General features: G+C 35.9%; 6 protein-coding genes and 2 long non-coding RNA genes across 23 annotated transcripts in view; 3 read left to right on the top strand and 5 right to left on the bottom strand.

The window, feature by feature from the left end:
* The window catches only part of LOC18424414 (mitogen-activated protein kinase 13), a 13392-nt gene extending 11410 nt beyond the window's left edge, over positions 1–1982 (top strand). The window contains exons 4-6 of the mRNA XM_006829001.4: positions 398–730; positions 836–1022; positions 1355–1982. Coding sequence (XP_006829064.2) covers positions 398–730; positions 836–1022; positions 1355–1527 — 693 coding nt within the window. The 3' untranslated portion in view covers positions 1528–1982. The remainder of the gene's footprint in view (positions 1–397; positions 731–835; positions 1023–1354) is intronic.
* Positions 1983–3110: 1128 nt separating this feature from the next.
* On the bottom strand, positions 3111–8150 carry LOC18424413 (putative polygalacturonase). The gene is made up of 6 exons (XM_006829000.4): positions 8103–8150; positions 7682–8014; positions 6699–6819; positions 5243–5417; positions 4958–5028; positions 3111–4078 (listed from the first exon to the last, which is right to left on the bottom strand). Exons 1-6 carry the CDS (start codon positions 8133–8135, stop codon positions 3348–3350), a joined length of 1464 nt encoding a protein of 487 aa, XP_006829063.1. The 5' UTR covers positions 8136–8150; the 3' UTR covers positions 3111–3347.
* A 19117-nt stretch (positions 8151–27267) lies between these two features.
* Positions 27268–34464, top strand: LOC18424412 (F-box/FBD/LRR-repeat protein At1g13570). Of its 9 annotated transcripts, none has more exons than XM_088845959.1 (4): positions 27404–27659; positions 31260–31400; positions 31830–32882; positions 34023–34464. In XM_088845959.1, exons 3-4 carry the CDS (start codon positions 31965–31967, stop codon positions 34311–34313), a joined length of 1209 nt encoding a protein of 402 aa, XP_088702085.1. In that variant the 5' UTR covers positions 27404–27659; positions 31260–31400; positions 31830–31964; the 3' UTR covers positions 34314–34464. The 9 variants fall into 9 exon arrangements, 6 of the variants coding, with proteins under 6 accessions (XP_020517362.1, XP_088702084.1, XP_020517361.1 ...); XR_016040149.1 differs by lacking the exon at positions 31260–31400 and adding an exon at positions 33739–33856 and having other exon boundaries at positions 27405–27659; XR_016040150.1 differs by lacking the exon at positions 31260–31400 and adding an exon at positions 33739–33856 and having other exon boundaries at positions 27409–27677.
* Positions 34465–50895: 16431 nt separating this feature from the next.
* LOC148780404 (uncharacterized) lies at positions 50896–58948 on the top strand. 4 transcript variants are annotated; one of them, XR_016040147.1, is made up of 6 exons: positions 51025–51181; positions 55190–55368; positions 55535–55570; positions 56336–56453; positions 56548–56773; positions 58591–58948. It is a non-coding gene; the product is annotated as an uncharacterized LOC148780404 (long non-coding RNA). The 4 variants fall into 4 exon arrangements; XR_016040148.1 differs by having other exon boundaries at positions 51076–51181; positions 55190–55343; XR_016040146.1 differs by lacking the exon at positions 55190–55368 and having other exon boundaries at positions 51054–51181.
* On the bottom strand, positions 56457–58857 carry LOC18424410 (Nuclear transport factor 2 (NTF2) family protein). Of its 2 annotated transcripts, XM_020661714.2 has the most exons (6): positions 58226–58857; positions 58003–58117; positions 57542–57623; positions 57411–57462; positions 57251–57305; positions 56457–57158 (listed from the first exon to the last, which is right to left on the bottom strand). In XM_020661714.2, the coding sequence occupies exons 1-6, from the start codon at positions 58622–58624 to the stop codon at positions 56968–56970; spliced, it is 894 nt and encodes a 297-aa protein (XP_020517373.2). In that variant the 5' UTR covers positions 58625–58857; the 3' UTR covers positions 56457–56967. The 2 variants fall into 2 exon arrangements, with proteins under 2 accessions (XP_020517373.2, XP_088702081.1); XM_088845955.1 differs by lacking the exon at positions 57251–57305 and having other exon boundaries at positions 58226–58855.
* A 17762-nt stretch (positions 58949–76710) lies between the features above and the next one.
* Positions 76711–85221, bottom strand: LOC18424408 (uncharacterized). Of its 4 annotated transcripts, XR_016040144.1 has the most exons (5): positions 85067–85221; positions 82952–84410; positions 82733–82779; positions 81512–81579; positions 76711–77161 (listed from the first exon to the last, which is right to left on the bottom strand). XR_016040144.1 is itself a non-coding variant. In XM_020661715.2 (2 exons), the coding sequence occupies exon 2, from the start codon at positions 83878–83880 to the stop codon at positions 83203–83205; it is 678 nt and encodes a 225-aa protein (XP_020517374.1). In that variant the 5' UTR covers positions 83881–84410; positions 85067–85221; the 3' UTR covers positions 82904–83202. The 4 variants fall into 4 exon arrangements, 1 of the variants encoding a protein (XP_020517374.1); XR_002279340.2 differs by lacking the exon at positions 81512–81579; XR_016040143.1 differs by lacking the exon at positions 76711–77161 and having other exon boundaries at positions 81284–81579.
* Positions 85222–90373: 5152 nt separating this feature from the next.
* LOC148780403 (uncharacterized) lies at positions 90374–92300 on the bottom strand. The gene is made up of 2 exons (XR_016040142.1): positions 91752–92300; positions 90374–90558 (listed from the first exon to the last, which is right to left on the bottom strand). It is a non-coding gene; the product is annotated as an uncharacterized LOC148780403 (long non-coding RNA).
* Positions 92301–94635: 2335 nt separating this feature from the next.
* Positions 94636–124367, bottom strand: LOC18424407 (serine/threonine-protein kinase/endoribonuclease IRE1a). Its single transcript, XM_011630692.3, has 5 exons — positions 123609–124367; positions 115557–115732; positions 95619–95865; positions 95221–95521; positions 94636–95081 (listed from the first exon to the last, which is right to left on the bottom strand). Exons 1-5 carry the CDS (start codon positions 124151–124153, stop codon positions 94920–94922), a joined length of 1431 nt encoding a protein of 476 aa, XP_011628994.2. The 5' UTR covers positions 124154–124367; the 3' UTR covers positions 94636–94919.
* Between the last annotated feature and the right edge of the window lie 19812 nt (positions 124368–144179).

Genomic DNA, 144179 nt, shown 5'->3' with positions numbered 1-144179 from the left:
CATACTCGATCATTAACCTATTGTAAGCTGTGACTTCATCATGTAAATTAACCTCACTTTCTTATTTCATGTTCTCTTTGAAATTTCAATGTGAAAAAATACTAGCTGCAAATACTTTCGAAGGAATTATTGGAAACAAAGATATCTCTAGAACACATTTTTCTTGTTGCAAACTGTTGGGGCAGCACACGTGGAGTTTTTCTTTTTCAGTATCATTAAGATATGCATGCTCATTTTAGTTCCTGGAATGTTTTTCATACCATTTCAGAACCAGCCAGAAATCTTATTATATCTTTCCTTTTGTTTATCTGACGTTTGCATATGTTACTATAGACTCTTTATATCTTTTGGTAAATTAAAAATTTGGGTGAGTGATGCTTGGACTTGAATTTGGCAGTATATCTTGTATCAATTGTTGCGAGGATTGAAGTACATTCACTCGGCCAATGTCTTGCACCGTGATTTGAAGCCTTCAAATTTGCTCGTGAGTTCTGACTGTACCCTTAAGATATGCGACTTTGGACTTGCGCGGATTAATTCTCCAAGAGCCCTTATGAATACAGAAGTGGTGACATTTTGGTATCGAGCACCAGAATTACTCCTTGGTTACCCGAGATATACTTATTCAGTTGACATTTGGTCTGTTGGCTGTATATTCATGGAATTGGTAACTGGAAAACATTTGTTTCCAGGTGCCAATAGTACCGACCAACTCCAGCTTATTTGTAAGGTAAAACTCTAAAAGACATGTTTCAACTTGAGATATGATATTCAGTTCAAATGAATTGTGGTCTGATACCCTACCTTTTTTATTCTTATGCAAAAACAAAAAAAGCTACTTGGATCACCTGATGAATCAAGCCTCTGGTTCTTACAAACTGATGAAGCACGCCGAAGATATGTTCGACAAATCCTACATTTCCCCAAGCATCAATTATCGCAGAGATTTCCAGCTATACCTCCGATTGCCATTGACTTGGTTGAGAAAATGCTGGTCTTTGATCCAAATAAGCGCATCACATGTACTTGGCTTTCTCATCTTATGAATTTCTAAGATAGTATAATCCAATGGACTATGCAGAGATATAGTCTGATGTCATCACCATATGGTGGAAGAATGGATAGTGATAGAGAGGGAGTGGACTAAATGTCAGAGTGAGAGGGAAATCCACCCATTCTTTCTTCACTGTATCTCATTTCTTCTGACGGTGATGATTCAGTGAACTGTGTTTTTTCTTAGTCCATTGAGTGCCGTATACTTTCACATTTAAGAATTGAAGTTTTGGTGATGTTTTTGTTTTCTATTTTGTATTTTCAAGTTTGGCAGCACTAGTGAATGTCATGTTTTAAGCAGGTGATGAGGCATTGGCCCACCCATACTTGGAAAAGCTACATGACATCAGCGATGAACCAACATGCACCTCACCTTTGAGTGCTGATTTTGGCGATTTACCATTAACGATAGAAGATTTTAAGGAGCTTGTTTGGGAGGAATCCTTGAAATTTTCTCCAGATCTGAAGCCATAGCAAGTAGTGTTAGTTCATTATCAGCTTTGGCCTATAAAGGGCATCACTGGGTTGCTTAACCAGTGGAATAACACAGAAGTGATTGGTGCAGCAGTGTGGCATGACCATTGATTCTTTGATTCTTTTTCACAATTGCATTTATTACTCATATGAGTAGTTTAAGACCTTCCTTTTATCAATTCATTTGTGGCGCAATACATGGCCTGTCAATTGGTTCTTTGTATGATGTGGGACAGGAGTAGTTACTTTGCTTGTTGTATACTGGGTAGCATGAGCAGGTTTTGGTCCGTCTCATATGAAGGGTGATGGGTAGCACAACTTCAGTTATGAAATGGAAGATGTAAGCCTTGTAATTTTCTTTTGCTTATTCAGATAAGTTCTTGAAGTTGTGTACGGTAAAGTGTGACTTGCCTTTTTCAGTTTCGGATATGAAGAGGTAATGCTTTTGAGAACAACTCTACTTCAGTCCCTTAGACTTGGAGAAATTATCTTCATGTATATGATGAATTACTGATCTTAATCAGGAGCTATATCTTACAGATTATTGAACGTGATGCAGTGAAACTTCTGGATTTGATAATATCAGGTTCTATGACGTTTCATGCTTGAAAATGCGGAACCAATTATTGTAGGATAGATAATTCATCTTTTGTTTATACAATAGGTAATTTCTCTTAGCAGAGAAATTAATTTGGAACCTATTTTAACTAAGTTTCAATTAGTTCTTTATGGAAATAAGTAATGGGGAATTCAGAAAATTGCAAGTGATGCCATTTGATCATTCTTGCTTTGGTAATGGTAGGTTCTATTACCTCTCAAGCTTGAAAATGCAGAACTCGTGTATAATTCATTGTTTGTTTATCACTAAGTAATTGATCTTAAGCAGAAATGAGTTTAAAGCTATTTCAAGTTCTAAACTGTTTTTTTTAAATACTGTGAGTTACAGGAAATTCAGGAAATTGCAAGTGATGCTAATAATCCTTTCAGATTTGTTAAACTTAGGTTCTATGGGACCTTTCAAGATTGAAGAATGCAGAATCCAAGTACCATAGGACACTGCCTTTGGTTTTCAATTGAATAAATTAGCGAGTTTGAAAAAGAAAAAGGAACACCTTATCTTCTATAGATCAGTAGATTCCTCAACAAGTGGTAAACAAAATGCGATGCTATCAAATTTGAGGTGAAGCAATAGAATTATCCTCAGCACAATTGTTGCATTAGCTTATGAGAGAGAAAACATTCTCCCTCTCTTTATTTATTTATTTAATTTTGGCTGCTTTCCGTGACCTAGATCTTTAATTTTCTCAATCATATAATTATGTTTCTGTGGAACTTTCTAGACAAATTTAGAGAAAAATACTCCTATTTCTTTTTTAGAGCATAAAGCATATGTTAATTTCACCTACTTTTTAAAACAATTGTTTAAGCTCAAATAGAGTATGTTCATAACTATCACCATTGCACACATAATAAATATTTAAAAAAATTAAAAATAAATGAATCACCAAATATATAAAATAAAATAAAATAAATATATGTTATGTGATTATAAAAAAAGTAGAATTAAAAGGAAGTCACAAAAGTGAAACAATGCTTTTTCTATAAATTTTCCAATTTTTTATGCATCCATCAGAGATAAGTATCACATCCCATTCTCCTATTGCATGTCATGTCATTTGTATAAATATTTTTCCACTGCTTCAACAGATATCAGAAGACGGAAAAAGGGAAAGAAAGGCAGCATCCTTAGTCGAATGCTATACCATTTTTGTTGGGTAAGCTACACCATGACTCCAACACAACAAGCACTCATATATTAGTCAATAAATCAGGGGATGAGTATGGCTATGCCTATAAGAGGCTGATGAGCATGCTTGGAACTCAACGTCATCGATCGGGTCCCTATCCGTCGGGAATGGGCAATCACCATACCCGCTCTCCGGCAAAAGACTGCATGGTGTCGGCGTCACCCCGCTCGACGTCCCGCTCACGTATGTGCAATTCCATGGAAGCTTCTTCTTCTTCGACTTTGGCGACATTCCTATCGTCACATTCGAAATGCATATATCCCCAAATGGAGCCTTTGGAATACCCTCCAATTTACCAGCAATGGTGACATTCTCAGAGATGACATCTCTGTAATTGATTCCAGAAACAACCGGAAATGCATTTGGGTCCCATTTGTTATCAGGGTGGGACCCATAGGAGCCAGTCATGGTAAAAACCCACTTCATGTTTTCAAGGTTCATTCCTTTAACATAGATGTCTTTGACAAAGCCACCCCTGCCGGGAGAGGTCTTGATTCTGACAGCAGCCTCAGAGTTGACTGCCTGGATGTCCTGGGCACGGACGTCCTGGATCCCACCAGACATCTCGCTTCCCAGGGCGATGACAGCAGAAAACGGGGAGACACAGAACAGGCGGCGGATGATTATGTGCTGGCTAGGCATTCCAAAGGCAATGCCATACTCGTCCCACCCTGACTTGATCGCGATGCAATCATCGCCCGAGACAATGTTGCAGTCCTCGATGCGGACGTGTGTGCACGAGTCTGTAGGGGTGGCCAACAGGTTACACTTTTGAGAGAGAGAGAGACTAAAAGTCAAGGTGGGTAGGTCTAACTACTTTGAACAGCCCAACTGCTCCACTAAGAAAGGGGTTATTAGAAAATGGGCTCATCCGTGAAGAGTGGATCAGACAATGCTGCAGTGTTTTTTCACTCCTGAATGGGGTGGAGAAAAAGGCGTTTTCCCTTTCAAATGCTCTTGCAAACAGGGCCTTAACTTTTCAAAATAAGATTCATGCCAAAAGGGTATCCACCGTTCATACACGATGATGAACGGTGGATATTGTACCTGTACCCAGGTGAATTGGAGCAGCCCTGCTGCATAGCATAAACCTTCGTTATTGGGTACCATTCTATTTTTATTTTTCAATGTTCAAGTCAGGATTTACTTAGCCCAAACCTTCCACTATGAAAGCTTCAGCCTAGAGCCTATTCTCGTGAGTTGGTTTCAATTTGACTTGATGATTACTTTTAAGACTAAATTAGGATGTCCCCTTTTCAATCTAGCCACCAACTTCATTAAAGAAATAAATGACAACCTCTATTGCTTCTTCTAAAATTCAAATCCAACTTAATTTTTTTGAGGACATGCCTTGTTCAAATTTTATAAGATTTTGTTCAAACCCCACTTTGACCACATTGAATTTGAAAAAATTATAATTTTATAGTATAATCGCCCTGACGGAATAAACTCGAATGAACATGGAAATGTGCTTAAGTAAGCTGGGGTGGGAATGGAAAACAAATTTCAAATTAAGATGGATGGATGGGTTGCACGCCCAAGTGGGGAGAGAGAGAGAGAGAGAGAGGTGGGTAGCTCCTCTCAATTAGGGTGAAGTGCATGGAGGCTTGTAAGACGCTCACCAGGGTTGATACCATCAGTGTTGGGGGAAGTCACAGGAGCAGAGATGGTGATGCCTTTCACAATAACATTGCTGCAACAAAATTCAACATCATCACACACTCTTCAATGCGAAGTAAAAATGTCACTATAGAGAGAGATCTTAAAAGGCACACTGTTATGTATTCCGGCCCTTCTTTATGAGTGGTCCTGAGTTCAATCCTTGTCGTTAGTTTTAACAAGTGGTCCTGAGTTCAATCCTTATCGTTAGTTTTAACATTCAAAAAGAGAGAGAGGGAGAAGAGGACCTGGAGTAGACGGGGTGGACGTTCCATGAAGGGGAATTGATGAGGGTGAGGGATGAAATGATGACTTGGTCCGAAAACAATATCTCAATAAGGTAACCTCTTGTGTGTTTGAGGGCGCCCTGGCGGAATTTCTGCCACCACATTTGTCCCTGACCGTCAATTGTACCATTGTCACCTGAGATTCATATTCTTAAATATTATGAGACTGTATTCAGTAAGACCGTTTATCTTTAATCCAAGGATGTCACAATCAATGTTGTTAGATTTGCTTCACAGTTTTGATCGGTTTGGTAAAAAAAAAAAAAATGAAGCAATTTGGTGCTTCGGAAAATTTGGGGTTGTCTTTGTTTTTTTATTTAAAATTTAATATAAATAAATTATATATTAACATATAAAAATAATGGCAAAAATTTTTAAAAAAATTTTAAAAAATATTTTATATAAGCATTTATTTTTTTGACTGAAACACCTTAAAATGGTAGTACCACGCTTCCCTTCGCTTCGATCTATGTTTATGCTTAAAATCCAAAAGCTTAAACATTTTTTGCCAAAGATAAACGAATTTGATAACATTGGTCACAATTACCAGAGTGAAAGAGAAAAAGAGATATCAATCATCCAGAGAGAGATCATTCCCTAGATGATGGCTCTCACTTTTTTGGGAATAAAGGCAATTCTATGGTTTCATCGCTCAGTTAGGGTGTCTTTGTTTTCGAGGGTTCACCATACACCTGTGGTGTATAATAATACATCCACGATGGGAGAGAGTAAGTACTAACAATAAAGAAGGACCGTTTATCGTCCCTACCCAATAATGGGGGAATGGGCCAGGCGGCCTGGGCCACAAAATGTGGTGTGCAAGTCGGCCGGCCCACCACCACAGGTAGACTGGGTTTATGCTAGAGCCATGAGGACCGGGCCAAAGCTATTTTTCCTTTATGTTTTTCCAGTGCGGTCCATTGCAGGCCCGCCCTAATTAACGGACCCATGATGTATATAACCGTTTGTGTATGGTCTTCCTTTACGTTTGGTCATTTTTCTTAAGTAAAACCAAATCCCTGATTTCCACACTCGGAGACTTTATTCATTATCTCGATAATGACGAAAATAGCCCCATAAAATGATCAAAATACCCCCGGATTTCTTCACAAAAGCCCATCTTTTTAAATTTTTTTGCGATCAAAATACCCTCGAATCGATTGGATTTAAATCAAAATTTTGTTTTGCCCTGGTCCCGGGCCGCCCAGCCCATGGCCGAGCCTATGACTGTCTAAGAAAAGCATATTTCTAATAATCTTCCTCATAATTACTCGTTAAGAAGCATAATATTCTTAATAATCTTCATTCAACATTTACACATGATTAGCCGTTAAGATGAAATTAAAAAATGGAAGAAAAAATATAACAAAATATTAAGATAATAATCAATTGAAAAGGAAATTAGAGAGAGAGAGACCTGTAATGACAACGTCAGTGAGATTGAAGCCTGAGATGAGGCTGCTATATCTAGGGCCAGGGGTATCCCTTCCCACCCCATATGAAGGTAGAGGAGGGATTATCGGCCACTCATTCATGTCCTGCTCCCAATAATTAAAAGGAAATAAAAATATATATCAATCAATAATCTATGTATAAACATGTCCCTGCAAATATTAGAAACTAGGTTAATGCAAAAATATTACCCAAAAAGAGTTATTATTCAACATTAATAAAGGTGCAAACTTTAAAAGATTGCCCCAAAATTTAATCATAGCAAGCACTATCTATATCTAACTAAATAAAGCACACAAAAACCAATCCATTGAATACCTACTATAAGAAAATAAGAGCTTTCCCCTTCATGAAAATAAGTTAAAATTGAGTGACTACTTACTGTTTGATCTATAGAGCCTACCTTCAAATAGTGTCGAGAAATGTGGTTTTAATATTGAAAATATTTGTAATAGCCTTAAAATATATTTTTATATTTATTTATAAAGTTTAAAGCTTTAAAAATAGTGTAATCGACATATCTATGAAAACTTAAAAATCTTGAAAATTGACGGTTCAAATACTCACTACAAAATACACTATTTTTGAAACTTGCAATTCTTTTTTTTTTTCATGTCCATGCATCTTGAGTATCAAAACCTCCTATTCTAGTTAAAATATTTATTTAGAGCCTTGGCTCTATATAAACTTTTCCCAAGAAAAAGGAAACCATGTCATTAACATGGAAGGCAGGGGTATCCCCGTCATTTCTTACTGCAGAATATAAACCATCGCCGGAAAAATTCACAGGACCATTGGGATCCAGCAAATACAGCGCCCGAAAAAACAGAGAGTGAAAAAAGTAATTTAAAATACACAAAAATAAGGACCATAAAAGAAAGCGATTATAATAAAGAAACCAAATAAAAAAAAGAAAACAAAAAAAAAGAAAACAGAGAAATAAAAAACCTGAGAAGCAAGAATAACCGCATCCTTGTTAAGATACAAAGTGAAGAAGCTGGTGATATTGAAGCACCCGGTGAGCCACTTTCCGGGAGGAACGTAGAGCAGCGCACCGCCATCGGACGCAAATTGGCTCAGATGAGAAACCGCTGCCTGAAAAGCGTTCGTGTTCGACGTGACTCCGTCGCCCACCCCTCCGAAATCAGTCAGTGACGCGACGTGGGTCCGGCATCTTGGTTGAAAGTATGTGAAACCTTCATCGGAAAGTTTTGTTTTCCGGCCATCTATTCCCGCGAAAAAGGCCGAAACCAAGATTAAAACTCTGGTTAAAAGCCAAACCTGCAAAAAAAACCCAACATATGAAAAATGGACTGGAAATCTATTTGAAAAAAAAGAAAAGAGAGGTGAGATTGATAACTTTACTCACTGGAGAAGTTATTTGAGAAGGAGAAGAAGCCATGGCGTGCACTGTGGTGTGTTAATGAAGTATTTAGGGTTATATTTATAGAGAGAGATGGTGGTTGTTTCTTGTGCGGAAATTTTTCTCACGCGAAAAATAGGTTAAATGCGTTGAAATTGATTGTTATATTTGTTTATTTGTTTTGGGTATTTGCATGTAGTGCACGGTACACCTGGTTTTATCGCTTGAGGTGCAGAGCAAACGGATAACGGTTGTCCGTTTTTTACCCTTACAATACTGATAATTCCCTAAAAAACACCTTCTCAATATTCTCATTTTGGCAACCCATAGTGCAAGGGAAAAGTCAAAAGATTTCAGGCTCCTGAGGGAGCATTTTGTCTATTTAATCACTTGGGCAAAACCGAGGATTACTTTTTAAATTTTTAGACATGTAATCTCCTCAATCCATGTGGTATACTAGCTTCAATCCATATGGTATACTCGATAAAATAAATTATTATTTTTTTGTTAAATTGCATTATCTTAAGGTTGAATAGAATCGGTTCAATTTATAAAAGGTGAAATCTAAAACCTAGAAATCTCAAAAATTAAATTGTTATAAACTCTACTTTTGGACATTTTATAACTTGAAAATCACGTTCCAATGATGTTTTTCCTTTAAATTCATGATTATTGTGGTCGAGATTATTAAACAATAAAACTTTAGATCTATAACTCATCTCTAACCTAGATTTTTAAGCATTGACCAAGATGGCAATAAAAATTTTTCCCTTAGTATAACGAATATGCTGGAGATTTGTTTGAGAAATTAGACAGTGAATTCATCAAGATTTAGGACCCAATTAGACATTGCCAATTTATTAGGGGTAACTTCAGTTTTCTACTTTCACTCTTTGAGGCTATGATGGAGGCATTACTTCCCAAAAAAAAAGAAACTCCAAAATTTGGATGTGAACTGAACTATTAGTTTGACATTTAACTCTCAAGAGAGGTGTAGAGCGAAGGCTCTAAATAGTCAAATTAGAGTGCAACTTAAAAATTTCATAAAAAGAAGTTGTTTTGATGATCAAATATCCTGAAATTGATCATCTCAACATCAAAATGCATGTACATGAAAAAAATGGATTTCAAGTTTTAAAAATAGTGCATCTTGTAACGTATTTTTAGACTGTCAATTTTTAAGATTTTCAATTTTCATAGATCTGCTGGATCTACACTATTTATAAAATTGTAAATTTTATTATAATTAAAAATAAAAATATATTTTAAAGCTACTACAAAGATTTCCATAATTGAAACCATATTTCTCTACACTATTTGAAGGTCCGCTTTATTTTGATTGTTTAGAGCCTCGGCTCTATACAAACCTCAACATTTACAAAAACATGCACGTGTTTCTTTCCAAGTTTTAGAGGTAAGTTTAAGATTTGTTAATTTTTCAAATTTAGGTTATAATATTTCACTAAAAATGGTGGGCTAGATTTTAAAACGAAATACTTCCTCCCAAGAAAAGGATGTCCAATTTTTAGAGGCAAATTTAGGCTTTATTATTTTTCACATTTAATTGTAAAATTGGCAGTCTTTTCTTTTATTTTTTTTGAGCAAGCATATTCTGTTTTTTGTTAATTATTTGCCAATAGAGTTTTCCTTAGATTCAGTTGATAATTAAAACTACCAGCAAAGTTGGGATAGGATAGGCATTGTCATATTTTTGAGGGATGTTCTTATCTATTTTATCTATTTTGCTATCCTTATTCGGAAGGCAACCCCACAAGTCACGGGCCTTGGCTCACAGAGAAGATACAAGCGAACTCCCATTACTAACCCCAACCTTTGATAGAATCCAATACTATACTTCCTATATTTTTGTTGAAAATATATAGTTGTTTACAATAAGATTGTTTATTCTTAGGTATTGTATACTATGAGGCCATCTTTTTTATTTTTTTTATTTTTTGGAGGGAGAGCCAGAGAGGGCCACGACCCTTTGTATGAATTGAGCCAAGGATGTAGCGTTGCATATTGTCGAGCGCTAACCAATTAAGCCTTGGCTCTTTTTCTGAAGTAGTAAAGTAAGTGGGGATTTGGGCCTTGATCCTTTGGTGAGAATGGAATATGAGACATTATTATGGGGCTTGACAATACTACTGTTAAAGCCCAGGTTATTCACAATGAGACCATCTATTATAGTTATATAAAAGTAACAATTATTCTTAACCATTAGATGTGAAAGCTGACGAAATAAAGTGTGTTACAATGTTTGAGATATTTTGCTTGAAACTTTGAGTTCAATCAATAACACATCTCACATTACCTAATTTTCCTTCTAACAGTCGATTGTGATCTTCTTGCACATTACCTAATTTTCCTTCTAAGAGTCGATTGTGATCATCTTGCACTGCACTAAAAATATGAAATGTATATTATGAAACGTCTATTTTTTCTATAACAAGTTCACCATTGGACACTAAAAGCAATGCACAAAATTCGAGAAAAAATTATTCAGCATTATGGATGATTAATGGCACACCCTTAGCCATATTTCATGTCTCATAGCACACCCTTAGCATAATTTAGGGGAGTTTTATTTGTTTTTTATTTTTTTTGAATATTTTATCAGCAGTGTTTTAAAAAGGACCAATGGATCGAATTGGTCACTCACTGGTTCTACGTGGGCAACTCGGATTGGTCCTTCCTAAGAAACTAAAATAAAGTTAAACAAACTTTTAAAAGCTTTAAAATGTTTAAACAGGGTTTAGGAACTCCAAATCATTATAAAAATATTGTTTAATGATAAAATACTATTTTATATATTATTTAGACACCCGCAGCTCCGAGTCTTGGTTCAAGGAGGGACTCGAACCGAAAATGGTGAAAACAAAATAAGACAAAAAATTAGTCATTTTCTATTCATTAATATATTAAAAAAAAGTGCATCATGTAGCCATTTTTTTTTTTTGAAAGAAATGGATATATAATAGAGTTTAGAGAAATTTGAGCTTATATTTTATATAAATATTGTAATTACAAAAAGCCTAATTTTTGTATATTACATATATATCTCTTTTGTATGTAGTTTTTATTTCAATTTTACCCTCACTCTGAAGATTTAAAATCCGAAGTCACAGATGGCATTGAATTTTCAATATCTGTAGTCATATTATTTTTCTTAAAACCATTTTTAGGGGAAAAGCAGACTCACTTGTATATTAAAAATCCGAAGTCACTTTTAACTTCGGATTTTTAATATTCGAAGATATATGGAAGTAGAGATTTTTTAAGTCACTTGGATATTCAAAATCTAAAGTCAAAAGTGACTTCAAATTTTTAATATCTAAAGTAACTTTGGTTTCTTTTGAAAAAAATAATGACTACGGATATTGAAAACATAAAATAACTTTTAACTCCAGAATTTTAATATCCGAAGTTGCAAGGAAACTCCAGAATTTTAATATCCGAAGTTGCATGGAAACTCCAGAATTTTAATATCCGAAGTTGCATGGAAATAGAGATTTTCCAAGTCACTTCGGATATTCAAAATTTGAAGTCAATAGTGACTTCAGGATTTTCAAGATACTAGGTGACGCCATATTTTTATTTTTATTTTTAAAAAAGACTAATACAAAAAAACGAGAGACTGGGATTATAGAAAATGCGTGGTGACTTTGTATTTTCAAAGAATTGGAATAAAAGAATAACAAACAAAAGGAATATGTACATAATATATACAAATCAGGGGAGCTTCTCATAATTACAGTACTTACAGGTGATAATAAGTGTACATTTCTCTAGAGATTATGTCATCCACATTTCTTAAATTTCAAACAAACAATATATAATGGGATTGTATATAGGAAAAGGTTTATATAAGGATGCTATCTTATAATGTAGAACTACGGAAAAGATCCATCGGAAAAAGGTAGTTTTAATGTTGAAATTTGTAACATCGAGATATATGACTATGAAAAATAAAAAGATTTTAAGTCTTAGAAATGGTGCAAGTTACAACATATTATCTACACCGTCCATTTCAAGATTTTCATATGTTTATAGATCTACTTGATTTTAACCATTTTTGAAATTTAAAATTTTATAAATAGATATAAAATTAAATTTTGAGATAATCCTAAGAACATTTTACATCAAAATTATATAACTTGAAGGTGCACCTTACCTCTACACCTACGAATGCATCTGTATGCAAACTTCACCCTTGTATATAATGAGATTATTTACCTTTGATACAAGATGGTCACAATTTTTTTTATTTTTTGACAAAAGTTCCAACTTTTATTAATGAGAAACTACTAAAAAGAGATTACATCAGAGAAAAACAAAAGAGAAGGCAGGGAAACCCCACCTTTGGCTAGAGAATCAGCTAAAGCATGAGAGAAATAAATAGCTAAGAGAGCTGAAATATCCATAATCTCCAACCAGATAGACATGAACTTCCAGGGAATGCACAATTCCTTCTTACACTAGCTAGCAACATTAAGCGAATCACCTTCACAAATGCAACTATTGCCAATGTCTTTGGAGATAAAGAGCTTAATATGTTGCAGCAATGAGGCAAGTTCCGAATGATTGGCCGTAGCAGAGCCTAACGGACCAGCATAAGCTGGTCACAATTCCTTACAACCATTTGATGTGAAATTTGATAACTTGTATGTGTCACAAGGTTTGAGCTTGTATGTGTCAAGAGGTTTGATAACTTGTATGTGTCACGAGGTTTGAGCTTGGTCAATAGAATAATTGCAGCCGCTCAACTTCACATCCAATGGTTAAGATTAATTTGACCATCTTGTATCAAAGATAAATGATCTCATTTTATACTTTCCAATATATAATTATCCAAAAAAAAAAAAATGAACGGTTAGACCAATATAGTTATATTTATAAAATAAAAGAGCCCGTATGCTATAAGAGCATATTGTGCAACTCCTCCCTCACTCAAAAGTCCTATTTGATAGGGTTTTTTCGGTATGAAATTTTGGGAACGACCTAAAAATAACTAGATGATTATTTTCAAAAGAAAAAAAAAAAATAAATTTTGAGTTTTTTGACTGCTTGATCTGGCCTTAAAAAATTGGACGGTCTCTATTCAATATTGAGACACCACAGTCTTTGTTCTATCTCGAGACACTATTTTTTCTAGAACATAGAGAGCTCAATTCGAAATTTTATTTATTTATTTGAAATTAGTTCATGGGTTGAAGAGGTTACAACCCAAAATTTAGCATCCTAAAATTCCTCATACACTTGGGCCCAAGGGAATAAGTACACAATATATTATTACCAGAGTATAAAATCTTTTAGCAAAATAAAAATACTCCCTCTATCTACCGTCACTATGTCTAAATTATACACGTAAACTTCAGGTAGTTACAACTTACAATATGGAGAACTTATGGGTCCCCATACTTTAGTTCGTCCAATGACAAAATTTTGAATAAATTAGAAAATAAACTTTTGAACTTCATAAGCCGTTTAAATTGGGCATAAAAATCTTTTAAAAAATAAAATAAAATAATCAGAATATGATATCAAAGTGGTAGTTAATTCAACAATTTTAGTAATAAATTGGCTCCTTTTAAAATCATTTACATACTTCATCAAGAAAAATATTAGAATATACCCAAATTGTTATTGTTCTAGGTTTGTAACCCTAAACAGGCAAGGCATTTTGGTGATTTGACCACTCAATTCTTTTATGATAATGATGTAATTACAGTTGCTCTAACAAGCAATATAATTTTTTAATAAAAAACTTTGTTTCAAGTTTACAATCCAGAATAAGCTGGGGCATCTTGCCAACTTGGCCGCACATAAGTTACCGAGCCAATGCATGTATTAGGATTTTCAATCTACAATAAGTTAAAACAATATGTTCCAGTTTAGAAATCAAAATAAGTACGGGTCAGTGCAAGAAAAATCCGGTGGTTCAAATTCTAACCACCCCGGTTTGTTTGTAATGTATTTTTAAATTTTTTTTATCATTTTTTAATATAATTGAAAATTTTTTTGGCCATTAATATTTATTTTTATATTTTTCCATCGTTTTTGAAATTTTTTAAAAATACCTTTGGACATAGATCGATTCTTTAAAGTTCGTTTTTTTTTCAATTAATTATCAACTTTATTTGCATGTGCTTTGTTTAATCATGCTTTAAATATGTTTCATATTTTATTGGATTTTTTTTAACACTTTTTTGACTACCCGGGACTTGCTTGATTAGACCTATTGAACCGCTTATTTATCCGTATTTAAGTACCTTAATTGATAAATTACCTTATTGCCCTCTCTTGTTCAGGCCTAAACCCAAATTGAGGCAATTTGAGTTTTTCTAACAAATTAACTTAAGAGGAGCCTAAGTGAAATCAGCTTAGATGTAACCAATTTTAATTTAACCACCTCATTGATTTTGGAGGTGGTTAGACTATCATATTGATAGTTTCGAACATTGTAGGAAAAATTGGGTGGTTAAAATTGGAACCGCTTGGTTAGATTATGGTTTCAGTTAGTTTTGGTGAACCAATTAGGTATTTTAAATTTTTTTAAAATAAATTATAAAAAGCTCTCAAAAAAGGGATTTTATTTATAATGTATTTTTTTAATATTTTTCATCATTTTGGAAAATATTGGAATTTGTTTCGGCCATTAATACTTAGTTTGACTTTTTCATATTCTTTTTTAAAAATTCAAAAATACTCTTGGGTACAAATTGATTCATTCAAAAAATATCATTTTCATTAAATTTCAACTTCATGTGGATATGCTTTGTTTAATCATGTTTTAAATACACTTTTCATATTTTATTAGATTTTTTGTATTTTGTTTTTATATTTTTAACACTTTTTTGACTGCTCAGGGCTTGCCCGATTAGGCCGGTTGAACTGGCTAGTTTACCAATTTGTATTGACTAATCACTTCTGGCTCCATGTCCGATCAACCATTCCAATTCTATTTTTCCTACACCGGTTTCTACACGTTCTAAGAAAATAAGGAGATTCTTTTGAACTTGGTGAACGCATAAATTTCAGGTAGAGTGAGGTCTAGCTCCTAAAACTCTCAAAACTACTATCCTTCGATTTTTAAATAGATCCAATTTTTATAAGGCCTAGGCGTTGTGAAAAATGTAAAGCTTCACCTTGAAACCTCATCCGTAAAACATTTCGGGCATGAGAAATCCTGAGGGTGCCTCTAAAATATGTTTCTACCACATATTACAAAATTTGTGGCTAAAAAATGGTACAGACCTTGTGGATTTGTATACACTAGAAAATGGATGATCTAGATGATGTGTTACAAATGTAGGAAAAATTGGGCAGTTCAAATTCTAACCACTCGATTAGCTTGGAATCAGCCACTAGTTGGTTTCGTTTTTGTTTAGTTTTGGTGAATCAATCGGGTATTTTAAAAAAAATATATTAAAATCCAAAAAAATAAGGAATTTTATTTGTAATATATATTTTAATGCTTTTCATCATTTTGAAAAAGATTAGAAATTATTTTGGCCATTAATATATATTAATGCATTTTCCCATATTTTAGAAAAATTTAAAAATACCCCCTAGGAACAAATCTATTCTTTAAAATTTATTTTTTCATTAATTTTTAATTTCATTTGGATGACTTTGTTTAATCATGATCTAAATATATTTATCATATTTTATTAGATTTTTATATGTTTTAACACTTTTTTGACCGCCCGGGACTTACCTGATCGTTTTACCGGTTAGGTCGGTCGAATCACTTTCGGCCCTATGTCTGGTTAACCGTTGCAGTTCGATTTTTCCTATATTGTGTGTTACATACAATTTACACATTTTTTAGAGCTTGAAATCCTAATTTTTTTTTTTAAAATCATAATGGTGAAGGTTGAGATGATCGATTCAAGGGTATTCTTATACAACACTGCAATTTTTGACGTGAGGCTTTTCTTTTTCGAAAGGTCTTGGCTGTTTTTTTTTAACATTTTCCTTTTCAAATTAATCAACAGGTTGAAGCAACCTACATAGTTTATATTAATAGGTCCTTGATTTAGCATCAATTTTTCTTATTAAACTGGATAATTCGTTTTCAATGCCTTTACTCTCTCCAAATAAATTAGGGATTGCTTCAACCTGTTGATTAATTTAGGTGTATAGGTGTATACACTAATAGGTCTAGGTGTATGTCATGAGACCTTTTTGTCTTTTGCTACGAGGCATTGGATGTGAAATCAAATAGATAAAAATGTGTCGTGATATTTAAAAATTTTTGTTTGAGATTTTGTGTCTAAATAATAATGTATCCTTAACCACCCAATTTCATCATGATTGTGACTCCATGTATCAAAAGTAAATGATGGCATTATACAAATTTCTAACAAATTATATTTTACTTTTCTATATTCAATTTTCTTCTCTAGCATAGAGGCTTGAGGTCCCAAAATGAAAGAGGGTAGAAGGCGGGCATTTTGAAATTAAGACAAAAGGTATTGGTAAAATGCTAATTGTTTATTTTTCTAATGTATTAAACTGTTTTTCTTAATTTTTGAGTGATTTATGTACGAACCCTAAAATTTAAGGTAAAATACAAAATGTTTCTATTATTGACGGAAATTACAAAGAAGGTTGGTGAACCTATCTTTTATTATATTTTTCAAAATTGCTTCTCGGTCAACTCGAATTTTGATTTTTTTTAGTTTTTTCGTTAGTAGGGCAGTGCACCAAGTTTACGGTACTTCCCTACTAAGCAAAACTTTTTTTAAAAAAAAAAATCAAAATTTCGATTTATCAAAAGACAATTTTGAAAAATATAAAAAAATGGGTTAACCGACTTTCTTTGTAATTCATGCTTAGAAGTGGAGCATTTTGTATTTTACCTAAGATTTTAGGGTTCATACTTAAATCAATCTAAATTTTTCTTGAAAAAAAAAAAATGAAGTAAAAAATAGGAAATATGATTGAATAAAACACCCCTTCGTAACAATTTCTAGAAATTAAAACATCTGAAGATTGTTTTGTGAGGTCAAGAAAGTCCTAAATTCATATTATTGTCTATACTTGATAATACTTTATCAGAAAAAGCTGGTCTTGTTATTTTTATACAAAGAACGAATCTTGTATGTTCAGTTAAATGCTTAGTCTTAAACTTGTTATCCGTAGGGCTGGCAATGGGCTTGGCAACCTAGCTTAGCCCTAAAAACGTAGTGCTTGGGCCACAAACTGTGGCCCGAGAGCTAGGCTAAGCCCAGCGACAACCCAGTTCAGCCCAGCTGGGTCCTCTTTTTCCTTATATTTCTTTTCTTTTCTTTCATATTTTTTTTTTAAGCCCTTTTGATCCCGCCCTATAGCGACAACCTAGTTCAGCCCAACTAGGTCCCCTTTTTTGACCCTTTTGTCCCTTTTAGCCTGGCCCGTAGTTACCCTACTTATCCGTAACCAAGAGAATTTACCGTGGTTATATATATATATATATATATATATATATATATATATAGGTGCGGTTTGTATAGAGCCGAGGTTCCAAACCATCAAATTAGAGCCCGCCTTCAAATAGTGGCGAGAAATGTGGTTTCAACATTGGAAATTTTTTATTAACCTTAAAATATATTTTCATCTTTAATTATAAAATATAAAGCTTCAAAAATAGTGTAAATTGAGCAGATCTATGAAACCTTGAATTACTTAAAAATTGATGATCCAAAAAATGCGTTACAAGATGCACTATTTCCAAAACTTGAAATCCATTTTTTTCTCAAGTCCATGCATCTTGATGTTAAGATGATCAATTTGAGGATCTTTGAGCATCAAAACAACCTCTTCTAGTGAAATTTTTTAGGTAAGCCTAAGTTCTATATAAACTTATATATATATATATATATATATATATATATATATATATATATATGTGTGTGTGTGTGTGTGTGTGTGTGTGTGTGTGTGTGTGTGTGTGTGTGTGTGTGTGAGCAATGATCCAATGCAACACTTGTATCATAGAATAACGCACCGACACTTGTAGAAAACCATGTTTGTGGTATTTGTATGACCCCAAATTTTGCACACACACTCTCTTCATCTCAATAATCAATCCCCCATAAAAAACAGTTCAATTTGAATCCTAGATATGGTCCAAATGAGTCCCTTCCAAAAACAAATCTAGACCGTTCATTTTGTGAATTTCAAGATCTTATCCTTTATAACTCAAAATCATTTTTTTTTTTAACATTGTTCATCTAGTAATAATAAAGCCATCCAAAAAAATTGGAAATAAACGGCCTATGTTAATTGGGCTAAAAAATGCTTTATAGGTTGTGTTTTCAATTTTTTCATTAGAATGAAACAAATGTATATTTTAAAATTTGTAATCAAACAAATGACATTAAAATGGTTGTTGCCTTATATTACCATACAACGGTTGCATGAAATCATTGTTATATATATATATATATATATATATATATATATATATATTGTTGTTTTGCCTTTATCGGAGGATTCAGGTGGTATATTGACAATAGGTGAAGGAGGTATAATTATTTTTGGAGAAGGAATTCCTTTAATATCTAATTGGGATAATTTTGATATTAATTGATCCATAAGGGATTTATTATTATCTCCAATATGAAATTTATTTTTATTCAATTCTGGAGGTGGTTTGAACAAAACTGATTTAGGTATGATTGTAGAAGCAGGTTGTTCTTTGGTAATAAGTCTTTCTATCCTTTCTGTTTGTTTACCTAAAGATTGTATATAAAGATTGGTATAATTATTTTGTTCTACAATATGAGGTATTAACTCTTGTTTCTTACCAAGTTCTTTAGGTAAGATTTTATATGGAGTGGCAATTATATCATATACTGATGAAGGTTGAGTAGGCTCATCCTTAACTGGGACTTTTGTTTTAAGTATAAGACTTTTTTCAGGTGGATGTATACTAGCAGTGGTAGTACCATCTGTGCTGATATAAGTTTTCTCTTCTATTGTTTGAATTTCATCAAAGGAGGAAGGAATATGAAGTTTATGTTGATAATTACTTATTAACCATAGGAAATACCCTTCTGTTTCCTTTTTCTTTTTAAGGAAGTTATTATATTTAGCCTGTAATATTTCTCTTAATTGTAATGGTACTTTTGTAAGATACCATTGTCTAATATGTTTATTTTCTTCTGACATAAAATCTTGCTTGATATAATTATGATCAATTTTTTTCTTTTTTCTCTCTAATTTAGCGGCTAAATATGCTGCTATATATTCATCTGAATATTTATCATGTGAATTGTCATATTCTTCTACTTGTAAAGTTAATATTTGAAAGTCTTGTAATTCTTCTATACTGGGTTCAGTAGTTTGTGTAGTATTGGATTCAGGAGTAGTATTGGATTCAGGAGTATAGGTGGGAATAACAACATGATCTGTTGTTCTCCGTGTTCCATGAAATTGTAGGTCTAAACTAGGTATTGAAAAAGACTGGGTAGGAGGTGGTAGTATTATGACATTCGGATCAGTAGAATAAGATTTTCTACTTGGTATTTTATTTTTAATATTCATTTTTCTATTTATATTAATATCATCCTGTACTTGTAATTCTTGAAATTTTATTTCAATATTTCCATCAGGATGTTCTATTATTTGATTAGGAATATAGTATTGAGGAACCTCTTGAGGTTGATTGGCATTTTGTAATGCCCATGACTGTGGTAATCTAATATCTGACCATTTTATTGTTTTGGGAATAATCATATTTGATTTTTCCATATTTGTTTGGAATAAAATGGTTTGATCTTTTTGATCAATTTGCATAATATTTGGACATAAGGTGTTCATGACTTTATAATATATTCTATAAACTATTGCTAGGTTTTGAGAACTTTGGATCATATTAAAACCATGTGTTTTTAAAGTAATTGTTAATATATCTAGAATATTTGGGTCAGTCAAAGAAATAAAAAAGTTTGGAAAACTATTAAAGTATATGGGACCACTACAAAGGCTGGATTCTACCATGCCGAGTAGCGAGTCTGTGAAAATATTGTGTCTTGTATCTCTTAGGCATACAAGCACAGAAGTGTTCAACCCTAGTCGGGTCAAAGGTTTTACGGCTATTTGAATTAATCCAATATGTAAATATTTGTAATTATGTTCTTTATGTTTTTCAATGATTTTCTTTGACAGTAGGTGAAAGTCTTCTTGATTTTGAGTAACCGATAAACTTTCTTCTACAGTCTTGATGGCATAACCCATCTTGAATTTGAATGATCCTTTATTGTAAACGTCATGGATTGGTACCTTAGGTATGTTCCAATTTTGAATATGATTTTCGATGTCATTAATGACTATTTGTTCTTTATTTTTTACTTTAAGTGTTTGAGATGAAGTTGCATTTTTACTAGTTAGATTCCTTATTAAATTTGTCATCCGTAGGTTGCGGATAATGACAATCTGGACATTCAGTGACCCAGCGTTTTCCCTAAGCGGCTCTTCCTGGCCTTGGCGGTACTTTGCAATAGGCGTTTACGTGTCTCTTGTCTTAACTCTCGAACCAACTTTCTAGGATGTAAATTTAACTTAGTTTCGCTAGTCAAGATGTAGCTTCTATCTCATACTACTTATTGATGTAAAAAGAACAGGTTCACTGTTTTGACAGTTTAACTGTTTACACAGTTTCACTGTTGAACAGTTCTACTGTTGTTCTATCCTAACCTTGCTTTGGATTCTAAACCTTTATATGATAGACTAAAAAAAAATCCTCCACCATGGACCAATGACCATACCAAGGCAGTACAGGTAATTAAAAGTAAGGTAAAGACACTAGACTGTCTCTTCCTACCTCATCCAACTGCTTTCAAAATCATAGAGTGTGATGCGTCTGATAAAGGCCTCGGTGGTATTCTCAAATATATATATATATATATATATATATATATATATATATATATATATATATATATATATATATATATATATATATATATATATATATATATATATATATATGGGAAAAGTTTACGTAGAGCTGAGGCTCTAAACAATCAAATTTGAGCCTACCTCAAAAATTTCATTAGAAGAAGTTGTTTTGATGCTCAAAATTAATCATCTCGATATCAAGATGCATGGTCATGAGAAAAAAATAGATTTCGAGTTTTGTAAATAGTGTATTTTGTGACATATATTTGGACCGTCAATTTTCAAGATTTTCAAGTTTTCATAGATATGTCGATCTACACTATTTTTGAAGCTTTGAACTTTATAAATAAAGATAAAAATATATTTTAAGGCTATCACTAAGATTTTCAGTATTAAAACCACATTTCTCGATGCTAGTTGAAGGTAAGCTCTAATTTGATTGTTTAGAGCCTAGGCTCTATACAAACCGCGCCCTATATATATATATATATATATATATATATATATATATATATGGTAATGTTTTCATGCAACCGTTGTATGGTAGTATAATGCAACCACATTAAAAAACCATGTTAGAGACATTTATTTGACACAAATTTTTAAATGTACATTGTACACTCTTTTCATTCTAAAGAACAATCACAAAAAAGAAATTTTCAAAAAAACTCCTTAGAAAGTGTTTTTCTAGCCCAATTAATATAAGCCGTCAATTTTAGGAAGATGGTTAGATATATGCCTTAGAAGGATATTTTTATTCCCAAAATTTTTGTATAGTGCTATCATCATTAGATTAACAATGCTAAAAAAGAAAAAAAAATGATTTTCAATTTGTCAAGGCCTAGTTCTTGAAATTCACTAAATGGATGGTTGAGATTCATTATTGGAAGGTACTAATTTTGACTATATCTAAAGTGCACATTGATTTTTTTTTTTTTTGGTAGGATTGATTATGAGGATGAAAAGAATGTGTGTGCAAAATTTGGGGGGTCATACAGATGCCAAAAACATAGTTTTCTAGAGGTGTGTGGTTGCATTATACTATTATACAACTATGGCATGAAAATCATGGCCCTAATATATATATATATATATTACAAAAAGTCTATAGGTAAAAAATGAACAATGATTTCTCCTACCCTCATCACTGTCTAAAGTTCATCGTATAGTCACGATTGTCTGGTAGTGTTTTATTTTTCATTTCTTTTTTATAAATTAGAATGAAATGAATTTTGGAGCGTGTGTTCATAAAAAATAAATGAATCTATGAAAAATATCAAAAAAATATTTTATATGAAATAAATTGACCAAAATATCTCCGAAATATTTCATAGGTATTTTGATTTTTTACAAATTAGTTTTTTTTATATATTTTTATTAGATGCACCTCACTAAGATGTACATACGCTCCAAATTTCAGGTCATTTCGATTTATAGAAAAAAATAAAAAATAAAATACTACCGAACAATCGTGACTATACGATGAACTTTAGACGATATTAAGTGTAGGTAAAATCACTATTCATTCTCACCTATAGACGTTTTGTAGTATTCTTCCAATATATGAAATTCTTACCGACGCTTATACATCGAGAGATAACGCTTTGTCCTTTGGCTAGAGAGAGAGATCTTTGTCCTTTGGTTAGAGAGAGGTATCGTTGTCGTTTGGCTTGCATGTAGAGAGAGAGGAGGGTTATTTTTTAGTCTTTTTGGGTGAGAATGGCTTCTTCCCTGTCATCTTATTATGCTTTCATATTTCTATGTATTTAGAAACGGTAAAAACTAAAGGGTGTGGTTTGTAGAGGGCCCAGGCACTCGACAATCAAAATAAAGAGCCCCTTCAAATAGTGTTGAAAAGTGTGATTTCAATAGTGAAAATATTTGTGAAAGCTTTAAAATATATTTTTATTTTTAATAATAAAATTTAAAGCTTAAAAAATAATGTAGATCGAGCAATTCTATGAAAATATAAAAATATAAAAAATTGAAGGTCCAAATATGTTTTACAAGATACGTTATTTTCAAAACTCGAAATCCATTTTTTTCTCATGTCCATGCATCTTGATATCGAGATGATCAATTTGAAGACATTTGGACATCAAAACAACTTCCTCTAGTGATTTTTTCAAGGTGGGCTCTTATTTGATTGTTTAAAGCCCCGCTATATAAAAACTCTTTCCAAAACTAAAACCTAAAAACTGAATTGTTAAGGCCAGCCAACTAACAAAGTGCATCTCAATTGCCAGAAAGAATAAAAAGTGTCATATTCGGGTCATCATACCAAAGGTGGGAAGCTTTTGGATCTTTGTGCCCTTGGAGTATTCATTCTACCCTCTCGTGACCCTTTCGAGCCCACACGACCCAACCATTGAGAGGTCACGGGCTCTCTCTCTCCCTTTACAAATTATTGAGGTTCTATTTTAAAAGGGCCAATTATAGATAGCTCACGGGTTGGCTCTTCCACTTTAGGGTTCATGCCTTTCAGCAAAAAGCAAATTAATAGAGCCCATATAACCTGCTCATGTGGAAGCATATATTAATACTATACAATTACTCCCTCAGATGGAAAAATACAAACTTAGGAAGATTTTTTTAATCTCAAAATTTGGAAACCACCTAAAAAGTATTATCTTCTGAAAAAAAAGTTTGAATATTGAGTTTTCTAGCACTTAGATCTCATTCTTAAAAAATTGGACGCTATTTGTTCAATCTTGGGACATTATTTTTTTCAAACCCATAGAAAATGCAATTTGGAATTATTTTTTAATGCACAAAAACAATGTGGCTTATATGAACAAAAACAATTTGGAATAATTTGTATATAGTTTGAAGAGTTTATATCCCCAAAATCTAGGGTTGTAAAAATACTTATAGATTAGGTTTTGCACAAAGGAGTAATAGATAGTATGCTCCCTCAGGAGCATACTTTTACAAAAATCTTTTGGCAAAAACAATGTCACTTACATGGGGCGGTGGTGTTCGTGACAAAAACTCGACTGAAATGAATCTCACTCACGAGACCTATGTTTTTTTTTATTTAGGTATGTTGATGTGGGGACCAGCTTAGTGTAGACTATAGAGAATATTCTTCTATAATCCACCCATGTCCACTATACTGTTCACACGTGGCAAGGAAAGCGAATCTGAAATGCTTGTATAGTGAGGTCTTGGTCAGCCCATGCGACTCGGATGAGCACCACAGAGTAATAGTACTATATTGGGTTATAGTATCATCAATTAAAAAAAAACGGAATTTTCTATTTGCACTTTGTAAGTGTCCGAAGAAAATATTAATTTTATTATAGTAGATGGAGATAGTATAATTTTTGGAAGGTCAGATCAAGTATTTAAAAACTCAAAATCTATTCTATTTAATGATTGTGATATATATCTAACAACACCAGTTCAAATAAAATGTCTTCAACTGGTCATCATCATCGTCGTCAAAGTTTTTTTTCAATTAATTGAAGTCAGTTACACGAATCATGCTTCATCATTTTGTTTTATTAAGGACCATATTTTCATTGAGACCATAATTCCCCATATTTTTTTCGGCTACTTTCAACTATATCTTTTTGGACCTATGCTTTGCTTTTTTTTAGCCGTCCACTTGAACTAACTCACTCATCCTTATAAGTGTTGTACTAGGTATGTACCAATGGTCGGCCCACTTAAGTCTGCTCTATCTTATTTTTATGCCTATTGATGCTGCACCTAAATTTTTCTGGATTTATTTATTTTGAATTGTATCCCCACTTGTCTTGTCACTCATCCATCTTAACATCTTCATCTCCACTATACTCCCACTGAGTTCATTTTACAAGTAACTATGGTATATTATTTTTTGACTTCCTAACATTTCACCCCATAGAGCAAAACTGGTCTCACAACAGTCCTATAGAACTTGCCCTTCAACTTCATTGGAATACAACGATCACATAAAAATTTTGTTGCACATTTCCACTTTGTCCATCCAGCTCTAATTCTATATGCGACATCTTCCTCAATCTCTCTATTTTTCTGGATTATCGATCCAAGTTATAGAAAGTGCGTTTTTTTTGGTATTTTCTGGTTGTCAATATTAATTACTGCATAGTCTTTACTCTTATTATTACTAAACTTGCATTTTATATACTCGGTCTCCGTCAGTATTTTATCTAAATACGTTGAATGTACAATATGCCCCCGCTGGAGCAGGTATACGTGTAGCAAATCGCTATGGGACATGATAGGTAGGTAGGATGTCACTATGGTTCAACCCCGACTTGACAAAAGGGTCTTAAATTGAGGTTGGGACTTGGGACAAAGAATTGTGCTTGATGAGAATTGGCACACAATTGTGGTATAGACTTCAAGCATAGGAATGAGAACCCAAATCATTAAGGCGGAGAATCTTTTTATCAAGAGAATTGCTGCTACCTGGGGTTTAGGATTCCTTTTAAGTGTAGAAATAAATAAATATTTAGAAAGAAAAAGTTGGAGATAATGTTTCTTCAGATAGAGAAAAAAAAAGGAAGAAAAAAAAGCAGCTACAGAATCCTTTTAGAGATCCTCAAGCCGGAGATAATAGTCTAAGAGGAAATTATAAGTTCTTTTTCCTTTTTTTAGTAATTTCTTAGTTAATTTTATTTTTCCTGTGGTTTTTCCTATCTTAAAATTTTCTATTCATGGCAGTGCCTCTTTTTTATTTTTTTGAGGAAGTATATAAAGAGACTAAATACTTTGGTACATGATGGTCACAATTAATCTTGGCCGTTAAATGTGAAATTGGATGGCTGCATTTATTTCATTAACCAAATTCAAAGTCTAAAAGAAATTTTCACAAACTTTGTGACACATCCAAAACATCAAATTTCACATCAGATGGTTGTAAGACTTTGAGTTCCAATTCATATCATAAGTAAAACCCTTCAACCCAATTTTCTCCTATCTAAAATGGTTTTCACATCGCTTTTCCATGTGAACTCATGCCCTCCGGTTCGCCCACATAAATTTCATCCAATTCTCTCTTCGAAACCTTAATTTTAGACACAAAGCTACTCTTTTCGAAACCTTAATTTTTGACTCAAAGCTACAACGACCAAGTATTACCCAAATAGAGCCCCCCAAATTAGAGTGCCCTTATGGGTTTTCACAACTTGCCGTGGATGGAACTGCGAAATTGATTTATGCCTTTCTTAGATTTTTTTTTTTGTTTTTTTTTTTCTCTTTTACCTATGGCTTATATTCTAATTTTGCTTTTCTTTCTAATTTCTTTTTTTTTTTTTCTTTTTTCCTTTGAACTAGCACCTCTTCGGGCTGTCATTATGCCCAGTTTTTCTTGTTCCCCCAACCAAATTTTTTTTTTCTCACTTTTTATCTCAAATTTAACTTTTCTAGCAAATATCCCTCCCCCCCCCCCCCCAAAGTCATAAAAAAGGTAAAATGAAGAACAAAATATTATTTGAAAAGCATGCGGTCCAGCACAAAATGGGGACGATCCATAACAAAATAGAAGCGGTCTGGCACTTTGGGCATGTGGTCTAGTACAAAATGGGAGCTGTCTAGGACTTTGCTTCTGGAAAGCATGTGGTCCACCACAAAATCGGGGTGGTCCGGTACTTTTGGCTTCTAGAAAGCATGCGGTCCGACACAAAATAGGGGCGGTTCGTCACTTTGGGTATGCAATCCGACACAAAATGAGGGTGGTCCAGTGTATGTATTTTCACAATATTTGGGGCTTCTTGTATCCGTCTCCATAATATTTAATCACAGGAAAGTATATAATGAGACATTTACTTTTTGCACAAGGTGGTTACAATTAATCTTGACCATTAGATGTCAAATCGGGTGGCTACATTTATTTCATTGACTAAGCTCAAAGTTTAAAAGAAATTTTTTCGAACTTTGTGACACACCTAAGCTATCAAATTTTACATAGAATAGTTTTAATTAATTGTGACTTCCCTCCGCAAAAAGTAAAGGTGCAGTTTTTATAATTTTGTGGTAATTTTTTTTTAGGATTATCTTAAAAACTATTTTCATATCTAATTAAAAAAATTTTAAACTCCAAAAATGGTTAAAATCAAGTAGATCTATAAACATATGAAAATCTTGAAATAGACGGTCTAGATAATGTTTTGCTAGACGCACTATTTTTTAGATTCAAAAACTTTTTTTTAAAATATTCATATATATTGATGTCGAGATGATCAATTACAGGGTTTTTCAATATTAAAACAACCTTTCTGAGAGATTTTTGAGGCCCATATGTAATTCTACATTTTAAAGTTGCAACCTTATATAAACTTTCCTCAAAAGTAAATGGTCTCATTATATGCAATCCCTTTAATCATGCTATTGATTATGTGCTATACAGTAGATTAGAGTCCTAATTGACTCCGATAGTTTTTATTTGGGACCCTAATTTGGTAACCTGTCTGAGCAAACGGGAAAAAGCACCAGTTAGAGCTTGGGCAAATAGAGATTGAGAGCCGAGAGAGATCATGAGGTTCAAATAAAAAAGGATGAGGGGGTCTCATGTTTTCAGAAAAATCAGCAATGCACCCCTTGATGTGCATTGCAGTTTTCCCCAAACACGAGGAAATTGCACCCCTTGATCTGCATTGCAGTTTTCCCCAAACCCGAGGAAAAGCGTGGAAACACAGAGAAATCCGGGGCTCTGCTTTCGACGTAATTCCCCATTCTCACGTAGGGGAATATGTGGTAACTTAGAAAATAGATCATTTTCCATTATTTTTGCAGTTACTAAACATGGCCCAAGGGTTGGACCTTGCCAAGTCTCAGCTTAGTGAGAAACTTGGAGCTTACAATCGCCAGTAGCTCTTTCATTTCACCATTAATGTGGTAGTTACCATTGACATTATAGTTCAATGTTGCAGAGCACATTTGGGCCACCACCAGGGGCAAAATTCATGACAATTAGGTTAAGATTGGCTACTATTGTTTGAGAATTCCTAACTCGGGGCCATGTCCATCAGGCTTCTATCCTTCCACAAATGGGTTATTGATCCCTCCTCTAGCACAACTCTGATATGAACTGAGAGTAGGGGATGGCAGAAGTTGATTCCATGCTATGTCCTCAACACTTTGCTGAACCAAGACGTGAATTCACTACTTGAGCCCTTCCATCCACATTATTTTGGGATTACCACCTCTTTTATATGTGATCTTGCTCCACATTACAACCACCATTTCATTAGAAGAGCCCCCCCCTATGTCCTTATTTTTTGAATGCCATGCCCCTGCACACATTGACTTGCATATATCATCCCACTGGACAATGTGATATTTACTTCTCAAAACCATCACAAAGGAGTCTTCTCATGAGACCTTCTAAGTTCTTATGGAGACAGATGTCATAATAAATAGTTACACTGGTGGCTGTTATGAGGCCAATCCTTCCCTTATAAGAGAGGTATTTGGCCTTCTACCTATCTAGCTTTCTTAGGAATAGGCTCAAGGTTAGCTGGTATGTGAGGCCGCTACAACATGACGGATTGAGTTTAATTCTTACCCTGATAGGCGATCAAATCCCAATTAAACAAACCCCCCCTCCCAAATAAAAAAATCTAGTTTTCTCTGACTGCAGTTAATGCTTGGGCTTCACCCTGCCTTCCAAGGTTTTGTAAGCAGATGGAGGCCTAGATATCTCCATGACTAGGGCTATAAATGGGTTAGATCTGGTTCTGCTTGACCTAGACTCGGACCCGATCCAGCTGTGTCCAAGTCAGACCCAAATGGGTCCATTTCTAATTAATTATATATTTTGAGTTATATAAAATATTCTTAATAAATTTGTATTATATCATGACCCCAACCTGGATCTGACCTAATCCAATATGGTCTAAGATGGGTCTAGACTTGACACGGGCTGGGTCTAGGTCAAACAGACCCAGACACGACTTGCCTGGTCCACTAACTTGGTCCAAACCTAGACTCAGGTCAAGTCGGTGGGTTGACCTAACCCTTTTACCATCCCATCCATGACAGACCCTCCAGACTCGATCAATTTAATGGCTCCTTAGTTGTCAATCTAAACGTGCAACTCCAAAGCTCATTTTGTTAATATTAACAAAGAGACCAGAAGCCATTTCAAAGCACTTCCAGAATAGCCAAAGATTACTTGTTTGGGCCGCCCCAAAAGAACAATGTATCATTTACATAATGCAGACAATGAGATAGTTAGCCTGTTCTCTGAGATTTTAAAACTTATAACATTCCACAATGATCAACTCCTCTCCTTATTGACCAATTATATAGATAATAAGGGTGACTAGCGGTCTTCTTGCTTAATATTCTAGCTCTGATAAATCCTTCAAGGCTCCCATTATGACAATTGAGAAGTTAGTTGACCCATAATTTCCATAGATCCGCATAGACCACCTCGCCTCCAGCAGCACATTTGATGCCTGAGGTCCCATTTTTAGATTGAGAATGGATACACTTCTAAGCCACCAATGCACTACCAAGGATTTGCATGCCCTTCACGTAATCTATTTGAAGGGGTGACATCACCTCACAGAGGACCATTTGTAGTTTGGAGGCTAGAATCCTTCTAAGTATCTTCTTAAGGCTTTCAAATAGATTGATTGCTAAGATATCATCGAAGGTTTCTACCAAGTGGGGCAATCGGGAGTTTGGGACGGGTTAGGTTGGGTCAACCCCAACAACCCGACGGGTCGACCCGATCTGGGTCTGAGGTCCAGGTCTAAACCCTTGGAACCAAGTTGGACCCGAACCCAACTCAAACATATCTACACACGCGCGTACACACACACACACACATATATACATATATATATATATATATATAATATCAGTGTTCAAAAAATCGAATCGGCCTAGGGCTGGGTCCGAGTAATCGGTATATCGGCTGGCGGCCTAGGGTTGGGTCCGAGTAATCGGTATATCGGCTGGTTCAATCGGCCTAATCGGGCATGTCTCGGCCGGTCTAAAAAGTAGTAAAAAATAAAACAAATACAAAAAAATCCAAAAAACACATGAAAATCATATTTAAAGCATGATTAAATAAAGAACATCCAAATGAAGTTGAAAAATAGTGAATAAAAATGGATACTAAAAAATTGATTGCCCAAGGGTATTAACACTTTCCGATCTATGTCAAAATGATAAAAACATTCGAAAACACATTACAAACAAATCCCCTATTTAAAAAGAAAATGAGTTCATGGCTATGCTGACCATAGCCTTCTCATTAAAGTTCTTTAAAATTTAAATGTTAGCATTAGGTCGATCTTTATATCCTCCCATAAATCTCAAAAGAAAGTAATGAGGACACCATTAGGGCCAGAGCCGAGCAACCATGGCCCGAGGGTAGGGTCGGGCGATAGGCTTGGGCCAAACCCATCCCCGCCCAACCCCACACTCTTGTCTTCTTTTTCCCATTGTTTTATTTTCAATTATATTGGACCCAGCCCTACCCTGGTGGACTAGGGCCAGGGCCTTTTGGTCAAATTAGGGCCAAGATGGGCTTGGCCTGGTCCAACCCTATGGGGACCGCACAGGGGAGGCCCGGCCCCAATCCAGCATGTTGCCAATCCTATTTAAGACTAAATTATCTCCATCTCCCCTTGTTTAAATGACCTTTCTAGCCAAGTAACACATTCAAGTGGTGCTCCTCCTGAAGATCGAATATGAAATGTTTGATGATCGCCTCATCAATAGCTCTGAAGTCACCAAGGTCTATGTGAGGAACTTCATTATAATTTCTAATTTGGTTTTTTAATGAAAGCATGGCAGTTAGATTTTAACATTTTCATCTATATGCTGAACCTTTCATCTCAAATTCATGAAGGAAATTTTGTAACAATTCATGAAGCACAACACAAGAAATGAATTATTTTCTGAATACTATATGAAGGAAAATTGATTCATGCGGCTCGACTGCATTTCTACATATGGGGTCCAGAAAGCGTAAAGCATCTATGTTAAAGATGGATGCAAGTAGGTGTTCCATCTAAAAACAATAGAAACTAATGGTCGAAATGTTTTCTTACTAAAATTATTATTTTTAGTTTTTTAAAATTTATTTGTTTTTTCATATTCATGATATCCATGTTAGAGATTACATGTCCTTAAATATTAAGTCTTAAAACCATTCTCAAAAATAGATTTATTAAGAGGCCCGCATTTCTACATATGCGGGATTGGTCGCATGGAAACCGGGTCCCTATATAAATGCCTCAAGCAAATCTTTCATTTTGTAATACATCCTGTGCTTTTAAGTTTGTTTTGTTTGTCTTCTTACAGTTGGTCCAATACTACAGACACTGGACGGGCTCTAATGTATAAAATTTCTAGAAATCCTTGTGTGTTGCTTCAAGTATGTTCATATGATGAGGGTTGAGGAAACACACTGAACTATCGCATTTGTTGAGGCATATTAATGTTGTAAGTCCCTAGTAGAAAAATTTTCCTTTGGAGTTCAACACAAACTACAAAATCATATTTACAAGCCCCTACTAATAGAAAATACCATTAAGAAGTTGCTAATATTGTGAATGAGTCAAATCAGTGTAATCTGGAAGGGGCATCGAATTGGAAAAGTGTTAGATTTGGTTTAGTTCGCAGTTCGACCGGACATTGAACTGAACGTGACTCATGTAAACCGGGCTAACGATTTCTCAAGTTATATGCTTTTTCAAGATCTGGTTTTGTAGAGGCTGAATTGGTTTGGAGTCGGTTGGGGGTCTGAAAGGCCAAACTAGCCAGTCTGTTTCTGATAAGAATGAATCAATTTGGGCAGAGAGCTTATCCTTACATCCATTGTATAATTACAATAAAGCATGCAATGTTTAATTCAAGTCTATCTCCTCTCAGGTGGTGGCCGAAAGTTTCGGTGAACGCACCAAATTTAGAAAGAAAAAGACCCAAAGATGGGGAGAGCTATTACCATTGCGATGATGAAAATAGATATCGAGCTGTAAAGGAGCGCGCATTTGAAATTCAAAATGAATGGACCATGCCACAAGGCAAGAACCAAGGAGAGTAGATGAACAATACAGCTATATAAGCTTTTCACATCCCTTTCTCTTCTTAAAAATTGGAGTCCGTAGTTGCTTCAAAGGTCATCCTCACCCTCTTAGGTTGCTACGAGAAAATATGAAGCGTTCATCGAAAGTTGACAGGATTAGCTATCTACCCATCCACATCCTCTCCTGTATTCTCTCTTACTTGCCCGTCGAAGAAGCATGCGGAACCTCTATACTTTCTCATCAATGGAAGCAAATTTGGTCTTCTATGCCAGTGCTGGATTTGGAAATCGATACATTCTCTGAGGGCGTGAGTGATGAAGCTCCTTCACATAGGTCAGAATGGGGTCTGGTGCATGACAAAGACGGCCCCATTCTCCGGTTTCAGTTGCTGGAATCAATGATATGCTGCCTCCTCGACCTGGAACAATGGATCGGTATCCTGGAAAACATGGGTACCCTGGAACCCGATTGCATTCTTTGTTGTGTCACTCCATATGAATTACCAGCTTCCCTGTTTTCATTGACCTCCCTAGTTTCATTGGAGCTCTGGCGTTGTGAAGTGGAGCCCCCACCTGCATTTCAGGGGTTTTCATTTCTAAAGTTCCTCTCTCTTGAATGTGTTACTGTCAGCAATGAAATGCTTGAATCCTTGGTGTCTAACAGTAAGGTTTTAGAGAGCTTGAGGGTGGTAAACTGCTATGACCTCAAGATAATCAAATTTGATGCTCCCAGCCTTCTTTCTCTCTATCTCCAAGGTGAATTTCATGATTTGGATGTGAGTGTTAATTCCAACCTGAATAATCTTGCCATTTATTGGTTAAGCCATGGAGTACCTAGCATTCGCCTACAAGGTTTGGTCAAGTTGGAATCTTTGTGCTTCAATGGTTGGATCCCCGATGTAAGTGTTTTAATTTTGCTTGATGATTCGTCTTTTGTTCTTTGCATGTAGTGTTTATGTTTTGTCTTGAATTTGAGTTGGATGAATTTGATCTTTCTAAATTTTGTTCTTACATAGAAGTTTTAACTTGGGATTTCTACATAATGTTAAACTTCATACTGAAATCTAGAATCAAGTTTTCTGGATTTACATGTAAATTGTGGGGAATCGAATGACAGAGGGATGACCATGTTGGCCTAGTTTTGTTTCATTAAACAATGAGGGCCACTAGTCTTTTACAAAGTCAAGAGGCAAAAATTGAGTTAGAAAGTATTTGTTTCCATTTATGTTATTGAGTTCCCTAGTCATAGCTTTTAGTGTTCCATGGAGCAATCTTAATGGCAATTATTTTTATCAGGATATTATTGATGTGGAGTTTTATTAGGATTTGATTAGGAATTTATTAAATAATTGCTGGGACTTTAATAAATTAAATTAATATATTTATATTAAAATTTGTTAGGATTATCAATGTTGAATCTAATTATGCACATTTTGAAACATAAATACATTAAAAATTATATAAATATTGGAGTTGACAATGATTTCAAATCATTATCATCCAAGTCCTATCCCAATTATTTAGGGTCGGAGTGGACAATGATTTCTAATGTATAACAAAATTAAAATATAAAAAATCAGTTACCATCTTTCTAGCTTGAACTTACATATCCATCCATCATCACTTTTTCTCAAATCATTTCTCATTTGCTTGACTGATTAAGGAGTTGTTTCTAGAGAAGTGACATATATCTTTTCAAACTGAAAATTGCTAATTTTCCTTTCAGACTATATAGATGTTTGTCTGTATTGGCAGGATATTTAATAGTGAAAATAATGGGAATCATGAAATTATCACACTGATTTCATTGTACTCGGGGATATCATCAGAGTTCCATCGGCATTAGAACTCATCGTTATGGACTAGAGATAAGGTGAATTTATGGTAGATGATCCTCACTGAAGAAGGAATTACTATTCTTTTCATGTAAAAGTCACTTGTGATTGCCTTTGATTGTTCAATCTATAGCTTTTCTTTGTTCCCTTTTGGAGCTTGTTATTACCCTGCAAACTGATATTTCTAATTATGAAAACTTGAAGGTTGTCATGGCTGAAGATGATGAAAGTCGAATTCATAGTTGTTTCTCGAAGAGCATTAGTTCTTACTTCAAGCCTAAGCCTTGGTTATGCTGCCTTAAAAGACTGGAGATGAAGGCAAGGTTTATTGAGGAAATACAAGTAGCAGAATTCTTTCTGTTGAATTCACCTGCACTGCAAGTGTTATCTCTCCACATTAAACTTCCAAAGAAAGAGGAGACAAAATCAAAGTTAATGGAGCGCTGGGCTCTCATTCCTAAAGCTTCTCCAGAAGCCACATTTATATTGACTTAGATTCAAAGTTTGTGTAGGGGGGATCCTTTTTTGTTCTGGGTTGGTCAGCAATAAGAATCAAACTTGAAATGATTTTGTATTTGCTACTTTCATTATTTGTCTGGTTTGTTTTCCCTTTTTTTTTAATATTAAATGGATGCTATTTTCATTATTTGGTTGGTTTTTTCTTCTTCTTTTTCCCCCTTTTCTTATCTTAAATAAATGCTATATAATTGGGACCCTTTTTTCTCTTTTCCATAGGTGTCAATGCTTGCTACTTTGGAGGAATAATTCTTTGATGCTACAAATTACATTGACAATTGGAAGTTTTGCAGGTTTTTGAAGTTTAATATTGTCATATTACCCACCCAAAATAATAAGGTTCATGGGCACAATGAGCACTGTGCATCAAATGTTAACAATGGATGTCATATACCAGCACTCGTTGTTGACATTTGACGGCAACACATCCAAAAAAGAAAAAAACCACCAAAACATATTCATGTCCTGCGGGGAGTAGAATGTCCATTTACTCCCTCAAGTAAAACCCACCTAGAATTACTTTTAGGAACCAAAATTTTGGGGATGTAACCTCTTTAAGCCATGGATTAATTTTATAAAAAAAAGATTTCCTAATTGTGCCATATATGCGTTTTGACAAAATAATGTTGGGAAAGGGGTTGGATCGTGGTGATAACACCCTACACCCAAGTTAGCGGGTTGTGGTTTCCATTCTCATCACTAACACCACCCTACTAGGTAAAAAGCTGGCTCTTAATCCTGCTTCAAAAATGGGCAGGAGTCTGTCTTTTCCACTGAATTACCGAAAAAAAAGAAAGAAAAAAAAGACAAAATAATGCCTTACGGTTTTTTAATTGACCATCCAATTTTTAAATAGTGAGATCTAAGTGTTAGAAGATTTCAATTTTGATTGTTTTTTTAGAATAATCATCTAGAAAGAAACGATGTTCCCAAGCGAGTACATGATAGATAATAGGGAGGAGATACGATAGATAATAGGAAGGAGATACGTTGGGTTTGAAATTTACCGACCCTATTTTTTAGAGAACCTCAATGCATAATAGTATGGTGAAACAATGACGAATTTGCTTAATGCTATTGAGCTGAAAGTTTTTTTAGTGTCATGACGCTTGTTAGGGCTGAGAATTTTTCGGATGTGTCTGGATCCGAATCCGAATAGTATATACAATATTTAGATTCAGATTTGGATCCAGATCTTAAAACTATATATCATCCTGATCAAGATCAATACTCACTAATATCTTTTGCTTTTTGTTCTAACTTTTTCTCTCAAGCTTCATTCGTGTTCTTTTCTCCCTTGTCTTTTACCAAACTCCCTCGTCGTTCACCCAAAAGATCAGGAACGAAGTTTAAATAGTGGATGAATAGTCATGTTTTCACTTAAAACCCTACCTGAGATTTAAGACAACATAGCCATTATTCAAACTAATCAGGTTTACATATTAGTATAATGCTATATGAGAGAGATGAAGAAAAAGTTCACATTGCAATGTAGAATTACAGATGCACTTCAAAAATCTATTGGAAAAGGTTGTTTTAATTTTGAAAAACCCTCTAATTGATCATCTCGACGAGATGTATGAATATGAAAAAAAAAAAAGATTTTGAGTCCCAAAAATAGTGCATCTTGCAACATATTATCTAAACGGTCCATTTTCAAGATTTTCATATGTTTATAGATCTACTTCATTTTAATCATTTTTGAAGTTTACAATTTTATAATTAGATATGAAAATAGATTTTGAGATAATTCAAAGAATTTTTTATGCCAAAATTATATGTTATAAAATTTGGAGGTATGTCTTAATTGAATTGTTTAAGGTTGCAGCCTTATAGAAATCACACACCCAATAAATAAAAAGACACACACACACACACACACATATATATATATATATATATATATATATATGGAAAACACTACGCGCAACGCCGATAGGCTAAAATAAACAGTAATTTCGCCTACTCCCATCGCTGTCCAAAGTTCATCGCGCAATCATGATTGTCTGATAGTATTTTTATTTTTCATTTTTTTTTTACAAATCAAAATGACCTGAAATTTGGAGCGTGTATTCATAAAAAATAAGAGAATCTTTGAAAAATATAAAAAAAAATATTTTACATGAAAAATATTGACCAAAATACCCTCAAAACTTATCAGGGGTATATATACCTTTCAAATTTTAGGTTATTCCGATTTATAAAAAAAATGAAAAATAAAATACTACCAGACAATCGTGACAGTGCGATGAAACTTGGATGGTAATGAGAGTAAACGAAATTACTATTCATTATCGCCTATAGGCGTTAGGAAGACTTTTCTTCTCTCTCTCTCTCTATATATATATATATATATAATTATATGAAAATTCTGGATTTAATAACCTTTTTCCCTGGAGGGGATTACAACCCCAATCTTCGTAGGAAAACAATTTTTTGATTTGGAATTTTGAATATGCGAATAATTTGGTAGTACCTTGGTAGAAGTGAACAATGGATACGGAACCAGTTTCCATGAGAATGGCTTCATACCATTCACGGGTTTTAATGCCATAGGATGAATTCATGTGATTTGAAAGGTAGAGGGGAGCTATTTTATATGGGTCGAGTAGGGCATGATCATCAGAAATGATTACCTCTGGTAAAAAAGCAGTTTCGATATAAATAGATTTGGCAGAGGTTGAGGTTTGTTTTTGTGGGTATGATGCCGGGGAAAATGCCGGACTTGGAGTGGATGATGGACTTAGTGGAGGAGTCTGTATAAGATTTTCTGGTACATTAGTGGATCGAAGGGGTGACATAGGTATTAGGTTGAGAGAGGAATGGATGGGCATAAGGGGCCCATACCTATTACTTGGGACTAACTCCATTGGATGTTTTCCTTTGGGATCTGAAGAATGAGGATTCATATTTGTATTGCTATTCTTATTTGAGAAAAAGAGTTGCAAACCGTAGGAGGAAAAACCGTAAGATGAGATGGTATTGTCCTTAGGTTGTAGTATATGGTCCCTCCTGCAAAAATTCACGGGTTAAGAAGTCAGGCAGAGAATTAGAAGAACCGTGAAGATGTTCAATAGAAAAGTCAAAAGCAGATAAGATAGCTTGCCATCAGGCAAATATATGTTTTGATACAAGGTTTTGGACATCTTTTTGCAGAATGTCTTTGGCGGCCTTGCAGTCAGTGCGAATTAAAAAGTGTTGATTAAGAATATCAGTTTGAAATTTACATACGCAATGAATAATAGCAAGCAATTTTTTTTTGACAGTAGAGTAATTCTTTTGGGTAGGATTCCATGCTTTAGAAGTAAAACGTATTAATTGTTCTTTAGAATTAATTGATTGTTTTAATATTCCTCCTAATCCTATTTCAGAAGCATCGCATTCAATAATTTTAAACGCTGTAGGATCAGATAGATTTAAACATGGAAGTTCTTTAGCCTTAAGCTTAAGTTTCTGTACAGCTAAAGTATGGATATTAGTCCATGGTGGAGGATTCTTTTTTAACCGATCATATAAAGGTTTAGCATCTAAAGCCAGATTTTGATAAAAATCACTTATGTAATTAAGACATCCTAAAAATCATTGTAATTCAGTTTTATTTAAGATTTTATCAGGAAATTTATCAGCAAAAAGTATTGATCGATCAATTGGAATGATTGTTCCCTGATTAATATTATGTCCTAGGAATCTTATTTTTGTTTGGAACAAATTTATCTTTTTAGCAGAAACAACTAATCCAGCTGTTTTAACTGTGTGAATAAAAGTATGAAGATGTTTAAAATGTTGTTCTATTGATTCAGAAAAGACTAAAACATCATCAATATAAACAATCATAAATTTATAAAAGGGATTAAAGATCTCGTTCATTATCTTTTGAAATTCAGATGGAGCATTTTTAAGGCCGAAAGGCAGAACGTTCCACTCATATTGTCCGAAAGGGACATTGAAGGCTGTTTTATATTTATCTTCTTCTTTTATCTGGATTTGCCAAAACCCGGATTTTAAATCGAATTTGGAGAAGATTACAACATGTAATAATCTATCAAGTAAATCTTTTTTATTTGGAATGGGATATTTAATCCATTTTAATACTTTATTAAGAGGTTTATAATTGATGACTAATCGAGGAACTCCTCGTTCCTGCTCAGCATTTTTATTGACATAAAAGGCAGAACAACTCCAAGGAGAAGAACTGGGACGTATTAATTTCTTTTGGAGTAGGTCATTTATTTCTATTTGACATGTTTGCAATAATTCGGTATTCATTTGAATTGGTCTAGCTTTTGTTGGTATCTTTGTTTCACTAAAACTAGGTTCATATGGTAATCCTACAATATGTTGTTTTCTATGCCAAAAGGCATTTGGTAATTCATTGCATATTTCCTTTTCAATAAAGCTTTTGAGATGTTGTATTTTTTGTATTATCTCAGGAGATTGGAGCTTTTCGCTGGTGAGCTTATGTTTGATTTCAAGTTGTAAAGATCCTAAGAAATTTTCTTTGTATTTCATATTCTGTTTAACAGTATTGATTTCTTTAATCTTTGGTTTATCAAGAAATTCAAATCTAATAGGTGTACCATGTGTATTTGTTTCAAGACCAGTATGAGAAACTGTGACAGGATATAACAGAGTAAGAAAAGGGACGCCGAGGATTACAACTTGACTAAGTCCTTTGACCATTATGAATGGAGTTGGAAAACAATGTTCTTCCCGTACAGATTTTAGCATTGGATAATTTGTATTTGATAAAGAGTCTACTTCCATCAGCCGTATTAAGGATTTGAGTGGTCTTATCAAAATATTTTGTAGGGACTAATCCCTCATTAAGGCAATTCAGATCAGCACCTGAATCGATCAATGCTAAGGATTGGAATTCATATTCATCATTGATTACTATGGTTATTAATACAAACCATTTTTGTGTTATTACTCTATTTAAAACATTTACCGAATGTTTATTTGATGATTCGCCATGATTCATTTGATCATTGGGATGATATGATTTGAGTAAATGATTGAACTCTACTATGTCTTCTTCAGTATGTATTTCGGAAGTATTATTATGAAGTTCGAGGATTTGAATCCTTGTTTTTAATTGGGATAATTCTATTTTTACGGTATTGACTTCGGCTTTGAGGTCAGCAATAGTAGGTTCTTTTTGGGTAGCTTCATGCTGACTGATCCTTTTCATGATATCAGAAAAATTATAATTATCAGGGGGTTTAACCAATGGTGTATGTTTTGTTTTTGCTTTGGTTAAATTAATAAACTGAGTAATTATTTCTCTTTTCTCATTAGGGTCAGATATTTTTTCTATTAAATAAGATTATCTTCTTTTGTTAATGTATGAATATCAGAGGATGTAATAGGGCATCTACATATTTCATTTTCTGTATCTGAACTATTATCTGACCAATAAAAGTCATCATTATGTATTGTGCCTATAAAAGAAGAATCACTACTGGAAGAAGTAGTATCTGAGTCTGAACTATCTGACGAATCATATAATTGAATAATATCATAGATTTTGTTTCTGATGGATTCATCCAAAGTAATAGAGTTTAATTTTTGTTTAACTTTGCATTGGCTTTTATAATGGCCTACTTTGCCACATTTATAACAAACAGGTAATTTTTTCTTATTTTGAGATGATTTAGAAGCAAAACGTTTTGTAAATTTCTTATATTTTTTCTGCTTAGTTGGAAAAGACTTATATGTTTTATCTGGTTTATTTCGATGTTTTTTCTTTTTATATACTTTATGGATTCTATGCGGTTTGGTTTTATCTATATGACCTTGATCCATATGATAGCCAAATTGTTGGCAAAAATCTCCTAATTCCTTTTTGCCACTTAGATTCTGTTTATCTAGTTGCTTCTTGAGTTTCAGATCTGTGCATAGGGCTAAGCCTTCAGCACAAATTTCTGAAGATAATTCTCCTAAAGTATATTGGGAATAGTTTATGACACCACTGTTTTTATTTTTGAGACGTTCTTTAACTTTTTCAGCAAATAGATAAGGTAGTCCTGCTACAAATTTTTCTTTCCAATGATCAAGGTGACTATCTTCTCGTATAAGTAATCGGGAGAAAAAGACGTCTTTATACCATTTATAGTGTGATAATGTAGGACATCGTAAATTAGATAAAGGATCAGCAGTTCTTGCTGCAAGTATTGAAGTGTTTCCTATGAAATGAAGAGCAATTGTATATATCAAAGAATTGACAGCATCACTTTCAGAATATACCATGTCTTGGTTATGTTCATACTTTGCTGTCCATTGACGGGTATTAGTTAATATTTGTTGTTTTGTTTGCTCATTAAGGTATGAATCCCACCATCCTCTAAGCCATCCGGTGAATCCTGAAACTATGGCTTTAGCTATTTCTTGGTCATGACTACCAGCCATTTTACATGCCGATGCATACATAGTCATGTGTTTCATTGTATCTAATATTCTGTGATCAAAAGTTCCATCTATATTCCAATCTATAATTGTTCGACCTGTGTATGTAGAAGTATGACTTGTTAGGTCTTCTTCTAATTGGATATCAACTGGGGTTGGTCTTTTATAATATGGTCGAGCATTTATGGGTTGCCATTGTTTACTATAATTGATACGATTTATACTATCAGGAGTAAGTTGTATTTCAGAAAATGCTTCTTGCATATTTTGTATTGTATTGGCAATGGGTGGTTCTACAATTTCATTGGTTTGAAGGAGTATCTCTTCTTGTAGAGTCATGTTATCATGTTCAGGGATTTTTGCTTTTCCTTTATCATTATCAGGGAGAACTGGGAGAATTATGGTTGGTTTGGGATCTTTTATTTCCAATTTAGATAATTTAGAAATTAGTTGCCCCATAAGGGATGTATTATCATCTCCAATATGAAACTTATCTTTATTCAAGTCAGGAGGTGGTTTAAAGAATAATTGTTTTTTCTCTTTGTGAGTGGGAATGGCAGGTTGTAATAGATTTTCTAATCTATTTGTTTGTTGTCCTAATGTATGAAGACAAAGGTTTGTATAATTATTCTGTTCGATTATGTGTGGAAGTAATTCTATTCGAGCTATATTTGCATTATTGAGCTTATAAGGTGTGACTACTGTTTCATAAACAACTATTTGGGTTGATGAAGATTCTACAGTTTGTTCTGGAGTTTTTGTAGATGGTATTGTAGTAGCAACTCCTTGGATTTTCAGGCTTTGTTCAGGAGGATGTATAGATTTGATAGTAGTCCCTTCTGTGGTATTAAATACTGTATATTGAGTTTCTAACGTATTTATTTCAAAGTCAGGAATAGGAATATTGTGCTGGCTTAAGGTGTCTCTTAACCAGTCAAAAAAGCATTTTCCTTTATTTCCCTTTTTTCTCCATTTGTTAAATTGAGAATGAAATAATTCGACTAGCCTGGGTTCAAATTCTTTCACATACCATTCTCTAATATTTTTATTTTCCGGAGATAAAAAATCTTTGATAATATCATCTCGGGTGAATGTTTCTTCAAGCTGTAATACTTGAATAAATTCTGCCTCAGAAGGTTCTCTTTCAGCTTGTTTATATTGGGGTATAATAATATGATCAGATGTTCGCAGAAGTCCATCAATCTGTGGTTTTGGTGTTGGTGGAATACTCATTATAGGAGGGATTCTAGTATAGGTAGTAATGGATTTTCTTGGAGGTTCTGGATTTCGAAAAGAATGATTACTCGAGGTATCTGAAATGGATGCATCTGAGATGGATGCATTATCCAGAATTCTATTATTTGTAGTAAATTGTATTTCAATATTTCCATCTGTATATTCAATAATCTTGTCTGGAATATTTTGAATAGGGTTTTGTGATGGTTGGTTTTCATTATGGATAGCCCATGTTTGAGGTAGAACAATATCTGACCATGATATTGTTTTTGGTATAATTGTTTTTGATTTTTTCATATTAGTTTGGAAAAATATTGTTTGTCCTCTAGTATCTATTTGAAGTACATTTGGACATAATGTAGTCATTACTTTATAATATATTCTATAAACAATAGCTATATTTTGAGAACCTGTCATCATATCAAATCCCTGTGTTTTAAGGTTTAAAGATAAAACATTTAAAATATTTGGGTCTGTTAACGATACAGAATAATCTGGAAAGCAGTTGAAATATATTGGTCCACTACATAAACTAGATTCGACCATTCCTAATAACGAATCTGAAAATCTATTATGCCTAGTATCTCGTAAACAAACTAAGATAGAATTATTTAATCCTAATCGAGTCAAGGGTTTGACTGCTATTTGTATTAATCATATGTGTAGATATTTATAATTTCTATTTTGATGAACTTGTAATATTTTTTGAGATAATAACTGAAAATCTTCTTGATTACTAGTAACAGAGAGAGTTTCTTCTACTGTTTTTATGGCATATCCGATTTTGAGGTCGAATGTACCTTTTTTGTAAATATCTGATATTGGAACCTTGGGGATGTTCCAATTCTGTATTTGGTTTTCAATATCATTAATAATGATTTCTTCTTTGTTCTTGATCCTTAGAGTTCTATTAGTTTTACTAGTTGTGGTATCTGTCAGATTCTTAATAAATTTTTCCATTATTAGGTTGCGGATAATGACAACTCAGGACGACCAAAAGTCCAGCGTTTTCCCTAAGCGGCTCTTCCTGGCCTTGGCGGTACTTTGCATAAGACTTTTTTGTCTCGTGTCTTAACACTCGGACCAACTTTCTCTAATGGATTAATTTATGAAGTTTCTTAAGATAGCAGAACTGGTAACACTATGAGATCTCTAAAACACGGTTGGCTCTGATACCAATTTTGCCCAAAATCTACCCTAAGTAACAACGTGTCAGTATTACAGTAAATATGAAAAGATTGCTGAATTATAAGCTACTAATTGTTGAAGAATAGTGATGTAATATAAAAACATAAATAAAATGATTAAGATCGGAAGTACAGAAATATCTTATAAATATTCTGAATATATTGAGGCATGGCATAAAGTATTTGCCTACCAAAATCCAAATAATACTCATTCCTGGTATGTCCAATTCAAACTTCCTATCTTAGAAAGATTCCCCAGTTGGTTTCGTCACTGGTTTTTAATATGGAGATCTCAAACCCAAATATTGCCTGATGCGTTCCAAAGCCTACAAACAAAATTTGCTCAACATAATACTTGCACCAACCTAGATGATCACCATCTCTACTTTATGGCAATATATCAAATCCCTTGGATTCTCAAATGGGAATACTCCATCTCTGAAAATAATACCAACAATTATGAATATATTCCCCAATTAGGCAAAACCGTGAAAGTCAAATGGTGGGACATTTTTAGTACTAATCCTACCACATTACCCTTGAAAAGGATGCCTCCACAACCTGAAACCCTCAAACCAGTGTCAAATAATACAGTCAGTCTTCCTACCTTTTCAGCCTACCTCAAAAAACTAAAGCAAACACATCCCAATGCTACATTTGAAGAAATAGAGCAAACACTACTCCATGTCTTTGCTCCTGATACAGCTAGGCCAGCAACTTCAGACGAAACAGTCCAATCCGGAAATCCCCTATTGGAAGATTTTAGCCAGAGGCCTTCAGACTGAATGACCCGACCCGACGGACCGATTCCCTTCTCCAGCTAACCCGACGGTTCGATTCCCTTTCCCAGCACTGATAAGACTACTACAGCATAAAGATTCCATTTCATCCCTCTGCATAAAACGACAACAGAACAATAAAGCAAAGATGCCCTTCGTCCGACCACGACAAGACAGTAAATAGTACAAGATTCCCTCCCAACAGTAAAAGATTGAAGCAATGCATTTGATGTCATATCCTGAAGCACAGTAAAGATTCCCTTTCCGTACTATTCACAAATAAGACAAAAATACAAAGCCGATGGATGGTCTCCTTCTCTTTCACAATGACGCACAAGCCCCACTCGCACAGTACTAAAGATTCGCCGGTCGCCATCACCGACACCCAAAGCTCTCCTGCTTCCGCCACGTATCCACCTCCTCCATCAGCAACCTTATCTTTAGATTCCTTCCTCCACAAGGAACTCATAGGAGCCACATGAATTTCCTTCACCTCGAAGCAATTGCTGCTAACCACATACTCCCCATCAGAAGTCTCCTATAAATAACCACTTCGGCCAGAAGACGAGACAGACTGCATTCAAGGAAAGACCAAGCCTCTTCAAGCAAGAAGAAAAGCAAGCATAGCTTCTCATATTATCTCTTCTCTCATACTATCTCTTCTCTTCCTCCTTCTTACCTTCTTCTCCATTCTGTAGACAGTAGGTTAGATTTTATTTAAGTCATCGACATTTGTACATCATCAAAGTCGGTAACTTCTATGACTTCTTTTTAGATAAAAATATAATATGTGTGATTGTAATCTATCTTCTTTACCCTCTTATTATCCTCCTGAGTGGAAGAAATTTGCAAGTCTCTGTATATGTAACCAGTAAGTTATACAATTCAAATTTGTCTTTACATTTAAAATTTGCGATTATACTCATACGTCATGGATCATATTTGATATTTCTGTACTTCCGATCTTAATCATTTTATTTATGTTTTTATATTACATCACTATTCTTCAACAATTAGTAGCTTATAATTCAGCAATCTTTTCATATTTACTGTAATACTGACACGTTGTTACTTAGGGTAGATTTTGGGCAAAATTGGTATTAGAGCCAACCCTGTTTTAGAGATCTCATAGTGTTACCAGTTCTGCTATCTTAAGAAACTTCATAAATTAATCCATTAGAGAAAGTTGGTCCGAGTGTTAAGACACGAGACGAAAAAGTCTTATGCAAAGTACCGCCAAGGCCAGGAAGAGCCGCTTAGGGAAAACGCTGGACTTTTGGTCGTCCTGAGTTGTCATTATCCGCAACCTAATAATGGAAAAATTTATTAAGAATCTGACAGATACCACAACTAGTAAAACTAATAGAACTCTAAGGATCAAGAACAAAGAAGAAATCATTATTAATGATATTGAAAACCAAATACAGAATTGGAACATCCCCAAGGTTCCAATATCAGATATTTACAAAAAAGGTACATTCGACCTCAAAATCGGATATGCCATAAAAACAATAGAAGAAACTTTCTCTGTTACTAGTAATCAAGAAGATTTTCAGTTATTATCTCAAAAAATATTACAAGTTCATCAAAATAGAAATTATAAATATCTACACATAGGATTAATACAAATAGCAGTCAAACCCTTGACTCGATTAGGATTAAATAATTCTATCTTAGTTTGTTTACGAGATACTAGGCATAATAGATTTTCAGATTCGTTATTAGGAATGGTCGAATCTAGTTTATGTAGTGGACCAATATATTTCAACTGCTTTCCAAATTATTCTGTATCGCTAACAGACCCAAATATTTTAAATGTTTTATCTATATATATATATATATATATATATATATATATATATATATATATATATATATATGTGTGTGTGTGTCTGTGTGTGTACGTGCGTGTGTGTGTGTGTGTGTGTGTATTTGTGTATTTATATACATACATATGGGTATGTCTGTGTTTGAAAAAGAGAACCATATAATACTACGAGACCATTGATTGTTGGTACAAAGATGTTACACTGTCATTACATAATCATTTAATGACATTTGGTTCCGCTAGTAGACCATAATGTCATTAAATAATTGTTTATGAAATAATTTCTAAAACCCCTATGTTTCCCCAATTCCATTATTATCCACCATTGAAAAACTTGTAGAACAAAATCCCTTAATCAATAATTTCAGTTTATCATCATTTCTTTAAGGGTGTAGTTTGTATACGGACGCATCCGTAGGTGTAGAGGTAAGATACACCTTCAAATTTTATCATGGTATATAATTTTGATGTAAAATGTTCTTAGGATTATCTCAAAATCTATTTTTATATCTAATTATAAAATTTTAAATTTAAAAAATGGTTAAAATCAACTAGATCTATAAACATATGAAAATCTTGAAAATGGACGGTGTAGATAATATGTTGTAAAATGCACTATTTTTTAGACTTAAAATCTTTTTATTTTTCATAGTCATACATCTCGATGTCGAGATGATCAATCAAAGGGTTTTCCAACATTAAAACTACATTTTCCAATGGATTTTTGAGTGGCATCCGTAGTTCTACGTTATAAGGTAGCATCCTTATTTATATAAACTTTTTCCATTCTTGGGTTTATGGCCAAGTTAAAAGAAATCTCTCTTAACGAAGAAATTGTGCCAAAGTAGGGGTTACTTTGTTTGATTGCATTTGTTATTACTATTAAAATTGAACATATCGTCTTTGAGATGTCAAAAGAAGAGAAACTATTTTTACAAACCGCTAACCAAACACAAAACATTATATATGTAGAATATAAGACACCTATGAAACAACTAATAAAATATATTAGTATTATGCAGAATTTATGAATTTTGGACTCTTCCACTCTTAGGACATAGTTTTGCGGTTGAGAAATGACAAAAATCACTGTTCACAAATCGAACAGGAACGGTTAACCGAACATGACCTTTAATCGGCGTAACAGGTAAACCGGCCTAATCGATAAACCGGCCGAGTCAACCACTCTAACCGGACAAGTCCCGGGCGGTCAAAAAAGTGTTGAAAAGCAATACAAAAAGCGTATAAAGAATGATTAAAACAAAACACACTCAAATGAAGTTAAAAATTAATGAAAAAAATGGATTTTAATTTTATATTTTCCAATAGCTATTTTTAAAATTTTCTAAAAAAAAAGGAAAATATAAAAGTGAGTATCAATGACCACTTTTTTTAAAATATTTATCATGATGTAAAAAATATTTAAAAATGCATTGAAATTCAAATTCCTTATTTTTGAGAATTTATATATATTTTTTTGAAATTTTTTTAAAAAAATACTTGTTGATCACCTTAACCTCCGAAACGGGAACTGGCCACTAGCCGATTCCGAGCTAACTGGGTGCTTAGCGGTTAGATCGAACGATTTTGGGAACAATGGCAAAAATATTTGAGTATAGTTGGTTAATTAATTAAGGGTGTGGTTTCTATAAGGTTGCAACTTTAAACAATCCAATTAAGACGCACCTCCAAATCTTATCATAAAATATAATTTTAGTCTAAAAAATTCTTAAGATTATCTTAAAATCTATTTTCGTATCTAATTATAAAAATTTTAACTTCAAAAAGTGTTAAAATCAATAGATCTATACACATATGCAACTCTTGAAAATGGACAGTCTAGATAATATGTTGCAAGATGCATTATTTCTGAGATTCAAAATCCTTTTTTTGTTCCTTATATGTATACATCTCAATGTCCAGATGATCAATTAGAGGGTTTTTCAACATTAAAACAACCTTTTCTAATAGATTTTTGAGGTGTATATATAATTCTACATTTTAAGGTTGCAACCTTATATAAACTTTTTCCATTAATTAATTTATGAATATGTAGCTCTACCATAAAATCAGAACGAAAGATGAGGGTTACCATCAAGAAGATTGAGAATGCATTTCAAAACGGATGTCAGGCCGAGTTTACATATCGGGCAGTCCTAATTAACACCCATCTCGGACTTGGATCCAACCCGGGACACTCTAGGGATGTCCAACATGGGTCCAAGTATGGGTCCAACATTCAGACCCTGCGGGTCGGGTTCGGGTCCAAAAGCTCGAATATTATTCGGATCTGGGTGGACCGACCCGTACCTTACCACATCGTTGGAGATAAAGTACTTCAAGCCATATTCATTTGAGTGTATTAAGAATCATATACAATAAGAACTCGTTAGTCATTTTTAGCTATTAAACAACAAATCAAACGGTTTAAAATCTAATGACGGGTGACTGTGACTTTGTTGCCAATCATATGCATATATGATGGTAAAAAAGAGAGGTAAAAAATAAATAAATAAAAGCTCATAGTGAGGGTAGCTATGGACCCGACCAAACTCGGGACTTAATGGGACAGACCGGAGACCCGATGGGTACAAGTATGGATCCAATTTTTGGACCCAACAGATCAGGTCCGTGCCCAAAACCTGGATCCATATACTATTTGGTTCTAGGTTGTAATAATCCTAAAATTTAAAAAAAAAAGAAAAAAAAGAAAAAAAACTTTTAATAAGTGATGGTCCCTATAAGCATGATGGTCCTTAAGGACCATCGCTACTTTCAAAAGCTTTTACCTGGTTTAAGCTTTTGCTCTTGCCACGTCCTTTAGTGGACGTGGGCTTTAAGCGTTTAAGATGTAATTTAACTTTTACACCTCATGTGTGAGGTGTAACTTAATAAAAGATTATAATAAGGTGACATAAAAATTTAAATAGGAGAAGTGAAGACTCCCACCCTAAAAAATTTTGAGATCTCTTTCTTTAGTCGAAACGTAGTGAGCTCTTTTTCTCCCTAGCCGAATTTTTAACGGAAACTTCCTCTTAAATATTTTAAGTAAGTGACTTCATTATCTTGAAAAATAATCCGTTCTTAATTTTTTTTTTTTTTAAATAAAAATAAAAATGAAATGAAATAATTATTTCTGCTTATTATAATGAATTTTAGGGGTGATAAATTTTATGCGCAAGTGACCTCATTATTTTGAAAAATAATCTTTTTTAATAAAATTGTGATATTTTATCTATGTTAGAAATTTTAAATGCTGTAAATTCTTAGAAAAATAAATTTATTTATTTTTCTTATCTATTGTTAGAAAATTTTAGATACTGTAAAATTATTAGAAATAAATGTGATATTTTTGCTTTTAGTAAAATTGTGAGATTTCTTTCTACTGTTTTGAATATTTAAACATTGTAAATTTCATGTGCAAATGACTGCCTTATTATTCGAAAACTGATATTTTTGCAATTGATTGTAGCATTGTCTGTGAAATGTTTATATGCGAATTGACATCCCAAAAATTGTGATAATTCCGTATTCATGATTTTCTATAAAAGTTTTTCTATACATATTAGATTGGCAATTATGCTAGAATGTTTTTTACGAACTGCTACCCGTCTAAATTTGAGCCCAAAATATTTGACTGGCTATTTTTGAAGTGTTATTGAAAGTGATTGTTATTAATGGTTTCAATGAAATTCATATTAATAATTCCAGTGATATGTTGAATACATGATATTGTTGCTTTCGAATGTTTAAAGAGATTTATAAATACTTTAAGTATGCAAGTGAACTCATCCGGTTCGCCGGTGAGGTATAAGTAGATTTATCCGGTACGTCGGTAGGGATTAAGTGGACTCATCCGGTACGCCGGTGAGGTATAAGTGGACCTGCAGGGATTAAGTGGATCTATCTGGGATGCCATCAGGACGCTGATGGGGTATATAGGTAACTTACTTAGGACGCCAGTAGGATATATTGTAGAATCCTTTGAATTATGCACTGCTGTTAAAATGTTATATGCATTTTTATTATTCGGATTATACTTAATTATGCATTTTTAAAAGTGAAACTGTTAATGCATTTCTGTTAATAGATCTCCTTTTTGAAATGTTAATAACTTTCAACCATGATTGTTTTTAGGATTATGATGATCACTTACGGAGTAGCCAAACTCATCAATTATGGTAAACATTTTTTTCAGGATAACTGCAGTTTCATTTTGAATGCTCGTCAGGATCAACTCTGAAAGATATTGTAGTTGTGCTTAAACTCTCTTTTGGTACTTTATAAGAATTCGCCATTGTAAATTTGTCATATCGAGAGATGTATATATGTTTTGACTGTCACATCTTAAGAATATCATTATTGTAAATTCATGGGGTGTGACATAGGTCCAAGTCTAGCCGGACGCAACTCACCCGACCCGTTGCCACCCCTAATCTCAGTGGTTATGAAAATATACGCACCAGCTCCCTCTCTCTCTCCAAAAACCATGAAATTTCTTAGCACTTGCTCCCTTTCTTATTTAAACAAGAGATGGGTTTTGCTCATTTGCTTCTCTCTCTAGATTTTTGAGATAAAAAATATCATACGGTCGCCACAGAGGGAGAAATTCAACTACGTTTATAAAACTTGAGATATTGTTTAATGGGTGTGGTTTTTATAAGGTTGCAACTTTAAACCATCCAATTAAAACATACCTCCAAATTTTATCATTGTAATTTTAGTTAAAAAATATATTAGGATTATCTTAAAATCTATTTTCATATCTAATTATAAAATTTTATATTTAAAAAAAAAAGTTAAAATTAAGTAGATCTATAGACATATGAAAATCTTGAAAATTGATGGTCTAGGTAATGTTTTGCAAGATGCACTATTTTTGGGATTCAAAGTTATTTTTTTTTTCATATACATACATCTCTATGTCGAGATGATCACTTAGAGGTTTTTTTCAATATTAAAATAATATTTTCTTATAGATTTTTGAGGTGCATATGTAATTCTACGTTTTTTCCTTTTAATTTCTAAAAACTAAAGGATATTTGTGCTAATTACTATTCTTTTCCCTCTTTCAGACGCCATCTTCATTGAGTTACATGATCCTGAGCTATGGCTGTAGTCACACTTGCACAATGTGATCATAAGACCCATCATCGTCCAATAAATGATTGAACAGCATCGGGGAGATAAAACACCGAGGTCGACGTACTCTCTCCATCACCATTAGACTGTGATGACCACCCTCCTGAAACCACGGATTAGCAATATGTCAACGACTATTTTCCCACACGTGGCACTCCTAGAAATTTCTCGATTTCGGTTCTCACAAAACACAGTGGAGGCAGCAATGTAGAGAGAGAGAGAGAGACAAAGAGTAAGAATTGCGAAAAAGCAGCGCTTGAAAATTTACAGGTATGTTAATCTCTGTAACCTTGTTGTATTTTTAGAGAGAGAAAGATGGCACCTTAATGATATTGTTTCTTTCTCTCTGTCTTTCCTGCAATTCCCTTAATTCGTTGTTAGTGAAAATGCTTCTCAGAACCTGTGGCTTTTATTTTTTCGGACATTGTTGCAGAGATTTCTGAAATTTAGAAGGAATCATCTGAATTTCATATTTCATATTTCATATCTTGCTAAATTTATTTTGTTTTTTATTTTTTACCATGTAATTCATGGTCTCTCTTTACTTTTTCTTCCATTTTTTTTGGACATCGAACTTTGTTATATGCCGTAGCAGTGAATGTGAATTTTTTTTCCGGGGATTAAGGTGAGTAATTAGCTGTCGAAGGTATTTATGATTGAAAATTTTTATCGAAGAATTGGGGGAAATGACCGTGGTAGAAAGCAGTCAAATGTAGAGATAAGGAGAAATAGCTTTTATGATTGATTAAATTCCTACGAAGAATATCAGCAATGGAGATCAAAAACCTTGATGGCAATGGAATCTAATATGTTGATTGTCATATGAAAAGAAACAAGCAACTTGAAAAGAGAAAATATGGACTGGGCTTCTAACCAAGTTGATGGTGTGAGGTGATGGCAGACCAAAAATGCTGTTGATAGGGAGAGTACTCGTTGAGGTGTGAATAAAGTGAGAAAAGTGAAAGGAACATGTGCAATGAAAGTCTAAAATTTGGTGACATTGATAAGTATGAAAGAGAAAAGAGTGAAGAGGAAGGCTACTGAAGATTATCGAGGTGGACATTTAGCAACCCTGAACGCAGTTACTTGTAAAATGTAGGGGTTAGGGAGGCCTGAGTGAGAGGCTATAAATTGTGTTCTATTTTGGAAGAATTTGGGGGATTTATCGTTGTTGGGGCATGGGAAATATGGCTTGACTCCTCTTCTTTCTTGTGACTTGGATGTGTGTTATCACCATTTTGATTTGTCAAAGGGGATGCAATGTCAAATGTATATTTTGTTATTGAAACAATTGAACATCTGTGTGAATGGGATCAAGACCAGGCAAAGGGACATTTTTCTACTAGGATTCACCAAGGAACTGTCATGTGAGTGTTCATGACATGAGTAGGATTGTTAGCCATGTGCAAGGTTTTTGCAAATGGAGAACAAAGTTGTAATATTATCAATATTTCTGTATTGATTGTGGCACTTCAATCAATGGAGGTTCTTCTTTAATTAATGAAAGCTGTTGTGTATGGGCTGAAACTCTTTTGGCTGTCAATCCAGGCTTATAAACTAGAGATATGTGGACTCTCGTCAGTCGGCTTTGGTGTGTTCGAGAATACATTTATGTTATATGCAGTGTTTTAGAAGTGGACTGCGTCAACTCGGACTCAACAAGTTGCGAGTCTGAACAGGCTACATAATTTACCTTGTGCACTCCGGCGAGTATTGTAGCAACTCACCCATATATTGTATAACTCAGGCATGACTCACCTGAGCTTCTGTAGTACTTGGGCGAGTTCCTATGGTAGTCAGCCCGAGTACTACATACTATGAAGAAGGGGCAAACACCCTGCCCCCTTTCCTCCCCGGGTTTTTCTCTTCTTTGATTTTGAGCTTTAGGAATGCCCATTTGAGCCTAAAGGTCATCCTTTTCAAGATTATAGCCTGATATAACTGCCGGATACAATAGATTTAAGGGAAAAAAAAAAATTTGAGTGATTTTGAAATTGAAGAGATTGTCAAGTTTTGGTCAATTTTGAAAAATTGTAATTTCTTCTCAGTGGTCTAAGATGAATTTGATTCCTAAGACTATTTTTGTGCTATTGATCCAACCATAAGCTTGTTTTCCAAAATAAGCAAAAATTAGTATTTGAAAGACTTGAATCCAAATTTACTATTCATCCAAATTTTTCAAGAGCTTATATCTCCTTGATCTGATTTCGAAACCCAAATTTGGTTTGGGGTTTTGGATTTGGGTTGCCTGAGTAAAGCTTTTACGAAGATTGGATGCACAGATTTGCATCGAGCGAGAAGATAAGAGGTTCATCCTTGAAATTTTGGCAAGTTTCAACTTTTTCAATTTAAATCTGTAAGTCTATTTTGTGCATGATTCCAGTTTTTATATTTTTCTGATTTTCACTATTTTTCTGAAATTCCCTTGCTTCTGTATTTTTTTAATTGTTGGATTTTCTCCTTTTGTTTTTGTATTTTATACCTTTTTCCATATTTTAACCTTTTTTATGTCTAGTAACTAAAATAAAAATTGGTGTTTCATCAACTTTTTGGCAAATAAGATCAACTTTTCATCATTTTCCATTTTGTACATATTTTATGGTTGTATATGATATTCTTCATTTCTATTGAGATTATTTTTCTGAAATTTTATTAAAAATTTTGGATCTTTCAATTTTCAAAATTTTAGTGCCTTTTTGGCCCTTTCTTTGGCCTAGGTGTGACTTGGGCGAGTGCCAGCCAAGTCAAACAAGTCACCAAGCTCAAGCAGGTGCCGAGTCCGCTACCTAAGCCATGTTTTCGAACACTAGTTATATAAGGTTGGGCTCTGGTGACTATGATGATATATCTCAATTTTGTGGATCTTATTGAGTTGGGAGACCTTTTGTGCAATGTACCTGGCTTCACATGGACAAATAACTAGGCAATATGCTCATGGCAAGATAGATGGTCCTTAAGTTTATAACTAGGCAATATCCTTAAGTTTGTCGATTAAGGAGTGATGACAGATATTTTCAAAAGTTTCTTAGATTGTCCTTTCTTGCATGCTTCTAAGCATGTCATATTTCTCCTGCATATAATGATGGAATCTTGAGGGCCAATAATATTCTGGTTTGAGAATGTGGGTAGGTTGATGGGGTTTAAGGAGTTGTGTTCATGGGGGGTCGTTGACATTCTTTGTGGTATGATTGTTATTTTCAACATCTGCCCAACATAAAAAACAAAAGGAAAATGCATAGCTGGGCAACCTAAGAAAGAGACTCTCGGAGACAGTGGGTGAGGAAATCAGTAAAACTAGAAGTCTAGGGTAAGTTGCACAAATATGAACTGGAAATGGTGGTTAAAAATAGGGAATAATCACAGATAGGAGATCCTTATTGAATGGTAACTAAACCGTAGAGTGAATTACATTCAACTTTGTAAGGTGACCAAAGCGGGAGGGATGGATTTCTCGGTAAAATTGCTGTTGTATAATTTGGTTTCAGCAAAGCTGAAGCAGTGTCTGTAGTGATGACTATTAATCCTAATATAGGAGTCCATAAAGTGGTTGGAGCCCAAGTTCGAAGTGGAGGAGGTGCGTAGTATTTTTCAGTACAAAGATGGGTAGAACATCAGGGCTTCACAGCTTCATGTTAGCCTTTTACCTGGAATGTTGGGAGTGATGGTTGAGGATGACATGAAATTGTTTTGAGGAGTTCTACACAGGATTGGGTATAGTCTGATATTATACTACCATAACCACTCTTTATCTAACATCTAGAGACCCTCCTTGCATATGTTTCACCTTTCGGTATCATATTCCTGTCTTAAGGAGATTTTCTTTTTTATTCTAGGATGATTTTTTTCTCTTGGTAGTTCATTGGTAGGATTGAACATGGTGTTTAGGTGAAATGTGTCAATTGTTGCCTGGATCAATTGACCTACTTTTTTGAGACATGTCTTCTGATAAAAATAAAAGCAACTCAAAAACATATTAAAAATATTTTTGATACCGGAAATTGAGGAAATTCTACGTGGTATTTGCAAATCTAGCTTCAGAGGATCAAGCTGACTTTTTGAGCTTTGGCAATGTCTTTTTGGAATAATTTTGCAAGGAAATGAAATCGCTTGTAGTGCTTTTTCCTTGTCCCATTTCCAATATTGGATATATTCATTGCTTATTGTCTAAACAAATTATATTTAAAGTTCTTGATGGAAAAAGGAATCAGATAATCTTTACCTTATTTCTTTTCTTTTTTCTTTTTTTTTTTCTTTTTTTTGGTTGGGTTTCTTCCAAAGGCAGAACAAGTGAGAGAATGAAAGGAAACTTGCTGACTTCTACTCAAGAAGTATTTTGGGTACGCTAATGGAAACCTGATCATGTGATGACACACTATGTTCATTTGCGTAATCGAAGAGAACTTAGTCTTATGCTAAAAAGGTCTACTTGGAGGTATTGCTTGGAAGGAATTGTTAACGTAAGCTGAAACTATTTTGAGTTTCTCATCTATCCAGATCTCTAATGGAATTACATTTAAGTCTGAATTAGTTTTCTATTACTCGATGATCTAGCTGTGTAAACTAGAGTGCACTGTGGAGTATGAACTGAAATTTTATCCATATCTCTCCATTCTATCTTCTCAGATGAGCTGTTGGTAGAAAGGACCTATGGCAATTTAGGTATGAATTTTGAACTTTCAACTTCAATCAACTTGATTTTGGATATTTTGAAGAGCTTTTGTCTTGAAACTCAACACGTTAACATTCTGGACCTCTGTTATAAGCTCTTTCAACAACCTCAAAGTCTAGACCTTGACATTTTGATTCTTTTATTTGAAATGAAAATATTGATGGTTCTCTGGAATGTTGGGCCATGCTTGAAATGATTTGGCATTTGGTGAAATCCAATCATGGAATTCGTCTATATCCTCTGATTGCGCAGGGAGACCTAAAGCCATTTTGGATGTTATCTGTTTGTTTTGAGTAAATTTGCCAAAGTTTCCCTTGTACGTTCAAACAAGATGGATATGGATAGTTGCTTTTGCCTCACTCTGAATGAAGTGTGGATTATATCCCTCCCAGCAATTATGGAATTTCATTTGCTTTGGAGTTTCTTCCTTCATGGTTAAAGTTCATAGGGTTGAATTTACATGGAAAATGGATTGAAAAGGCATACAAAGTTTGAAAGTATGCCTCTTCAATCCTGAAATAATAATTTGTATGGAACGATGCCAATGGAATAACTTAATTGATGGAGCTGCAGTTCTGCTTTAGTGCAGCTCTGCTTTAGTGCAGCTCTGCTTTAGGCTGTAATTTACATGCATTCCCTTGCGTAGTGAAAGACTTCTAGTTATGTAGGAAGTAGTTTCCTTTCAGTCACTATTTGTTGATTGTTATATTGATCTTTTTTTTCTTTTTCTTGTGTTTTTTCTTTCTGATTTCCAGGCTATTAATTTCTGTTCGATAATTGACTTGGTCACATTGGCTACAAGCCACATGCGAATGGCCACTAAATTGCCAATCAAGAATGTTTTAAAGAAATGTTATCCAACAAGAACATGGGGTACGGCCAGATGATTTTATTTAATAAAGCTTTCAAAAAAAGGAATGCCTTTCACTGCTTTTTGTCTAATCGAACTTTGAATTTGTCCAAACAGAAGCCCTTGTTGCTCCATCCTCTGGAAGACAACATGGATCTGAGCAATTGGGAAGAGGGCCTGTTACAAATGACAAGGCACCTTTGCAGGATGACAAGTACCCAGTCATTGCCTTCAGTAAGCCACCATTGCCACCTTTTCTCGGACCCCTTTTGGTGCTCTCTCTGTTAAATACCAATTCAAGTAAAGAAGACTAGAAGCAAACTCATGGACTCCTCCTCACTGGGTATTACTACAACTCGACCTTTTGTTAATATTCTTTCTACCATCATAGGATGTATAAAATGTTTTTTACTTTGCTCATCCTTGGAACATTTCAAGGATCTTGTCTAATGTGGCCATATAATAGGCCTGATCACACGTTTTGGATTTCTAAGAGCCATTCGACTGCAGCTTATGTTGTATAAAGAAATTTTGTTCTCATCCCTGAAACATTTCAAGAATCTTGACAAATAAAGCAAATATGTAGCCAAAGCTGTAAGCGAACATGCTCCAGAGCCTTTTGTAATATACCATGACAGGATAATATAATGGCCATATAAAAGGCTTGATGAGCCTGCTATAGATTTTTTTGAGCCATTCAACTGCAGCATATGGCCGTTCTAGGAACCCTGTAGAAAAATGCACCATTGGTTGTTATTAGATTGTGTTATTTGGAAAGCTTTCAATAAGAGAAGTACTAACATGAGGGCTTAGCACACACTTTCAGCTATCCATGGAAAGTGGTCGAATAGAAAAGTGATTATTTTGAGCTGTTTCTGCAATTCATGCCAGTGAACAGCTTTAGTAATCTAGAAACCCCAAAATGGCAAATCAAGAGGGGTTCTGTATGCAAAATTAATGGAGTATTTGGTTTAGAATACCAGTGTTAGATCCCCTGGTTTGAATGGTGATTCATTTATGCTTCTAACCCTCCTGCAAAATATTGTGTACCTATTATGATTGATTTGAATTTACAAAGAGGTGAGGATGAGGAAGATGATAATCTTAGTACCTGATGACCAGTTTTTTACTCTTGTAGTCGCATTCATAGAAATTGATTCCTTTGGTGAAAGGAACCAGTTTACTGTTCCACTCTGCAAAGCACGATTCAGTCCCATCAATTGTTGAAGCTATATACATTAAAGTGCCTGTTTTTGCAATCTTATTTGTGAAAATTTTCAAAAAAAAAACTTAGTTTTCTGACATTCTCAAATGCTTGCGCCTAGAATATTCTGTGTCTCAGTAGGAAGTTTATAGAAACCAATATTTGAGGGTAAAAAGAAATTCTGTCTACGATTTGGTAGTTTCCCTCTTTCTTTCAAACTTCCATTTTTTAAACATTTTGCTGGCGATCTTGAAAATTTTTAAAGAAAAAACAAATATATTTTAAGTTTCTGTCTAGAAAATAGATTTGTAACTCTGGCAATAATTGATGTAATTCATGAGCATAAAAATGTGTGGTATAAATAATACCCAGATGCCACATCACACCAACTACAAGTTGGTTTCCTTCCACCATGCTTTCAATGACAAATTTCGCCTTCTTACCCATGCAATTCATCAGCTTTACTAGGAATACCTTAACTTCCTGGTAATGGGACAAAAATCAAAGTTTCAGTTTGAGATTTAGGTACAAGGGCTTCACTTGACAAGGGCTTCTAAATTCAAGTAAAAGCAAGATAGAATGGGTACATACCTCTTTTCCTTGGAGTGGCTTGTAGAACGATAAGTCCTCGTAGCTGCAGTCGTCTGAAATAATTTGATCAAATTCCTTAGTGTTCCTATTATTGATCATCTCATAGAAACAATGGATCAACTCTGCAGGGGAAGTTCCTCTCCAGTCACTCTCCGAGTCATATATTCCCTGATCTTTGGCCTTGCAAATTGCTTTCTTTAGATTGCTTGCATGATCTCCACTTGAGTATTTCCAATGATTTCTTCTTGTCAATGAAATGAAATCACAATTAGCCGATTGTAACTTACGACATGTTATATTTTGTCTTTCCCTTTTCACATGAAATGTGTTTGAGATTGCATCGTTCCTATTCATATGAATGGCAGGTGGAGAGGATAGAAAACTGGTTGTTGCAGTCATGTCTGAAAGCAATGGAGTGATCAAATCGCATGGTTAGAGAGTTGATAATGAGGGGATGGGGGGAAATGAATTAGATGTAGTCAGGCACAAAAAGAAAGGGAATAAAGGGGTTTCTTGAGTGTGTTTGTATATGTAGCTTGAGGTGAAATCAAGGAATTTGCAGACAGCTTTAAAAGCCAAGTGCACAGTTGATGGAGAACATGGTTCTTGACTTTCTGTTGAATTCTCAGCATGCATTGCCAAAACTGACTGCTATAGTTGAGGGATAATGGATATCTTGGAATTTGTTTGTTTGATATGAAACAGTTCAGGTGTTTGGTGGTCTGCAAAGCCCGACAATGGCATGAGGCTCTAACTTCCACTAGACACTGGGGGAAAATTGACAAGTCCTGGATTAATGGGGAACCACTGGCATTTTTCAACTGCCCCTTGATTTAAATGTCTTAACTTTTGAACCACTGGCATTTCTCAACAGCCCAAACACACAAAATTTAGGTACATGGGTACCAAAAAGAAAGGGCATTTGGGCTGTTCGAATTCAAATTTTTTAGCCGTTCTAAAAAAAAAAACGAAAGGCCCAAGTGTTCGGGCTTTTCGAAGGCCCGACTTTCGAACAATTGAAATGCCTATTGTTTATTTAGTGCGGTTTGTATAGAGCTGAGGCTCTAAACAATCAAAGTAAAGTGTACCTTCAAATAGTATCTAGAAATTTGGTTTCAATACCGGAATCTTTGTGATAGTCTTAAAATATATTTTTATTGTTAATTATAAAATTTAAAGCTTCAAAAATAGTGTAGATCGAGCAGTTCCATGAAAACTTGAAAATTTTGAAAATTGACTGTCTAAAAATGTTGTAATGCACTATTTGCAAAACTTTAAAGGTTGCGGTTTGTATAGAGTCGAGGTTCTAAACAATCAAATTAGAACCCACATTCAAATATTGTCGAGAAATGTGGTTTTAATATTGGAAATTTTTGACTTGCCTAAAAATATATTTTCATCTTTAGTTATGAAATTTAAAGCTTCAAAAATAGTATAGATTGAGCAGAATCTATGAAAACTTAAATAACTTAAAAATTGACGGTCCAAAAATGTGTGACAAAATGCACTATTTCTAAAACTTGAAATCCATTTTTTTTCTCAAGTCCATGCATCTTGATGTTGAGATGATCAATTTGAGGATATTTGAGCATCAAAACAACCTCTTTGAGTGAAATTTTTGATGTAGGCTATAATTTGATTGTTTAGAGCCTAGGCTCTCTATAAACTTTTCTCAGCTTTAAATCCATTTTTTTTCTCATGACATACATCTTGATATTAAGATAATCAATTTGAGGATATTTGGGCATCAAAACAACCTCTTCTAATGAAATTTTTGAGGAGGGCTCTAATTTGATTGTTTGAGCCTCGGCTCTATATAAACTTTTTTTTTGTTATTTCTGACAACTTTTGTATGGGGGGTGAATTGGGAATGAGGATATGCAAATATTTTTGGACCTCACCTTAAAATATCCAAAGGATCATTCTTTAAGACAGATATTGACTTTGGGGTTTGTTTGTGAATTCCTTTTATTTAGAAAAAAAGGAAAAAGATTATATAAGTACAAGGCTCGAAACAAACAAATTAAAATGCACCTTAAAAAATTCACGAAAAGATGTCATTTCAATGCCCAAAAATGCTCAAATTGATCTTCACGACTTCAAGATGCATGGACATGATAAAAAATGGATTTTAAGTTTTGAAAATAGTGCATATGATAATGTCTTTTTGAACTGTCAATTTTCAAGTATTCATAGATATGCTCGATTTACACTATTTTTTAAGCTTTAAATTTTTATAATGAGATGAAAAATAAATTTTCAAACCACTACAAATATTTCTGATACTGAAACAACATATTTCGAAACCATTTGAAGGTGTGCCTACTTTGATTGTTTAGAGCCCAGACCCTATAGAAACCACACCCTTTAAAAAAAGGGAAAAGTTTATATAGAGCCAAGGCTCTAAACATCAAATTTTAGCCTACCTCAAAAATTTCACTAGAAGAGATTGTTTTGATGCCCAAATATCTTCAAATTGATCATCTCAACATCAAGATGCATGGACATGAGAAAAAAATGGATTGCAAGTTTTGAAAATAGTGTATTTTATAATGCATTTTTGGGCCATCAATTTTCAATATTTTCAAGTTTTCATAGATATATCGAGCTATACTATTTTTTAAGCTTTAAACTTTATAAATAAATATGATAATATATCATAAGGCTATCACAAAGATTTTCAATATTGAAACTACATTTCTCGACACTACTTGAAGGTAGGCTCTAATTTCATTATCAATTGGATGGGGTTTGTATGAGGCCGAGGCTCTAAACAATCAAAGTCAAGTGTAACTTCAAATAGTATCGAGAAATGTGGTTTTAATGCTAGAAATCTTTGTGATAGCCTTAAAATTATTTTCATGTCTAATTATAAATTTAAAGCTTAAAAAATATTGTAGATTAAGTAGATCTATGAAATTTTGAAAATTGATGATCAAGCAATGCATTACAAAATGCATTATTTCTAAAACTTGAAATCTATTTTTTTCTCATGTCCATGCATCTTGAGGTGGAGATGATCAATTCAATGATTTTAGCATCAAAACAACAACTTCTAGCGAAATTCTTGAGGCGCACCTTAATTTGATTGTTTAAAGCTTCACACTCATATAAACTTTTTCCTTATTTAATTTGGCAAATATTTGGAACTCTTTAGGCATGTTGACATGCGAAAATAATACTATATCCACATACTCTCTATGGGGATCATGTGCTATAAGACTATTTAATTTTGGTACAACAATAATGAAGGGAAGTTACAAGGAAACAACAATAGAAAAAACAGTAAAACATACAAAAGCCGGAAGAAAAGGCGAAACACTAAGAGGAGGTAGCAAGCTTAGCATGAAGATCTACATCCGAGTTGCAGTCAAGGTGCAAAAGATATAATTTTGTTCTTGAGGCCAATTGATAGCACCACAATCCCAACATCCCAATTTCATATTCAATGGTCAAGAGTGATTGTGACTTTTTTGAATTAAAAATAAATATTCTTATTATATATCTTTCCATTTGTACAGGAGTGGCCCTCCGACTTTCTTAAGATCGACTCCAAAGCAATAAACTACCACATGAACAATGTCATCTATGCCCACTCAATGTCTCCCCGATTTGTCTTGAAAACAAACAGTGGATGTCAAGACTTTGGTTTGTTTTAAAAGGGAAGGTTGGACTAGGTGTGTTCAGAAATAAAGCCCATTATAGATATTAATTTTGGATTCAAAATTTTATATATCCATCACTTGGAACTGAAAAAGAGAAATGATTTGGAGATCTAAAAATAGTCCAGCTTGTACTTTTTTGTGTTGTTTATTCCAGAGAGAGTAGATTTAAGTGGGCTAGTCATGTGTGACACCGACCAAGTACAACACCTATTAAGAGGTGCGAATTAATTCAAGTGCAAGAACTGAAAAAGGTAAAAAGTTGGCCCAAAAAGGCGTGATTGAAGTAGTCCAAAAAAATATAGAGATTTATGGCCTCACATAATAGCACATAATAGCGAACAAAGATTCATGTGACCGACCCTAACTAATTGGAAAAACGCTAAAATGATGACAATCATGATTTCAGTTCCTCAAAAATTTCTGATCTTGGATTTGTAGAGATAGATGTTAAGAGACTTAAATTATCATCATCAATATTATATATTTTTTCAACTATTTAGGGTTGGCTCTTGCTTTACCAAGTTATAGGGCTTAAATACCCTTAAAAAAAAAAAAAAAAAAACAAACAAACTTGGACACATGGCCGACTTTTCTTAGTATTCGTATTTGGAATGAAGTATAATAGAGCGTGTCTCTCACTCTCATATTTGGTATGAAGTATGATTAAGCCCCTCTCCATCTCAGACCGAAGATGATGCAGGGGATGTCTTAAAACGTAATAGGAAAAATAATAAAAGAAATCCCTGAGGCTTGTAAAGAAAGAAAAAGATAGCGTACAAAAAAGGGCAAGAATTTCATCATATGGCGAGCAAGCCCTTTATTTTCAGCACATTGAGTACGACTTCTGTAGAACTGTATACACTAATATCCACTGTTTGATGTGAATTGGGTGGCTATGGTTGTGTTATTAACCGGGCAAAAAGTCTAAAATAAAATTTCACAAACTATGCGATAGACTTCAAGCTATTGGATTTTGCATCCGATGGCTAAATATGATTGTGACTTCCTTATAGCAAAAGTGAATGAAGTTATCTTATACAATTCTATTTATCATTATTCATAAGAAGTTAGTATAGTTGTCACTAATGCTGCTAGCATAGTATGTAATTGTGCTCAGATGTCGAGGCTAATTACATATGGATGCGGTCTGTATAAGACACAAGCCCTAAGCAATCAAAGTATGGTGCACCTTCAAATGGTGCCTAAACGTGTTTCAGTATCAAAATCTCAAGCAGATCTATGAATACTTAAACATCATAAAACTTGACGGTCTAGACAATACACTCCAAGATATACTATTTTCAAGACTTGAAATCTACATTTTCTCATGTCCATACTTGTTGAGGTCGAGATGATCGAATTGAGGGTTTTTCATCATTGAAAAAACCTCTTATAATGAATTGTTGATATGTGCTTTAATTGATTGTTTAGGGCCTCACCCTTATATAAACTTCTTCCATTACACACAGGTCGACTTTCTTCAAATAAGGTAGCATAGGTTTATTTGAACATGTATAAACATAATCAAAAGATTGAACTGGGATGTGGTTAAAGACGAATGAATGGAAGTTCCATCCTAGATAAACCAACAGATTTCATGATGGGGAGCGGCAAGAAGGGAGCAGCTAAAAAGTGTGTGTATGAGAGAGAGAAATTTGTTCTTTTTAGTGTTCACTTGTTCCTTTCCTTTCATTCCATTTATCATCAAGAATTGGCACAATAGCCACAGAAAACCTCAAAATCTCATACAAAAGACCTCAAAATCTGTTAACCACCAGATAAGAAACATCATGCTTTGCCTAGGTATCTGCAATTGCAATCCTTTTATTTTAGAAATCAAGAATTTAGAACCCACTTCTTTCATATAATTTCTGATATGTTGATACCAAAGCATTCTTAACAACTGAAGCCCACTTTTAATTGCAATGGCAAGGATTAGGTCTTTGATTTCTAAGCTTTGGCAAAATGCCTTCAAAGGTTTTCTTATTGTCTTCTTTCCACCATACCCAAAAAATGGAGTATAACTTTCCAAATAGTTCTCCCATTCTTCTTGAGGAATAGGAGAAATGCTTTGAGAGATGGAGAGGACAATCTCAGACCCGGAAAAATACTGAAGAGACACACAGAGAGACAGAAATTCATCTCTTTGAGAACAAAATAAATACTAGGAGAGAGGGAGGGGACGGGGGTTGTTTATCTACAGCTCATCAGCAACACACTTAAATTCAATGAAGTCTTCAGGTTATTACCTCAAGAATAGAGTTGTGGAGAATCATTAATATACAACATAAATAGTTCACAGCCAGTGTTTATTAAACTACTCATTTCTACGCTTATAGGCTTTGGGGAATGGCAAAGGCTAGTTAAAGGGTACGAGCAAAAAATAACTCTCTTATAATCTTCATGATTCTCTAAGCTGCGATGAAGCTTCAAAACCCTTAGCCGTAGCTGAGCTTCAGTCACGTCGCTATAACAGTGGTGGATAGTAATGCTCCCCAAATAATCAAAGCGATGGCTCAAAGTTGTATATTTAGGCCATGGTGAGGATTTTGAACTTTATTATTTCTAAGGCAAAGCATACATAAGTTGATCTGTATCAGACTAGGGATAAGATTTTAGTCATTGTGAGGGTTAAAGAAGCGCAATCTTTATGCAACGATAGTAAGAGCCATATAAGCTCAATTAACCGCAGGGAGAGAACGTCTTTAACTACAGTGAAGCAAGAACTGTTTGGAACAGAAAATAATCCATATGAATGGTGCTTGATGAAATTCTAGAAAAATTGATAAACTTAGTTCGTAGTCTAATGATTGAGGATCGAGTTTTAACCGTTGTAAGAGCAAAGGTTTTGAGCCTTAAGCATCCTGTAAAAAGGCATGAAAATTTAAGTTCAAAACAGTTCAAACTTGCCCGAACTCATTGATAAACAAAAGGATTGATACAAAGAATCATTGGTGTTCATCAAATGCAAGAAAATCCAATACCTTTGTGGTTCATAATTGCATTACTCAAAAACTCCATTTAATATTGTCACAAACACCAACAGTAAAGTTCTAGAATTATTTAAAATTAAAAATCCTCCATTTATTTCAAAGCTATTTGAACAGTGAAATGACAAATTAGAAAAAGACAATGCTTATATGAAATGTCTGAGAGAATTGAACTTTCACGCAATGTTATGTTGAACGCTGCCTAGGAAAGTAAATGGATGAACCAGGAATTGTATCCTTTAATGCTCCAACCTCTGGCATAACATGCATTCCCTTTTTGGCAATGTAATCCTCATTTTTTTCTACCCAAGCATTTGGCAAAACATTGGGCACCCTATACTTGTTTACATGAGTGATTCTAGGGAACACATTTCCCTGGTTACTAGATCAGCTTCCACACTCTTACCAGTGAATCACCGGGAGATGTACTTGCTACTTAACACCCCCACCCAAGTTCCCTTCGTCCAAGTGAATGGGCTATTTAAGAGCTTAAGCATAACCTTAAAACAGGTTGCAAGTCTTTGCAACACACAGGCTAGAATGAGGGATGACAGGATGTGTACCTCCAATGAATTATATCAAAGTAGTACTCTTAATGCCACACAAGCGACTTTTTATTGCCCGTTGAATGTAGGAGTTGGGATCACTTTCTTGATCAAATAGGGTCCCCATCCCTATGTGACTAGACTTAATTGAGTCTTAATCCCATCCATCTAGCTGTATTTCAGAATTGATCCTTTGCAAGGCCCTTGATTAGCACATCGATATGGTCCACAATCATCCAGAAGTAATTGTCTCAATTGATTCTCAAGTGTATTTATGTTGATTTACAACTGTGGATCTTACTTATAACTCAATAGGTTACCGCTTCACAATCACAGAATATAGATACTACTAAGTATAGGCTTCTCAATAAGTCATGTGTTTATCATTGAATTCATTAGCCACTCTGCTTCTCCCAATAGCTATTTCCAAGACAACCAACTCCCCATGTTGTGGCACCCCCACAAGATCCATCTACTAGTGGACTTGAATGTATCTAATCCAATACTGGACTAGGATTTATCTAATCCAATATCCAGTTTGTGTCACTGTCAGTGTGGCACCCAGGTGGCCATGGGGGTTCAAGCCGCCCAACGCCTAGGTGGGCGCCCAGAACCTAGGCAGCCCAGTTGAAAAAAAAAAAAAAACTGATGACTGATAATAATTAATCCATAAGAATTTTGATAATCCACAAGACCATAATCCCAGTTAGAGAAGAAGAAGATAGATGTCCAGAAAAGAATTTGGATAATCTATTAGACCATAATCCATATTTTCATAGAATGTTAAAACAGTAAAACCATAGAAGCATACACTGATAGTCTGATACACTGCAGACTGTACACACAAAAGTTAGATAGTAGAACTTGAAACTAGAAGTAGAAACAAAAAATAAGAAAAAGAAATTATAGCGAAATTTAGAAAATATACAGTCTAGGGCACATTAGTCAACACTCAACACAACAGTCAACACTCAACACCAAGAGTCTTCAGTCATCATCATCATCGTCATAAAAAGGAATAGGGTAAGCTTCATCATATGCATCAGATTCTAGGCCATCATCATCAATGTCATCTCCCTCTTTAATATAATGCTCGTCCTCCTCTGTTTTTTTTGAATCTTCCTCTTCTTCTACCTCCCTCTTACTAGTATGTGCAAATGTAGCTCTAGGAGTCTTGGCTGCTCTACCCTTTTTTATCTTTTTGTACTTCCCTGAACTCAAATATTGTATAATTTCCTCCCTGATAGCCTCAGGAACATTTTTACAAAGGGCAACATCCCCCCTAATACCGGTAAGGTATTTTTTTAACCGACAAATGCCACTATTAGTATCATTTCCACAATAATTATATTTAATACGATTTTTGTCATTCGGATTCGGGTTATAACCATACTTAAAACCTGGGTCACCACTTCTAAAAGAACCTATATTTCAATAGAACAAGGCTCATTTTCATCATTTCTGGTTCTATTAAATTCAAAAGTTGTCTAATCTAATCCCGAATAGCTTCATGAACCTTTTTACAAGAAGCAACATTCCTTTTAATATCAACAAGGTGTTTCTTGAATCGTTTAATACCCCCGTTGGTATCTTTTTAACAAAACTTACACCTTATACAATTTTTATCGTTTGGTTTTAGGTTATAACCATACTTCCAACCCGGATCACTTCTTCTAGAAGTAGCAGAAATAGATCTAAAATGACAAGGATTTTGTTCATATTTTTGTTTTATAAAACTCATACATTGTTTAATCTCCTCTCTGATAGCTTCAGAAACATTTTACAAACGGCAACATCCCTCTTAATACCGACAAGATGTTTCTTAAACCGATTTATACCCCCTTTTGTATCTTTTTCACAAAATTTGCATCTAATGCAATTTTTGTCATTTGGATTCGGGTTATATCCATACTTCCAACCCGGATCTCCACTTCGACTAGATCCTGAAGAAGACATCTCAAAATAAAATAAGCAATCTAAAAAATAAAGTTTTGCACTTACTTTGATTGCTCAACTCCAAACTCCCACCTCCGAGATGTTTTCTGGTGCTAAAATAATCAAAAACATCATTTAATAGGATTATAAAACTCCAAAACTAAATCAAATCTACCTGAGTGATGTTTGGATCCATTTTTCGTAACTTTGAGAAGCACTTCGATCCAATGAAAGTCACAAAATTTAGTTTTCTTGAGGTTTCTTTCTCTCTAAAATGAGTTCTTGTGGGTTTAGGTTTCAAATGAACCTAAAACTCATCCTTAAAACCTTTTGTGTTTAAAAAAAAATCAATAGAGCGCAAAAAAAAAAAAATTTCCACCCCTAGGTAGGGTGCAGGCCTTGGGCTGGGCGTTGGGCGCCCACCTAAGCGGGTTCCGTACCGATTAGGGGCTAGCGCCCCGTTTGTAGTGAAATCACTAACATAATGTAGTCTATTATCCGTAGTTCCTGTAAGATATTTTAGGGCTCTATGAACTACATTTCAATCCTTCTACAATTGTATGTGATCACTAATAAACCTACAAAGTTTACCCTGCTGCATATGCAACATAGGCCAAGTGCAATACACGATGTACATAATAGAGTCAACAACTCTAGCATAGCCTAGTTGAGGCACTGAATTTCCCTGCTCTTCATCAATTAAACATGAGGATCATATGGGGTTGTAGTTCGATTACAAACATAGAGTTGAACCACTTGAGAACTTTCTCTATATAGTGATATTGGGTAAGACAATACCCATCAAAATTTCTTACTATCTTGATCCCTAGGATCACATCAGCTAATCTCATGCCCTTCATAGTAAATTCAAAAGATAGCAGTTTTTTAGCTATGCATTATGAGAAACCACAAAGTATGATCATGTCATCAATATCCATGCATATCATCACCATTAGGGCATATAATCACCACAATCCCATCTAGAACTTTGGCATATAGACATATATCTCACAAGTTGTGAATCCATCAAAAAGTATGACCTTGTCAAATTTCTATCTTTGCTTGGGTGCTTGCTTTTGTCCCTGTAAGGACTTCACCAGTATGCACACTTTGTACTCCTAAACTTGCAGGATATGACCCTTCATATTGCCCCATATGAATTTCCCCTTCTAGTTCACCATTCAAGATTGCAGTCTTGAGATCCATCTGGTGAAGAATTCTAGATGGTAAACAAGTGCCAAGGCTAAAAGGCAACAGCTTCTTTCTAATTGAAATCCTTAGCAACCGGTCAGGCCTTGAATTTCTTAATGCTACTATCCTACCTGATTTTTCTTTTAAAAGTCCACTTGCAACCAAAAGCTTTAGAACTAGAGTCGATTTCATTGTTGATTACTTCCTTCCAAACAAAAGTATCATACGATGTCATTCTTTATTGAAAGCTGGTGGGATCTTCTTTTTTTGAAACGGTTGTATTCTATTGAGTAAAGGAGGAGTAGTACAAACAAGTCAAAAATAGGCTACCCACACGCCAGGAGCTTTATAAGACTTTTTGTAGTACAGATGAGAAAGTACAATGTGGCAAAAAGTCACCCAAAAAAGGGTTATACTTCTTCTAGAAGAAACATCAGTAAGTCAGAATCAAAGTTAGTACATCGTTTGATTCTCTTACTACTCCCAGGTTAAAAGCCTTCAGGGCTATTACATTCCTCAAGTCTTACATGCAGCTCATCACTTTCACTCTCATGTTCACCATTTAAAACATTTTCAAAAAATTCGACATCCCTAGGTTCTACAATCACATTGGATTCTAAGCCAAGATATTTGTAGGCCTTGTTGTTACCAACATACCGTACGAAAACACGTTTCAAGGTCTTTTGCCCAAGCATGGGCCTTTCCAAGTTAGGTAGTCTCATATAATCAGACATCCCCGTACCCTAAGAAACTCCAAGAAAGGTTCACAACCTTTCAAGGAAGGAAATGCTCTTTTTCTCTAAATCTTCGACTGTACATACCTGTTAAGCAGGGTACTGTCAAACTACATTTAGGAATTAAGCTAAACATACCCATCTTCTTTAATGATTGGAAATTAACATGATCTAATCTACCACAGCATAAACTAAAGGAGTCATTGAAGTTAAGTTCAAACAGCACATTACTAACAGAACCTTAACTGATAAATACTCCTTTCTTCGGCAAAACAAGTCTTAGCCGTACTTATTAAAGAGGCAGGCCGACTACAGGTTCTTCTGAATCTCAGGTGTGTGATAGACACCATGGAGCAGCAGGACCTTCCCCAACGTGAACCAAAGTTGAACAATCCTTTACTCACTACTTTGCAAAAGATGAATTTCCAATGTCTAACACGAGATCAAGTCCCACAGTTTTGTAGGTCTTAAACATATTCCTGATGTTGGATACATCTTGGTGGCCCTCAAACTTACCCACTAATCTTTCTTGCCTCCAACAATGCAGATCTTAAAGATTACAACCACATACTTCTCCTCGGCCATATTCAAATGACCCAACTGCTTCAAATGAAGCCTACATTGATTCATGAAGAGGCCACCTTGCCATAAAAGTAGCAAGTAACTTGCTTTTGCTTTCACATGCCTCAGAGGATTCATGTCAGTGCTCGGATGGATCTCGTCTCTCAAATCTTCAAGCCTCCTCCTGCCTTGGGCTGCTTTTTCTTCTTCGATGACCCTTCCACAAAATAGGCCCTTGCTACTTGCTTAGATCTCTCCTTCCAATCTTGGAGTCAAGACTCTTATAGCTTCTTCTAATCTCAGAGCTTAAGACTATTATAGCTTCTTCCAATCTCAAAGCCAAAACTCCTCTTTATAAGAAGGTGTTTCATGAGTTCTTCAAGGGCCATAAATTTGGGTTTGTGCTCTAGAACATTTCAGGTAGTCCTAGGATGATGACAACTTAGTGATGCTCAGTGTTCAAAAAAGAGGGCCGCCCCAAGGGCCTGTGCCCCAGGCAGCCGCCCAGCGCCCAGCCCCAAGCGGCCGCCCAAGACCTGTGCCTTGCCTATGGGCGGAACTTTTTTTTTCTATTGAGTTTTTAAAATATAAAAAGTTTCAAAGGATGGGTTTTAGGATCATTTGAAACCTAAACCCACAAGAACCCATTTTAGAGAGCAAGAAACCTCAACAAAACATCCTTTTCTGACTTTCATTTGATTAAAGTTGGATCGAAGTGTTTCTCAAAGTTACGGAAAACGGATCCAAACATCACCTAGGTAGATTTGATTTAGTTTTGGAGTTTTATAATCCTATTAAAGGGTGCTTTTTATTATTTTAGCACCAGAAAACATCTCATAGGTGGGAGTTTGGAGTTTGAGCAATCAAAGTAAGTGCAAAACTTTATTTTTGTAGATTGCTTGTTTTATTTTGAGATGTCTTCTTCATGATCTAGTCGAAGTGGAGATCTGGATTGGAAATATGGATATAACCCGAATCCAAGTCACAAAAATTGCATTAGATGCAATTTTTGTGAAAAAAGATACAAAAGGGGGCATAAACCTGTTTAAGAAACATCTTGCTGGTATTAAAGGGGAATGCTGCCCCTTGTAAAAGTGTTCTTGAAGTACCGAGATTAAGCAATATATGAGTTTTGTAAAACAAAAACAGGAACAAAATCCTTGTCATTTGAATCGATCTATTTCTGCTACTTCTAGAAGAAGTGATCTGCGTTGGAAGTATGGTTATAACCCAAAACCAAATAAAAAAAATTGTATAAGGTGTAATTTTTGTGAAAAAGATACCAATGGGGGTAGTAACCGATTCAAGAAACATCTTGTTGGTATTAAAAGGAATGTTGCTTCTTGGAAAAAGGTCTGTAGCTATTCCGGATGAAATTAGACAGCTTCTGAATTTTAAAGAACCAAAAATGATGAACATGAGTCTTGTTCTATAGAAATATCTTCTCCAGGTTCTTCTAGAAGTGGTGATCCGGGCTGGAAATATGGTTATAGCCCAAATCCGAATGACAAAAATCATATTAATGTAATTATTGTGGAAAGGATACTAATGGGACATTTACCAGTTTAAAAACGACCTTGCCGGTATTAAGGGGAATGTTGCCTTGTGTAACAATGTTCCTGACGCTACCAGGGAGAAAATTATATAATATTTGAGTTCAGTGAAGCACAAAATATAATATTTGAGTTCAGTGGAGCACAAAAAGAGAGAAAATGGTAGAACAGCCAAGACTCCTAAGGCCTCATCTGCACATACTAGCAAGAGGGAGGTAGAAGAAAAGGAGGATGAAGAGGCAGATTCAGAAGAAACAAAAGAGGACGAGCATTATATTGAAGAGGGAGATGACTCTGATGATGATGGTCTCGATTCTAATGCATATGATGAAGCTTACCCTATTCCTTCTGATGATGATGATGACTGAAGACTCTTGGTGTTGAGTGTTGACTATTGTGTTGAGTGTTGACTAACGTGTCATAACCTCATAGACTGTATATTTTATCTTTCTTATTTTTCATTTCTACTTTCTAGTTTCTAGTTCTACTATCTAATTTTTGAGTGTACAGTCTACAGTGTATCAGACTATCAGTGTATGTTTGTATGGTTTTATTGTTTTAGCATTGTATGAAAATAAGGATTATCAAAAATTCAAAATTTTCTTCCCAACTTCTATATTCTTTTTTTTAACTGGGATCATGGTCTTATGGGTTATGGATTAATCATTATTAGTCATCAGTTTTTTTTTTTTTTTCAACTGAGCCTCAGCCCTCTATTTTTTTTTGTTTTTTTTTTTTTAACTAGGATGCCCAGGTTTTGGGCGGCCACCTAGGCACTAGGCAGCCTGGATCCCCATGGCCGCCTCGGTGCCGCCTAGCTCTTTTTGAAACACTGGAGATGATGGTCACCACTTGGACAGCCTTCTCTAATTTAATAGCATCCAAGTTTATCCATTTGGCGATATCTGCCATGCAAAGAACTAATTGCCGTTGGTAATCTTGAAGTCCAGGTACTCATTAACCAGTAACTTCCTCTTACCGACATCATCATGCTTGTATTAGTCTCAGGGGCTTTCTATAATTCCTTAGTTGTGGAATATAAGAGAAATTGAGGATTGCCAGAGCATTTGGTTTGTGTACTTTGCAGATGCAATCATCCTCGATCCATTGTAGACGTGCTTCTTTAGCCCTGCCCTTGTAGGCTCTTTTAGATTCTTCTGTAACCAAGCATGGCTATCTCAGCATGTAAGCAACCTTGAGGGTGGTCAGTATAACCTTCTGCTACAATCTCTTGATGTTCGCCTCTTCAAACCTTTCTAGTCTTACATGTCTTGGGTCATGAACATCAATGCATATGAAGACATCCCTTAGTGTCTAATACTTTGAAATTGATGGCTTTAGGATACTTTAAAAATTCAGGATTATTGAGATAATCTTCAACTAACAGCCTTATCAAAGGTAAGATCTTCATGAAACTCTTAATTGTGGCGAAGCTTCCGCCATACTGTTATAGCCTTCTCAAATAGTCATACTCCCCAGATAACCGTGGCAAAAGGTTGAACTTCTAGATTTAGTCATGGCGGGGCCTCACATTTCTCAATCTCCAAGGTGGAACACAGAGAACTGATGTTTGTTTGATGAGGGATGATATTGCAGCCAGTCTGAGGTTTTAAAGAGTATGATCATCACGCTCGACAATAAGAACTGAGTAGACTCAGTTAACTACAATAAGAGATTGCCATGAACAGAGGAGAAGCAAGAAAATGGTTATTTTAGGGGGGAAAGTGCAATTGGGTGGAAGTGGTACATAAGGGGTTTTTGGGGTTTTAATGGGGTGGGTAGGGCTGCACGTAGTGAACTAAATGGGAGGTGTTTGTTGAAACCTTGGTGTGAGAGAGGGTTTATGTTGTAAATCTTCCTTAAACAATAAGCTTTAACCTCACCAAACCCTACCTGACAGAACAAGCTTAAGTCCTATCCACTTGAGTCCTCCTATCATCCACTCCTACTACCCCAATACATCCAAAACCGTGTACTCATATACTTTGTAGGAAACATAAGCCCTTTAGAACTCCAATATTCTGAACCTCCAAACCTACGCCAAACCCTTTCTTTTTGGCCTACCTCACAAGTTATACTCACGTGGGAGCCAAGCCCTTTCATCATACATAAGGAAAATTCATGAAAGAGTCGATGATTTCTTAAAGAAGCATGGAATCAAGTAGTAGTTGGCATGTGTTGAAACTTCTCAGTAAAATGGGATTGATGAGAAGAATAATAACCTTATATAGTAGATGCCACTTAAGCTACAGTGAAATGTGAGGATCTCTGTAACTCAAATTGGATCGAGGTAATATACAGCTTCATATACTTCATCAATTATTGTACACAAGTGAGACTGGAAATGATATAAACGTATAATATTAACATCTCTATAAGAAGAGAACTTACTTCTATAAGAAGAGAACTTGTTTAACACGCCTTAGTGTGTTTGAGCTTATGTGAAGTGGCGCAATGATTATGAGAAGACTATGTATAAAGTGTATATTTCAACATATTGATTCAATAAGCCACCACATTCATGATAGTCGAGATGCAAAGTTTGATTCAGCCATTTGCCAACAGCAGCAAGTTAACTAGAACTTGCACAAGTCACACATGCCAAGCCTAGAATGCCCAAGGGGGTTATACATAATCGAATTTAATTAATTATAATTGATTTAGCGTTTGGCTAAATCCATCACAATTGATTTGTATTTATTTTTTATATACATTTTATTTATATACGCTTTATATGTTTATGATTTTTAATATTTTTCTAGTTTTATATTTTTTCTCATTTCTGTGAAAAAATGGTCCTTAACCATTTTTTTTCCTATCTTTTTTCTTTTATTTGCTCTTTATATTTATCGGTTTGTGTTTCTCCTTTTCTCCGATTTTCAGATTTTTCTTCCGACTTTTTTTAGGTTTTCTTTGCTTTGTGTTGCTCGCCACAAGCTTGATTGAGTCTCTACTCAAACTTGCCTAAGTTACTCGAACCACCCTAGATCATGTACCTTGGTCGAGCTGCATTTTTAAACACTAGTTTGATTAGCAAGCATGATGCAATCAAACTCCATAAGGAATTGAGGGAGAGAATACTTCGGCACCCAAACCAGGCAATAGAAGATAACAAGTCCCCATTGAGGCTGAACACTCCAAATTTGAAAGATAATGCCATTACTACCATTTTAAGCTCCCAAACTCAAAAAACAGTCAAGTCTAATTCAATCGTTTCAAACGAAGTTTTACCATAACATTCCTAATCCTAATTTTAGAACCGGTATGAAATTTTGATTCAATTTCGTTGTGTTACATTTGATGATGATTATGCAAATAATATGCACTATTCCTAATCCTAATTTTAGAACCGGTATGAAATTTTGATTCAATTTCGTTGTGTTACATTTGATGATGATTATGCAAATAATATGCACTATGCCTATGCAAGTCCAAGCCAAAGAGTTTTGAAGCAACAACCAGTAATCTAAGTTGTAACATGTCATGATAACGATGCATTGTCCAATAATCAAACATGGCATTTGGAACCATAGCTATCAAGATCGGACCGGACTGGTAGTTTGACTGGTGCCTTGGCCCGTCCGGTCCAAAGTAAAATCTAGATTTGGTAAACACTGGTTTTGACCCAGTGTTTGACTAGTTTTGACTGGTCTGACAGCTAGTTTCAACCTATCACAACAGACAAACAAAGTGGGCAACACTTTTCTAATACATTAGATGTTTTTAAAGTATGCTTTATATTTTTCTTAATATTTTTAAAACTAGTCAAACCGATTCAACCATCAATCAGCTAGTTTTGACTTGGACCAAACCCCTCATTAGGTCAATAGCCAGTCAAATCCTAATAACATTGTTCAGTGCCAAGAAAGCAATAGGGTGGAAGTGGAATAACAAAATAATGCATGTCCATTGGAGAAGTCAGGTTGTTAGAATATTGGCTGGTTAAAGGTTTTTTTGAACCCCATTAGGAATAACCTAGAAGGGTCTTAACCCAGTTGCAAAGATTTTTATCAATAAAAATATAGTCATGGTTGCATCAAGGGTTGGAAGGTCCACCTAATGGATAATAAGAATACAATCTTGAATGAAGAAATCATTATGTGTACATGTATCAACCCGAAACATGTATCAAACCGAAAGTTATGAAGACCCTAGAGGGCCCCATAATGCACGCAAGCACAAGAAAGCTCCACATAATTGAAGCAGCACCTAGAGAATGGCTTGATGACTTGCTAAACTTAGAAAATTCTCTCTCACACGGATCTGTTCACTCTCCGGTGGGTTCATGATCTTTATTGATCATTCACCTAGAGGAACAGTTTTTTTTTTTTTTTGTGAGAATTTACCTAGAGGGATAGTTATATGTGCAAATTATGTTAATGAATTAATCATTACTAGAGCAAAAATGAAGTTGAAAGAATAAAGATCTCCCTCTTACAAAGAACTAGAATGAAGGACTTGTGTTAACTTCAATACTTTCTTGAAGTTGTGATGGACAAGTGAGGAATATCAATAAAGGAAATTTTGATAATATTACCACTGTGAAATTTTGATAATACAAACACTGCTATTGCAAATCATTTTTGAATAGTGATCTTTTGTCATTTACAAAGAGTAAGTTTGAAAATAACTCATAAAAAATGCATGCACGTGTGGCTGACATATATTTTATGTCCCCCGAGTGTAAAGGCGATACATGTGGCCATACATTGATTGTTACTCCTTGTTTACAAATAAAATTTTAGAATTCCCAAAAATGTATCGCACGGAGGGCAGTTACTCATGATCCAAATTCTTTGTGGAAGGTTAACATATTTCACTCAATTGGAAGTATGTCAACAAATTCCCGCTATTAATCATCATCATTATCATCATAGCCTTATCTAAACTATTTGGGGTCGGCAAAAGCCCCTCTACTAATAAAATGGCCTAATAACAAGCTCAAAATAACTCATCCAAATTATCCTATAACAAGAACTTTTACATAATATATTGGAGCTTCTTGAAAATATAACTGCCATCAAAGGCCAGGTTTTTTATTTAAAAACCACTTAAAGTCATAGAATTAGATCCCACCCATGTTGTGAAGAAATTGCAAAAAACAACACAGAGAGTGCTCTAGGATTTCTAGGAGTGACACAAAGGCATTGCGCTCTTTGCCGCTGCACTCAAGCTTTTAAATAAAACCCCAACCCATATATTTTTGACAATTTCTTAGGAGATTAAAATATACTTGGAGAGATCATAAAAAACAATGATTTAGGAAAAAAATAGATTCGACCTCCTGGTGGCCCAAGTACACCACAAGGAATAATTAGGAACCACTTTAATGAATATGGAGCCTAAGCTTCAAAGAAATTACACTTGAGACCAAACATTTCATCTGAGACTCAAAAGTCACTGGGATGCAAGCCTAACGTGCAGTTCACAAATCTTCTCCATACAATGTAAGTCTTGATTGTTCTCAAGCACCACAGTAACCTGATAGCTTTTTGACAATTTCTTAAGAGACTAAAATATACTTGGAGAGATCATAGAAAACAATGATTTAGGAAAAAAATAGATTCGAACTCTTGGTGGACCAAGTACATTAAGGGTTCCACCACAAGGAATAACTAGGAACCACTTCAATGAATATGGAGCATAAGCTTCAAAGAATTACACTTGAGACTCAAACGTCACTGGTATGCAAGCCTAAGGTGCAGTTCACAAATGTTCTCCATACAATGTAAGTCTTGATTGTTCTCAAGCACCACAGTAACCTGATAGCATAGATTAGAAATGAAATTGGACGAGTTAGGCAAACCACACACCTGAATTCACCATGTTTTGACAAAGAGACAAACCCCAGAAGACTAACAAATGACAAAACATTATAAAATGTAGAATAGTTGCAAGGCGATGTATCACTAGTAGTGTATCAAAAAGCGCTAGGCGGGTCCTAGGCAGCCTGGGGGGTCCAGGCCGCCTAGCGCCTAGGAGGGCGCCCAGAAACTGGGTGGCTACCCAATTGAAAAAAAGTAAACAAGTTAAAAAAAAAAAAAGATAGACGTCGAGAAGAGAATTTTGATAATCCATATTGTTAAAACAGTAAAGTGTAAAACCATACAAGTGTAGGATATAAAAGTCAACACTCAACACAACAGAAATATACAGAAATTTTAAAAATATACAGTCTAACAAAAGTCAACACTCATGACTCAACACAACAGTCAAAAGACTCAACACTCAACACTAAGAGGCAAGAGTCTTCAGTCGTCGTCATCATCAGAGGGAATATCAATAGGGCAAGCCTCATCATATGCATCAGAGTCGAGGTCATCATCATCAGAGTCATCTCCCCCTTCAATATAATGCTCGTCCTCCTCTGTTTCTTTTGAATTTGCCTCTTCTTCCTCCTCTTCTTCTACTTCCTCTTACTAGTATGTGGCAAATGAGGTCCTAGGAGTCTTGGCTTCTCTACCATTTTTTTTGTGTTTCTCTGAACTCAAATATTGTATAATTTCTTCCTTGGTAGCCTCATGAACATTTTTACACGAGGCAACATCCCCCTTAACACCGGCAAGGTGTTTTTTGAACGAGTAAATGCCCCCATTAGTATCATTTCCACAATAATTACATTTAATACGATTTTTATCACTTGGATTCCGGTTATAACAATACTTCCAACCCGGATCACCACTCCGACTAGAACCTGGAGAAGATACTTCCATAGAACAAGACTTATTTTCATCATTTTTTGGTTCTTCAAAATTCAAAAAATGTCTAATCTCATCCCGAACTGCTTCAGGAACCTTTGTACAAGAAGCAACATTACCTCTAACACCAACAAGATGTTTTTCGAATTGGCTAATACCCTCATTGGTATTTTTTTCACAAAAATTACACCTTATACAATTTTTATCATTTGGTTTTGGGTTATACCCATACTTTCAACCCGGATCACTTCTTCTAGAAGTAGCAGAAATAGAAATAGATCTATGACAAGGATTTTGTTCTTGTTTTTGTTTTACATAACTTATAAATTGCTTAATCTCCTCTCTGATAGCTTCAGGAACAAGTTTACAAGGGGCAACATCCCCCTTAATACCAGCAAGATGTTTCTTAAACCGGTTTATTCCTCCTTTTATATCTTTTTCACAAAAATTGCATCTAACGCAATTTTTTCCATTTGGATTCGGGTTGTATCCATATTTCCAACCCGGATCTCCACTCCGACTAACTCTTGAAGAAGACATCTCAAAATAAATCAAGCAATCTAAAAAATGCACTTACTTTAGTTGCTCGAACTCCAAACTTTGAGAAACACTTCGATGATTCGATCCAATGAAATGTAGTTTTTTGAGGTTTTTTTCTCTCTAAAAGGGGTTCTTGTGCGTTTAGGTTTCAAATGAACCTAAACCCATCACTCTAAACTTTTATATCTTGAAAAAATCGTAAAAAAAAAAAAAAAAAGAAAAATTTTGCCTTTGGGAGGCCGCCTAGGTCTGGGCATTGAGCGGCCGCCTAGGCGGGTTCCGTACCGCTTAGGCGGCTGCCCAAGGACCACCACCCAGTTTGGCCGCCTAGGCCTGAGCGATGCGCCCAAGCTTTTTGGACCATCTAAGCACTGGGCGGTCCGTTTTTTGAACAATGATCACTAGAACTTCCAATTTTGAGCAGTACAAAATGTTTTGTTGAACAAAATGTCAGCTTTTTATATGTAGTAATGATGGAAAGGATGGCCTTGTTAGTTACTCTGCAGATGCAAGTTTAGACATGACAGAGAGACTTTTAATTTGACAACAAAGTGAATATACCTAGCTAGACTATTTAAATTGAAGAGCTCACTAAATAAGAGAACAAAATATTTTGGGACTTTTGTTCTCTATAGTTCGCCTTGGGAAGTCATACAAGCCCTCAAAGTCCTTATCCGCATTTCATTTGAAAATGAAGAGTGAGGTATAATATTGGAGACTGCCTCAATCATGAATTGAAGGAAGGGGCATGACATGAAAGAGTAGGCTTCATTTCTAGAGAAGACTTTATAAGTAACCAGATGAGCATTTTTGTCTCCTACAATCCTCAGAGGAGAATCCAAGAATGTGACAAGGTCTTGAGACCTAATCAACCATTGCTTTCAATGTTTACAACAGAAAAAATGTGTCCAATGTAGCAAAATGGCACCTATGATTCAGTACTAGATATTTATTTAAACAGCACATTCATTTTCTGACAATCTGATATCTATTTCGTTTTGCTTCAACACTTAGATCCATCAAAATGTGTCTAAGAGTTGCTTCAGGAGGATATAACAACCCCACAAACCCCTCCCCCCAGCCCCAAGCAAGACAGTGGCATGCCTGGACCACTTTTGACCAGTGATATAAAGCTCACCGAATCCGACTAGGGCAACTGACCTACTCAGACTTGGCAGGCTGTCATGCCCGGTCCAGCAACTGAGTCCTGCCAGTTCCCAAGGTTTTTTCTGTTAATATTTTAGAAACTCCATGGAGTCCCTCTAGGACTTTGCCGAGTCAAGTTGCCTGACTCAGACAGGACCCCAGTGAGCTCCAACCTGAGTCCATGGTTTAGGACATTGCTTTTGACTACCATGACAAAAAGAGGAGCAGATAGAATTAAAATCCTCATGCGAGTAAAACCAGATATTAACCATCAGAGAAGGGCAAGTTATTTATTTAGTGACTTTTGGACTTGTACAACACCTTTTACATCGTTTGAAGAAGCTCTTACTCATAACTCATAAATAATACTTATCAATAGACAACCCAAGAAAATACAACGGTTCGGGATCTTATACACTTTTTAAGATGTGCAATTTTTGTTCAGGTATAGTAATCTTAACTTGATATTTGAAATGCACCCATGACATTTTTTTTCCTTTTTCTTCTGGTAGGTAACCAACAAGATTCAGATCATGCATGTAACGAATCATCATAAATTCTATTCTATTATTGAAAACATGTCGCAAGAACCTCGGGGGTGAGGCCACGGTCCCACCTTAGAAAGTCAATCCTGCGGTTCCTCTAAGGATCTTACAGGGAGCGAGTTTTAGAGAAATAGGGATCTCGCTCCCTATGAAATAGGACCTCAATCTACATGTTTGTAGGCTCCCTCCAAGGAGAGGAGCTATACTATTAATTGAACTTCTGGTCCTCTCCTTGGTATTACAGATTTATATTTTCAGAATATGTTAAACTGTGGTGCATATCACATCGTGGTATACTTGAATATGCTACTAGAAAACTACAATTTAATATCCTAATAAGCCAATTTATAGTATTATTAAATTGTATTATTGTAGTAAATTGAAGTACTATAATTATGGCATTGGTAATAAGCTAAGGTGTATGACAATGGATTGAGCTGATATTGGCTCGATCCTAATTTTATCATATATTATGAACTGATCTCATTTTATGTATAATCGATCTTGGATCTTGTTGAATGTACGGACGCCAACCCTAGCCCCGGGATCTTCCACCCTATAGTGGTTCACCGTTCCCCAAACTGAACCTACTCCCACCTCCAACAACTATAATTGAAAAACATAAACTGCAAATTAACCTGATTAATCTAAGTATAGACTAAATAAGCATCAGAATATTTTCTTAATGGCAAAAAAAGGAAGAATCAGTAAACTTAATACAAATATGCTTGGCACAAACTAAACAATTTTAAATGTAAAATTGAAAAACCAAATTGTTATTCGTCTACCAGTCAAATGCACAAAAACTAATTTAGTTGACAAATAATCTCAAACATATTTTACAACTTATATTGCAGTTCAAATCATTTCAAAGTCTCTTTGAATCTACCTCACCATCATTATTATCAAAAGCCAGGCTATTGTCATATTAATCACTCTTATCATACGCAACATCTTTTGGTTTCTTTCTTTTTTACCATCCTTAATCATTAAATATTAAAGTGAAGTATGTACAAGGTTGTGCTGAATAATACTGACAAAACAGAGATGTACAACTACAACAAGGGATGAAAGAGGAGGGCGACAAAATAAAGAGCAAGGATGGGAGAATACCAAAAATAAAGATCAAAAACAGAAAACTCTAAACACATAAGTGAGAACATTAATGGATTAGGATTCAGACCCAGAAGTCTTAAGGTGTTGAGGTTCATGCCCTCCTTGGTTGGCTGATGCACCAGACTTGTGGCATCTCTACATGCATGATGTAACGAGCACTTGTAAAGCCCTGATTGTTTTTCCTCCTTTATGTTAATCAACAGCAAGCAAATTATAAAGCTTCAAGTTTGATAACATTTTAACCATATTCCAATATGTGAATCAAATGTTCAGGATACCATCAGTTTCTGATTTCCATTGTCACCATTGAGCCATAGTATTCCAACTAAATCACAGTACATATGCCTTGACAGCAATGTTTGCAAACTTGGGCAAGTCCAACTCACCCAAGTTACTCAGGCTTAGCAGGCTGCTAAGCCCTGAAACCCCCAAGACTCAGAGGTAATATATATATTAGGAAAAGTTTATATAGAGCCTAGGCTCAAAACAATCAAATTACAGCCTACCTCAAAACTTTCACTAGAAGAGGTTGTTTTGATGCCCAAAAATCATCAAATTGATCATCTTGACATCACGATGGATGGAGATGAGAAAAAAATGGATTTAAAGTTTAGAAAATAGTGCATCTTGTAACGCATTTTTTGACCGTCAATTTTCAAGATTTTCAAGTTTTCATAGGTTTGCTCGATCTACACTATTTTTTAATCTTTCAATTTTACAATTAAAGATGAAAATATATGTTAAGGCTATTACAAAAATTTCCATACTGAAAATTTCACTGTAAAGTCATCAAATTAGTATCATTTTCCAACTTTTATCGGCTTTTATTTTTTACTAGTTTTCTACTTTCGCTGCTTTTTCAGGGTTTTTCCTACTTTTTTCTTTTTTCTTTTTTGGGGTGGGGCTTCTTTCAAGCTCAGCACAGACTCCGACAAGTCAACTCGCACTTCCGTGAGTAACTCTGCCAGACCAGGGGCCTAGTTCTGCAGCTGAACCAAGTAGTAAGACACTGCTTGATAGATTAAACACCCTGAAATGAAACAACTATACCTTTCATTTCAAACAGCCTTAAAAACCTTCTTCTCAAAGCATAAGCTGCAAGTTCTAGAGTGTAGGAAGTTCATAATAACCACCATATGTTATTCTCACTTAGTGTTCCATAAGATTGCATATGACATTAGGCATATGGGGAAACTTGTGGCCCTTGCATGTTCCATGAACAAATAACTTGGATGCTAACAGCAATAACTCAAACCAAGTTGCATTCCTTGACACATTGAAACCATACCTTTTAATAGCATGCTATAGAAGTCCAGAAGTTAGGCACCAGTGAATCTGGAAAATAGATCACATATGATAAAGAGAAGAATATCAATAGCACTTTGAGAAGAATATCACTGCGTCAGTAACAGGATTCAAAAGCTACCACAATTATAAGTTATACATGACCAAAGAACACTTTTATATAACAATAGCACTATGCTCATTAATAGGTACGAACACTTACAGAAATCAATAAGGACCTCCAAGCCTTTTTTGTGTTTTTTTGATGGCGTAAGGACCTCCAAACTTTGACCCATCCCACTCACTAGTATTGGAAAATACACACTAATGCTAGTAACTACACAGCAACACACATGATAAAATACATAAAACTTACCAGGGAATAATCAATAGGACTCATACTTTACTACAAAGACTGCGCTTGATCTTCAAACTGCCACCCTCCAATATCCCATCTATAACCATTGATGATGGTCACTTACCACTCAGGTTCACTGCATGTACTTCTTCTGCGATTCGAAGAGAAGAAACAGCCTGAGCTGCAACCGAGATCTCTTTTCCCCAACCTCTCTCATCATGACAGAGCCCCCTTCTTTCCATACAGACATTCATGAGCATACCAGGTCCATTGCCAACACCAAGCAGCCTCGCACCAGCAAAGGAAACATCTCTCTCAGTTATTTGAGGTGACCCAAAGTGACCCATATGCCAATTATTCCACTTATATTCAGAAACATTCGAATTGGAAAACCACCCAAGTCCTTCAACAGAGTATCTTGCACAGCTTTGCTGTGGCAAAGCCTTTCTCCATCCACCCATGAAGAGGCCAACATTTCTGCGCTCAAGGCCAACATTTAACCCTTGCTTCTTGTTAAGAAGAATTTGATTGGATTCATCGGTGTCTTCACCCAATAGGACATGAAGAGCCACTGCCTCAGCAATGGCTGCACCCTCTTCATCGAGACGCTTTTGCTCTTCAATTTTCTTCTGTTTCTTCTTTTCAAGCTCAGATCGGATGGCAGCGGAGGTAGCAAGTGCTTTCTCGAGACGCCTCTTCTTCTTCTCGGCTTGCTTTATGCGGTCCACTTCATCTTTCCCCTGCTTCTTTTTCTCTTTCCTTACAACTGATGCAACACAAGCAGAACTATCCATGATTGCTAGCTCTGTCTTGTCTTATTTAATCAATGTTTTGTAAAGGAACCACTGAGAAACTGTCCTTTTATGCACACTCATCCACTTATCTAGCTCTTAATTTCCCCCCAATATGAATAAAACCATAAAAACCTTCTTTTGATTTTCATTCCCCTTAGAAATAGATTACAGTCTTTAAGGACTTGGGACAAACGACTTTTTATAACAAAAATCCAAAAAATTTAAAATAAGGAAACCCAAATTCGATTGGAGTGAACTAGCTACACCCACTCAGGTATGAAGGAATATCTCATTTTCCTAACAACGCAATCCCAAACAGAAACCACAGGACACAGCAATAGAGCTAATTGGTAAGCACAAACTGATGCATCTCTACTTGCCATACGTTCGCAAACTTTAGTCCCATTTCCAATTCGAGCCAAACCCATCGCCAGCCAGGAAAATGGAGACAATTATCCCACTGATCGTGATGCCAATAGATTGAATACCAATAGCAAAACTGCCCCAATTACCACTGCAGGACTCCCTTACTGAAACAAAACAATGAGACGTGAAAACTCAGAAAGGTTTCATAGATTTTCACACGCAGCCATAATCAAAGCAGAGACCAATTAATCCAAAAACCACGAGATTAAACTAAAAGCAATGAAAATCACAATTAATCCCAAAACCACAAGATGAAACTAAAAGCAATGAAAATTACAAATTCAAAGATGCAGGGCGTAGAACAAGCAACAATGGCCTCCACAATAAAACCAGTAATCAAAATAACCCACCTGCGAAGTAAACTAGAAAGAAAACATAGAAAACCCAAATAACTAAAATCGGTTAAAAGATGCAGTTCCCCACACAAACAACAATGGGCCCCATGAATGCGCATAGTCTAGGTAATCCACTGCGAAAAGACTGACCTCTCAAAATAGATGAAATAGGAGGCATTCCAAATTTTTCAATCAAACTATAAGAAGAAAATCGCAAACAGGAAGCACTATTGAACTAAAAATAGCATGGTAAAAAGAGAACTTTAGAGAATTATCACTGTTCCAGACCAAAAAAAAGGAGATCTCACATGGTCAACCAGTTGCAACAATTTTCTGGTTAGAAATCCTCTGCTAATTGAATCGAACAGGTTCAGAGATGAAGTAAATGAGAAGTCAACTGGATTAGAGAGAGAAAGAGAACGAACCTGACGCAATCGGCGGAGAGGAAGGCGATCCCGGGTCTTGAGGGCCTTCATCATCGTTGAGAGGAAGGAGATTGCGAGAATAGAAGGAATGGAGAGAGAAGAGGAATATCCCGACAAGTGTGATAAATCAAGTTCGGTTTCTGAAAGAACACTAACGAAGGCAGTACCATTCAATTAATAAGAGAGAGGTTCATCTTTGGGTAGAGAGAGAGGGAGGGGATTTGTTGGTAAAGTAATTCCGGTTGTAGAGAGTGAGGAGAGAGAAAGAGAGAGAGAGAGAGAGGAATGGACGGTGGGGGAAGCAGTTGCAACTTGGAAGAAGGGGCAGGGCATGGAAAGCGTGTGCGAGGAGAGAGTGGCATGTGGTGATATCCAAGGTTCATTTGGATCTCTCTAATTACATTGCTTCTCTTTTTCTTTTTTTTTCAAGGTTATTATCAAAAAAAAAAAAAAAACTCCAAATCTTTCCAAACCTCTCATCTTTAACGTTTCGAATCTTGTGATCAAATTTCCCTTTATGGTTCTAAGTGCTTTTTTTCAGGTCATTAGAAAAAAAAAAAATAACTCCAAATCTTTTAAAACCTCGCTCATCTTTATCGTTTGGGATCTTTCATGGATGTAAGGGAATCGTGATTCTTAAGTGAAGGTGGATGACTTAAAAAGCATCACGGTAGTCACACAATCCTAATGCCTCTTAGGGGATCATTACGGTTCTAAGTGAATTGCTTAAGGCACCACGGACTTAACTCAACCGTGATACCTCTTATTTGGGAGCTTGTTTCGTATTATCAACACTTTATGCTTACTTTTAACTTAATCACGATTATTAAGGCCACGACATAAGGGTACTAGCTGTTGGGTGAGTGTGGTCATTAAAGGCCTTATGAATATTTGTAATAAAATATTTTGATATAATAGAACATGAACTAAGTGAGAGTGTGGTCCCTTGTGGATTATACTAAGCAAACAATGTTTGCTGAATCGGACTGAGCTTGATAAGCTAGGTCAGTCGGTTGGGAAAAACATATGTTACCTGGGTATAGAAAATTATCTAATAAGAGTTCTAATAAGTCATTCCTTGATGAGGTCGGAGTATGCTCGGATGAGTGAGCCGAGGGACTATGTGACCCTTGTGTGTGATGATGGCCTTCAAAGACGAGAGTGAAAGCCTCATCCATGTATCATCACACGCCACGCATAATGATAGCCGTTTCAAGAAAGCGAACCACATTTCAGGGTGAAACTTATGAATGGAACCCCTGTATGGACTGTGGGTCATAGGAAACACTAGGTCCGTTTGATAAAGCAAATGTGGTCTATAGTCCACAGTTGAAGATAGAGGGCCCAGTGTTTATTGATTTAATTCTTATACCATATGGATCATTTTCCCATCTAATGAATTTAATTGTATTTGTTTTATGGTATATATTATTTTAAAATGATTATTTGAATTTTTCTACATCTTTTGATATTTTATTATCAAATTTGGATTTATAAAATAAAGATGTTGATTTTTCTTTGATTTAAATATTCAAATGAAATTCTAAAAATATTGTAATGAGTTTTAAAATATTTAAAATTGCATGGGGGCTCACTGTGCACATGAGCCCACCATATCCTAGATGGTGGGGCCCATGAGATCCTCTCATGGGTGGCACGCCCCACCCATTTAGAAGCGCTCTTATTTCTAATTTTTTGTGATAAGCAACTTTGACTTGAAAGGCAAATTGCTATGTGTTTTGGAAAGATGTTAACTTGAGGAAAATTTGAATGGATTTTGGGACAGCATGAGAAGGCATGTGCATTAATTTGGAATGCACAATATTATATTTGAAATTATTTTATTTAATTTCTATCGATGTGAAAATGGTTTAAGAAATACGGATACGGGTTCTAGCATCTTCCATAATGTTAATGAACAATCTATGGAACAGAGAGCTCAAATATCTCACTCCATAAGTCACCCAAGATCAATGGTTCATGTTCAAGCTCACAAAAAAGAGGCAAGTCATGGAAAACCCTAATCACTTTCTTGCTCTATAAATAGATGATCTCTATCCATGAAATCTCTATATCAAAATTTCTCTTGTCTCTCTCTCTCTCAAATATTTCTCTCTCTTTGGTAGCAATAGGGGGCACGCCCCAACCCTAGAAGACTCTCTCTCTAGTTTATTGTGTGGGGCGAGGGACACGCCCTACCTCTTGAGCTCTCTCTCTCTAGGTTGACCTAAGGGGCACGTCCCATTTAGATAGTGTTCTATCTCTCTCATCTTGCATCAATGAACCTAAGGGTTGGGTAGTATTAAGAGGATGCTATCTTAGATGAGGTCTTGTGGGTTTGAACTCAAGTCTAAGTCTTGTGATCAATAAGAGTTCATAGTTCCGTTGGAGGGCTTGGCCTAAACTTATTTTTCCGGTTGAGAATGAAGGTTGACCGTTGATCCCGTGCCATCGGATGATGATGATTCGGTGTGGGGTGTACTAAGCCAGATTGAGGTAAACTCTAACATACTTTTTGTTTCTTACATATTTAATTATATTATCTTTATGCTCCCAAGCATATGAAGTAGTGATTATTTTCTTTTTTTAAAAAAATTTGGTTTAGTGGCATCAAAGTTTTAAGATTTTGGTTTTATTTTCTTTGAAGTATGAGTTATTGTAATGAGACTACTTGTAGTGATCTTTATCAAAATAAAAGGGTGATAAATAAATAATATATATATGTATATATATATATATATATATATATATATATATATTCCCTGGCAAGATCACATTGATCTTTCTTTGACTAGCATAATCATGATACTCCATTATGGCCCAAACGCCACTATGATGGTTTGAGTTCATTTTGTACATCACGGACCTAATGCTACCATGCATGGTATTTTGGTCACAAATTTGCAAACAAGTGATGAAGAGGGGTATGAATGACGTTTTAGAAGATTTGAGGGTTTCTTCCAATAACTTGAGAAAAATGATATTTTTCATAATTTTTCAAAAAAATATTTTTTGTATAATGTATTTTTTAAAATAATGTTACCTGTAAAATGGATTTGTTGTTTGGAGAGTATATAGATGAAACCTTGAATGTACATTTCTACATTTGAAATCCCAAAAAAGTATACAATGAGGCCATTTACTTATACTATGAGATCATTTAGAGGTCAAAATCTTTTTTAGTTATTAGATGTGAAATCCAATGATTGAAGTATGCTACAACATTCGAGAAATTTTCGTTTGGACATTGTGCTCAATCACTGGCACATCCTCAACCACCTGTTTTCGCATCCAACGATTATTAATGATTGTGACATCCTTGTATCAAAAATAAATAGTCTCATTATATATATAAAAAAAGTTTATATAAGGGGGAGACTTTAAAAAAAAAAAGGTAAAGTCAGTGGGGACTTGGTCCCCATACCCTTTGGTGAGGATGGAAGGGCGAGGCTCTAAAAAAAGAGGGTAAAGTCGGAGGGGACTTGGGCCCTTACCCTTTGGTGAGAATAAAAAGGCGAGGCTCTCAACAATCAATTTAGGGCGCACCTCAAGAATCGACTAAAAGAGGTTGTTTTGAGCCCAAAAATGATCGTCTCGACCTCAAGATGTATGAACATGAGAAAAAATAGATTTCAAGTCTTAGAAATAGTGCAATCTTATAATACATTTTTGGATCATCAATTTTTCAGATTTTTCAGTGTTCATAGATCTGCTCTATATACACTACTTTTAAAGTTCAAAATTTTATAATTAGATATAAAAATAAAGTTTCAGGCTATCACAAAGATTTTTAGTATTAAAACAACATCGTTTGATACTATTTGAAGGTGCACTATACTTTGATTGTTTAGAGCCTTGGCCCTATACAAACCACACACCCTTATATAACTTTCCTACTTTAAGTACAAATCACAATCACTCATATTCCAAATCGGATGGTTGTCACTTGTCAGTGTACTTTAAATAAATACTCCAAGCAAGCGTGGATAATAGGTTAGGCCGACCCACCAACCCCGATGGGTCAACTTGATCTGGGTCCAAGTCTGCATCCTATTTCTAGACCTGATGGGTCGGGTTAGGGTCCAAAAGTAGGGACCCGACATCACGTTTGGTCAGGACCTGATTTAGGTTGACCTGACCCCACCCGACCCGAATATTTTCGGTTGTATAATTTATTTATATTATATAATCTAATATTATTTCATTATACTTTTTTGTAGACCATATGAAATAATTTTTTCCATTTAGTAGCTCGAAGCATAAAGGGATTCTTAAGATGTTTTCTCTCTCTTCCCTTCAACTATTTTTTCTGTTGAGAGAAATATATGAAAAATAAGTAGTGCTTGATTCTAACGGGATTTGAAATTGTAGAAAAAAAATTGAAATTAAAATACGAAATGAGGTTATGTCCATCATATCTGCCCAGATTCAATCTGGGTTGTTGGATTCATATGTAGCTGTAAGCCCACTGGATGATGGATTGAATATTTCTTATTTTTATTTTTTTGTGGGCGTATTTGATTGCTCTCCACTGATCTTCTATTGGGTATTGATCAAATTAAACTGTCCGTTTAGTTTTTCTTTTTCAAATTGCAATTGGGCTTGTGCAAACAGCGAGAGAGAGAGAGAGAAGAGAACAATCCACAAATCGCAGCAAAAATGGGCAGCAAGGACTTCTCCCCTTACGATGCTTGATATTCACAAACTTGGGCAATTCCATAACCTAGAAAACGTTACCCTATGGTGGTATACAATGTTCTCTTATCCACATTGTTCGATTGCCTTTGGGTTATTGTGTTCCCTTTTAATTTGTAAAAATATTATGTCAAGAGACTATTTTTGTACTATCAAAGCAAGGGAAAGGAGTTTTGAAAGAATATTAAGCGGATTAAATGTATATATATAGAAGCCACTATGCAATGGCTATGGGCGAGAATAAACAGTATTTTCGCCTATAAGCTGGGTACCGTCTGATTTTTTCAGGCGCCGTGGATTAAAAGACTGCAACACGCCGTGGATTAAAAGACCGCAACATACATAGTAGGTCCTTGTGATCAGTGTTCGCAAAATCGAACCAGAACGGTTAACCGGTCATGAGGTTGAGAGTGGCTCAGAACCAGACTAATCGGGACAGTTAACTGGACTAACCGGTAAGCAGATTTTTTTAAAAAAAGATGGGTCAAAAACCCTCGAAACATTTTAGAAAAATAAAAAAAATAGAAAAACTTAGATTAAGTCATATATAAGTCATTTTTCTTTTTTCTTTTCATCTTCTAGACTGATCATATATTAGTCATTTGGATCAAGTTGGAAGAATAGTGCAATAGAAAATCATTGCAAATTCACAAGACTTCTTCTACAGTAATTCAATAGATTCTCACTAAATAGCGGTAAGTAGTGTTGCAATAAATATACCGGTAACTGTTATATAAAAGGTCGTAACTGTTCCAAAGTCCAAATTAGATGTGGCTGAAAATTTGTGACAGACCAACCTGCAAAAAGATACGATTGAAAGATAAAATGTAGCTCAGAATGAAGTACCTTTACCGCAATGCTATGATTTCCTATCAAAAGCCCAAGTAATTCATTGTTTTATAAAGGAAACTTAACCAAAAAACATGAATTTTTTAATACTATTCAGTCAACACAAACTCATTCCACATTTCCACACTGAAGAAGAAAGTAAGAAAGTAGAACAAAAAAACATACTTTTATAAAAAAATATATAACATTACAAGCAATCCAACAAGCTCACCAAAAATATATAATATTAAAAACAAAGAAATTTTTTTTTTTGCATATTCATCACAAAAAAACATATTTTTGTAAAAAAAAATATAACATTAAAAACAATCCAAGAAGCTCACTAAAAATATATAACATTAAAAAGAAAGAAATATTTTTTTTCTCATAGCCATCACAAAAAACCATATTTTTATAAAAAGATACATAACATTAAAATCAATCCAAGCTTACCAAAAATATATAACATTAAAAATAATGAAATATTTTTTTCTCATATTCATCACAAAACAAACATATTTTTGTAAAAAAAGTATTGATCACATTAAAAACAATCCAACAAGCTCACCAAAAATATAGAACATTAAAAAGAACGAAATTTTTTTTCTCATATTCATCACAAAAAACATATTTTTATAAAAAATATATAACATTAAAAACAATCTAACAAGCTCACCAAAAATATATAACATTAAAAAGAAAGAAATGTTTTTCTCATATTCATCACAATAAAACATATTTCTGTAAAAAAAAAAATATAACATTAAAAACAATCCAACAAGCTCACCAAAAATATATAAAATTAAAAAGAAAGAATATATTTTTTTCTTATGTCCATCACAAATAACATATTTTTATACAAAAAAAGTAATTTTTCTAAGAAACATTCTTTTTTTAAGAACCCTAAAATCGAGCCAAAGAAAACAGAAACTTTAGAGTCAAAATCAACCCCAAATCTTTCATTTGTTGAACAAATTGATATGAGGATATGATAGATACTTCAATTATGATTAAAATGCCCCAAATATCATGAAAGATCAATTCACTATTGAGATCATTCATCAAAAAATAGCTGATATTTCACTTCATGCAATTTTCAAAACAAAAACGCAGCAAAAAAAAATTCATATAAATAAATATACTCAATGATAAATCAACATACCTGATGTATTCGATTGATGAAGCCTTGATGATCAAAATTAACTGATCAATTCATGTTTTGCAGCCTTTGAACCTTATTTAATATGATAAATCAACATACTTAGATGTTTTCAATTGATGAAGTCTTGTGCATTCACGTTCAAAGGCAAACTACGATGACAATGACTCTATGTCAAATAATGGCCGTTATTTAATATGATACCGTTATGAACGTTATCTTACCTGTTATATCGGTTTTGAATTAAAATCGCCGGTTCGACATCAAACCGACTGATTTTGGTGCTAAATTTTTTTGGAGGTCCCTGACGTTTTACTAGTACCACAAAACATGCCTTAACAGAAGTCGGTACCTCGCCGGTACTGATCTAACCAGCCGGTTTTGTAAACATGGGTTGCGATAAAAAAACACGCGGAAACCGCCACAGATCATGCGTCGTCCGTTGTGGCTCTGTTCAATAAATTGCCACGAACATATCATGTCCGTGGTGGGACGAAACACTATTCAAAATTAACTATATGCATTTTTAAGAGTTTATATATATATATATATATATATATATATATATATATATATATATATATATATATATATATATGGACATGGTTTCTATGCATCCAGCCCGCATATTGTAGAATGCGGACTTGGCAATAAATGTATTTTTTAACTATAATTTGATCATAATTTTTAGAGAAAATATAATCTTTAACATGTAGATCATTAATATGAAAAAAAATTGAAAATTAAAAATAATAATTATATTAAAAAAACATTTGGACCGTTAGTTACAATTGTTTATAGATGGACCACCTATTTGCATCCTTCTTCAAGATGGATGTTTTATACCTTTGGACCGCATATTGTAGAAATACGGGCAAGCCCGCATGAAACAATTTATATATATATATATATATATATATATATATATATATATATATATATATATATATATATATATATATATATATATATATATATATATATATATATATATATATATATGTGTGTGTGTGTGTGTGTGTGTGTGAACCCCTCAAAACACAAAAGTTAACGTCGAATAGGTTGTGATGGTAGAAAAATTGCCTCGCAGAAAAATATGACAAAAAATGCGTAGTTGACAAAAAAGTAAATGGTCTCTTTACAAAAGGGGACGGGGTAGCACCCAACACCTTAATCATCACATTGTAGTTTCCAATCCTATCACTAAAACCACCCTACTAATACCTTCAAAAAGCTTACTCTTAATCTACTTAAAAAAAGTTTCCCCATTGAACTACCCAAAAATAAATAAAAATAAATGATCTCTTTACCGATAATCCCATTTATAAAACACCTGCTAAATTTATAAAACACCTGCTAAATTCTTTAGATGCTATGGTTGGTGTTTTGCCACATAGGGAACCTCTCTATCGCCATTGTCAGCTTAGTTTGCCTCGGATAACCCATCTGCCCCAAATTGTCATCAAACTAGTTTGGTATTTAGGGCTGTTTAGAGAAAGAGAGAGAGAGAGTTTTTGATTTGGTGGGTGAAAGATTCGGGGAAATTTTTGGGGCTAGTTCAAGAGAGAGGGAGAGATGTTGGTTTTGGTACTGGGAGTGAGAGATCTGGCTAGTTTTTGGTGCAAGTTCTATAGAGAGAGAGTTATTTTTAGCAGGGGTGGGGGATGAGCACACCTACTTTCCAAGTGTTGGTTGGTTGAGTTAGAGAGAGAGAGAGAGATTTGCAGAAGGATTAGGTGAGAAAGTGGCGAATTTCCCAAAAAGACCAAGCTGTAATTTCACTAATTTGGTAAGGCTATAAAACGGGCCCTTGAGCATTTGGCATCCGTGTGCATTAACCAAAATTATATAGGCTATTTGACATGGAATTCATATATTTAGATATTGAAAAAAGCTTATATAAAGTTGCAACCTTAAAAAGGTAGAATTAATGTTTATTTTGATGTTAGAAAACCCTCTAATTGGTGATCTCGATGTCGAGATATATGAGTATGAAAGGAAAAAATGATTTTAATATCTTAAAATAGTATATCTTGCAACAAATTATCTGGACCGTCTATTTTTAAAATTTTCAAGTGTTTATAAATCTACTAGATTTGAACCATTTTCGGAGTTCAAGATTTTATATTAAGAGATGAAAATAGATTCTCAAGCCCTCCTAAGAATTTTTACACCAAAATTATATTTATGATAAAATTTGAAGATGCGCCTTAATTTGATTGTTTAAGGTTGCAACCTTATACAAAGATTATACATAGGGAGATTCTTTATCGGAATCAAACTATAACCAAACCAGCGACTACCCAATCCGGGTACCCAATCGGTCTAGGTTGCAACCTAGAACCAAACCAGCAGCTACCCAATCCGGGTCTAGATCATGTGATTCCCTCTCGGAATCATAATTTTTGAAAAAATGGTCAAATACATAGTGAGATTCAACAACCTAGGGATCATCATTCAATAGTAAATATATTTTATTTTATTTTCAATAATCAAATAGTAGCATGCATAATTTCCTTCACAAAACCCTACATTTCCAATATATAAAACGACATTCATAGTCAACTAGCAACCCAAATGGCTCCACCACGCCATTCATGATGGACCATGTCCATTTAAAAATTCTGGTCTTCATCAACCATCCCAAGATTCATACTTTCAAACAAGTTGAAAAGGAGTATGTATAAACAACAAATAAAAAACGTTCATTTTTTTGTTCTCATGTGCTCAACAAATTTCTTATACCACTCTTCTCTGCTCTGTGGATCATGATTTATGGAAAGAAATGGTTCCAACAAGCAATAAGATTCAATAATTTGGGTATATCATCATTCAATAGTGAATATATCTTTGGTTTTTTTCAAAAATTAAATATCAGCATGCATAGTTTCCTTCACAAAATCCTACATTCTCAATATATAAAATAACATTCATATTTACACAGTAACCCAAATGGACCACACTATCATTCATGATGGAACATGCCCCTTTTTAAACATTTGATCTACATAGACTATCCCAAGATTCATACTTTCAGCCATCATTGGAAAACCACCCATCCATAGGAACCAACTTAGTGGATCCACATTCATTTACAAATATAATTAGCGCAATCTATTGCACACGGCAAGACAACACAAATTAAAAAGGATGATATTTAGACAAAATGAATTAAGAGCGATCGTTTGTTTTCTTCATACTTTCAACAAAATTCTTATACCACACTTCTTCCCTGCAATATTGATATACAATTTTGTATACCTCCAGTAGTAAATTTGGAAAACGACTTGCAAAATAGCTATAGAATCCACTAGGGATTGGTCCAAGAAGTTCCTGCAATAAGTAATTCATGGTATTTGGAAGAATATTAACATGAACAGTGAAAAAACAGTGGCTTAGAATGCTCTAATTGTCCATCATGTTTTGAAAAACAGAAGACTAAGACAGTAATTCAAAAAATACTATTACGAACCTGAATATGTTTCGGAAGCTGATTGTAGTGGGTTGAAAAGTTTCGAATGACTCTAATAAGATCACAAATGCGGCGAAAGTTGTACCTTCTAGGACCACTTTTTAAGTTTGAAACGAATGCATCATCCATGTTTTTATCCCATCTTTTATGGGGAGCTGAAAGATGAATTCCCTCTATTGCAACTACAAGATTAGACTTCTTGTGTGCCGACACTATCCTATCACTAGTTTCTTGAAGGAACTTAAGACGCCATTCACCCGTCCATAAGAGCGGGTGAAGCAATACCTCCTGTGCCGTTGGTCTTGACATAAAAAACACGGAAGTATAATGAAATTCAAATTCAATACAAGAATAAAATGTAAACTTTCTTGACTACATGGAGAGAATAGAAACTTCACCTCATTGTTAGATCATGGGCTAACATGCGAGATAAAAGGTCAACAGCCTCCGGTATATGATCAACCAAACATAGATCAAACTTCCCATGGCTGATATTGAGATCCCTCTCTAATGGTTTACCAAAGGGATGTCGACCTTTGGTCATACAAAAGTAGAGGACGCAACCTAAACTAAAAATGTCTATAGCCTTGGTTTGGCGCCCATGGAGAAGCTGTTCTGGAGCTTGCCAACCAGAACTGCCACAACCTTAAGAATCAAGAAAAAAAATTGAGCAATTCAGGTTATATAAAATGGTTCTCAAAAGCAAAGGCAGTTTCATAGTTCCCAAAAAGCCATTGTTCTATGTCAATTAATATAGAGAATTCACTACTGAAGAATGACAAACGTGCTGCTGCTGAGAAAACAGCAGCAGTCGTGTTCATTCTTACGATGTACAAGACCAATTAATCATGTTTAATCTCATTTTTCCAGCAAGTTCTTAAATCTCATGCCAATGTTTAACAAACTATTTATCAAAAATAATCTATGAAGTTGCTGGAAATTATCAGATCACCAAAAAAAAAAAAAAACAATTCAGCAACATGTAAACAGTTTTGATGCTGATTTCTTAGCAGCATCTGAGACAAAACCATAAAATTATCTTTGATGAAATCTTCTTCAAAATAATTGATTAATCCTTAGAAATTACTGATCAAACAGTGTATAAACATACATGGATCAATCAAGATGCAAATCACTATCAATATACTGATCAATATATTGATCAAATTTGAAGTAACACTACTGTAATATTTTGCTGCATAATCAGTAGAGAAAATTCTACATTTTAGTGTGATCATCATGCTGTCATTTATTCTCAATTAATCATAATGATTTCCTCCAATATTATCTTCGATATGGAAATAATTTCCAGCAATAAAATTATCAAGGAACTATGATTAGTTCATAAACAAAATGCTGGTTTTATGCTGCAAAAACCAGAAGCAGCAGAACGATAGAATAGATCACAATTTTCATGATAATTTGATCAACAAAACAATGTGACCTTGGAGCTAATTGTTTTTTATTGATATTAGATCATTCTAAGCTCAAAATCCGAATGATTTATAGAATAATTATGACTTATTCCTCATGAAATTTGATCATTCAATAAGGAGAGTTCAGTGTAATCCATTGTTGAATGTTAGCAATATTCTCTTGATTGTAGATTTTTTATCATCAAGAAGAGATTTCAAGATTAATTTGCAGAGACGTCGAACGAAAGAGATCAAATTACCTTCTTTGATCTGTGATCCAACTGCTATGAAAAAAAACTTGATCAATTGAGGCTTTACATATTTGAACTCCATTATTCCTCACTTTTCCTTCAATCGATGAGAAAGAGAGAAACTTTAAGAATTGTGGCTGATCTTTGGAGCGGTAGATCAGAGAGAGGATCCAAGAACGTGGCACTTCAAAGGAAAAAATATGACTCCAAGTCTTTGAGAGAGAAACAAACAAAATGCAAAATATTCTATCTCCCTTAATTCTAGAGTGAAAGAAGTACTCTTAACTCTAAGATGAGATCTTCTAAATTCTAGAGCGAGAAAGTGATTTCTGAATTCTAGAGAGAAAAATAGAACTCTTAGTCGAGAGAGAGAGAGATCTCTTGATTCTAGAGAGAGAGGGAGAGCTCAAGTGTGTTATAAAATTTTATCCCAATTATAATCAAAATTATTGAAATAAAATTGTGAACATGAAATTTTCTGATGCTGCTGACGCTGTCATGATTTCAGCAGTATTTCGATTTAATGTGATCATTATATGATCTGATTTTGATCAAATTTCCTTGTTAAATGTTTCTGAGATAGTCTACTATGACCTTGAGAAATTTATTCTTGCAATTGATGATGATTGTAAACGGATTTAGATCCAAAACAAGTTGCTGTTTATGCAGCAGTGCAAAAACCAGCAAGGAACTGGTTATGCAATTTTTCACAAAATATTTCAGTTGATTTTTCACCAAAAGTTTTTGTGATAAATATGATCAAACATCAATTGATCACTTGTTTGATCAAATAAAACAAATGAATTACTTGAGTTAACTAGATCACAAACAGTTTGCTGTATGCCATGTAGCTTAACAAACTGAGTAGGTAGAAAAGGGATAGCTCCCTCCCATGGTCTTCCATGCCTCCCTCCTCCACCGCCACCCCTTTACGAGAACTATGTGCACCTTCTCAAACCCTCTGCTCCTTCCCTTTCAAAACCAATTGCATCCCCCATCCAAGCACATCTGCCGCCTCAACCATCTTCTCTCCCTCACCCTCATCATAGACTGCCTTACTCGAACCTAATCCTCCTAAAGGGCCAGCACTTATGCAGCGCTGGGGAAGAAATTACAGTCATCCCTGATTGGACATTTCCATCACCAAAGAGGCCTATCAGAGGCAAAAATAGGGCCAAGGTCTTTGGGACGAACCAGACCTGGTTTGTTACAAACTTTCAAGGGGTGAAGTCCTTGTTTCCTTTCCGTCTGAAGGCAGCACCCTCAGAGCCTTGCAATGGAGCAACCCCCAGTTCAGAGGAGCTTCCATGTCCCTGGTCTGCTGGAAACAGGACTTGGGAGCCCCCCGCAAGCAAAGATTTTGGATTCGAGCCTTCCACATTCCCCTTCAGGCATGGCACACTGCCACCTTCAAAGTAATCAGAGAGGCATGTGGACGATTCATATCCCCATGCACCGGAAATCGTCGAAGTTTCTTCCTTTGGGCACTATCCAATTGCTAATTGAAACCCTAGAATTAAAGCCGATCCCCTACGAGCTCTGGATAGCTTTAAAGGGACAGTTCTTCTCTATCCAATAGGCCTGGTCCGCGGTCTCTCCCCACTCCAACCTCCATGCTCGAGACCATGATTGGGGGTCCATACTAGGGAGTCAAAAGGAAAGCACTATGGGTGAAGGGGCCATCATAACTGTCGGTCTTTCCATTGAAGGGCCACCGAAGCCTTCCCCACCCGTAATGCTACAGTTATGGTTCATCCCCAAGCACCCAGGCCCCCTAATCCACCTGCCCTTTCGCCTCTCCAAGATAGGGTTGACATGAGCCCTTCTGCAGCCGCTACCCATAACTCCTCATCCCACCCCTTTCTCTCTCTCACATGACAGATCCTATGTACGTCAGCCACGTAATGCCCTCTAGTATGCATCTTCACACGCTCTCCTCCCCATTCAGAAATCAAACTCGCAACCTTGAGATGGGTGGCACGCCCCGTTGCCCCCTCGTGAGACACCCGGCCTCATCCCCCCCACTGTGGTCGATACCATGATGGCCCTCCTTCATCCTCCTCTTCTCATGATGGGCCACCAAACCCCTCATCCAGTGCGCTGCCTCCCCTTGCCTTGGTACCCTCATCGCCAGATACAATCAACCACGGCCTCAACATCTGTCCCTCCTAACTAGCTTTCCCTAAAATCGGTCTCTCTCTCACCCACCAACTTGCATCTTCCCCCCCTCAACTGTTCGATCCTCTTCCTCCTCTCTACCCAGTGAACCCATCATCACCAACCCTCCCTCAGGGATCATAACCAGTCCCCTCCAGCCGCTTACCACCTATACCCCCTGCCCAGTATCCTTTGCAGACCATCGCTCGCCCCTCCCTGCACGGCCCCGCCATCTCCGTCAACTTGGCCCATGGCCCCAAACCTTGTATCTACCCCTTATCCCCCCTGCACACACCCACCTCTTTCCTCTCCCCATCCCACCTTTTTCTCCCCCACCATCTGGTTCCCAGGCCAGTGGCCTCCTCCAATCCTTCCATTTCCCCAACCCCTTCTTCCTCCCAAACTTCCTTTACCCCAGCACCTTTCCTTACCCCGGATTCTAACCAACCTTCCTTACCCCTCTTAAGCCTGCCCTTCTCTCCCCACCCTCTCCACCTTATCATTTCTCCCATCCATCATCCCTCACTAACCCCATTCCAGTTCTTCAACCCCAGCTACCCCATTCTCGCCCTGCTTCCCTCTCACAAACACCTTCACATAACCCCCCCCCCCCTTCCCCTCCAACCCAGTCTTTTTCTCATCCGCTACTTCCCCCTCAACTCTACCTTGACCTCCCTCTTGTGTTACAACACCCCGGCTTCTCCTGCCAGCTCTTCTGTTAGTTCCCCCTCCACTTCTTCGCCCTCAATGGACTCCAGCTGCTTCAAAGGAATGGACAATGATCAGGGAGACATCCATCAAGTTCTCAAGGTAAATGGGCTTCCACTATGATGGACCGGAGGAGGACATTGTGGCCTTCCTCAAGGCGGATGCACAGACCAGACTCAAAGCGGCAAAGGCAAGAAGGAAATCTCCTCGCCTTCGAAGTTCGTTACGACCAGGCAGACATGGATGGGCTTCTCCCTCACAACCCCCCCCCCCCCAACACACACACACACACACACACCCACCCACCCACCCACCACCACACACCATAACAACCAAAACAAAAAAACCCATTAAGATACTCACCTGGAATACTGGGTCTTGGAGACCATGACAAACACAAGACCGTTCGACCCTTTTTCCAAAAACATCTACCTTCTCTTCTTGTTGTAATCAAAACAAAGCGACCTGCTCCTACTCTTCATCTAATTCGTCAAGTCTAAGAATCCAAACCATATCAATGAGAAACCCTAGAGGCCCACAGAGCTTCCGGAGGCATCTGGGTGGTCTGGGATCCTTCCCTCCACATTCTCTCCTCTAATAGTGTATAGAAACCACATCCAAGGACTTACTGACAAAACAACTCAATTTGCTTGCAAATTACAATCCTTATGGCATCTCTTGCCTCTATAACAGCCACATGAAAGAAATTACAAAACAATTTCCATACACTCATTACATTCAGGATATTATTCAATTTGGGTTCGTTGTCAAAAACAATACAAGACTACTCAAAGAGATCAAGTACACAATACATAAAACTAGGGCTCTTGAGAATTCAGTACTATGCAAAATTACAAAGAAAAATTATACAGCAATTTCCAACATAAGACTCATCAAATCATGATCTCCATGTTACAAATATATGAATGCTTAACTAATTAAAACAACATGATCATATGAAGACTTCGAGAGCTCTTGGTGCCCAGTTTATGGCCATAGGACTTAGCTATGTGCCATAATGTGACATATGATGGAAAATCTCATAATAAAGGCCAAATTCATGCTATCAAAGTAATGGGAAGCCGAGCATCTATGGATATACACTTTTATAGATGAAATGACTTTCAAAATCAGAGATGAAACTCTTAGTGGACATTCGTGGGAGAAATTTAGGTTTAGCTCACAAGATCAAGCTCAAAATGCATAGGCACACCATGAGGAAAAAATGGACATAATTTCCCCGTGAAAATTCTCCAAATTGCTCCATCAATTATGTAATTTAATTGACTGATTTTGATCTCAAAATCTCAGAAAATTTATGGCAATTAAATTCTATAAAACTCATTAAATATCTCTTGGAAAACTAGCTCAATCAAACACGTATCATACCCTTAATCACAAGGATCAACCTATGATCAAGAACTAATGAAGTATGGAGCTATGAGATGGGGATACCTTGCTGTAAATGGGATTTTACAGCAATAAAAACTCCAAAATCATGGAAAAAGGTCAAGATCTTACTCAATTAGAGTGTATCATGGTTGCTTGATCATCATCTAGCTTCATGGAGCTTGAATTGAGTTTTAATGGAGCTCAATTCTTTCCCTCACTTGGTTTTCTTCACCTCACAAATGATAAATCTAAACTCATAAGATGAGAGAGAAAGTAAGAAACAAGAGACTAGAGCATGCCAATCCTTGGAGTAAGAGAGAGTGGGGCATGGCATTTTAGCAAGAGAAAAATGGGGGTTGTATGTTGAAAGTGGGAGGATGGGGTATTAATAAGCTCAGGTGTATAGATACTTTTAGATAGGTGAATCATGGCCATTCATGTCAGCAATCTATGGCTACAAAGAGAAGTTTGAGCATAGCCTTCCATCCACCATCATGCCATCTTGATGTGCAGTTGCAATTAAAACACCTTTATCCTATATTTATTCCATAATTTACACCAAATTTCCCTTTTATAAAAATGCCCCCCTCCTTTTCAAATAATCAAGTTAGAAATCATGTCTATGGGCATATCTTTAAGGTAATTAGGCACATTTTCCAGCAAAATTTAAATTTAAAACTTTCCCTCCATTTTGTAAGAGCACGTGTAGCCAATCATATGTTGCGATATGTGTGAGTTAATTAAGTGCCTATTTACAATTGTCCTTAGGGTTTCAAATGAAATATCAAACTCTATGCCCCTACTATAAGGGCTCAAACATGTGCACAAAACTCGGTTTTCATACAAAAACATGTGCCTAAATTCCAAAAATAAATCTCATAAAATCTACCAATAATCCATAATAAACACACCCCATAATAAAACAAATGTCAAACTGACAAGTGGGTCCACAGGGGTTGATGTCACCCAACATCGCCTCCACGTGGGTCTAATGTGGAGGCCCCCATGGCCCATGTAGATACCCGTTGGCCATTTGGGTATCCCATGTGGGTCCCCAAGGTCTGCCCAAACAATTTCGAAATCTGCCCAAACAATTTCGAAAAATCCACTTTCATGCTCAGAAAAATCTAAAAAAATCTTCAAAAATTCCCAAAAAATCATTTAAACATTCTTCATCAAAATAAATCATTTAAGCACCATTTAAAAATATTTTCAAGGGAAATTAGAATCCTAGAGAGTTGAATTAGGCATCAGAGCACTCCACTCGACCAGACTCAGAATCCAAAGTCACCTTCTCGGTATGACCCAACAAACTCATGTCCCTCAATGCTAATTAGAAGCTCATGATATAGTTTATAAAGTCAAACCAATGAATAACTCTAAATCCCAAGTACTAGTGGGTCACATGTGCACTTCCAAAGACATGCACTCACAAGGTGCGGAGGTTCCTCTCTTGGCACATGTGCATATCTTTTTAGAGTCGCCCTCCCATCTATGATTGTTTATGCACATACTATAAGAAGGTTCTACTTTAAGTCAGGGATTTAGGCTAATGTCCTCTCTGAATCTCAAGGATTTAGGTTAATGTCCTCTCTTAGCTTTAACCTTACCATACAAGGCTCAAAACACACATAAAGATCGAGCTCATATCATCAATCACTTTAAAACACAATGCCCTGGCCCATAACACATTCATGAGAAACAACAATAATAAATGGCCCTAACTAGAGGCAACCCTTGAACCTCTTGGTGCCTTCCACCCATATAAAGCCTCCTCATGACTCTCACAATGTTTCATGACTCTTGGTCCCAGTATGCCAAGATCCAAGAGTTATGTCACTCTTTTACTCCCATTGAATTCAGACTTTTAAGACCTTTGAAGGACATAACTCAAACATTCTCTACCCAAGTGGCCACCTTTTCAATCATGGTAGCCCTCACCAGAATCTCAAACGAAGTACCCTAGAAATTCTCGACAATCTACGACACAAATCTAGCGTCCCTTAGGACCAAATTTGGGTGAAACTAGATGGGGTTGCATCCATATCCCCTTTTGCATGGTGCATCGATGAAAACTTCAAGGTTACCAGGTGGTCTTATGAGAGCAGCTCCGACTCCAGAGTCACCCAGAGTATGCTTGACTTCTCTAACTTTGTCTGCAAGAACAACCTTTTCGACATCCCCCTCCGAGGTGCCGACTTCACTTGGTCTACCACTCCCTCCCTCTCTAGACTAGACATATACCTCACTAGCCCCAATTGGGATTCCACACCTCAACTCTCCCCAAACCCACCTCCGATCACCAGCCATTGCTCCTTGATGCTCACCCTGCTCCTAGAGGGGCTAAACCCTTTCGCTTCGAATTGGTCTGGCTCAAAGTGCCTAATATTCTATCTCCCATTCATTCTTAGTGGATATCATTCTCGCACCTGGTCCATGGTTGGGCCTGATATCGCCTCGAATGCAAATCCACCCTCTAAAAGATTCTCTAAAAAGTTGGAGCCACCAACCTCTAGGTAATTTCTAAGCCCAGAAATTGGCTCAGCTTCAACTCCGACCTCATCGAAGAAAGTCATCCCTTGACACCTGACGAAAGACACTAAAGATCTCAAGCAAGATCCGTTATCATCTGATCCTCAAAAAGGAAGAGATCTTCTAGTTCCAATATTCTAAGATCAAATGGTTGAAATTCGCAACCTTAACACTGCTTCCTTCCACAAGATTGCCAATTGCCGAAGGAACAAAACCAACATCACCCAAATCAAAGTTGGGGAACAGGTCCTAGACTAACCTCCTCTTGTGGAAGAAGTCATTATTGATTTCTTCAAACAATTCTTCACGACCCCTTTTGGGCCCAAACTAAGGATGGATGTTTATCCTTCTGCCCTATCCCACCCGATCAAGCATCTTGGCTCAAGCTCCCTTTCTCGGCAAAGGAGATTCTTAAGACGATAAAGGATCTCGGCCAAGACTGTGCCCTAGGTCCCGATGGCTACCCAGTGGCCCTTCTCAAAACATTATAGGACTCACAACATCCTCACGTGCTCTCCTTTTCTGAGTAATTCCAACCAAGAGGAGTCATTTATAAGGCCATGAACGGTACTTTCATACGGTTGAAGAACTTAAAGATTTTGACTAATTAGCTTAATTTAAAGTTCTTATAAAATTATTTCCAAGGTTCTTGCCACTCGCCTGAGAGATTGGGTCATCTCCCCGCATTAGGGGGCATTCATTAAGGGCCACTAGCTCCTGACTGAGGCCTTATGGCCCATGAATACATTCATTCCAGACACCTAGCTAAGATTCCAGGTGTGGTCATCAATCAAACTCGACTGGGAGAAATCCTACGACCACATCGATTGGACCATCTTAGACAAAACCTTGTGTATGATGGGTTTTGGAGATTGGTGAAGAGCTTCGATAAAGGAAATGGCTCACCCAAAGGTTTCTTCCCTTCTTCCAGAGGACTCAGATAAGGGGACCCCCTCTCCCCATTCCTTAGCACAATTGTTGTCGAGGTCTTTAGCAAATCCATAGATAGTATGTACCAAAACAGCCCCTGAGAAGAATTCAGAAATGGTAACTGAAGCCCAGTTATATCCCACCTTCAGTATGCCGACGACACCCTCCTTTCTTGCAGAGCGACCACTCAGCAAGTCGACTCTCTTCTCCTTTTCCTCAAATGCTTCGAGTTGGCCACTAGCTTTAAGGTGAACTTGGCCAAATCCAACATGATAGGCGTGTCTAAAGAAACCGAAGCTATCCACTCTCTTGCTTGCCAATTGGGGGTGCAAAGTCGACAATTTGCCTTCCACCTACTTAGGCATGCCTTTGTGTATTGGCAAGCCCAAAAAGCAGCAATGAAGCCACACTATTGACAAATTTCACCGAAAGCGTACTGAATGGAACGCTAGATTCCTTTCCTTGGCAAGTAGAATCACACTCATAAAGGCGACCTCCAATGCCCCCATTTTCTAGATGTCTCTTTTCCACATGCCCTCATCGGTAGTGACGCATCTAGAGCAGCTGATGAGAAACTTCCTTTGCTCGGGCAAGGGGGGCAACAAGAAGTATCATCTCATCTCCTGGGAAAGAGTTTGCTGGCCAAGCCACCTCGTCGGTTTAGGTATCTGGATCCTCAAAATGAACAACCTGGCACTCCTAGGCAAGTAGTGGTGGCACCTACTCACCAAAGAAAACCATCTTTGGTTGAGGTCCTTCCCCACAAGTATCATTTCCATTCCCCTAGCTCGCTTCACAAATGTCAAGCTAGCAGCTGGTCCTCTAGAGATTGGAGATGTTTACTTTGTTGTTTCAACCTCTACAAAGGAAACATCACTTCCACCTTCAGGAGAGTGACCATCGTCAAAGGCTTTTCCTAATTAATTGGGCCGGCTAAAATTTTGGCATGACCTCAAAAGAGTAATAGGGTAAACTTTTGGCATGACCTCTGGGTAGGGAATAACCCCTTGAAGGAGTTCTTCCCCAACCTGTTTCTCCTTGCTCAGAATAGCGAGGCCACTGTGGCAGATCACTTCGATTCACAGGGAACCTCCCGACCTTGGAATCCCAACTTTCAAAGGCCTCTCGCTGACCACGAATTAGATGATTTCCTGGCCCTATCTACCGTCTCCTCCATTCTGTCTTCCTTCCCCCAATGGCGAGGATCAGATCATATGGTCCCCCACCAGCTCAAGTATATTCTCAATTTCCTCCTCCTATCATAAACTCCAAATGCCACCAACCTTCCCAGGCCCATCATTGCTGCTAAGGTCTAGTTCCCCTTCATCCCCCCAAAAATCCAGGTCTTCACATGGATAGTCCTTTTTGAAAGAGTTTGGCCGTGGACCAACTTCAGAAAAGGGGACCGCCGATTCCCAACCGATGCACCATGTGCACAACGAGGCTGAAAACAATGCCCATCTCTTCATCCACTGCAACTGGCCAGGACCCTGTGGGGAGACATACTTCAATTGTTCAGCTGGAGTAGGTGGCTCCGAGGTCAGTCCCACACCTACAACTGTCTTCACCCTTTCCCCTGGTTGAAGTCGGCCATCCTACTCTGGTGGGCCTCTATGGTCGCCAAGTTGTGGGTTATCTGAATGGAGAGAAAGAACATGACCTTCCAAGGTGAGAAAACAACTGCTGAAGCCCTAAAAGTCCGGATAAGAACGATGGTCGTCATTTGGGCCAGAAATCATGACTACTTCAGGCATTTGGCTGACACCAATTTTGACCAAAATTGGCAGGCTCTGCTATTCTTAAGGCCCACCCACATCCCCCGTGCCTCCCTTTGGAAACCACCTGAATCTGGCCAATCCAAGTTGAATTTTAACAGTTGTTCCATCGGCAACCCATGGCCAGCAAGTATAGGGGGCATCATAAGAGAAACCCACAGCTCTATGCTTTTCTCTTTCTCTAAATCTATCAGCCATGCTGACTCCACCACTGCGGAGGCTCTTGTGCTCCTTGAAAGGTCGTAGGAACTTCAATCCTAATTGGAGTACAGTTTTTGATATCGAGCGCAACTCTAAAAACTTTAATGCATGGTCTTCACGTTCCTCCACTACATTTTTCACAAAATCTTCCATATGTGCAGGGCTATGCATGTCTCCTGAAGACAGACTTGGAGTGAGGCAAATTTGATAGCCAACACCCTCGCTAAAGTAGGAGCAACTCAAGACGACTCTCATGGAACCTTTTGGCACCTTTTTGAGCTTTTGGTTCCTCATTTTTTTGTATCATTTATCTACAATCCAGTTAGTTTGTTGGACGTATAGCATTTTTTGAGATATCAGCCATCTGCGTTGTTTTGTATAGAGCACCTAGGCTTGTGGGCTGCCTATCTTTTGTACTCTATATACTCTCTCCTAATACAAACATTAACAGTTTTAAAAAAAACAACAATTTATTGTATATTACTGCATGAGTTATTTGAGATCCATTAGAGTGAAAAAATCATGATCAAACTTTGTGTTTTACTCTCATGGAATCTTTCTTGGATTATTTTTCTAATCATGTTATTGAATTTCTCATAAAAGCTTCATGACTAATAACTGCTGAATAGGGAGTCAGAACAGGCCATATTTGGGCCAATTTTCTTGTACTTTTGGTCCAAGGGAACCGAAACCATGGCCTGCAAGTCCCCCTGGAATGCATCCTGAGAAGCCAAAAATTTGATAGGACTAACTACATTATTTCAAAAAAGAAGCGTCCTATGGGCTACGAGGAAAAGGTGGCCTTAGTCCTTGTTCACCTCCACCACTGCAAAGATCCGATGCATCTTAGCCTACAAGGGATGCATATACATTGCAGCTCACAAGGGAGCAAAGAAATGCAAGCGCAAGGCATCTCATGTTGGCTACAGTGCAAACCTCCTATGCTCTGGAGTTCGACGCTATTTCCTTGCCAAAGACATTTAGGAGAGGCTTGAGGAGTTTGCTACTCTATCCCTTACGAAGAAAGACCCTAGCGATAAAGAGATTCATGGATTTCAAGATGAAGACACACCCATATCCACCCATGGGTACAATTCCGAGCCTTTGCTGGTGGATTGAGGAGGCCGGTGTACATCTCGAGGCTCCAGTCATTTGCCACTTGATCAACTTCCTACCTTCCTTGGAGCTCCTCTATTACAGCTAGAGACTCATCCATCAACCTTGAAGATTTCATAGTCCCCCTAAAGGCCAAAGAGGAGAGGAGGCATGCCAAGCATCACAATACTCAAAAACATAGTGTACACGTTGCTCACTCAAAGCCATCTAAGCCTAATAAGAACAAGGGTGTCACACCCCAAGTTTTATAACACTAAAATTCCAGAGATGTGACAGTTTATTCATAAAGAACCAAACAAATTCAAAATTTTTACTATATATTGCTCCAAAACAATTATTTCATTCAAAAGCTTTTTGTACAAAGTCTATTTCGCAGTTTGTAATAATAACCTGAGGTCCATATATATATACAACTTTGATAGACAACAGTTACATAAGATAATGTATTCATAACTTCAAACTCCTCCTGCTGCGATTTTTCTAAAAAACATTTACCATAGTTTGATGAGTTTGGCTACTCAGTAAGTGACCATCAATAACCTTAAAATAAATAATCATAAATAACAAATGTAGATATTTTCTAAAAGAACGCATATAAGCAGGATTTTGACATATTGATTTCATATATTCTAATACATGCTATTAGATAGATTCATTTCTGATCTTACACCTGTCCTGTATTCCTTATTAGACAAAGCAAATAAGCATGCCATAAACCATATGCACACAATTCATATTAAGATCAACATTAAGTATCAGATATAATCAAATAAGCATTCACAGCCACAGAAATCCTATAGTAAGTATTCACAACAACATAAGTCCTGCAATAAGCATTCACAACAACAGAAGTCCTGCAATCAAGCATTCACAACAACAGAAGGCATTCACAACAACAGAAGTCCTACGATCAAGCATTCACAACAACAGAAGTCCTGCAGTAAGTATTCACAACATCAGAAGTCCTGTAGTAAGCATTCACAACAGCATTAGCAGGTATTAACCAACTCACTCCCTAATTCACCTACTCCTGAAGTAGAAGCCCTATTCATCAGGCCAAGCCAATCCCATTGCTTAGGATTTCTACCATCTCTCAGGAGGGAAGACAATGACAAGTGGAGGGCCCACTTTGTAATGTCTTCACACATACAGTCCCTAACGCGCTTTGGGGCTTTTGATAGGCAGGAGCCTTGCGAGACACGACCATCTCATGTGCCATTCTGGCGAGAGAACATTACACTACCATAGGAGGAGCCAAAGTGTAGTACCCACATATATCCCTCCCAAATTCACATCACCTCCTAGCTCCCTTCCTATCATCGGGAGCCAGGGAAGTTCTCAACTTCCAACACCATATCACATCATATCATAACAGGGGTTCCATGCGCCCATATCTTATCAAAAGCATGTTACCATGCTCACGTATCTCATCACACATCTCATCAGAAGCATGTTGCCATGCACACATATCTCATCAGAAGCATGTTGCCATGCACACATATCTTATCACACATATCTCATCAGAAGCATGTTGCCATGCACACATATCTTATCACACATATCTCATCAGAAGCATGTCTCATATGTAATCACAAGAACATAACCATGTCTATGCTACACATATAGTAACGAGTGGCATCACTATGTCATATTATTATGCATATAAATTAAAGGACATAATTATGTCAATTGCAAGCTATATATCAATGTAATAGATGTCAAGAAACATTAACACTTGCACATAACAATTGCGCATAACAGTTGCCAATAGCCATATCTAACATTTATGCAGGAATGCATACAGAAGTACGTAAAACTTATGGTACCAGAAATATTACAATTCAATGCAGAAATATCTCTGGGAATATTATAGCAGTATCAGGAAAAATGAAGCCACTTACAATAACTAATATTTATGATGGAAATCTTACAATTAAATACCTAAATATCCCTGGCAGTAATATTAGTTTTCCAAATATTGAAAACGTGAAGTCGCTTACATATAGAGCTTGTGGCCTCTAAAGTTCATAACAGTGAACGGAAATGTTGCAATATTATTGAAGCGATAATATCATTTTTCAGATGATTATTTTGCAGGAAAATGAGGTCGCTTACATACAAGACTTACAATGTCTAAAATTCATAAGAATAAACAAAACAATCAATTCCATGTCTAATAGTTTATAGCATCTAAAATTCCTAATAATAGATTGACATAATAATTTTAACGGGACAATGAGATCACTTACTTATATGTCACTTTTGAGGAGATAGAGAAGTAAAACTACTCGTTTGATTTTAAGTTGGTCGCAGACTTTTTATCATCTCGACTCATTGAGGTCGGGAAGCATCTTGTCCATTATCCAATACTGGTGGATGTTGTTCTCTGTTACTGAAGGAAATAATACCATCATGTGCAGGTCTTGATTTCTCAGCATGGGACGTCTCATTATTACCAACATGGACCACAAGACAAGTTGTGCATAATGCAAACGATAATGCCCTCTTTGACTACTATAATGAATTTCAGACATTAACCACAAGAGAGACTCAATTTCAATAACTGGCAATTCCTCATACACTCTTCCCTCAAGTTCAAGACCCCACAACCAATAAAAACAGAGCCCACAACCAACAAAATAGAAATCAAATACAAGACCCCATGGCCAACAGATCTCAATAATACAACACCCAAACTCAGTCTCGTGCACATATATCCCAGAACCAGAAAAAGCAGACTCACCTATACGACCTACTCACTTCTAATCTCATGCATGAATATTTTGACCCCAAGCACTAAACCACCACAAAAACCCAAACCGTCAGCTTAAGAACCTTAAACCCTAAACCCCCATTCCTGGCATCGAGGCTCATGATTGACGCCCCATACCCAGTAACCATATTGGGCTCAATGGGGTCTGTCTTGGGCCTTCGGGACCCATTAAGGGGCCTTGATGAGATAGGCCCACTAGTAATTAGACTCGTAGGTTGCAGAGATAGAGATCCATAGTGTTGTCAAGAGGAGGACAAAGGGCTGAGGACTTGCGAAGTGGGCTTGAACTCGAATTAGGGTTTCGAATTTCCTCTGGTGACTATTAAACGCTGACATCAAGGGGACTACGTGTTGATGGTCTTAGAGAGAGTGAGGGGATTAACAAAGGCTTCGTGTTGTTGGCAAGAGAGAGAGAGAGAGAGAGAGAGGTGCATGAGGAGAGAGGTGCCACCCAAGATGACAGTTATTGTAACATTTTGTGGAGGCACGTCATACTTACCATGCACCACATGCATGCCTGCAAGAAAATGTTTTGGAAGGTTTACATTCAATTATGATAAATCATTAATAATAAACTTTTACAAGAGTTGATGGGCCAAAGGTTCTTAGTAACAAAATGGACCAGCACCATTTGAGAAAAGAGTTTATTTGAACAATCATGGATGGAGGAGCAGGTGTCAAACAAATATTTCAAGAAAGTCTAGGTTCATGTTCGAATGGAGGGGTAAATTTGTGTAGGAGAAAAGATAGTCGTTATGGTCTATTTCGACACCATGAGCTATCGCTCTAAATATATATGTATTTTATTTTTTTTATTTATTTATCTATTAATTTATTTTTATTGTATTTATTTCTATTAACATTATTTTTCAGTTTCAAAAATTTTGGGTCGTCACAAAGGGTAAGGGTAAGGGAAAGAAAGGGCAAATAATAATAACCAAAACACAGAGGGGCAAACTAAGGGCACAAATAAGAAAAAGAATTTCCATATGGGACCTAACAAAGGATATGGTAAAAGGGTCTAAAAAATGTGAAGTGCTCCAATTGTAACAAGATGGGCCCAATAGCTAGATTTTGTGGGTAAAAGCCTATAAGACCGATGGGGCTAATGGGAATTCAAATGGGGAATCCAGTGAAGAAAAAAAAGCATGCAGGTATGGTGTACAAACCGCTCATGGTTGGTCCAAGAGGACTGCATGGTGTTTTGATTTGGGATCTGTGGCTCACATCACTCACACTTAGAGGGATATCGTTCTCTTAGTGAGATTAAGATCAGATAGAAATATGTCTCTATGGTGGCTAACCAAAGGACCGAAGCCCTTGGTATCGGAAACTACGTGCTTGACATGGACAATGGGCAGTCCATGAACTCAAAGCAAACCCTCTATGCTCCTCAAATGAGGAAAAGCTTGATTTCAGTCCCCAAATTGGCCTTAGCTGGATGCTCTACCACTTTTATTATTGAAATTAAGGATAGGGTTGAGGAAAAGCTTGATTTCAGTCCCCAAATAAGCCTTAGCTGGATGCTCTACGACTTTTGTCGGCAATATTATTGAAATTAAGGATAGGGTGGACGGCCAAACCATTATGACCGAAAAACTTATAAATGAGCTCTACATCATCCAAGGAGTAAAGATCCCAGTTGCTTGTACCTTGTAATTAAAAAGGATATCTTACGCTATGGCACTTGAGGCACAGTATCCTTAATAGGAGTCCCACTAGAGCGGCCTCATCTACCCCTCACCAAATGTTCACGTGCCATGTTCCTAAACTTAGTCACTTGAAAATATGGGGTTGTAGTGCTCATGTTTTGATCCCATCTCAAAATAGAACCAGGTCAGATCCTAAAACAATCAAGCGTGCCTTCATAGGTTATTGTCCACATGGTCAAGGTTTTTTATTCTTCAATACAAACAAATATTCCGAGAAGAACTACGAGGATAAAAGAAGATCAACACAATTGATGAAGATCTTAACTATGAGCCTTCTACACATGAGGAAGCAGTAAAGAGTCCCAAAAATAAACACTGCTTAGAAGCCACTATTGAAGAGATAAGCCCTAATAGAAATGATCAAATTTGTTTAGAAATTCAAGACCAAAATGTATGGAAATGGCATAAATCTGCTGCTGTTTTTCAGCAACAGAAAACATCTTAGAAAATCAAGAATGATGATGATTCAAATCTGATGCAGATCAAGAATTAGTTGGTTGAAATTTTTACTTTTATTTTTTTAATTTTATTTATAGAGATGTGGGTAGACATTTCATTGTTTTTAGAGTTAATTGTTAGAAATAGGATTAGTTTGTGTTCTTTGGATTAGTTTGATGGGTATGTTTTTTATGAGTCATGTTTTAGTTGTTTTCGGAAGGCTTACTGATTAGAGGCTTATTTATCTTTTCGAATGAGAGTCTGTCAATTGAAGGAAGCTTATCTCTTATCCTAGGCTAGGGACGTGAGATAAAATCAAATCTTTTGAAAAGGTAGTTATCTTTTAGTTATAGTAAGGAAAGACCCTTTTTTTGAAACGTGAGATGGATAGAAGTTGCATTAGTTGTGAAAATAGGTAAATAGTCTTTTAGTAGTTATTTTTAGGTTTTTGAAAGTAAACCCCATTAAAAGGGAGCACGTCAATTGTAATGAGCGGGTGTTTGTTTTTTTAATGAAATAAAGTTTTAACTTAAAGAGAGGAAGAGCTTCGTCTCTTTGGTTTTTTTTTTTATCATACATGCGGATGTCTCAAATTCCCACGTTTGAACTTTCTTCTTGCGATTTTCTTCTCAATTTTTGTTTCTATCTATAAAATGCCATTTTATTCGTTGGTTATTGGCTACCAATAAATTTTCAGCTACGTCAGATGGTATTAGAGCATCAGTTCTTGTGGGATTGTGGTATTTATTGATAAAACATCATGGCTCGTAGACGTGGTCGATAGCCGGGTACCGAGAATGAGTCGATCTAGCAAGAGCGAGACCTCAATATATAGATATAGAAAATTTAAGAAGGCAAATTGATGAGTTAATCCAACGCTTGCCGCAAAACCTAGCCCCGACACACTGTGATGACGAAAGTGAGTCCGAAGCTGCTTTCGAGAGCTTGTTCTATGCGCACGCTCTGCGTTGGGAGCCTTATGGTGGGGAGAATGATCTACCAAAATTTGATGAAGAACCAGTTGAGGGGGAAGAACAAGTAGGTTTGGATCTTCAATTGGATTCATCAATTGTTAATGTCATGGGTGACCCCATTTTTTATGAAGGTCCTATATTTGATGAAGAACAAGATGAAAGGAAAGAAGTTGGCCTTGAAGCAGCCTGGATATCTAATTTCCTCATCAATGGAGAGATGAAAAAGTAAGGTATTGACTTGAACCCAGAGGAGCTCGAGCCTATGGAGATATTTGAGGAAGAAAAAGATGATAGACTCAAAGGAGAATCAATAGGTAAAGTTGGTTCCTTTATTGACAGTTCCCATATCGAAGATGCCCCCTTGAAAGTTCACATATCGAAGAAGCCCCCTTGGTATATTTTGTGGTTGAGCATAAACATATAATATCGACATATAATGACCCTTTCTTCAAGGGTTTCTCAGTTTCAATGCATAATCATTGTGTCTTGAATAGTGTAGTAATCCACAAGTCCCAGGATCGCATTTACAATATTCAAGTTGAAGAAGGTTGCAAGGCTAACACAGACTTCATCTTAACTCATTTCAAAACTCGAGAGCGAGTTTTCTGACCCCAAAGGAGAATGATGCAGATCAAGAGTTGGTTGATTCAAAATTTTAATTCTATGTTTAGAGATGTGGTTAGACTTTATATTCTTTTTAGAGTTAATTGTTAGAAATAGGATTAGTCTGTGTTTTTTGAGTTAGTTTGATAAGTTGTTTTTTATAAGTTAATTTTTTGTTATGAGTTGTTTTAGGAAGGCTTATTTATCTGTTAGAATGAAAGTCTGTCATTTGAAGGAAGCTTATCTCTTATCCTTGGATAAGGATGTGAGATAAAAGGAAATCTTTAAACAAGGTAGTTATCTTTTAGTTATAGTAAGGAAAGGCCCATTTCTTGGAAAGTGACGAGGATAGGAGTTGCATTAGTTATGGAAAAAGTAAATAGTCTTTTAATAGTTATCTGTAGGTTTTTGAAAGCGAACTCCTTTAAAAGGGAGCATGTCAATTGTAAAGAGGTGGTTTTGGGTTTTTTAATGAAATAAAGTTCTAATTTTGAGAGAGGAAGAGCCTCATCTCTTTGTTTTTTCTTTTGATGGTACATGAGGAGGTCTCGGATCCCCACGTTTGTGCTTTCTTCTTGAAATTTTCTTCTCAATTTTTGTTTCAATCTCTTAAACGCCACTGTTTATGCCGGTTGTTGGCTGCCGATAAATTTTCAGCGGTGTCCGGAGACTGTGTGATTTTTCAAAATTGAGAACAAAGAAAAGCTCAGGCTTTTGCAGCTGTAGCTTGGGTTTTGGAGAAGAAACAAGCATAAGCATGTTTCTTGCCGATTACTGTTTTCTCAAATTTTCCTGCATCAATTTGGTGTCATCTTACTTTCTTTGGGTGAAGAACAAATTGTTGGAAATAGGATTAGTATGTGTTCTTTGGGCTAGTTGACAAGCCTGTTTTTTATGATTCTATTTTTTGTTATGAGTTGTTTTAGGAAGGCTTGTTGATAAGAGGCTTATTTATTTTTTAGTATGAGAGTCCGTCAATTCAAGGAAACTTATATCTTATCCTTAGCTAGGGACATGAGATAATAGGAAATCTTTTGAAAAGGCATCGGATCCCCAAGTTTGTGCTTTCTTCTTGCGATTTTCTTCTTAGTTTTTGTTTCTATCTCTAAAACACCATTGTATTTGCCAGTTGTTAGCTGCCTGGAAATTTTCAGCTGTGTCAGACTCATTTACATTCAAACAACTCCCATAATGCAACTAGTAAATTAAATCGATGATTACCAAAATAAACGTGCAATTTGTCTTTGGATATCATTAACATTCAGGTAATGAAACAAATTAGAAAGCGTTTATAAGGAAAATATTGTATACTTTCTCTTGCAAATCAGGTTATAACTATGTTTAAAAATGAATCCCTACCTGTAGCATGCAAACCAAAAGAGGACCGTCCTCTAGGAAGACGTCTGCTTATCCCCATATCAGAGACTTTAGCATGAAAGGTATCATCTTCATTGCATATCAAAACATTTTGAGGCTTCAGATCACGATGTACAATACCGAGTCGATGCAAATGTGCAACCCCAAATACTATTTCCCTACATAAAACAGTTCAAATGAAAGAGTCATTAACATCAAAAACTTTTTGGATGACAGAAACAACAAAGTAAAAAGATGTGGAAATGAGGGATTTAAGTCCATACAATAAAAAAAAATTCTTGTTTTCTTTATTAATGAATATAAGTTCTACTGACAAGTGCCACAAAATACTGTTGTAAACGAAAATTAAAACCCTAAATACAACCTAAGACCTTTCCTTTTACTGCCAAAATGAATAAATACAAGCCAAGAATAAAAAACAATCTTTCATTAACAATTTAGGATGAAGGGATGGATGCTTTAAGATTATCCCTATTGAAATTTAAAATGGGGGGCCTCTAGGTTGAGGTGGACAATTGTAAAGGCATGTGGCAAATGTACAACTCAGACTGAAAGTTGTTAGCAATGGGAAGCTCTCAAGGGGGTAATCACCATGTGTCGGAGAATTTTGTTGCATGGGTTGAGGGATGGGCAGTTGGGGTTGGTGGGAGAAGCTAGGGTCTGTGGTAGCATTCGGATGCTGACTATCAAGGATCAAAGGTGGATCTTTGTTTCCCTAGATTTACTAACCCATGAATACTTTGGGCCTTGATGATCTCGGTCATTGCAATGTGGCAATCTACAGCGTAAGGCGACCTCCTATTATGTCTATCATCCATCTTGTGCATCCTAGTCACCTCATCAATGGTCCACCTTGTGCAAGGTGGGTTACTCACTACAGCATTCTCTTGAACAATGCATATATAGTAGGTATGGCCACCAATTGTGACCCATAGCTTGTTTGGAATTGAGATTGGATACAGTGTTTCTACTAGAATCTAGATTGCTCCCAAGGGAAGATAGTCTATAGATCTCCAGAGGATTGATATGAAGCTCCCACACTTGTCACCAATTTGCTTGAAAATCGGCGACATGCAGAGGAATGTTCGAAGCAATGATCCATGACCCTTTTTTTTAAAAATTACTTCGATCTTTGTAGAATAGGGGCACAAGGTCAACAATGCTCGTATGAAGAGGGGGCTTTTAGAAGCCACAGCTGCCTTTACAAAGGTCCCCTCCATAAGTTTTTAGCATCCTAGGTTTGACTCATGCGCGAACTCTTTGCTCCACCTCTCAATGCCCATGATGTCATCCCATTGTGAGTGGAAAACAACCAGTAGCAAGCACTGTAGAGTTGTTGGCCTCTCTGTGATTAAATCTCCATCGAGTACCCACTGGTTAGGGTTGTGGGCGCTAGGTGGATTACTTTGAGGAATGGGCAAAGGTTGGAGGATTTGATTGGGGTATGTATAATGTGGGTTTCCGGGGGAGAAGTTATAGCAGGAGGTTGGATGTTAAGTGTTTATCTGATCCAATTTACATAGTACTGGTATAGAAAGGGAAGGGGTGGTATAGGCTGGTTTACCTTGATTGGGTTGTGTGGTTGGCTAGCACATGGGTTAATTAGGTAGTTATTTTGGGGGTATAGATCGATGATTGATTCAATAGGGGTATTATATCTTCCTTGCAATAAATGCAATGGGATTGGTTAAATGCTTGGCCCCAGGAGGCAATGATTTTGTAATAGATATAGATATATTACAAAAAGGATCCTTAAGGCATTCCACAAGAGACGGGTGCTCTATTAAAAAATTGGGTTATGAAAGGAAGAAGACGAAAAAGAAGTAGGATATTACAAAAATTGTATGACAAGATAGGGTTCGAGAGAGGAAGAAGAAGAGAGGGAAGAAAGAGAAAAGGGTGATGAGAGGTGGTAAGATGGTTAAGAGAGAGATAAAAAAGAGATGACAGAGTAGAGAGGGAAGAGAAGAAGAAAGAAATGAGAGGTGATAAAAGGAAGAAAGAGAGAAAAAGAGTGAGTGAAGAAGAGTTGAGGGGTGATGAGAGGAAGAAATGGGAGATATGTTTTAGGATGCTGCTTCTATTGTTGGCATTGGTGACATATGTTTTAGGTCGTTGCTTGCAATTGGTGTTGCTGCTCCTTTAGCAAGATGATCAGCAACTGTGTTGGCCTCCATGAGAATATGGTTGAAGGTCATCCAAGTTCCCCTACAAAGTGCAACAATGTGGTCATAATAATGGGCTAATCTCCATGGGGGTCAGGTGTGTCCATTTTCCCATCATATTACATTCCTATAGTCCTTCCACTATGAGGGTTTGATATTCTTCGATGAAATTAATTGTTCTCTTCCGGTCTATAGGGTTTGTGTGGCCATTTAAAGGCCTTACGAGAGCATGTAACCAATTTTACTATAGTGGAACAATGATCTCCAATGGGAGCATATTCCAGAGGGACCGAGGTTGGCAATATTGATGCCGAGACTCAAACTAGGCTTGACGAGCTAGGCCACTTAAGTATTAAAACCTTAAGATCCCTGGGCATAGAGCACAACTGAGAAGGGCTACCAAGGTTACCCCTTGATGAGGTCGGAGATGCTCAGGGTAGTTTGCCAAGGGACTGTGTGACCCTTGTGTGTGATTGGTAAGCCTGAAGGGACAAGGGCCAAAACCTCATTATAAACCATCACACAGCATATACACGTGATAGCCGTAAAGGGAAGCAAAGCACCATTGAGGGTGTTGCATGTACATGTGCGAGAGATTACCCCATGCACCAATTGCAATATGTGTGCACAGCTCAGTGTGACCTAGGTTTGTCCCTAAGGGGAACCTGTAATCCATAGACTAGGATTATGTCTCATCACCTATTGGTTGACTTTGATAGCCCAATCATGAACCCCTGTGATAGACTGTGGGTCATGGGAACTACTGGGTCAGTTTGAGAAAGTGAGTGTGGTTCATGGTCTTTAGTAGAAGATGAAGTGCGTCAGTATTTTCGCATTTTTCATAACATAATTGGATCCAAATCCCATCAAATTAATTTAGAAATAATTAATTTGACTATAAATGATTTTTAGATTGATAAAATAAATTATTAAAAGTCTCTGGATATTTTACTTTCTCAAAACATATTTATATAGAGGCTTAAACTAAAATTTCAATATTTAAATATTCAGAGAGAAAATTAAAATAGTAAATATTTTCTAAGATCGTTTTATCAATTTTAAAATTATTAATACTCTTGGGTCCCATTATACTCCAGGGGCCCATTATACTCCATGGGCCCCACCAAATTAGAGCATGTGGAGAGCGCATGGGGCCCACTATAGGCCCCATTGGTGGCACGCCCCACTTTGTGCAATTCCTTCCTATTTTATTGAGGCATGCAAGATGCAATTGAATTGATTGCATTGGAATAGGAAAGATTTTGAAATAAAAGATATTTGACTTTTAAAAGAGGCATGTGTAGATAATGAATAAAAACAAAAAGGAAAGAGAAATATAGTTTCCATGTGGTAGATTTTTTATAGGATTAGGTTAAGGAAGCGAAAGGATAAGGCTTTAACACCTTCTATTAGATCACGATGGTTGATCTATAGATTATAAGGCTAAGATCTCTCACCCCACATGTTTCTTATGGTCAATGGTCAAGATCAAATCTCCATAAGGATGGCTAACCCTAGAATTCCTAACCCTAACCACAAGTTTATATATACTCTCATTGTGGGGACCCAAAGCTCTCACCTAAGTTACATCTCTCTCTCTCTCTCTCTCTCTCTCTCTCTCTCTCTTTAAAAGAGCCTCACACCACTCTCTGTCATTGATCTCTTTCATCTCCCTAGCCTGCCCACAAGACTTAGAAAAGTTTAGAGAAAGAAAAGAGGGGAACGCCCCAACCATAGAGCCTAGAGGGGCACGCCTCATGCACAAAGTTTGAGGCTTAGTTTTGTTCCACCATTGAAGGGTTTCTAGCCAACGTTTCCCATAGTTGTGAGATCTAAGGAGGACCTTGATCCCGTGCACCATTGGAGGAGGTGACCCTAGTAGCATGTATCACCTCCAATTGAGGTAATCTTTTGGCACTTTAATTTTTGTTTATGCAACTTTATGTTTCTTGTTCCCAAGTCAATGTTATGTAATTTTTATTCTGGAAATAAAGAGTTGTATTAAGTAGCAGCAAGTGAGAATCCATTTTGTGTTTCTTTTTGTTTCTTTAGAATTTATTTTGTAATCTTTGGACCTTTGTAAGTGTTCTAGCCGGTTGAAAAAAGAAAAATTTTAAACTGCACACACAATGCTAGTTCACCCTATCCAACTTTCATTGATATCAAAGCTTGGGTTTCTTGCTGCCATTGGTTTGTTTTATTTTTGTTATTTCAGTCTTTTTATTATTTGGGTCAAGAATACATGGCTGCAAGGAGTTTTATTGCTGAAATTTTGAAGACTGAAAGGTTTGATAGCGCAAACTATGCCTCATGGAAGCACAAGATAGGCTATATGCTCTATGAGGAGGGTTTGCATAATATCCTCATTGAGAATCCACTGTCTCAGCCTGGAGGAAATGCATCTCAGGCTATGAGAGATGCATGTGCCGAGTGGGAGCGAAAGAACATGCTCGCAAGGCATATCTTGCTCGTGGCTATGCATGACTCGTATGCATCCAAGTATGAGCCGATCAAAACTACTAAGGGGATGCATGATCGTCTCAAGAAGGAATTTGTTGATCCTTCTATCATGAGGAAGAACATGGCCAAGAAAAAGTATAATGATCTGAAAGTGGCTGATGGTGGAAAGATAGCCAATCACGTGCACATGTTCAGAGTGCTAGTTCGAGAATTGGAGGCGATCGAGATGCAGCCCGGTGAACTCATGCAAGTGGTTCACTTGTTGAATACTCTCCCCACTTCTTGGGAGGTATTTGTATCTTCCCTTGCTGCTAGGGAGTCTGCTCCTAGGCTAGAAGAGCTCATGACCTTGCCCAAAGCCGAGGAGGAGAGGAGGAATGCTCGCAATGCACCGACACCCAAAGATGCGGTGCATATGGTAAATTCTAAACCTTATTTGAAGACTAATATGGGGAAGGGTAAATTCAATAACAAGAAGAGGGGTGAGGAAAAGAAAAAGGGAGAGAGAGACATCAAAATAATTTAAAGGGAAAGAGAGAAAATAGGCAATGCTACATATGTAAAAAGGTTAGGCATATTGCCAAGGATTGTAGGTTCAATAGGAACCCTGGGGAAAGAAGAAATATGCTTGTGTTACGTTTGAGACTATACTAGCCGACCCCAAGAGCACATCTTGGTGTCTTAACTCGGGAGCGACAACCCACATGTCAAACACTAAGGATGGCTTCCACAACTTTAAACCTGTGGGACCGGGTGAGCAACGCATCTTTATAGGGGGGAACCAAAAGAGCGAAGTGTTGGGCGTTGGGGATTATGTACTTGAAATGAAGAATGGGAGGACCATGGTCGTAAAGCAAACACTTTATGCTGTTGATTTGAGGAAGTGTTTGGTTTTGGTCCCAAAGATGACTAAGGTCGGGTTTGCCTTGAAGATTTCCTTTTCGGCAAAAAGGCGCTCGAGGCATTCAGCTTTCTCAGGGAGTAGAGTTCTGAAGGACAGGGAGGACATTTTTGGCCTGGGGCCAACTGGAGCCATGAAGAGGTTCTTGAAAAAGTCGATTATCCCATGTTCAATGAGCGCCTTCTCCTCGAGATACTGGTTACCAATTCTGATGAGGGAGATAGCTATTTTGTGGAAGAAGGCAGTGTTATGGTCGCCAAGTTTTAGCCACTTAACCCTAGACTGTTGCGCTCAATAGATCTCCTCCTGCAAAAAGCACAGATTGTAGTGAAAGCTTCGCTTCTAGGCGTTGATTTCTTTCTGCAGGGAATAGAGGTCTGGATTCCTCAAGAGTGTTGAAGGAGTGGATGGTCTCAAGAAAGGACCCTTTTTGCCCCCGAAAGTTTCCAGGGAGGATTGTCGGTTTGACTAATCTTCTTCTAGATCTTCTCTGAGGGTCTGGGTTTGGTTCATCAATGTAAGCGGAGTAGGCTGGTTGTGCATTGGAGGTGTAGTTCTTATCATACTTTGTTTTCTAGGTTAGGTTAGGCTAGTTTGCGATTGTTCATATATGGACTCATGCTACGTAGCACATCATCCATATGTGGCTCTACTCTCTTCATTCTTTGAAGTTCATTAGCATTAGGTTGCACTAGAGATAAAATGTCCGAGTGGAAGCCATCATATATCTCTCCTCCTAGTTCCACTAAGCCTAGATCTAAGACATCCTTGGCTAGTGTTGTTGCAAGTTGACTCTCCGAGGGCCATGATGGTTCCAAGGGCATGTAAAAGTGTGGCATGAGGTTAGAAGATTGTATTTGATGGTAGGACCTCTGATTGTAGAGCTGATGGGATGGAAGCTCTAGGTGAGCTGCATATTCTCAAACCAGATCTAACCCCACAAAGGCAACCAAACGTTTGAAAAACCCCAAAAAAAAAAGCACGAAAAGGGAAAAAAAGAAAAAAGAAAAATCATTTTTGCATTTTCATGCAACAACTACGCCGGTTATCAGATCTAAAGGCAGATTTCTACCAAAACATATTCAAATCTGAGGTGGATTTCTATTGTAACGGTTCTGATACCAATGTAGGGATTCCAAAGGGAATCACGAAAGCAGCGGAAACACCAAGAACAAAGATATCAGATAAAAATCACATATTTTTTTCTAGATTTGATTCATCCCGTGGGATTGATGTGTTCCTCCTATTTTTTTTGTGCGCGTGTCCTCTAATTCGAGAGTTTGATGCTCGCATCCCAAGGCCGACAACTGATTACTAGAATCAGCAGTATTGTATGCACAACACAAATCTGAAGCCTTTGATGGAAGGCTCGAGAGCTCTTGGATCACCTACGATTTTTCATTCCAGGGCTTCTAGAAAGAGAAAATTAGAAGAGAGACAAAGAGGGGAACTTTTGGTTGTAGAGAGAGAAACCTTTTTAGAGAGATGTGTACATCCCCATGTGAAAATCTCTTCACGTTTTTCTTTCTTTAACACCTTTTATAGAAAATATCCCGTGAGGGAATCTTATCTAAAAAGGAATTATCTTGCCTCTTATGGATAATGTTACTTTAAGTCAACCTTATCCCTATTAAGAAATCCTATAACACATGGGATTCTCATATCTCTTCTCTCTACTACTGACAAGTTGAGTTCCATTAGACATCCTCTTCTCTAATTAGTTACTAAGAACGCTGAATTTAAAGGACTAGACCAATAGAAAGTCGCAAAACCAGTAGAAATAAAATTGTATTCCTTAATTGAAAGAGATTTCAATTGCTATCCAATAAGTAATTGCAAAAGTTAACCATTTGAGTCTAATTGTGTCGATATGGCTTCCTTGAACCAGGGTCCTGGACTCCAACATAAGTGAGCACACATAAATACATAAAGAAGATGCTACAAAACGCCTATAAACGAAATGAACAGTGATTTCGCCTAGCCTCATCACCATCCAAACTTCACCGTAAAGTCACAGTTGTCCCATAGTATTTCAATTTTCATTTTCTTTTTACTAATCAGAATGATCTAAAATTTGGAGCGTGTGCACATCTTAGTGAAGTGCACCTAATATTGTGGGTATTTTGGTCAATTTATATTTTTACGAATTATTTTTTTTATATTTTTATTAGGTGCGCCTCACTAAGATGTACGCACACTCCAAATTTCAAGTAATTTGGATTTGTATAAAAAAAAAAAAATTGAAACACTACCGGACAACTGTGACCCTGCGATCAAATTTGGATGGTGATGAGGGTAAGTGAAATACTGCTCACTTTCGCCCATAGGCGTGGGGAAGAGATTTCCATGCATAAATACAGCATTACAAGCATACTTAAAATTTATTACAAATATACTTAAAAATTTATTACAAATATACTTAAAAATTTATTACAAATATACTTAAAAATTTTCCATTTAAACAAACAAAATCAGAAAAAAAAATAATATGCAATCTAGAAATTTGACCTCATTAGATTCTCCAACACAGTAGATGGACTTCCATTTCTCCAAAGTTCGAATTTTTGTTGGTTGGGCCTCCGATTGGTGAAAACAGCAGCATCATAGTCAGTCAATTGGGAGTGTTTTTGGATCAACTCAGCAAGGTTGCAAAAGCAACGCTCTAGTAAAAGATAGATAAAATGCTGATCGCGCACCACAGAGTATAGTCGTACAATGTTGGAATTTCTATCCGAGTGAGTAAGCAAATCTATCTCTTTATCAGCAGTAAAATAATATGACTGTAAAACTCGCTTTACAGCCACTCTACGACCCTCATACAAACCCTCAAAAACGATTGTGCCATTGCTTCCCTTGGCAATTTCTTTATTTGATACAAAGACCCTCCCGTGTCCATTAATCCAAACTCCCTCACGATCTTCTCCTTGTTCTGGCCTAGACCATCGCTCTTTGTCATTGGTATCAGTGGGCACACTGCCAGGTGCATCAGACACGGGTTTCTTCTTAATTTTCGACAAGATAGTCATAAACTTTTTCAACAAATAGGAAGGCATGATCAAAGATTCATGTGCTCACTTGGCTCGAATAAGGCTGGTAAATTAGTCACCCAAGATTCATGTACTCACTTGGCTCGAATAAGGCTGGTAGATTAGTCACCCACAAATGCGCTACCAGGACGAAAAGCAAAGTCTGAGTCTGGTAAAGTTCAACACACAGCTTTACTTGTTGGCTACAGTTGACATACGGGTGCATATTTCTGCCACTTCAAATCCTTTTAGTTTTCATGGTCATACATCATTGGAGGTGATCAGGTTTTTCAACATTAAAACTTCATTCTCCGATGGAGTTTCGAGGTACATCCGTAGGTTGTAACCTTGTATAAACTTTCTCCTTACTTGATATACCCTTTACTTTTACCAATAGTATTGTTTTTTAATAACATTTTATTTGGTACTTTTTAAATCATTGAGGATTATTATTGTCATATTCAATTAAAAAAAAGTGCACAAAGAGACCATTTATTCATTTTGGATGAACTTTCTATAAGGCATATGGTTTACCTTAATCGTTGTACGAAAAGCAGTTTGCGTAACAAAAATATCTATGATGGCTCTAAATCAATTTTCAATACCCATAATAAAATTTGAAACTCAAAAAATAGTACAGATCTTGGCGAACAAAAATCCTTATGATGGCTCTAAATCAATTTCCAATACCTACAATAAAATTTGAAACTCAAAAAATAGTACAGATCTTGTGAACACTTATTTTTAGCACGGAATGAACGATATAGATAATTTGTTGCAATATACACTATTTTTAGAGCTTGAAATACTTTTTTTTTTACGACCATAATGTTCAAGCCGAAATGATTAATATGAATATTTTTCAATCCTTGAATCGCAATTTTCAATGAGCTACGAAGTAAGGCTTTACTTATTTTGATATGGTTGCATTCCTATCAAACTATTTTCATTTTTTTTTCATACAATACAAAGATGTCAAAATCATTCTCTTCAGATGTCAAATCGGGTGGTTGTGAGTGTGTAATTAACAAGACTCAAAGTTCAACCAAAAAAATTTCAAGTTTTGTGACACTGCAAACCATCTATTTTGACATATAATAGTTAGTAGCAATCGTGACTTCTTTGTAACAAAGATAAATGGTTTCATAGTATTCAATTTGAAAAAAAATGTGTACACTGAGACCTTTTACTTTTGATACAAGGAGGTCATAATCATCATTGATCGTTAAATTTGAAATTAGGCAGTTAAGGATGTATCATTGTTTGGACAAAAAGTCCAAAATAAATTTTTTTTGAATCTTGTGATACAATTTTATCTATTAGATTTCACATTCAATGTCTAATTTTATCTATTGGATTTCACATCCAATATCTAAAAATAATTGTGACCTCTTTGTACCAAAAAATAATGCTCTCATAGTATACAATCTAGGAAAGGAAATGAATTTCGATAGAGAAAGGGGGGAGGGAAGTGCTCATTTGGGGAATTTTCTCTCTCACGACCAAAATACCATGGTCCTTAAGACCTTTCTCAGAGGATTTTCTTCAGCGAATCTAGCCATCAATCCATCCTCATTTGAAACTCAAGTGAGCATACTCGGCCTCTTTTTTTTATTGCTTGATTTATTTTTGGAATCGGTTTTATCTCGGATTTGCAATAAATCTTCTAAATAGCCTTGAATATCTTAATTTGTGATCATTCAATCTCAATCCAATATCCATTACATGGAGTTTTTTCAATAGTTATTTCCACATGGAAATGCTTTTTCTTAGGTTTTACATGACTCTTTCGTGGGTTTTTGTATGCCCTTTTCTCTGTGGTCTCTCCATCCAAAGTCTTTGCCATTTCCTCCGAGAAAGACTTATCTGATTTTGATATTTTTAAGGAAATGATTGAATGAGTTTTAAAGTTGATATTATTACTTTATTAGGGATATTTTACCTTAGGGATATTGGATGGGTCCTCAAATATTAGGGATATTTTCTTTTTTCAAAATAGTGTAACCCACCATGAAAGAGATTTAAATATCCAAGTCTATTAAAAGATATCGTGAATGATAGACTCAAACTACCTTCATTGGTACAATCCTTATTGGTGAGGATGAGTAATTTATCACCATTATTGAAGAAGTCCCTAAGAAGAATTGTACCAAGGAAGGTAAACTTGATGTTTCTAAGAATGCATCGAGGGACAATTATGAACACTGCGAGTGTGAGTCTGCTTCGATCCAGTTACAAGTAGAATAACAAATAGGCGAAAACATAGATCAATGGGGTTGCAGAGGAACAAACAGAAGGAAGAAGACACATGAACTAGGATGGTAGTGCTAAGTTCAACCAATTGAAAATCATCCAAGGGACAACTCATCCTTGGAAGGTTTAATTAGAATTCAATATTAAAAAAATGAAAATGCGCCCAAATCTAGCTGCCAAAGGTAGGGGTTGTTGGGTTTATGTGGCCTTAAAAGGCCTTAGGTGTACTTGTAAAATGAAATGATATAGTGGAATATGAACTTAGTGGGAGTGTGGTCCCTCGTGGACTACCTTCATTGGTACAATCCTTATTGGTGAGGATGAGTAATTTATCACCATTATTGAAGAAGTCCCTAAGAAGAATTGTACCAAGGAAGGTAAACTTGATGTTTCTAAGAATGCATCGAGGGACAATTATGAACACTGCGAGTGTAAGTCTGCTTCGATCCAGTTACAAGTAGAATAACAAATAGGCGAAAACATAGATCAATGGGGTTGCAGAGGAACAAACAGAAGGAAGAAGACAACATGAACTAGGATGGTAGTGCTAAGTTCAACCAATTGAAAATCATCCAAGGGACAACTCATCCTTGGAAGGTTTAATTAGAATTCAATATTAAAAAAATGAAAATGCGCCCAAATCTAGCGGCCAAAGGTAGGGGTTGTTGGGTTTATGTGGCCTTAAAAGGCCTTAGGTGTACTTGTAAAATGAAATGATATAGTGGAATATGAACTTAGTGGGAGTGTGGTCCCTCGTGGACTATACCGTGCAAACGATATTTGCAGATACCAGACTGTGCTTGATGATCTAGGCTAGTTGGTTTGAAAAAACCCATGTTACCTGGGCATGAAGAACAAATCGAAAAGGGTTCATGGGTTAGCCTTTAATGAGGTCGGAGAACATGCCCGGATAAATGAGCCGAGAGACTGTGTGACCTTTGTATGTGATCATGGCCTACAGAGAAGGGGCCCAAAACCTCATCTATGTGCCATCACACAGCATGAATATCGATAGATCATTCGGGAAAGTCAGAAATCCACCTTTTATTGTGAAGCGCATGCATGTGCGAGAGATCCCCCTATGAGCCATTGAGCTGTGATCGCGTCAGGTCTTGGTGACCTGGACTCGTCTCTAGGAAAGGATTTGTAATCCACCGATTAGGATTGCAATCCCTTGGCTCATCGGCCAAAATTTGGTGACCCACTAATGAGCCCTTGCTTGGACTGTAGGTCATGGGAAACATCGGGTCGGTCTGATAAAGCAAGTGTGGTCCGTAGTCCACAGTTGAAAGTGGAGTGCCCCATAATTGTTGATTCAATTCTTAAACCATATGATCAATTTCCCATCAAATTAATTTAATTATATTTTTTTTATGATGTGATTATTTTAGAATTATTATTTGAATTTTTATAAATCTTTGGATATTTTATTTATAACTTTTGGATTTATAAAATTAAAGATATTAACTTTACAATATTTTAATACTCACTAGAAATTATTTTGTTAATTTTAAAATGCAGAAAAAAAAATTAATGGCGGCCCATTGTGCATATGGGCCTACCAAGTTTTCAAAAGGTGGGGCCCACATGTGCCTCCCGTGGGTGGCACGCCCCACTTCTTACTGCGTTCTATTTTATGAAAAGTTCTGTTTTGTGGTCCATGTGACTTTATGTTTTGGTAACTTTAAATTGTGATATGCGGTCAAATTATGGATTGAGTATGTATTGACTATAGATTGACTTAATATGGAAGTAGATATTAACTTGATATATCTTTGATAGATTTTATGGAAAATATGTGTAGAGATGTGTTATTTTATGTAATGCACAGTATTTAATTAAAATTAATTTAACTTATTTTCTATTGATGGGAAAATGGTTTAGGAAACGGGGATAGTGGTTCATGCACCTTCCAGAATGTGGATGACTCATCTATAGAATAGATGACTCAGATCTCTCACCCCACAAGTCACCCTTTATCGACAGTCTATGTTCAATCTCACAAGAAAAGGCAAGCCAAGAAAAACCTTAAGAAACCCAAATCTTGTTCAAGCCTATAAAAAAATGATTGTCACTACCTAAAATCTCTACACCTTATCTTTCTATATTTCTCTTATGTTGGATCTCTCTCTCCCACATTGTAAAAAAGGGCTAAGAGATTAGGCTATAGAGTTCTTCTCTCTCCCATCTCTCAACTATGTATTTATGGCCAAGGGTTTTTAGGGTTAGCAAAAAGAGAATCTATCTCTCTCAAACTACCTTGCTAAGGGAATTCACCTAGGGTTTGAGTTTGTGATCAAATAGGTTCATATTCCATTGGTGTGGTTTGGGTTAAAGTTGTTTTCCCAGTTTGATATTGAAGCAAGATCATTGATCCTACGCCATCGGATGGTGGTGACTCCGTGTGGAGTGTAATAAACCTGGTTGAGGTAATCTTCGACACTCTTCTCTTTTATTTCTTGCAATTTTTGTTTTTTATTCTGAAACATAGTGCATAGTTATTTCAATGGCATCAAGTTTTAAGATCTTAGTGTTATTCTCATGTTGATTTTATTTTGAAGTATACGTTGTTCTAATAAGACTACATATAAGTAATCTTTTTCCAAAATAAAAGGGGTGATATAAAAAATATATATATATTATTCCCCAGTAAAAGATCACATAGGTCTTTCTTTCATTGGTATCAGAGCCATTGATATTTGATGTTATTAATTGTTGTTTCTCTTTATTGAGTTTAGATCAAGCTTGAGAATGAGATATAAGAAAGCTAATGGCATTTGTAGTCAAGAAATACTCCCACGGTTAAGAATTATTGAAATATTCAATTACCGAATAGGCACTCTGTATAATGAGTATTCTGAGCTATTTTGGAGTAGTAACATGAAGAAGATAATGAGGAATTTTTCTATTACATACTTCAGTGATATTTTGTGTCTTTAAAAGTAGGACGTACCTACAAAATTTCAGTGGGAGATTCTATGGGAATTGAGAGTTATGGACTCAACAATGAAGGGTATCAGTTCTAACCCTGCAAAATCCAGGGATTGTCCATTGAGTTATGTGATTTTTCTCACTAATCATATGATTTTATTTCTAGCTGAAATTGGATTGTGACTCAAACAATTGAATCCCCTTCAAACAAAAAAAGTTTCATCAAGAAAGTCCTTGTGGTTTAAAAGATATGATGAATTTATTGAAGGATGCCTGTTTTCTGCAACGAAAGCTATTTCCATAACTTGGAAGTCATAATTTTATTTTTATACTTAACAGAATGTTTTATGGTCCACACTAAATTTTTAGGCTTCCATTCTGAGTCTATTTTTTAATACAAGTTTCTTAAAGGAGAAATATCTACGGGAATAGAGGAATAAAAATTTTGGATTGAAGAGAGGTCATCCTGAATTTTCTACAATTTGGTATTTTCTTCATTAAGACATGAATAGTTATATTTATCAAGCCTACTTAATAAAGTCATATGAGCCTTGTGGAAATATATATGTTATCATTATGTGTGTAATTTTTAAAACAATTAGTTTGAAATGGAAAGTCCATGAGAGTAGAGAGAAAAGACAATTTTACTAGATAGTGTTCATCTTGGAATTCTGCAGTATGATTTATTTTGTGACATAAATATCACTTATTTATTTCTCTAAATAAAAGTATTATTTGAGATTCAAACTATGATGTTGTGATTTGGTTTTGAGTCTAGTTTTCAACACTAAAGATTTCAGGAAAAAATTCTTTGAGAATTGAGATAAACAAATTTTTTATTGAGAGGTGTTCAACCTGATTTTCTGCTGAGAAATTTGCATTATGACCTAATTGTCACTAAAACAATGACTCACTAAATGGTATGATTTAGGGATGGAACTTAACACTATTTTATATTTTTTAATTTATTTCAATACTCAAAAGGACTTGGAGATAAACTTTTTATGTGTTGAAAGATGTCATATTTTTATCATGTGATGCTCATGTTCTATTACGCAGTAAATTGAAATATGTAGCATGTTAAGGCACATCTTTGGATTCCTAATTTTAGAGACACTTTTAAGGCTCATTCAAAAAGGTTTTTATAGTGTGCCATGAGTATGATTTATTATAGTAAAGCTTCAGAGAGATGTAATATAGAGTTGGCTAGATATGATACTCTATATGAAGAATATTCGATCTGGGAATATAAGAAAGAAGAAAAAAAAAAAACGACACCTATAAAAGCATATTGGTTTTTTCGAGATGAAGGGATATATAGAGAGACTTAGTAGTAGTAAAGAAACGTTGAAGATCAATGGGAGAATCGAATTTGTGATGTTTGAAATGATGGGATGAAAAAGATTATTTCTTCGCGATGCGAGAAATGAAAAATCCAAGTACTGAAGAGATGGACACTTCGTGACATGTAAAACTGATGATCAATATATTCTTCATTAGTTGCATGCTCTTCCAAGATCAAAAAAGCAAGTAAGAGAAAAGAATAAAAAAAGCCCAGGTACCACACTACACGGCTTTGAGGTATGAAATTTATCATATATTACATGATAAGGTCATATAAGAAAAGATGATTCAGTAACTCTTTTATTTTAAGTTTCATATACTTCTTTATTTTTTGGCTATTTGTTTTATGAATGTATATGAAGTGTATGGACATTAGGTGATAGGTGCTAACAAATTCGAAAGAGCTGTTTTTTTTTTTTTGTCTCCTTGTGCTTGAGTATGAATTACTTAAGGTAGTGATACACATGGAGCTGTGGTTTGATCGAGGGCTCTAGGCCTAAGTATGAAACATAAGAGATGGGTGTAGCTCAGTCAAATATGTAAGCACGCATAGAGTTTTCTGATGGAACTCGGTATTAGTGACCATCCTCCCAATAATGTATATAATATGATGTATTGCATATGATGAAAATCTCTTGATAAAATATCCATATTTGTCAAAAATGAAGTATTTTGTCAAGGCTTTAGTCATGCTTTATTTTGGATAAAATTATAAGATGGTATTTATGATTTGTTTTTGTGGCCATGAATTTGACTTGGTACGAAATTAAAGGTGAATGCGGTAAAATGATTTATGAAGGCTAAGCATGTATTTTAAAATTAAAATGGAGGATGTGAGAAATACCTAACTCTATAAATATTGTTTTAGAAAAATCACATAGTCTTATAAGGTCCACTAAGTCTTTATGAAAAATCATTTTAAATCGTCATACTATTATCTAACTATTGCTTGTGAATGTATATATATACACCAAGAAATTTTTTTATTAAAGAGAAAAACATTGTGTCTTCAAGGTATTTATCAAATTGGGAAGAAAAAATTGGCATACACTATTTTTTAAATATCTATATGCCTTAACCCATGTTTTTAATTATTTAGAATCATCGATTACCTAAGACCTTGAAGCATAGGAAATGTTGAAGGAAGGTCATCTTGTTAGGCTTCCTTGACACATGTTGTATTTATTAGATACCTTGGTTTGTGGTTCAAGAAAGCTTTTCATATTGTGAAACCAACAGATACTAAATTACGTATGGCATAAAACTTGCTATGCTACCTCATGATATAGATATAACAATGTAGAGAATATATATATGTTATATGTGCAATAATTGAGTGGGAGTTGCTACAGTCCGACATTTCTTTTAACTACTTGGATATTCAGATATATAGGTACAAGTTATCTCACGGATCCAGATGATGCGAACTCTACATCTGGATATGTGTTAATATTTGAGGGGGTACAATTTCTTGAAAATCAAATAAGTGTTCATGCTTGGAGGGGGTACAATTTCTTGGAAATCAAAGAAACAGGATGTGATGAAATTATCCACCATGGAGGCAGAGTACGTGACGTGCTGTTTGGTGGCCAAGGAGGCCGTAATTTCTTAATCGACTTGACCTTCACCCTGTGCGTTGTGAGGCAATAAGGATTTTATGCAACAACACGACGGTGATATGTGTGTCAAAAGAGCCACGATTCCATAAGAGCTCCAAGCATATAAAACTATGTTTCTATCGCCTAATGAATGAGGTGAGATTGAGAAAGATTGAGATTTAGATAAACTAAATATTTCAGTGGGAGCACCTTTTAGTATTTGGCAGACCAGCTGGAACAACAAACTATAATGTTGTTCACCCATAGAACCCGGATGTAAGGCGTTGGTTGTATAGCTATAAAAGGGAGTAGTTTGTTTTAAGAACTCATTTGAGCCTATGAGCATACGACCCCATACGATTAGGATACATGATGATTTTCTGCGACAATAGGTCCATAATTCACGATGCGATATGAAAGATGGAATACGACCACTTTTTGGGATGAGATCCGAACAGCAAAGAAAAAAAAAAAACATTACCTCTATAAGTCCTTTGTTAAAGGATTGGTGGCGAAAGCCATGATTAATTTATTGAGAGAGAATAAGTGAAAAATACTAGAGAGAGATATTGTAATTGGGAAAGAGAGAGATGGGGATGAGAGAAATGATGAAGAGATAACGTAAAGCTTTCAAAGGCTAAATAGGAGATGTTGAGTTTATGTGGCCTTATAAGTGCTTGTAAAATGAAATGATATAGTGGAACATGAATTCAATGGGAGTGGTCCCTCGTGGACCATACCGTACAAACGATGTTTGCAGATACCAGACTGTACTTGACGATCTAGGCCAGTCGGTTGGAAAAAACTCATGTTACCTGGACATAAAGAACAATCTGAAGAGGGTTCATGGGTTAGCCCTTGATGAGGTCGGAGAACATGCCCGAATGAGTGAGCCGAGGGATTGTGACCCTTATGTGTGATGGTGACCTATAGAGATGGGGGCCAAAACCTCATCCATGTGCCATCACACGGCATGTATATTGATAAATCGTTCGAGAAAGCCAGAAATCCACCTTTTAGGGTGAAACGTATGTATATGCAAGAGATCTTCCTATCGTCATAGAGCTGTGGTCGCATCAAGTCTTGGTGACCTGGACTTGTCTCTATGGGAGGATTTGTAATCCACAAATTGGGATTGCGACCCCTTGGCTCATCGACCAGACTTTGGTGACCCACCAATGAGCCCCTGCTTGGACTGTGGGTCATGAAAAACACTAAGTCGGTCTGATAAAGCAAGTGTGGTCTGTAGTCCACAGTTGAAGGTGGAGTGCCCCTTGATTATGGATTCAATTCCTAAACCATATGGATCCATTTCCCATCAAATGAATTTAATTGTGTTTGTTTTATGATAATGATTATTTTAGATTTTTTATTTGAATTTTTATGAGCCTTTGGATATCTTATTTATAATTTTTAGACTTATAAAATTAAAGATATAGATTTTACAATATTTTAATACTCACTAGAAATTATTTTGTTAATTTTAAAATGCATAAAAATAATAATCATGGGGGCCCATTGTGCACATGGGCCCACCATGTTTCTGGAAGGTGGGCCCCACATGTGCCTCCCATGGGTAGCACGCCCCACCTCTTACTGCTTTCTATTTTATGAAAAGTTGTGTTTTGTGGTCCATGTGACCTTATGTTTTGGTAACTTTAAATTGTGACATGTGATCAAATTATGGATTGAGTATGTATTGACCATAGATTGACTTAATATGGAAGTAGATATTGACTTGATATATCTTTGATAGATTTTATGGAAAATATGTGTGGAGATGTGCTATTTTATGTAATGCACAATATTTAATTAAAATTAATTTAACTTATTTTCTATTGATGAGAAAATGGTTTAGAAAAGAGGGATAAGGGTTCATGCACCTTCCATAATGTTGATGACCCATCTATGGAATGGATGACTCAGATATCTCACCCCACAAGTCACCCTTGATCAACGGTTCATGTTCAATCTCACAAGAAAAGACAAGCCAAGGAAAACCCTAAGAAACTTAAATCTTGTTCAAGCCTATAAAAAATAGAATTGTCTCTACCTAAAATCTCTACACATTATCTTTCTATCTTTCTCTCATGTTTGATCTCTCTCTCCCACATTGTGAAAATGGGCTAAGGGATTAGGCTATTTTTAGGTTTAGCAAAAAGAGAATTCATCTCTCTCAAACTAAGTTGCTAAGGTAATTCACTTAGGGTTTGAGTTTTTGATCAAAGGGGTTCATGTTCCATTGGCGTGGCTTGGCCTAAATTTGCTTTCCCGGTTTGATATTGAAGCAAGATCGTCGATCCCATGCCATCGGATGGTAGTGACTCAGTGTGGGGTGTAATAAGTCTGGTTGAGGTAATCTCCGACACTCTTCTCTTTTATTTCTTGTAAAAAACATTTTATTCTCAAGCATAGTGTATAATTATTTCAATGGCATCAAGTTTTAAGATATTAGTTTTATTGCCACATTGATTTTATTTTGAAGTATATGTTGTTGTAAAAAAACCACTTATAAGTGATCTTTTGCCAAAACAAAAGAGGTGATATAAAAAAAAAGAATTATTCCTCAGGAAAAGATCACATAGGTCTTTCTTTCAAGGGTGACAATCGGTCAGGTTGGGACCTAACCCAGACCTTGAACCCAGGCCAGAAAATATAAAATGCGGGTCCCGACCAAAAATCAAAACATCTATTTATTTAAATATATTTTATAAATTAAAACCCAAAAATATAATGTAGGACCCGGATCTGACTCGCCGGGTCAAACTTTTAAACCCATACCACTGAGGAAGGATCACTGAGTACAGTGGTAAAAAGTTTAAGGAGGCAACAGGATTTTAAGGAGGATGATATGCAGGAAGTAGTGCCGTTGAATGTGGTGCCATGAGAGGTGTATCCAACACTAGAATATGTCAAGTGTTTTACATGGAGGATGGGAGTAGAGATGAGCAAGTTGAGAAGGTTTCGTGTCAAGAGATTGGCTGCAGGCTTAATGCCATATGGTGATTCTTAAAGAGCCTATAGAGAGTTTTATGGCTCCTATTAAAAAGGACAGAAAAAATTGATAATGAAAAAAAAAGAGAGGAATGTGAAGGCTACCAAGGAGCTAATGGGGTTGAACTCAGAGTAAGGGTGGCAACGGGTCAAGGAGCTAATGGGGTTGAACTCAGAGTAAGGGTGGCAACGGTTCGGCTCTGGCTAGACTTGAATTCGGATCAGGTCTTGAATAGTATTCGGGTTCAGTTTTAGGCCAGGACCCAATCTTTCGGGTCCAAAAAAATACTCAGACCTGTCGGGTCCTAGGTCTCGTCGGGTCCATTGCCACCCTATGACTATGAGCTTTTTCTTTTTCTTTTACACTTTTTTTTTTTTTTTAATCATCATATACCTGTATCATTGGCAACTTTTTTTTTACCATCATATACCAATATTATTGGCAACATTTACAATATTGCACAACATTATACCCATATTCCTTACTATTTTACGTAATAACTAGAAATTCTTAAGAAACAAATGTATTGGCAACATTTATGAATATCCCCATAACATATAACCATATTATTCGGGTCGAGTGTTGGTTGGGTCTAGCTGGACCCCGACCCGAGGTCGGGTCTACCCGTCAGGTCCCGGGTCTGGAAGGGTCCATTGCCACCCCTAACTCAAAGGCCATCATAGAAAGGAGGACAAGGTCAATAGGTGATGACGAAGGAGTGTGAAGTTCTCACTCCTCCTATAGGAGTTTTGTGTCTGCCGTTGAGATATCGACCACCAAGCCCCGAAAGAAAGTGGCCATTAGACAATGGAGATACTTAGCTAGAACGTTTGCGGGTTGGGAGATGCATAAAGAAAACCATGTGTTGTTGCAAGTCACAACTCATGAACATGACTGCCGAAGTAAGAAACTAAACTTCCAAACCCAAACTTTCAAAATGATCAGCTAGTATGGGATGGGCATTCTCTATACTGTATTAGTAATGATTTTTTTTTTCTTGTGGGTAATTCAATGGGGAAGACAGACCTGTACCGGTTTTTTCATATAATATAGGAGTTAGTTTCTGAAGGTGTTAGTGGGGCGGTGTCAGTAGAAATGAAATCTACAATGTGGTGACTAGGGTGTGGGGGTGCTACCACCACGACCCCAGCCATTGAGGTTTTGCAAGACCTCAATCTACTTAGAGGTTGCAACTTTGATATTTGTGAAATAACAGTTTTTTCTTGTTTTTGAAGGACCTATGCAAAACATTAGATAGCTTCTTCATAATGTATATTGCCAGAATTGTCCTGTTAAAAGGACTTCCTGGAATTTGTTATATGTATCGCAGGGATTCCAACATGGTTAGATGGCAAGCTTAGTGTAGCAATAGGGGAAGAATCATGTTATGTGTACAAGCCTTTATTGAGTTTATCTTGGAGCATGAACCAATTGATATTCATGTCTTAGCTGCTCAGTTTACTTGGCGTAAGAATTACACCCTGATATCTGATTTTATCCGAGGGGCTGTTATTTCTTTTGAATTGTATATTTTGGAAAATGTATTTCTTATAAAATGGATTTCTCTTATTTGGATGGTACACGGTTGCATGATATTTTCACTGCTTTTTTAAAAAAATATTTATTAAATGCTTTTGATTGTAGGAAAATTATCGTTAATATACCCATATTTTTAGGAAATTCGAAAAAAACCTTCAACTTCCCAAAACCTCGTCCACACCTTTTTTTTCTATTTTTGTGAAATTTTGGACAAAACTACCCCTTACGGTAGTCTTTGTACCATAATAAGAATTATGGTATTAAAAACACCGTAATGTTTAATTTACGGTACTATGAGTACCGTATTGTTCTTACAATATATTACGATACTACTAATACTGTAATTCTTCAAAAGCTTTTTACGGTACCAAGGGTATCGTAATAAGGGTAGGGTATTTTACTTAAATAATTACGGCACTCTTAGTACCGTAATTTGTTTCCCGCTTTTTTTTTTCTCAAATTTTTCATAAAACCCTATTTTGACCAAATGTTAAGCACTTTCAGACTTTTTTTTATCCCTATTTATCAATCTTTGAAGGAGGTCCATCAGATGATCAAATTTACAGACCAACTAATTTTTAGGTATGTCATCAAAATATTATGTTGTTTTTAGCATTAAAAAGATATTATATTGCATAAATAAGTTTGAGATTTATTTATATTGTTGCATAAATAAATTTTAGCTTTATTTAATGGTTGGCCATCAAAACAATGTTTTTCAATTGTATTTTTATATTATGACAATTGTAGTTTGGCCATCAAAAAAATACTTGATGTAGTTTGGATGGCCATTGTAATTTTTTTTTTATATTATAACAATTGTATTGCAATCTAATATCCTTCATGCAACCTCCTCACTTTGTGTAAGTATTGTGAACCTCTTATAAGAATTTTTTTTTATGTTTCCATCTGAAATTTCTTTGCAGTGATTCAACTTGTACGCGTCAATAATGGGTGAAAACAAAGTGAAAATCATTTTAAATTTTGGTGGATTTTCAGAAGGAAACCTAGTAAAAGTAATTTTTATGACGGTAGGAATGTAACGGTTATATTTTTTAAGGGGATCCCGTCATTTGAACAAGTCAATGATCACTTGTCAAAAGTATCAAATTATGCCCTAAGTACCATGACTATTAGGTATATTGATCCAAGGTTATCAAGTAATATGGTACGTATTGATGATTATGACGACATTGCCAATATAATGGAAAGGGCTTCTCCCATTGCTATGTACGTATCAAACAGACCTATTGAGTATGATTATACTTAATATCAACCACCAACAATGCCTGATATTAGTCCGTCTGACTGCACTGAATATCGACCACCAACAATACCCGATAATGATCCATCAAGATTGGTCATGTAAGAAGTTTGGAATGGAAATTATAAATTTTCTTATTTGTCAATATTTGGTTATGAGTTAAGATAATTCGAGCTTGTCTTGTTTTTTTTTTTGCTACAGCACATCCAGACCAGAGCAAGTAGGTCATAATGAATGTGTTGCTGGCATAGGTGCACAATATGAGCATGAATCAGAAATCGAGCGGCATATGGACGACATTAATCTGATAGAAAGCCCCCTGAGGATTAACCATCACGAAGTTGTACTTCAAGATGGTCAGAATTTTAATGACGTATAGGCATGCCGTAATCATCTTATTGATTATGCCATATCACAGATCGTCAGAAAGGGTTGCCAGCATTGACTATTGTCTCAGATCGTCAGAAAGGGTTGCAAGCCGCAATTGAAACAATATTTCCAACCAGTGAACAATGCTATTATATGAAACACCTTGCCGATAACTTCAAAAATGCCTATAGAAATTCAGCGCTCACAAAATTTTATTGGAAAGCTGCATGTACATTATATATATAAGACTTCGATGAGTACATGACAAAGATTAAGATTGCAATTGCTAAGACCTATGAATGGATCGTGTTACAACATCCGAAATATTGGGCAAATGCACATTTTAAGGGATGTAGATACAATCATCTGACATCGAACATTTCTGAATCATTTAACCGATGGATATTACAAGCTCGAGAGAAGCCCCTAATTAAACTCCTTGAATGCCCAAGGGTTAAGCTCATGGGAGAATTTTCAAAGAAGATGGCCATGTCCCCTAAATTGGAGCGGCGAGCTTACACCGAAGGCCCAAAAGGTAATAGACCGGAGGAGGGATAAGTCCAAATTCCTTCATACAGTCACATGGGCTCATGATGGTATGTATGATATCAATGCGGATAAGATTTATGTTGTTAATCTGACGCTCATACTTGCAGTTGTAGGGTATGGCAGGTTAGTGGGTTGTCGTCCAGTCATGCAATCGCCGCTATAGATCATAGGCATGAAGATGTTACAAATTATTGCGGCGTTTATTTCACAATTCAAATGTATCATAGGGCATATTCCCATCCTTTCAACCCAATGCCTTATGTACTAGAGTTGCCAGAGATTACCTATACAACTGTAATGCCGCCAGCTGCAAGGCGAACTGCAGGTCAGCCAAAGAAATATTGCGGCAAACAGAGTACAAAGAGATTAGGCCTCTTAAGTGTAGTCGATGCGGGATTGTGGGCCATAACCGAAAGACATGTAAATTGAGTAGATAAAATGATGTAAATAGGCTATTAGTGCCAGTTGATCTTTTTTTGATGTCATTTTGTAAAGAAGCTAGTGCCCACTAAGAAGTTTTCAAGCTATCCAATTTTTATCTAAATGGTCTTGCTTTATTTAAATAATGAATGGTTTTACGTTGATTGTTGAGTGTTTCCACCATGACAAAGAACACCCTTACATGATTCATCTTAATTTATAGAAGTCTAACAACAAGAAAAAGAACTGGTAATGGTAAAATTGTTGCCCAATGGTGATGTGGAAAAAGCAATGCTGGGTGATCTTAGCTGGCATTTCTTATAGCCAATATTATTAAAAAAAAAAAACTATTACGGTACTCTTAGTACCGTAATGCCCTTTGTGACCATTAGGTCATACAAAGACCGTAATGGTCCGTAGCCTACTGGAATTTCCAGTAAGCTATGGACTATTATGCTCTTTGTATGACCAAAAGGGCATTGCGGTACTAAGAGTACCGTAATGGTCACAAAAGGCATTTCAGTAAGCTATGGACCATTACGGTCTTTGTATGACCGTAATAGTCATAAAGGGGATTACGGTACAAAGAGTACCGTAATATTCATTACAGTACTTGTAGTACCGTAATTCCTTGAACAGGTATTACAGTATTTAAAAGGCCGTAATAATATATATTTTTTTAAAAGAATTTGTCTATAAAAAATGCAAGCCAACATCACCAACAATATTGCTTCTTCTACATCACCATTGGGCAACATTTGTCCTCTCCTCTAGTCTTAGTTACTCACCTTCTGCACATCTATTTTATGAAGATATGCTAGTTGTAGGTTGTAAGTAACTTTTCTCATAGCTTATGCCCAGCTATTTTACTCAACTTCTACCCCTCTAGTCTTAGTTACAAAATGTGAATTGTAGGTTGTAAGTAACTTTTCTCATAGCTTCAAAATGTGATGTACCTAATCAATATTTGTACCCTGAGTTGTATTTATACTTATAGACCATTTGTACCCTGAGTTGTACCCTTTAAGACCAATGGACCCTGAAATTGATATACACATAGCAATTGACATACAAAGCAATTCACATACAAATAAAACTTTTCATATAAAACTTCTCATATAAAACAGTATAGGCACTAATGATCTCTTTACACAGATTAAGCACTATTAGCCTCATTACAACAAATAAAACCATACATCTAGCCATGTACACACCATAAACGCTTTCGTCGTATTGGCAGCTTCTCGGTCCACAATGATAACTGCAACTATGTATTAGAGCTGCTCTGTTGCTATGAGCTGCTCTCCTCTCGTCTTCAACACAATGACACAATTGCCATCAAGGCTCCTCTGGTTGAATCGGTGTGGGGATGGGTTATCAATTACTTAGCCCCTCATCTAGTCGAGAAGGATGTCATACTAGCACGTTGTCATCCATCTCATAATCTAGTTCCAATTCTTCATATACTTCTTCCCCTGCAACTTCTGGGTCATATATTTTAAGTATCTGAATTGCTTCATTAACTAGGTCCCAATTTCTTGAATTACAACCTTCACGTAGAAGTTTAGTTGCATGGCTGATGTCCCTAGGCTGCATCAAGTCATATCAAATATGAAATTAGATTATTGAGACTTCTAAATTGCATCAAGTTATATGAAATGTTAAAATAAATTATTATCATTCTATCTTCATCATTATAACCTCGTGGTGCATATTTGGAGGGATGTTTTCTAAATGGATTATGGATCAGGGGCCTAGTCTTTAGTTTGTACCACTCAATGTATTCTCGTGTCGGCTTCCCATTATACATATCTTCACCTGCCTGACAAAAACAATCTAAACGGTTCGTCCACATATCGATTTCATCGCTCAGCTCATCTCCCCAGTTGTCATACTTCTTCCCCCTTCTCTCCCACCTCTCCCACTGCAAGGGATCTGCTGGTATCCCTTGGTGACGTCCAAATTGTCAGAGCACACGATCCGGCATTTACCCCTCACAAATGTATCCACATATAAGGCATGTGCGACACAAAGTAGTCTCACGGATACAAAGCCCATAATCTCTATCCTCTGCACTTTCCTCTCTTATGTCAGGATAATCGTCGTATAGGGTCCATATGACCTATGACATAAATAAACAAATTTAATTATAAACATCACAAATTATAACAAATCGCCGTATGGGGTCCATATAACATAACAAATTTATCTATACTTACATCACAAATTATAACATCACAAATTTATCTATACTTACATCACAAATTATAACATCACAAATTTATCTATACTAACATCACCTAAAATTAAATAAATTATAAATAAACAAAACAAATTATAAATATACTATACTAACATCATTTATCCGTGCATTATCAAGCTCATGTCGCCCCACCAGACCGAAGTTGTAAGTGTTATCCCATTCTCTATGAGGGGTCCACCTGAGGGATCTAGGTTGCCCTGCCCTTATTTCTTTTGGAATTAGGCGCAACAATTTGAAATGCTCGTACGCCCAACACTTAAATACATGTATAAAAAAATAAGAATCAGAACAAGAAATATCTATCAAACTTTATAAAAAGTATCAAAACACTAATATACTACAATTACCAGCAAAAGAGTGGCTAATCCATTTAAGTGTTGATGATCAACATGAACAACCTTTGACAAGGCTCGAAACAAAAATGCTAACGCACATGCACCTCATGGATACTGACCAGCTACGTCGATATCCTCAAAAGGTTGTAAGTAGATTGTAGGAACTGTACCATCTGTAGAACCCACAAATATTATGCACCTGACTAGATATAAGAGGTAGGCATGGGTATATCGTAGAAGAGTAGTGCGGGTATAGTTTTGTGGTATCTATCTAAACGTGTTCCTCAACTATGTCAGTCGGATAAAGGAATGACTATGACTAGGTGGCAGATGTCCTATCATGCGGACTATATGTTCCTTGTAGTTCTCCACTCTCCTCATGGTTACATCTACACCAGTCACTTTTAACCGAAGAATTTTTCAAGTATCTTCAAGTGTAGGCATCATTTCTCTGATGTCTACATTGAAGTGCCCCGTGTTCGTCTCAATGTGCCACCTCTTGATGATTGTAGATAATGTACCGCGGGCATGCTGATTCATCAATACTATAGTCAGAGGTTACAATCCTGATCTTCTGACCAAATCAATTTGGTCATTGTTTGTTAACGGCCATGTAGCATTTGCATTAGGCTTCTCATCAATTCTGAGGGTATTTTTTTGACGATGAAATAGAATTTGTTATTTTGGATACTTAAAAAAGGAAAAAAGTTAATTAACTAACATGATAGACAAAGAGTATACTTTAAAATATTTCTACTTACATCTCCTTCTCATATCTTATGTGATATATGTTCTCTTCGTCTAGTGAGCAATGAAAGAATCTCAGGACATCCAAGGAAGGGTGCATCTTCTGCCATGATCATTGTTCAAAAAGCCATCATACATCAAAAACCTTTGTAAATCAAAAAGAAAAAAATTATTCATTAATAAACATTTTCGTAGTAAATGACACAATAGTATGATATTTAAATGTCCTAGCAAGTATTCCTTAAGTCCCTGATGAATTTGGTACCTTTATTTAAACTTACTATATTTGAAACTTACACTCCATTCTAAAATGCATAAGCTAATTCTACTTTAAAACATGTCTAACTTGGTGTGCATTTATGCCAATTCTACTTAAAAAAACCTAACTTGATGTACATTGATATCACAAGCAAAAGAAAAAAAATCATTCAAAGATGACCAGCAAGATGCATTAGCGGCTAATGTCTACAACTTCCATATTTCATATACTCGGCAATATGGACAAAGTTCAATGACAATATAATGACATAATGGCTTGTGATGCTAATTCTACTTAAAAAAGCATGCCTAAGTTGGTGTAAATTTATGACAATTCTACTTAAAAAATGCCTAACTTAGTGTCATTGAACAATAAGGGAATGAACTCATTAAGTTGCACAAAATGCAAGGAAGGATTAGCCAATAAGGGAATGAACTCATTTTTTATCCAACTCCTATGATACCATCACACAAGCTTGAACGATATTTAGTTTCAAAACAAATATCAGAAGATGCCATCACACAAGCTTGAACAATATTTAGTTTCAAATCAAATTTTACACTTTTCTTGATAATAAAGCCCAGGTTTGTGTTGAGAGCTGATTCTCCAAATATAATTAATATTAGAAACCCTACTACATTGAGATATAGACATTGATGTTTTTCACTCCTAAAAATATAAATCGGCAAAGATTTCTGAACATTTCGAGAAAGATTCATATGATCGATTTTTATTTTTATTTTGTCTTATTGTCATTAGCATATGCTAGCTTAGGTTGTACAAAATGCAAGGATGAATTATCAAATAAGGTAATGAACTCATTATTTATCCAAAATACAGGATATCATCACACAAGCTTGAACAATATTTACTTTCAAATCAAATATCAGAAGATGCCATCACACAAGCTTGAACAAGCTGGAACAATATTTAGTTTCAAAATCTTTGTTTTTTTATCGAGCACAGGTTTTTTGAGCAGCAGCCTTTTAGGTGAATATCAACCCATAATATTTTGTTTTTTGAACAAATTGAAACAAGAATCTAATAACTACTTCAATTATCTATCGAACCCACCAAATTTCTTCAAGAAACATTAGGGGGTGAAGAAATTATTGAAAGAATGAAAGAAATTATCAAAAACCTAAATAATGCACCATTGCGATCCAAGAAATTAATCACAGATATTG

The sequence above is a fragment of the Amborella trichopoda genome, chromosome 9 (assembly GCF_054954075.1).
Source record: "Amborella trichopoda isolate Santa Cruz 75 chromosome 9, AtrichopodaSantaCruz75HAP2 v2.0, whole genome shotgun sequence".
Lineage (NCBI taxonomy): Eukaryota > Viridiplantae > Streptophyta > Magnoliopsida > Amborellales > Amborellaceae > Amborella > Amborella trichopoda.
This window is presented reverse-complemented; position numbering and strand designations above follow the sequence as displayed.

Bases quoted from the DNA above. Each gene is read 5' to 3' on its own strand.
- LOC18424413 (XM_006829000.4), bottom strand. From the start codon at position 8,135: ATGGCTTCTTCTCCTTCTCAAATAACTTCTCCA. The intron at 5,029-5,242 runs GTCCTCTTCTCC...ATTTTGTTGCAG, and splicing joins GTCCACCCCGTCTACTCCAG to CAATGTTATTGTGAAAGGCA. The intron at 4,079-4,957 runs GTGAGCGTCTTA...CCACCCCTACAG, and splicing joins CACTGATGGTATCAACCCTG to ACTCGTGCACACACGTCCGC.
- LOC18424410 (XM_020661714.2), bottom strand. From the start codon at position 58,624: ATGACTGCAACAACCAGTTTTCTATCCTCTCCACCTGCCATTCATATG. The intron at 58,118-58,225 runs GTATGTACCCAT...TCCCATTACCAG, and splicing joins AGCCACTCCAAGGAAAAGAG to GAAGTTAAGGTATTCCTAGT. The intron at 57,159-57,250 runs GTGTGTGCTAAG...ATTTTTCTACAG, and splicing joins CTTTCCATGGATAGCTGAAA to GGTTCCTAGAACGGCCATAT.
- LOC18424407 (XM_011630692.3), bottom strand. From the start codon at position 124,153: ATGCCTTCCTATTTGTTGAAAAAGTTTATGACTATCTTGTCGAAAATT. The intron at 95,522-95,618 runs GTGAAGTTTCTA...TTTTATGTCAAG, and splicing joins GCCCATGATCTAACAATGAG to ACCAACGGCACAGGAGGTAT. The intron at 95,082-95,220 runs GTTCGTAATAGT...TACTTATTGCAG, and splicing joins AGCTTCCGAAACATATTCAG to GAACTTCTTGGACCAATCCC.
- LOC18424408 (XM_020661715.2), bottom strand. From the start codon at position 83,880: ATGGATAGTTCTGCTTGTGTTGCATCAGTTGTAAGGAAAGAGAAAAAG.
- LOC18424412 (XM_020661703.2), top strand. From the start codon at position 31,965: ATGGACCATGCCACAAGGCAAGAACCAAGGAGAGTAGATGAACAATAC. The intron at 32,883-34,022 runs GTAAGTGTTTTA...GAAAACTTGAAG, and splicing joins TCAATGGTTGGATCCCCGAT to GTTGTCATGGCTGAAGATGA.